We start from the raw sequence: 144,179 nt of genomic DNA, 5'->3' as shown, positions 1-144,179 counted from the left end.
TTAGAGCAAACGAAAAGCACATGGTCTTATAGTTTTGCTTGGATCAGAGCGTTTCAGACTTGAGTGTGCCTCGTAGTCACCTGGAGAGGCTGTGAAGACACAGAGTCCTGGGCCCCCCGCCCCAAAGATTCTGATTCAGTAGGTCTGATTCACGAGGCCCATGAATTTGCCTTTCTACAGAGTGCCCAGGTTGTGCCAATGCTGTAGATATGCCCACATATTTTGAAGAGCACCAATGTAGATAATACCAAAACCACCAGATTATTTTGTGAATTCAATCAAAATATTAATTCATTCCATTTTTGTATGGTAAGTATTTCTGAATATTATTTAACAATTTTAAAATGTTTTTGAACAGATTTGAATTAAATAAAGCCCAAGACATTTGAGAAGAGTCGGTTCTTGAAGACGACTTATGCCAATGCTAAACTTCGCAGACTCTCGAGCACATGGCATCTTGCACATTGAAGATGCTTCCTAAATGTTTGCAGAAAAGAAAGGAAGTCAGGAGGGACAGAGAGAGCATGGGGCCTCTTCTGGTTCAATAAAGCAATTATAACCTGGAGCTACTGATATTTGGGATCATACATATCTTAATCTAGTCCAGCATAACCATGTAAATAAAATGAAACCATACTTAGCCAAATACTGTTTTTCCCTAATTTGACCCTTTCTCCAGTTCAAAAATATTGCCAAGGAAGCTCCTCGAATTGTTTAAGATATCATGAAACTCTTAAATCCCCACTGTAATTCCGGGCTTTCCCATTCTCTATCCGCCCCCTTTTCATGCACTGTCCCAAGGAACACACCACATACCTTCACCATCTTCTGTTTCGTCCAGGCTTCGTCCACAGGGTTGCCTTTAAAACCAAACCAAACTACTACCAAGGGGCATTAACTTTTCCAAAAGGCATGACTCCTTTATCTTTGACCTACATACACATTATTTACACAAACACATTAAAATGTTCCCACCCCTGCTGACAATGAGATTGTGAATTACCTGCAAGGAAGCATTGGCTAAGAAATGTAATAGCAAACTCTACCATTCTTTGATCTGTCGCTCCCTTGGATTCCTGTTCATTCTCGTTAGTATGAACATATTTTATAAACTGATAAGGGAGTTTCTTTCACTTGGTTATTAACCTATCAGCTTCCATAGAAATGGATGGGAACTCTCCGAAAAACAAAAGCAACTCAAAGTTCTAATGTGCCATTACACCCCAAATGCCAATTTATTTTAAAGGGACTTCTGGCTGTCAGTTGCTTTACATATGGCAGTGGCCATATATAAAGAATTGGGATGCTTGGATATTGAAAGAAATTAATTGCAACTCCTACAGTCTCATATTGTTTGGGCTGCGTAGAGCTGTTTTGTTATCCCCAGGAGAAATGTCATTAAAAATAGCTTGCATTGCATAAGCATCAATACTCTTCCTTCAGAGTTGATTCGCTGTGATGCAGAGGCATGAAAAAGCCTATTCATGGTGCGTTTTGCACAGACACGCATGAGCGTTTAGCCAAACGCATCTTTAGTTGGGGCACCCATTATCAATCTCAGAGTAGTAAAATTCCAGGACAAGTAAATTAAGTTTCCCTCCATCTGGGCAACACTTACTTAGGTAAATAATGAGTGACTTGTAAGAGTTCATTGCCCTCCAAGTTCTGGCAATTAGTCCACGGGATTATGGAATTTTGAGGGGGGAGGGCTCTGTTGCTCAGGCTGGAGTGCAGTGGTGTCGTTATAACTCACTGTTGCCTCGAACTTACAGAATTCTTTAGGTTGAAAATATCTCATTTACTAGGAGAGCTGGTGTAAACACTATAGGTAGAAACCTTTAAGTGACCAGGTTTTCCATATAAACTGATGTAAGGTTCTCCTGGGAATTAATGTTCTCAGCGGTAACCTGACACCTTTTCTAAGGGACTACCCTAATTCTGAGGGTTTCACCCCAATCTGTGTGCTGCTTTCATATGCAAAGTCAACTTCCAGTGTTGCTTGTCACCACTCAGCTCCTAATTGTGCACCTCGATGCAACTGCGTAGGAAGGCTCTTGTCTTTCCATTTACAAGCTTCTCAAATGAACACGATTAGAATAAACATGACTTTATGAGGTATTTCAGGTTTGGGAATTTTTCGCCAGGTTTGGGGTTTTTTTTCAGTTTCTTATTTTCTGAAATTGTCATGACTTCTGATTGGTGTCATTCAGGTGACGCAATCTACTATTCTAGGGTCTTCCAACAATGTTTGAGGCAGTTTCATTTCAGAAGTTTCATACCGATGATGAAATACTGAATACTAACCTGTTGTTAAGAGTGTAATTTGGTCTCTAATTCAATCTCTAGTAGCAGGCATCCTCTCTGACAATCTCCCAGCAGATGTGCTGAAGTCTTCTGGATTAACCCATTCATCAGTTTATTGTTATGGGATATCCAAGCCAGCAAGTAGGCATCTTTAATCCCTTTATTATTTGATAATATATAAAAATATTACCAAGTTAAATATTTTGTCTGAAGCTATCTCAGACTTGTTATTCATCCAAGACCACTTTTACAATCTTTCAGCAAACCTTGCATGTCCAAGCAACTAAATAAACATTGAATTTATGCTCATACAGAGTCAACTTAATAAACCACCACCTACCAGCCATCTGTATCATACACCATCATTCTTCCTGACACCTGTGAATTACAAACACAACCAATAGTTTCAGCAACGAATCCAAGAGGCGACTTATTCATATTTTACGGCCTATAAATTTTATAGAAAAAGAAATGGAGGCCTGGAGAATTTAACTAATTTATACAATGGAACAATAGTTGCAAGGATTATAATTGAGTGTTTGCTGTCATTCTACTTATTTGATCAAAGTAAGGAACCCTACCCAATATTCAGCCAGAGTCCATATAGGTGAGGGATGGGAGGGAGTGGGAAGTCAGTACCAGGGACAGAGGGAAAATATATATGTGTAAATATATATAAATATATATAATGTAAATAAAATTGTAAATTGTATTTCATATATGCAAAAAGGAGATATATAACTACAAACAGTATGAAATAACATTTAAGATACAGTATGGAGAAAAATAATCATGCACATTTCAAAAGAATACAGAAAGTGGAAAGAAAAATATGTTCTATACAAGAATAAGGCAGAAATGTTGTCAAAGGAGAGAAAAAAACTAAGAGGGAGAAATTGTTCATATATTGGTCACATTTATACAGTGGCCTTTAGACTTTTTTTAAAATTCAACCCCATTTTTATTTTCACTGCAAACCAGTGTGTGTCCCAGAGTATGCCCTCAATAAATGTTTGTTGAATTGAATTTAAATTACTTTCGTTTGGCAAGATTACTTCTTTTTCATAGTGCTCGGAGGGAAAAATCATTAAATGGATTTTTATCCTGCCTTTCATAAATGTCTTCATAGTGATGCCCAGTTGATTTTTCCTTTGCAAAATTATTGTGTTTTGCTTCTGTCTGTTGCACCTGCCTTCTCTGCTCCTGTACTAACATTGCAAGTAAGAAAGACCCGCTGAGTCCCTACTGTCAAACTTCAAAGATCTCGGCAAACACGTCGAGTGTCTTGAATCCAAACAGCTTCTTCAAGGAGCCAGCTGAACCCAGAGATTTGTATGTTGTTGCTGTTGTTGTTCCATTTCAACCACCCCAGGCAGAAAAGAACAGAGTTCCAGAGTTTGCAAATGCCTTACCCATCATTAGAATCCAGAGAAATCTGTCTTTAGAACTCCAGTTGGAGAAATCATTGCAATCAGACCTTTCAATGATGGGTGGGCTGAAAGATCCACTTAGGATTCCATCAGCCTTTAGAGTTGTTTTTAATACTGTGTTGGTTCTTGAAAAGTTTACATGAGTAAGTCAAACATGAACTCACCGCTTTTCTAAGTAAGGATTGGTGTCTCAAAAGGCTTTGAATATAACTTAGAACTCATTCTCGCCCACATTTCACAAAATTATACTAAGCAAGAGATTTTATGTTTGGAAGAAATTTTCTTCAGCTTTCTTCTTCTTTTGACCTGTCACATGATTAGGGTGGGGGAAGAGTAACTGACCTGACCTAGGATAAGTTTCTACTTCTTTAAATGCATAGCATTGTTGTCCTTTGCCAAACATGTGCATAATAAGCAAAGTTTCCAACGGGTCAGAGAAACCATCTGGTCTCACCTTCTAAATTTACCAATGAGAAAATTTAGGCCCAGAGAGATTAAAATCCTCTCCTGAGGAAAAGAGCCAAAATTAGAAATGAAATCTAATGGCTCCCAGATGGTTCTTTCTTCCTCTATGACATCGTGTTATTCTCCTGCACTGTTGTTAACTTTTTGCTCACCTGTCTCATCTTTCTAACTAGATTATCATTAGTGTAGTTCCAAAACTATCTAAAGAGCATCATCTCTGCTCTAGTTGGAAGCAAAAGATAAATAAGAACACCTCCTCTTCTCTAGGAAATGCTATGTTTTTATGGTACTGTGATGGTTAATTTTGTGTGTCAGCTTGGCTCAGCCATAGGATGCCCCGAGAGCTGCTTGAACATTATTTCTGGGTGCATCTGTGAGGATGTTTCCAGAAGAGATTTCCATTTAAATCAGTAGACTGTGCAAAACAGATAGCCCTCCCCAAGGTGGTGAGCATCATCCAATCCACTGAGGACCTGAAAAGAACCAAAAAGGTAGAGGAAGATTGGATTTCCTCTCTGCCCGAATGCTTGAGCTGGGGCACTGATCTGCCCTCAGCACTCCTGGTCCTCAAACCTTCTAACTACACTTCCAGGTTTCCTGGGTCTCCAGCTTACAGACAGCTGATCCTGGGTCTTCTCAACCTCCATAAGCACATGAGCCAATACCTTATAATAAACCTCTTTTACATATATGTTCTGTTTCTCTGGAGAACCCTGACTAATAGAGTACCTATGATGTTGAAAAAAAATCAGGACTCAATACTCAAGTTCATCCATACATTTGTTTACCAAATATGTATTGAGCACCTGTCCTGTGCAGGCCATTGTTTAAGGCACAACAGAAAATAAAAATATGAAAGTACCTGCTGTCATAGACAGTATATGTAATTGGGAGAAGAGGCAGAAAAATTAATAACAAAAAATAAGTATCAGTTTGGGAAAAGTGCCACAAAGGGTGAAAGGGACAAAAAATGATGGGACACTGTTATAGATGGGCCAGAAAGGCCTTTCTAAGGAGGTGACTTTTGAGCCAAGACCTGAAATAACTGAGATCAACCCAACTTCTTATCTCATTCACCTTGGGCCTGTCAGGAGTGCTGAGAGTTGGAAATGCAAAGGTGTGAGTTTAAGGAGTTATAAAATATTAGACTCCTTTGATTTTATTCTATGTTTATTCTTTCTTTGTTATTATTATTGAGGTGAAATTCACATGACATTGAATTAACCATTTTAAAGTGTACTCTTCAGTGGCATTTAGTATATTCACAGTGTTGTTCAACCACCACCCCTTTCTAGTTCTAGAACATTTGCATCACCCCAGAAGAAAACCCCGTACCCATTAGCAGTCACCCCCCATGCCAGCCGTTGGCAGCTATCAACCTGTTTTCTGTTTCTGTAGATTTACCTATGCTGTATACTTGATGTAAGTAGTAAAATCATGCAATATGCAATCTTTTGTGTTGAGCTTTTTTCACTTAGCATCATGGTTTCGAATTTCATCCACATTTTAGCACATATCGGTACTTCAATCATTTATGGCTGAGTAATATTCCATTGCATGGATAGACCAAAAATTGCTTCTCAGTTCATCCATTGATGGACACTGGGTTGTTTCTACCTTTTGGCGATTGTGAATAATACTCCTATGAAAAATCTGTGTACGAGTATTTGTTTCAGCACCTGTTTTCAAGTTTATTCTTTTAATGCTCCTTCTTAATTCATTTTCGAGTCTGTTTACAAGTCATATTTGAAACTTTGAAAAATGTTTTAAATGACCCCACAGTGGTGAAAGATCAAATATATTTAAGCCCCTAAACGAGTGCCTGGTATATAGTATGTCCTCAATAAATAGTAGTTGTTATTATCAATAATAATCATTAACACAGTGTTAAATAGCACATAGCTAAACGCAAACTTTATAGAAAATTGTTTAGATCTGGAAGGCAGGTGTGAGTGGGACCAGTCTCTTGTGGAGAATGAAGCTTCTTACAGTCTGTGCCCTACAGCTGTTCACCAACCTCGTACACTCCGCAGCGGTGGGAGAAATTGGCTAGAAGTTTTTCTCAGCGTTTGTGTCATTTATCTGCCATATTAGAAAATAATTTCTAGCTCCCAAATTTGCCAGTGGACTTGCTCTGGGTTTTGCCCTGAAGTTACACAAACCTTGTTAAAAGCAAATAGAAAGAGATTGTTGTCTTTCTGATTGTGTAACTTGGCATTAAAGGAATCTCTAATTTATTTATTTAACACGCAACTGCTGACATCATTGCCTGAAACAGTATCAAGCCAGTCTGATCCCAGCTTGTTCGCCACCCAAAGTCAACAACATATAAATGAATTGTGACAACAAAAATTCCATTTTTATCTAGAGCCAAATATCTGCTCAAGTAATCACTCAGTGATCATTTGAAGTGTTTGGATATGAGGGATGAACTAGCGAGAGTTTGGGAGACCTTGCGATATTCCTGGTCCTGCTGTGACTTCTTTTGTGACTCCAAGAGCATATATCCCAGGCATCATTCTACTTCCTCAATGTATGGAGGTTATTTTTGCTGATCCTGTGTACTTCGCTGGAGGTTGCAAGACTTATCCTGCATTTATGTTTACCGACTCCAGGTCAATTCACTCAAAATGGTTATGAGCTGTACAAGTCATTACTTAAGACCATATTTAGACTTCCAATATCGACTATGCCTTTTTAAACAAAGTTCTAGTAAATTCATTTATTACACTATTAATCGTGTTGGTGAGAGAGAACTGTGATAACTGGATTAACTGTGTGATTTGTTTTTCCTACCAAATGCCGATTTAATATTCTTACAGAAGTGACAGTTTTGAGAGACATGTTATCTTCCTTAACCAAACAAAGCATTTCTCTTTACAACAACGAAGATCCTTATTAATGCATTTGCCATTAGAGCTCCTCCACTTGCAGAAACTAGTTCAAGCTCTGTTTTTAGACATGGTATAACCTACCTTCTCAACGTGTCATTTTGCAGACAGATGGAAGCTTTTAGAAAACTCTCCCGAATGGTAAAAGAGAAACAGGGCAATCAGAGATCTTCACTATCTCAAAACTGAGTGACCCAACTGAGTTATCTTCGTAGCTTAGGTCAAATTCCAAACAAAACAAACAGCATTATAAACAACTTTTCTCGACAAGAAAAATATTTCCCAACCTCGCAGCCTTGTTTATCTTGACTCCGTACCACATACCATGCAAACACGCAGTCTGCCATACATTGACCTGTGATGCTGCAATTTCCACCTTCAACTAGAAGGTCTTTAAGGGCAGGAATTTGTATCTCTGGTGCCTGGTAATGCTGTGATGCCAAATGAAGATGGAAATGAGCTGCCGCTGAGCAAATAGGTTCAATATATCCCGCTTTCTAGAACTTGAAAACTCAAGGAATGAGTAGTTGCCAGTATTGCCAAGACTATCAAAAGTATTTTAATCTTTTATTTGCAAGTATTGAATTGGTTTTTCTGGGGGGGAAAAAGACGAATCATGTTGTGAGAAAAAGCCATTTTCATTTATTTCAAACCTGCTCCAGTGTTTGTCTGTCTTCTCCACTTAACAATAAATTGTTTCAAGGAAGAAACTACAGTAGATCCCCCTTATCTAGGGTTTCACTTTCCAAGGTTTCGGTTACCCGTGGTCAACCACAGTCAGAAAACATTAAATGGAAAATTCCAAAAATAAATATTAATAATTCCTAATTTTAAATTGCACGTGGCTCTGAGTATCATAATCAAATCTCATGCTGTCCCTCTCCGTCTTACCTGGGACATGAATCATCCTTTTGTCCTTTGTCTCCATGATGTCTGGGCTACCTGCTCCTTAGTCGCTTAGTCACCCCGATGATCAGATCAAAAAAAAACACAGCATATCTAGGGTTTGGTTACCATCCGAGGGCTCAGGCATCCACTGGGGGTCCTGGGATGTATCCCAGGCTGATAAGGGGGAATTATTCTATAGCTTATATATTTATACAACTGTACTGGCTAGTGCCTAGTTCCATAGTGATTTCTGGAACTGCTCTGTTGTTGTTAAGCTGAATCTTTATGGAAATATTTATAAATGAGTAGGGTGGGATGGGGGCTCCACGATGAAAAGTAATTCCCTGTAGACTGCGAGTTTTGTACAAAGGGGACTGGGTCTTTTCGAGGCTTTTGTTGAGGGCAGGCTCCCCCACCCAGCATAAGTGAAGTGGCAGGAGATTTTGGTCACCTCAATTTAGAAAGATTGAAAATCTTCCCCAAGTCCTGCCCCCATGGTGTCCAAATTCAGAGTCATTATGTCCTGAATTGATTTTTCAATGGAATGGAGATTTTGTAATAGAATTCCAGTGCTTTCCTGGAAATAAAAATTATCACATTTCCTTAAATGCAAGAGGATCTGCTGGAAATCTCACCATAAAGTTAGGGTCTCTGAAACAAAGGATGTTGCCTGCTGAAATGTTTTCTGATTCCAACCCAACCCTTCCCCCATTCTCAGGTTAGTATATTGGACCAATCCCGAGGCAGCCCAACCCCTCTGGGCCTACTGAGGAAGGGTAGGGGCTACAGAGGAGGGTCCTTCCCACATCGGAGGCCCGGAGAAGGGAGAGGGGCAGAGCTCCTTTGCGGGTGCACTACTAGTAGTTTCTCCAAGATGAAAGGTTGGGTCTTCCAAAAATTGTGGTATAGTAGAAAAAATACTGAGGGAGAGGGAAAAGAGAAAGCAAGGAAAGGAAGGAGGGAGGGTGGGAGGAAAGGATTTTCGTAAATCTGATTCTCACGAGTAAATCAAAGCAAGGGGTTTTATTTCCATTTTACTAATGAGGAAATTGAGCTTCAGAAAAGTTGTTTAATCCGAATCTCACAAAGTGGTAGAGACCCAAACCCATAGAGACTTCTGCTCCTGTGGTCTTTCTGCTACGGATATTATAGCATCTTTCTTTCTTCATTTTATTAATACTTAATTATGCCAACTTAAAATTTCTGAGAAAGATTATTGGCATACAGATGACATGGCAGGTGTACAGGGACATTTACTGTAGCAGAGTCTGGGATCAAAAGATTGGAAGTTCTTCAATAAGAAAATGGTTAAATAAATCACACCATGTAGTCCTTAAAACCCAGAGACAGTTTGACGTGCTCTGATATGGGCTCATCTCCAAGATATATTGTTGAGTGCTAAATAACAGCCTGCACAGTATCTGCCTATGGTTCCCAAGGGTGAAGACTTCTCAACCAAGGGAGGAAAAGGAGTTCTGCCCTTACTATGCTGGAATCTGCTACAGCTACAGCTTTTTGCCTGCTCTCCAACCCAGCCAGGCTTCCCAGCTGTGAAAATCACTCATTGTTGCTTTGGGAGCAGCTCTGCAAGAGTCTGTGCTGTATCTCTGGAAGGAGAAGCCCTCTCCACACAGAGCTTCTACATCAAGCAATTTACTCCATCCAGGTACTGTAGGCTAATAACAAGAAAAGAGGACTCTTTAGCAAGAAGACTTCATTGCAGACAAACAAATCAGAGTTATAAGACAGAGCAGAGCAAAGTAAGTATAAAACAGACCTTAGGAGAAACCATGGGGCCAGAACAGAAACAGGGACCTTGGTATTTAAGAGGTGGCAGTGCCAGGGGCAGCCTCAGGGCCATGGTTCAAACTACCAATTGGCTGCTCAGCAAAGAGCTCAACAAATTTGCCTTGGAGTGATGGTGAATTCTTTGAAATACCCAAAGTTGCAAGGCTGGTGAAGAAGTGAAGATTCGAGGCTGAGAAGGGACCAAGGAAAAGTGGTGAAAGTATGTCAGCGTGAGCTCGGCCTCCCGGGAATGGCACTCCCAGGTGCCAGGCAGTGTGACTCATGGCCGTGCTGACAGTCATCAGGAAGGCCCGGGGTTGGACATCCAGGAATGAGGCGTCCTGGGTTCCTCCACCCTCCCCCAGTCCACACAGTGCCACAAAGCCAGCTCAAAGCTGATAAAAGATCCCAAAATTATTTCTGCCTGCAAGTTTTATTACCCAAGACTAAATCTGGGGTTCTTAGGCATACATCAGAGGGGATAAAAGGAAGTTTTCATTGACAGGGATGACTATGTGACTTTTCCAATCTTTACCGAAGCCAAGAACTTTGCAAAGGGGTTCATATGAAATTGACAAATTCATATTTACCAATTGAAACTGTTGGTAATACATCATGTACGTGATAAATATATGTAATTTTATCGATTTTTAATATAAATAATTTTTTAAAAAAGAAACCTGATACACCAAACAAAAATGTCAATAAAATGTTTTTCAAAACCAATATAATGCATTCTGACTTTGCTATTTACATGATTTGATTAAAATTCGTGTTTGATGTACTGTGAACATGACCGTAATTACATTTCTCTTAATCAGAATTCTATTCCTTCCATCCTAAATTTGCCCCAGGCTACATTTTAATAGTTTAGAGAGGTTTACAATCACTGTAGAATACTAACTAGAGCTTTATTTTGTTCTATTAATATTATGAATTCAAGTTTTTAAGAACAAATTATGTATAAGCTTTCCATCTCCCTAATGCACCATTTATAACTAGCATATATAATCCTTTTGAGAAACATATTCCTGTTCAGGGTTATATAATTATCACATGCTATTATTATTATATCATATTATATACTATTATACAAGCGTACTTTTTAAATTTAACTTGAAATCATGTCTTAATACACATCTTTGTCCTTAATACACATTTAATTGGACACAGGTGAGGGATGAGGGAGACTCAGAGCTGGGGTGATTAGAAAGATAGATAAGGCCGAGGTGACAGACTCAAATCTATGGGACAGATTTGTCCCACAAAGGGTCATGTTTGGCTCACACATTTTTAAGTATTCCATTAACTTGATATAAAAAAGTTCAGAAATTTCACATAAAAATTCAAATTGGGTGCTTCTCTTGAGAAAAAAGTCTGGCAATTCCGGGCCTGTACTCAGTTATAGCAAGGTGTCCTGGGGAGTGGGCAGCAGGTGGCTCAGAGCAGTTTGGCACAGTCCCCAAGGGGCCCCGCCTGGCTGCTGCAGGCACCTGAAGTAACAGCCCCTGGGCTAGGGTTGCAGCTGCCTCGGGGAGCAGGGGGGGTGGGGGCAGTCAGGGCTGGTGATTGCAGGCAGCTGGCTGGCGGGGCAGGCAGAGTCACAGGTGACAGTCTGTATACTCACACGTTTTGTGAAGCGCAGTGATGCTATAATTTGATGTAACAATTTGTTACAATTTGATATGGCACCAGATTGTTCCCTTTAATGTCAAAGACCGCCCCGGGCTTGGCCCAGGTATCTGCGGACCTGGAGCAGATCAAAGGAGGAGCAGGATGGCGCTCCGACCCAGGAGAACAATCAGCGTCTGGTGCGTGAAGTGATAAGAAACCGACCTGTGAATGACCTTGAGCGTAATTTAAGCTTTTCCTTGTGATTCGGTCATCTTTACACACATCACATATTTTGCCGTGCACCATAGCACAAGGGTGCTTTCAAGACCTCCTGCGACATGTGGCACCTCTAGCCCATGCTGGACGGACTCAGGCTGGCTCTGACGGTTCTGTCCACCATAGGGAGCTGTTCTTGTCCCCTCTCCCTGCAGACAACCATCACTGTATGATCAGCTCCCCGTCTGTCTTTCTCATCCACTCCCTTATTTACAGACGATTGTCTCAGTGAGGGACTGAGAGCTTCTGGAGAGCAGGACCTGGGCTTCACGACAGGGACTTTCTTTGCTTTTTGTTCCTGGTTTTCTTTGGCTTGTTTCTGAGTTCACGTCTCATGAGTTTCCATGAGCCTGACCCCACCCCTCCCCTATCGCCAGATTAGAAGGATACCAGAGCTGAGGCAGCCACAATCTTCACAAAATACATTCATCATATTTCACTAGTAATTTTAAAAATCATTTGTATTTTTTGTATTTCTTTGAAACAAAAAGCTAATTTTTACTGTTGGAAATGTGCCTGGCTGTAACTAATAAAGTGCTTTGGTTCGTAAATTTACTATTTTAACTCCAAATATCTTCTTATGAAGGATTGCTTCCTCAATTTATGAGTGATCCAAGATAACAAATATATTTTCCTTGAGGGCTAGGCAACTTTATAATAAAAACAACTTTGGAAGGTCCAATCCTATTTCCATTCTTAGTTCTACTCTGGTTTTATGGAAAAACTATATAAATTGGTTCTTCCACAAACTACCATTAACATTGCAGTATTTCTTAGACTGCCAGCTTGGGAGGGCACAGAGGAGAGCAACAACAGCAAGGTTCCTGTTCGTGTATTGCACTAACTGTCAGTCAATCCTTTGACATGATTCCTGACTTCTCATGTTAATTGCACACACCTTCCACGTGTTCCTTTGCTTTCCACCTACTTATATGCAAACAAACATATGCAGACCTGCTCTCCACCAATTGTCACTTGTCTGTCCACATATAAACTTAATCTAAAGTACATGTCTGAATCTGCAATGTCTATTTGTCTTCCCTCCTTCTGTCTCTAGTAAGTATGGAGATATGAACCATACCCTTATTTGATCCCATTATCTATAAACAATAGCCCCTCCCAAACCATATTAGTACTTCTCCAGGAATGTTGCTGTTTTAGAGGTCTGATTAACTAGACAAACAGGGCAGGGAAATCCAGCCCATATTTCCAACACAAAAAGTAGTCTTTTGTCCTAAATTATGATTTTTGCCAGTGAAAATAATGAATATAATTTATAAACAGCAAAAGCATAATATCTCAAGGCAGTAGTTTGATGGCATCGCTCTTATTCTGGTGGTCAAACTTTTGGAAAATCTAGCCATCTTGAACACAGATATGAATGTGGAACTATGGCATCAGTATGGAAAAATCCAGAAGATTATCAAGTCAGAAAGTATGCCTACTGTTGCACTCATCTTGCCAGCTGCTTGCTAAGCATGCACCAAGCATGTTTATGCCCAGTGCTCATTGCTTTCCCCCTTGCAGTGATTCAAACAAGAGAAAAAATTACTTGCAAATAAAATGGCTATTCAGTCAAGAACAAGAAAGGTTTTAAGCCAGATTTAAACTAAGACACTAGCCATAAATCCACAGAAAGTCAGGATACTAGAAAATAGCAACATAAAAACATTTGGATGCTGCCAAACATCCATTTGAGATTGAGATTTCCATATAGCAAAAAAATAAACAAATAAAGAGCAAAAATGTAAGCAGCACTTACCAAGGGCCTGGCACAATTAACCCCATTTATCCTCACAAGAATAGCATGGGGTAGGAACTACTACAGTTTTACAGAGGAGGCTGAGGGTAAGTAACTCAGCCAGGACTATCAGTGGTTAAACACAGAGCTAGATTCCAAACTCGGTGAGTGAACCTCTGAGTCTGTTTGCAGCGCTATGCCATCTGCTTACCTGGTACCCAGGAGCACGAGAGACAAATTATTACTTTTTACCTGATGGCAGGTTTTTTGCAAGGACTTTGAAAGGTTAAAATATGGTATGTATTACTGTATTAGAGCTCCTCAGAGAACCAGAACCAATTGGAGATATATATATATATATATATATATATATATAAAAATATATATACACATATATTCCATTATGTACTTGTATACCCACACATGCCCTAGGATATATAAATGCAGTCGTGCACTGCATAACAATGCTTTGGTCAACGACAGGCTGCATATACAGTGGTGGGTCCATGAGATTATAATGAAGCACATACAGAAACCTGACATATGGCATTTGATGTGGCACTGCAAATCAAGCAGGGGAAGTGATGGATATTCAGTAACGGTGCTGGGACATTTGGTTTTCCATATGAAAAATATAAAAAAATGAAAAAATTTATATAAATAAAAATATATATGCCACCTAGGTTTGTGTAAGCACACTCTGTGATGTTTGCACAAGGACAAAATTGCCTAACGATGCATTTTTCATAATGTATTCCCGTGGTTAAGTGACGCATGACTATATATACACATACAGATATAGATATATACACATATACAGAAAGGGAGAGAGAGAGAAAGTTATTCTAGAAATCGGCTCACATAATTATGGAGGCCAAGAAGTCCCATGATCTGCCATCTGCGAGGTGGTTGAACCAGGAGAGCCGGTGGTGCAATTCAGTCCAAGTCCAAAGGCCTGAGAACCAGGAGTGTGGATGTCAGAGGGCAGATGATGGATGTCCCAGCTAAAACAGAAGGAAATCCACCCTTCCTCTGCTTTTGTGTTCCACCCAGGCCCTCAACAGATCAGGTGATGCCCATCCACATTGAACATGGCCCTCTGCTTTCCTCAGTTCACCATGTCACCAGAAACACCCTCACAGACAAATCCAGACATAGTGTTTTACCAGCTAGCTGGATATCTTTTGGCCAGGTCAAGTTGACACACAAAAGTAACCATCACAGATAATTTTCTTAAACGTATCTCTGGCCTTTTCTTCAGGACTTTGTATTTTATATTCAGGCCAGTCTCCCTCCTCTGGAACATAAGCACAAAAGGTAAGTATTTAGGACAGGCCTTACCAACAGGCAAAAAAGACAGTCATTCTTGCAACGGGATTTGAGGATGTCCAGTTGCCAAAAATATCTCTCTCATCCAATGATTACTCTGCCTAAAATTGCACCACCAGAAAATGTGTAGGAATTGTCACGGTTTAACGTAAATGTGTCTTCAGATTAATTGCTCCCATCCCAATTGTTCCACAGAAAAAGGCACTAGGATAATGGGATATTTAGTACAGCAGTGTCATAGCAAAGATGGTCCTTTAATCACCTTTTCATCCCATTGGTGAGGGAAGGATTCTTGCCCGAGAGTTATAAGGATGGCCATAACTTTTTTTTTAGGAAGAAAAAGTATCTAAAATGCCAAATTGTTTTGATAAGATGAGCTGTCAATGCCCAATGATAGTTCCATGATTAAACCTCTGTTTCACAAAACCTCTGTTTTTCCTGAGAGTTAACATAGTGGATGATCAAACACATGTGCTCTGTAATAATTTCTAGAGATTGTTAATGGTGTATGAAGAAGATGAGCTTTATGTCTCACAAACATGAGAAATATGTGGCTCATGATTCTGAGAGGCCATCCAGAAATCAGTCAGAGGAATCTTCCCCAAAACTTCTGTAACATCTTCATCTCAGAATTTTAGGGCATGGCTCTTCCACTGGACGATGGCATTGTCAAACCCCAAAAGCACCAGCATCCACCTCCCTGGAGCCCATGTCTCATCTCAGGATGTTGTCAGGCAAAGTGAGATTCACTGTGATGGAAAGATCAGGCTGGAGGAGGTGGGCCCTTGAAGTGGGGAGCCTCAGAGCACCCCGACTCCTGCCAGTTCAGGGATACAACCGAGACTTGCAGCAAAACTCAGAGAATTTGGCATATTTCAACAAGTCAAGGCAAGTGGTCCCAGTGTAAGGATGCTAAAGGTGGAATAATAATAACAGCTTCATTTGTACAGGTAAGGGTGGGGCAGGGAATTCTAGACAGGTGAAATTTAGAGATTCTGTAGGGAGCCTCTGCAGAGACTGGACAACCTGTGTTGGCTGCTGGCTGGGATCCTGCCACTGGCAATGGGGCTCAGGAAGAGAACTGTAAAGATCTAGGTGAGGCCTCAATTCTCCAAGAACACGGTTTAGGAGAACGTAAGTTCTGGGATATGCTTCTGATCCTCTTACAAATACAACACAAGACTCTCTTCTAAATCTTCCATAATCCCAAAACTCTTTCAAGGAAGAACATAGAGCCAGTATCTAAGATATAAAAAAAAAAAGAGGCAAAATTCAAATTAAAAGGATCTTTAGGCTCGATACAACAAAACCGTGTCTGATTCAGCAAGACTTTGGCCCCCTCTTGCATTTGAGAGTGGCTTGTAGCTGGTGTGAAACCTCTCATCAGTATGAATTTGTGCCTGCTGCAGAGAAGCAGGGGATGGGGAAAATCTTCGGGAAGAATTCTGATTCAAACATCAGAATGACTTTGTGTGAGTGAGCCTGAGCTATGGAGTAGAGATGGTTAGGCAGGCGTAAATATCCAGCCAACAAAATGGTGGTTTTCAGAAAAAGGAACCAAGATCAAATCTAGCCAACTGAGAGTTGTAGACCACTGATAGATCCTGATGTTTCCTTGAAGATCGAGATTATAAGAAAATATCAATCAAGGTAGATAGATAGCTCAACTACCCAGAATATCTCCCTAAAATCAAACTCCCAGTTTAAATGAAGCCACAACCAATGTGAATATATTTTCAAAATTAAATTATCTATTGTACTTTAAGGGTTTATGCAGATTATTTTCATTATATTATAAATTTGGTAATTGGGCATACTTGTTCATAATAATAGGATTCTCTCTTTTCAAAAGTACCACAAAGGTGTAGCATCTTTTTGTGTATTTTGTGTAAATGAAGAATAATATTTTTAATTACTAAAATATAATGAAGAGATAGAGATATGCATATCAGCATGCTACAATTGATAGAAATAATAAATACAATATTTTTCTGAGGAAAGAGAAAATGCTAATAAAAAATATATAAGAATATCATGTATGTTTTTACTAGCAGTTTATGAAATCACCATGCAATACATATAAAGAGAAGATAACATTTATGCTAGTTTATCATAAGGGGTCTGCCAGAATGAACTCATTCTCTGGTTACTTAATAACCCTTATGAATTGATTACAGATTTTGCATGTAAATTCCTAGTTCCTTATTTAAAAAATATAAAGCTATTTAATAATTATTAGTTGTCTTTAGAGAGACTGAGAGAATTAGGTAAGGAAGCACCACTTTGTCTAATCAGTTTATAGTATTCCATTGAACTTCTAATACGACCTTCAGGAAAAGGACAAAACTCAGATTCTAAAACAGATATCAAATTTACAGGAACTCATGAAAAACCCAACAATAAATGTTACTTTATCCAAAGAATATTATGCAATATAGAGACTTTTCTAGTTTTTATTTTGTCCAAATTTAAATTGAATATCTCAGTATTTTCAACAATATCACTACAAGGCCATCTACTCAATGCCCGATCTCTTATTAAGATTATTGGAGATTCATTGGAATATTTTTGAAGACAGAAAGCTTAATGGGGCAATTCCATCAACATCTTCATAAAATAATACTGCTTGTCTTCAATCTGTGATTCACAGGTATGTTTATTTATAATATTGGAATTAGGACAAGCACTTACATGTCTTCTTTTTCAAATACAAGAGATTGTTATATTTTAAATTCATGGATAAGATAACAAACTGGGTTGCCACCAAATACAGAATTGGCCTTATAAATCAAGGGAATCAAAATGGCCATAAAAGATAATGTAATTTCAGTGGTTCTAGGATGACCTTGCCAACAGTACTACCCCCCCCAGAAAGTCACCCTACTCTTCCCCCAAATTAATAACTTCTCCTCTGCCTGACCATTACCTGAAATTGGACAACTGAGAGTTTTTGTTTCCTTGTAAAATGCGAATAGGTCTGGGAGAAGAAAAATGTGTCGTATTACATAAGTTGTTTGTATCTCCACAAATATTTCGAAATATTTACTGAGCATGAAGCAATGTTCAAGGTGCCAGGAATAAGAAAATGGGGGTGTCCCTGCTCACAAGTCACTCACAGACTGGTGGGGGAGACCCACCTGCTTCTGAGTGGGAGCTGGTAAGTGGCTGTGAGCACAGGAACGTGGGGGCGGTTGTGCTTCTGCCCTCCTGAGCTGGGAAGTGCCCCAGAGCAGCTAACAGCCAGACAATGAGTGGAAACTCGCAGACGCTCGCTGGGCAGTTTCGGGGTGGTGAAGGCAGAAACAGAGGTGGGGATTATGAAGGAAAAGAATTCCAGGCATGTTCAAAGACATAGCAGTGAGGATGTGGTGGATTTGAAAATGTCCAGTGTGGCTGGAGTTTAGGGAGCACATGGGATGTGGGGAGAGACGGGGCTGCACGCTTTCTTTAGTCTCTTGCTAGGTTTCAGGTACTGTGCTTTATAGCAATTATGTCATTTGATCATATGACAATCTTGTGAATTGAGTCAGATTATCATTCCCATTTCAGAGATAAGGAGCATATAAAGTACAGAGGCTCAATAACTTGCCCAAGGTCACTGGGCTCATAAGGTCTCACAGCCAAGCTTCAGACCTGGGCAACTGGTAGCATCTCCTCAGTGCAGGTGTGAGAGAGGGAGGGTCGAGGAGCATAGAGACACGAGAAGTCTTCAAAGGGACCTGAGGGGTGGAACCGTGCACACTTGGCCCACTGTACAGGAGGCTCATTTGTGCTGGTTTGAGGGCCAGTCTATTAGTTCTACTGAGGCAAAATGGAGGATATCTTAGAGAAAATAAAGGGCTTCCTTCTTTCCACTCATTAAGATAGCATCAACCTCCAAGAAGTTATCCCCCAGAGCTGTGCAAGGGCAGAATTCCCCACCCTATCCAGAAGCTTAGCAGGACCTCAACCCAGGTCTTGTGACTCAAGACCTTTGGCCGTTTGGCCCTGGGTGCACCGTCCTCCAAGGGACTGCTAAAGGGGAATCTCCACGTCCCCTATCTCCAACTGCCATCACTCAGCACGCAAGTGTCAGCTGCCATAAACAACCTTTGGCTGCAACACTAGCCTCCCCATAACGTATTGTGCATTTCCTTGTCCCAGACTCATTCCTGCTGCACATAAGTCAGATTTATGAATTATGCATTGTTGGTTGATTGTTTCTGTAATTGTTGCATCCTCTACCGTTGACTTACTTATTCTTTCAAATAAGATTTATTGACTGTCTACTCTGTCCTAGACACCGGAGATACAGCACTGAACAAAAAAGACAAAAAGCTCTGTCCTGTGGAGCTCATAGTTTAGTGGAAGGAAATATACAATAAACAAATTATTTATGAAAAAGGGACTGGGTGTGGTGCTGTCATCCCAGCACTTTGGGAGACCACGGGGGAAGGTTCACTTGAGACCAGGAGTTTAAGACCAGCCTGGGCAACACAACAAAATCCTGTCTCTACAAAAAATAGAAAGATTAGCTTAGGTGTGGAAGCATGTGCCTGCAATCCCAGCTACTAGAGAGGCTGAGGCAGGAGGCTCACTTGTGCCCAGGAATCTAGGTTATAGTGAGCTGTGGTCTGGCTGCACTCCAGCCTGGGCAACAGAGCAAAACCCTCTCTCTTAAAAGAAAAAAAAAAGTATCATATCTTGATGATTAACATCATATTGGAGGAAATCATCGGGAACCTGGGAGGAAGGCAAGATGTATGTGTGAGAAGGGGTTGGACAGTGAGTTGCAATTTAAAATAAGATGGTCAGGGATGACCTCATGAGAATGTGACATTAAGAAAAGTCATGAGGGAAGTGAGGGGGGTTGGAAAAGCCCCAGGCATAGAGCCCAGCAAGCACGAAGGCCTGAAGGCAGCAAGATGCCTGCAGAGTTCATATGGGAGGACCAGCCAGCAAGCCAGCCTGGTTGAGCAGAGGGAAAGGAAGAAGCTGGAGTCAGAGATGGTGGAAGAAGACGAGGGAGGGAGGCTCTGTGGGGACCCTGTGGGCATGTGACCTGGGCAGTCATGCAGGACCCCGCACTCAGCAGAGCCCCGTGCTGACTCTAATCCTTTGCTCTCTTGAAATTCTTAAAAGGATTTGAGAGAGACCCAGCAAATTTTACAGCCAGTCCTGCCTGTAGGATCAAGTGGGCCACACTCCCTCTGCCAGGGCTAGCCTAGTGAAGACCTTGGCTCTTGCTCTGAGCCACATAGAGAGCCAGTTGAAGGTTTTGAGCCAAGGAGTGACAGGGTCTCACTTACACTTCACCAAGGTGCTTCTGGCTGCTCTAATGAGAAGAGTGTAAGGGTGACCGCAAACGAGTTGGTGAGAAGGCTCTTGCAGCAATCAGAATAAGAGATTCATGGTGGCTCAGGCCAGGTGGCAAGAGTGGTTGGATCCTGGTTATGGTGGGTATGTAGAGTCAATGAAATTTCCTGACATGTGGAAGTATAAGACTGTCAAGTAGAAGAACAGGAGATGAGTCAAGGGTGGAATCAGTGACTTGGTGTGAGTGTCTGGAAGATGACGTTACCATTAAGTGAGCCATGCAAGGCTGAAGGAACAGGTGTGGGGGGAAAACCAGAAGTTCACTTTTGGATGTGTTACCTTTGAGATGATTATAATTATTTGTATTTATGGGGTACAAAGTGATGTTATGCTTTTTAAATACAATATGGAATGATTAAATCAAGCTAATTAACCTATCCATCACCTCAAATATTTGGCATGTTTTGTGATGAGAATATTTGAGATTTACTCTTTTAGTTACATTGAAATGTAAAGTACTCAGTTATTAGCTATATGCACCACTCTGTGCAATAGATCTCAAAAGAAAATCAAACTTATTACTTTTATCTAACTGAGGCTTTGTATCCTTTGATTATCATCTCCCCCTTCCCCCTCCCCACAGCCTCAGATCACCACCATTCTACTCTCTGCTTCTGAGTTCAATTGTCTTAGACTCCACATAGAAGTGAGAACATGCAGTGCTTGCCTTTCTCTGTTTGGTTTACTTCACTTGGCATAATGTCTTCCAATTCCACCCATGTCGTCACAAATGACAGAGTTTCTTCCTTTTTTAAGGCTGAAGTGTATTCCATTATGGATATACACCACGTTTTCTTTATCCATTTATCCTCTGGTGGCCACTTGGGTTGATTCCATAACTTGGTCACAGGGAACATGAGCATGCAGATATCTCTTCCACATACTGATTTCAAATTTTGTAGGTAAATACCCAGAAGTGGGATTTCTGGATCATATGGTAATTCTATTTTTAGTTTTCTAAAGAACCTCCATATAGTTTTCCATAATGGCTGTTCCAATTTACATTCCCACCAACAGTGTACAAAGGTTCCCTTTTCTCTACATCCTCATCAACACTTGTTAATGTCTTTCACTATTCTAATAGTGGTGAGGTGATATCTCATTGTGGTTTTAATTTGCATCTCCCTAATGGGCTCTGTTTTTATGCTCATTATATTCCTACCATTTGTGGGAATATAATGCCTGGAAGATAGTAGCTGCTTAATAAATAATTGGTGAATGAATGAAGCAGTGTAGAACACACTAAGAGAGTTGACATTTAGGGAAAATGTCATATATACAGAATGAATAAAGACCAAACCATTAAGTTAATCCACAAAATCAGATTTTTTCTTTAAGAGAAATTGTTCAGAAAAATCGGGGTGAGGGAAAAGAGTGACAACCAAGATCTCTCTTATTGTGACTTGTTCCAGAAGGAAATGCACATCACAGGTGTGCATCTATTTAACCAATGCTTATGTACTAGGCTTCATGCTAAACATAACCTTCCATCCTCCCCGTAGCCCCCAAGGCTGATATATCCTCCAGTTCCTTAATAAGCACATTGAGACTCTGAGAAATTAAATCTGTCCTGAGGTCACAAAGTCAACTAAATAATAAAGGTGGGGTTTCAATTACTTTACCTCCCATATACAAGGGCAATGGCTCACATTTTAGTTGTCTCTGTAATCCAATTTGAATATTTTTGGAAAAACTATCTTGGATTTTGACTTCTATACTCCCAAAATGGTTTCCATACATTTGTGTATTTTATATTTCTCCTACAAATTAGGCAGTCCTCTGTAGGAAAATTTGTGTCTCAATTCCATGGTCTTTGTCACTGTATTCCCAAGAAAACATTAAGAAATGTCTTTCTGTTGCATATTCCTTTACAACTGAAGTAGAGACAGGTCGGAGCTTATGATCCCAGATTGTATTAGGAAATGAAGTCTCTGCTGGAATAGCTGTGGTTCACTGAGTGTATATCATAAGCCAGTTACTTCCAGGTCTTACTGAAAATACAGCAACTCTGTTGTTGTTATTATTTTTTCCTTTTTTCTAATGAGGTAATTGAGCCTCAGAGATATTAAGTAATTTAGTTAAAATCAGAGAACAATCCACGAAACCCAGATTCCAACTCAAGTCTCTTTGATCCTAACCTTATAAAAGCTGCAATATCCAATATCCCAGTGGATTCCCAAAGAGGGGATTTGTGAAACTTTTGCCCCACCCATATATACCTTCCATAAGAACCACTGAATCAGTGGAAATCGACCAGGATGGAGTGGGAGAAGGGCAGAGGCAAACCCACCCAGTGAGTACAGTGTGCTCATCAGTTAGTTCCATCACAGAGGTGTGAATATGTGTGTATTATATGGGAAAACATTAAAGCAACGAGAAGTTATGAAATAAAAAGAATGTCAGGAATAAAGTCACATTAAATTTATTATTTCAAAACTACTGTATTAAACAAAATTGGGTGGAACAAAAATTAACTGAAATGAGATATAAAATATTAATAATAATAATTTAGTAATATCAAAATGGATTAATTATATGATTGGCAAAGATCTAGACATAAAATTATATAATATATAATGTTCTTAGAATGATCTGGCACGTAGCAGATACTCATTATTTATTGAATGAATCAGGAAATAATTCTCAGTATATATGGACATTTAATATATGACAAGGCTGTATTTCAATTTAGTTGGAAAAGGTTGGATTATTGAATAAATGGTGGCATAGTTGTCTATCTACCTGGAAAAAAAAAAAAAAGGACTACTGAATCAGGATTACAGCTTGGAGGTTGGAATCTCTTTATTTCTATGTCCAAGAAAATTCTTATGTAGCCAGGCTGTATGGCATTCAGGAACTGCTGCCCTGCCTTCTGAAACAGAGCTCACAGCTTCTTGTGATAGAACCTCCTTTTTTTTTTTTTTTTTTTTTTTTTTTTTAAGAGACAGGGTCTCTCAGACTGGCAGACAGGATCACAGCTCCCTGCAGCCTGGAACTCCTGGGCTAAAAGGATCCTCCCACCTCACCCTCCCTAGTGGCTGGGACTACAAGCATGGCCACCAAGCCCAGCTAATATTTTCTTTTTTTCCTTTTTGTAGAGATGCGGTCTTGCTTGCTATGTTGCCCAGGCTAATCTCAAACTCCTGACCTCAAGCAATCCTCCCACCTTGGTTTCCCAAAGTGCTGGGATTACAGGCGTGAGCCACTGCACTTGGCCAAGATTCTCTTTTAATAAGCACTACATCAAGGCTATTTCAAATTACCTTAGATCCTAAACATATTCTCTCTTAATCTCCATGTTATTCTTACAGATAAAATTGGTGGGGGGCGGCCGGAGCGGGGATGATAAGTAAAGTGCAATTAAGTTCCAAGTAAATTATATTTGTTCTTCCTGAACAAATGAAGAATGAAGATTTTGCAAAGTCAGAAAAACCAGTACACATAAAATGTGTTTAAGAACTATACACTTAAGGTATATGTAATTTTTATAGTTCTGGTCCAATGTAAGCATTTACCTCAGTGGAAGGAAGGAAGGCAGGCTATCGCTATGGAAATTAATTAGATAATTATAGCAATAAAAAAGAAGTAGGGAACTTGATGGGAAAGACAAAATGTAGAGCAAACAGAATATGGAAGAGAGGAAATAAATAAAAGACAGAAGAGTTATAATGAAGTTCTGACTAGCATCAGAAATGTAAGCAACCTTTTTCATATACTCTAAATAGTTTGTCTTCTAATTCTATTAGTGTGGTTTTGTTGTTTTCACTATTGTGTGTGTATGTGTGTGTGTGTGTGTGTTTTATTTTGAAAAGGTACAATTTGCTCTGAATGTCAAGGCAATTTCAGATCCTGAAAGAGACGGCAGCTGAACAGATAGCAAACGAAATATAGTCGCTATCCTTCTCAGCTCAAGCTCAAAAAAAAAAAAGGAAAAGAAAAGGAAAAAACCACCCTCTGGGGAATTTGCATACTAGTCAGACTCCGGTGCGCTGCAGTGGGTGGTTCCGGCTGAGCGTTAGCTCTATTCTTAGATGTCTGCGCTGAGGCAGAGTGGGACGGAAATTGTTCACTGCTGCTGTAGGACCTTACAGTCATTTCTTTTAATGGGGTTCAACTGTCAAATCAAATTTCTCAAACCTGTGTAAAAGGCTCTTATAATTAGACGTGTCATCTCTTCTTTTCATGGCAGAACTCAAAACTGGGCTGTTTCTGTCAGTAAAGTACTGAAATGTAGTCTTCCTCTTCCAGTGAGAGGGTTGCTTTCTTTTTAGAGGGAGGGCTGGGGATCTTCTTTCCCATTTTGCTTCCCCACTCCTTTTGTTAACAAAAGTGTATGACAAATCAACACTTTTCTTCAAGGTAAAACAGGTGCTTTTCTTTCTTTGAGGGATAACATGACGTGCCTCACTTTCTGGTTGTGTGGCTCTTAAATACAATCCAATCGACATTAGAGATTAATTCATTCAATGACAAGCCAAGAGTCTTTGGTGCCTATTCAGACATATTTTCTACTTGAATAAATTCATACCCTGAAACACCAAAAGACAGTGAGGTTGCCAGTAAGAAGCCTTTCTTTCTAGTGTTTGGAAGTCAGTCTTTAAGATCATTTAAAAAAAATTTATCAGAATATATGTTAAGTTTTACAAAATAGATTTCTTTTCAAGCTTTCACATAAGATTCTACAAGAAAGGTTTCGAGGAAGCCTGTAGACTAACAATGTTTTGTTTTTATTATCTAAAGTTCTGCTTCAGAATTAGTGAAATATATGAAAAAAAATTATATTTAAGATGAGAATTCCCCCAAACAGCGTTATTTTTGATACCCTTTGACTCTTACTCTTTTAAATACTGGACTATACAGTAAGCAAAAAACATAAGTAAAGAAAGCAAATATAAGTGGTCACTAAATGATTCTAAATCAGTGTTAACCCATGATTTTATCATTTAACATTTTAACACATTGACATGATGGAGTTAAAATAAAAGAAATGGCCGTTATACGAGAACAATTATTTTATAAATGAATGATATTAAAGGTGAATTTTCCTGGACCTGGAAGGAAACTCAGGGAAAATACAAAAATACCTTCAAAGATAATACAATGAGGAATAAATGTGATGTCTGGACCTTGGGAAAATAAATATGAACGTCAAGTGTACATGAGATAGACAGATATGATATTTTTATTTTGTTTTTCTACTTTAATGTGTACAGTTGCACTAAGTATTTTTCCTAAAGATCATAGTTCTTTTTCAAAAGGATATTCTCTCTAGGAATTTTCTTAAATGTGTATGTGAATGGAAGCATACAGCTTCAGAATGAAAATTGTTCTTAATAATATGAAGACTAAGAAAAACTTGGAGAAATATGCTCAACCAGTAATTCCCCGAACTTTCAGATTTCATACACTAATAAAATTTCTGTCATTAAAAAAGTGGGAAGCATAAAGGCTCATGGTAAGGGATATTTTTTTCTAAAAATCAAAGATATATACCAAGTTAAAAAAAAAAAAAAAAAAACTCCCTACATTGCCTTTTATACTTTTCCATTAGCAGACAGCATTAAAAAAAAATGTGATAACCCTAGCAAAATAGCAATCCCTGGGCTAAATATTTATAATATTAACTACTTGGCAGCCCAATCAGTATCAGTTACAAATCAAGCAAATTGTGTCTTCTTTTATAAGGATGCACATAAAACTCATCTGATGAATCCCACAACTGCTGGTGGTACTGCCATTTGGTATATTTTTAAGATTACTTCCGGAGCATCCAGTTTTCACTATTATGCAAATTAGTTAAACTAAAGTTCAAAATAACTGCACTGTTACCCTCTCAAAAAGCAGAATAGAAATCAAAAAGATGGAGGTTAATCTCATCAATCCTGAGACAAGAAGTTGAATAGTAAATTTTATAAATAGATTTTTGGGGGCCCAAAAATGAAACTTGACTGAAATTTGCTGTATGTCAAAGCATTATATCTGTAAAGGAACAACATAAGAACACCAGCTCTGACAACGGATGTTAAGTGACATGTTGTGTGTTTCAATGAAGATACTGTTTCACTATACCATGATGTTTCATTCAATGAAAATTAAAGTTCTAGGATGCTTTATGGAAACAAATTCTGTGCAGCAATGCAGCACTCTTGGCTATGCTGGAAACTAATAATTTACCCAACTTATATAAAGAATTTATGCAGGTAAAGAATATCTAGATTTAGTCATCAACAGAGAGTTGACAAACAAATCCTTACTGTTAGGCTAGGTCCTGATCCCACTGAGAGAAAGGAGCTTCTCTAAGAATGGCGAATGACCTTGTGGGATTGTGCCAGTGTGGCCTCTGCCTCGATGGCCAGGAATGGGCTGAAGATGGCCTTTTCTTAGGGTTGAGGCCAGGGAGGGCCACCTGGGATGCATGGCACGCTCCAGCGCTTGGGGACTTGAGTCCATTCCCACCATGCAGAGGCAGCATCCGCCATTGGACAGGACATTCAGTGGAGGCACAAATGTGGTAAACCCAGACAAGTGCCTTAGGATTCCTCTTCGTTTCCTCCTTGCACTATGCACAAAGGCACCCAACAAATATTACACCCTGCAATCCTTCACTCTTCATAGAGATGTACATGCTGAGTTAGTGAAGCAAATATGTGGTAAGTTCCCAAATAGTTCTGACTTGCCTGTTCAGCACAGCCTGTGCTTTGCTTCCCTTCATTTTAAATCATTCATGAGCAGAGAACAATCTAGGTTAATCCAAAATTAACATGGGTGCCCAACATTATTCCTGGCTGAGCCAATTACTCCCACACATACTACATTTTCTGCTGAATATACAACTTCAAACTATCTCTTAAGTTTTTTCCTATGTATGATAAAATTAAATATTATGAACCATGGCTATGTTAAAATTCTGATTTAAATATTTGGGGGACCACATTTCTAATACCCTTTAATTGTTTGAACACCTAATAGAATTAGAAAAGAGGAAAATATATGTGCCTCAGATTTTAATTCTCCTATTTGACCCAACAACTCTCAGTATAAATAAACTGAGAAAATGTCTCCTTAGTTTCATTTATTCCTAACTGGGAATTTATAGTAATAAACGCTAATCTGTGAGGCTGATTTGATTATCCTAATCACCCAAAAGCCTAGTGAATTTTTTTAATTTTTAATTAAAATTAAAAATTTTAATTTAATTGAAAGGGAAAGCTGGGGGAAAACAGTGAATTCATAACACCACCAAGCACATTTTTCACAAGAAATGCATGGCTTTTAATATTAGTAACTACATAAAAGCCCTCCATGGTTCATTGAATCTGTTACCGCTCCACCACCACCACCCAGCTCCTGAGCTATTTTATATATGCTAGGACACACGGTTAATAATTTGGACACTCCCCTTCTGTTTTTCTTATCTAAAAGTTGCTTGGTGGTTAATGTGTTTACAGATTTCTTGTGTGCTGTGCTTTCAAGCACAAAGAGTTTAAATTTATCTCACCATAAAAACAAGAACCCAAAATGCATAAAAGTAATCATAAACATCAATTGAACCCAACAGGTATAATATTTGCCAAACGCTCAGTGTTACCATTTCTTCTTCCCTGATTATTACCCACTGACAACATCTTAGGTGTGGGACAGAGGACAGGCAACTCAGAAGACAGTTGGAGAGGATTTTTCCCCCATTTTTATTTAATCATGTGTATTGCCACCTGTAAGAATGGAACCAGGTTCATCTGTACCCACCACATTGCTAATGTCCCTTTAAGAATTAGTTCCACTACATTAGCCTTCACAAATATCATAGGAAATTATGTCAGAGTTTTCTAAAGTATGAAATTGTTATTTATTACTCTGGGTAATGACCACTCAATCCACTGCCTTCAAAAACGTGATTATTTAACCGATCCAAGCATGAGAAGTCTTTGTAGTGGCTAGGAATATTTTGTGTGTGTGTTTTATATTTGAGATTTGATTTCCAATATCCAATTGGAAAACACACCAATGTCTACCAAGAGATGCAAGAGACAACTGCTTCTTTTCTTAGGTGCAAGGACTGATGTGCATTCCTGGCCATTTCATAACAGTCACTGTTTCCTCGAATCCTCCAACCCCTCCCTCCTCCGTCTGCAGCATGGAGGGAACCGGAGCACACTGAGGGTCACTATTTGAGCTCTGAAGGAGAAATCAAGAGATGGAGGTGCATCACATCTGCAGGTGCATACCTATGCTTCGGCATATAAAATGTCACCAGGCATACGCACAAACTACTAGTTTAGAAGTCATAATGTCCATGCCCTCTTGTAGGTAAAACAGGGAGGTCTGGAGAGGTTAGAAGTGACTTAAAAGCCATACAAGTCATTAGTGGCAAAACCAGGACAGAAATCCAGTCACCGTAAAGGCCACTTCCCTGCTTACTTTCTCACTGCCTGCCTCACAGCACTCCGGTCGCCTTTCCTGGCCCTGTGATGAGTGTGATAAAAATAAACACCCAGGGAGAAGTGGGGGGCGAATAGAATGGTCATCAGTGGTTTCACAATTTACATCCACAGGATGTTTCTGTAAGATCCTATCATTCTTTTCTTCCCATCCTTTAAGATCGATTCTATTTATTGCCTTTTCATGAGTTTTATTCAAAATCTTCGTTGTTTTTAAGTAAATTAATTATACCCACATTAAATTATAGGGTGCATATCCATAAGTTTTCAGTTTAGCTTCTGAGACAATTTACTGACACTGATCCAGCTATCTTTTTGAAACAGATAATGTTCAAAAAAAAACTGAAGATCCTGCTTTATACTTCTATCCAAATATATTCGGGAAAATACTCAATACAGTGCTCTGTTCTTTAATAAGGTAGTTACCGAGGGTGACAAAGGGGTCGTAAAAGAAAACCAACAGTCTATCTCTTCTTTTTAATTGTTTAACTTTATTACTGTTGCACCATTTATACAATTACATATAATTTCAATGCATCCATTGTACTTTTTTTTGTTTTTTTTATTCATTTTTTTTTCCATTTTCCAATGAGTGGTGTGTTGGTGTCTGTGACACAGAATGGAAGAGAAACTGGAACTGCAATGAACGCAGACTTTTTTTTTTTTTTTTTTCATTTCCACTGACCAATAAACAGAACTACAGGTGCACCCAACCACGGACATGCATTAACTCGTCATGAGAAATCTAGGTAGGCTAAATAGGATGAGAGAATGTTTGTTACTCCCAAAAATATCTGGAGAGGAAGAATGGAGGATTGGCATCGAGATACATGTGGACAAGCTAAGTGGGCTCTGTCTGAAAGTTGGCATTCATCCACAACATTAAAAAAATATCAAAATAAGAAAGGCCGTAAATTAAAAAGAAAACACAGAAAATACTGCTTTCATAATGATCTGATTGCCTTGGCACAGGCCCTGTGGGCAGAATCAAACGCATCACTCCCAACTGCCCTGGTAGAAGAAAAGCCATTCGGATCTTAGCGGTGGAACGCGCGACACAGCAGTCAGTTCAGGTACAAACGATGTACTGCACTTTCAGACATTGATCTTTAAAATCCTGGACTTCTTGGTAAAGTTGACTGAAGGTATATTAGATATTTCCCCACAAAAATACTATTTGGATTCTCCCCACCCCCTCCCTCCCTCCCTTGATGGGACACATCCTTTTTTTTTTTCCCTTGGGCAATACATTTCATTACTTCCAATTCGAAACAAGTTAGTATAGGACAGAGAGAGAGGAGAGACAGAGAGAAAGAAAGAGAGGAGACAGAGAGAGAAAGAAGAGAAAGAGATAGGTTTTTTTTGTTGTTTTTTTTTTAAGTGGTATTATTTTTTTCCATAGGCTGTCCTTGTCACTCTTTCACTGCTACGGTTTGATCAGAATTAGCTGCCGGGGCCTCGCCAGCCTTAAGCTCTTCTGCGGGGGCTGCAGGGGCCTGGGCCTTGGGGGTAGAACTAGGTGCTTCCGTGGCTGCGGGGGTCTCCTTGTTGGAGGCGGCGGCCTCCGTGCTGCTAGGTTTTGAGTCTGAAGCCGGGGCCCCGTCACTTTTCGTCTCCTGGGCGGCAGGGGCTGCGGGAGCCTCAGTCTTTTTGGGGTCCCCTTCCTCCTTGCCCGGGCCGTCCCCGGCGGCGGGCGCCGCGCTCTCGGCCTGGCCCGCGGCGGCCTCGGCAGCTTTGGGGGCCTCGCCGCCCGCAGCGGGGCCGGAGGCCGCGGGCTCCTGCTCGGCCGCCTTCGCCGGCTCGGCCTTGGCCTCGGCCGCGCCCTCCGTCTTCTCGGGCTCCGCCTTCGGGGCCTCCTCCGAGGCCGCCGCGTCCTTCGCGCCCTCCTGCTCTTCCGCCTTGCCCTCGCCGTCCTGGGCGTCCTTCTCCGCCTTCTCCTTGCCCTCCTTGGCCTCGGCGGGCTCGGCGGCCGCCTGGGGCTCGCCCTCCTTCGGGGTCCCCTCCTCTTCTGTCCCCGCGCCTTCAGCCTTCTTGTCTTTGTCCTTGGCCTTCTCGTCGTTCACATTGTAGCCCTTCTTCTTCTTGCTGAGCTTGCCTCCCATCTTGGAGATCTGGAACCAAGCACAAAACAAAACAGAAAAGGGAGTTAGGCAGGAGTGAAAACAGGGGGCTTCGGCTTACAGAGTGAGGGGTTCAAAACCCTGCTGAGCCCCATGCCCCCAACATGGGTGACATGGTGAATTTCACTTATTACATATAATTAAATTATTATAGAATACAATTTTCACGCAATTGAATATAAAAAAAAAATTAAAAAACAATGCATCAAGAAAAATTCAGGAGCTCAGTTAAGTGGATTTTACCGTAACTAAAAATTAAACAAACAAACAAAAAACCAATGACTCAACTAAAGAGATTAAAGAGCTCAGTTGTAGAGCTCTGATGCACAGCAAGTTGAGGGAATAATAAGCTCAGATCAAAGAATAAGTGATTAGAGACAAAGCTCGTCAATCGCAGAGAGGTGGAGCACTATTTGTTTCTTATCTGCCTTCCCAGGTCGCCCTCACACACCAAGTATTGAACACTTGTGTGCAAAATGGCCGTGACAGCCATTTTAGGTCTGTGCTAGAGCTAGTACAAGCCTTCTTAATTTTAAAATACTTTCTGGAGAAATTGCACAGCTATAATAAGGCACAGATCACAAATTTCTAGAAAAAAATCCAAACCACAAACTCTTTTTAAACTCCACTATTCATTTATCAGTTTTATATAAGCAAACACAACTTCAAAGACAAGGCAAGTAGGATTCAGTCTGTCTTGTTATCCAGCAGGAGCAGTTATATAAAGTATAGTGTCTCTAGCTATTTTTAGTTCACTAGTTGTGTCTGACTTGTATTCATGGCCTTTCAAGGTATTTTTAGCTTGGAAAAAAGTTGCGTAGTAATATAAAATTGCTCTTCATTATCAATTTCCTGATTAGAATTCAAACTATATGTGTAAGTTAAGTGGCCATTAACAGCCTTTTCCACTCAAAAGTTAAGTTTCCAACTGTCTTGAGGCTGTGACTTTGAAGGAGTAAGGAGCTCTGATTGTATTTGAATCCTGAATTTTTCTCCTCTGGTACCAAAGCATTAATCCAGATAAATAATAAATTGTAAATGTATAAATAATAAATTTTATCCAGAACCATGCCAGAGCTAAGCAGACTCGTTTTTTTTTTTTAATCTTTGTGTGCATTTTTATGGCATCACATATCAGTGAGAACCCAGGGAAATGTTGCTCTTGTGAGGAAAATCAGTTACTTTTTCCTGATGAAGCATGGCAGAAATCATATTCCACTAGCCCCTTTAGTCCCCACAAATAAGAGAAATCCAGAAGAGGGAGAGAGTCTTGCCTGGACCCCAGAAGAGGTTAGAAAGTGCAGAAGAGACCACCTGGTTCTGGCCAGGGCAGCGTCCCCTGTAGAATTGTACAGCACTCCTTGACTAGCCTTTTTGTTTTTGTTCTTTTTAAAATAACATCCATTTAGAACAGAAAATTTGCTATTTATTCATTACACTCCTTGGAATCATGATTCATGATAGTGAAATAACCTACATTTATCTTATTTAAAAGTCAGGTGTTGGGTAGGAGAGAACTATTCTTCAGTCAAAATTCTGTCTTACCACTCTATACTAATTTCCTGTCTGGAGTGACTTTAATAGCTAGGGGAGAAAAAAAGCAATAAACTGAAAGATGACTAAAATACTATTCCTATTCTCAAAGCAAGTCTTTATTATGTTATCCGAGAAAGAATTTATTTTATATGTTTTTTTAAAAAAGGAATGGCTTTTGGTCAACACTCACTTTGGACATCTGATGGATTCTATTTGACTTAACTTTTATTTCTCCCTCTAAAGTAGGAATAAACATATACTTGTAGAGCAAAAATAAGTATACTTTTATCCTATAAGCAATTACAAAGCAATAAATGAAAATATAAAGAAGTAAACTGAACCAATATTTTAAATTGCAGTTTATAACTCTTTCACTGAATTCTTAATTAGTCAGTATGCATGAATGTTCTACATCAAATATCCGATATTTGAAGATATATTTGGGTACATTTGGTTAGGCTAAATAAGAAATAGGAAACCTGAAAAGTGTGCCCTTAGGATCTTCTCTCAAATCAATAATAGAAACCCATATACCAGCTTAGAAATTACAGACAGTAAGAGAAAGTGTAAATGCAGTGGACTTTTTGTAGACATAACATAGGGGTGCCGCTTTCTGACACCCACAGCATGAAATTCTATACAGCAATCCTCAGGGGTTTAAAGTCATCTTGGCTTGCAAACCTAAAATCTGAGTTACTAAAATTGGTTTTCAGAAACACAGTTAAGGCCGCATTCTATTCTTTGTTTTAAACTCAGCTGCCATTTGTTTCTGGGTCAAAAATGAATGCACATCATCAAGTTGTAAGGAAGAAGTATGTTTGCTTTTCAAACACAAAGTTAACAAATGCCCCCTGATTTTTTTTTTTTTGAGACAGAGTCTCGCTTTGTTGCCCAGACTAGAGTGAGTGCCGTGGCATCAGCCTAGCTCACAGCAACCTCAAACTCCTGGGCTTAAGCGATCCTACTGCCTCAGCCTCCCAAGTAGCTGGACTACAGGCATTTGCCACCATGCCCGGCTAATTTTTTCTACATATATTTTAGTTGGCCAAATAATTTCTTTCTATTTTTAGTAGAGACGAGGTCTCGCTCTTGCTCAGGCTGGTCTCTAACTCCTGACCTCAAGCGATCCACCCGCCTCAGCCTCCCAGAGTGCTAGGATTACAGGCGTGAGCCACCGCGCCCAGCTTTGCCCCCTGATTTTTGCTAATTTACCTGTGTTAGTTACAGTGAGGTACCAGAGGGAGGCTTATAGAATCCACTAGAAGCCTGGAAAAGCAGAGTCACCTGGCTATTTCCCAAGACAATATGGGTGAAGACCTTGCTGACACCCAGGGGTAAATTAAAATTACGATTTAAAATCTAGTAACAGTTTCCTAGGTGTTGGCCACAATCCTAATCCCAAACATCTTACAGAAATTATTTAATCTTCTCAACAGTACCATGTAGTAGTATAACATTACCATTCCCCTTTTACCCATAAGGAAACCAGCTGTGTTCGTGGAGCTGTACGATAAACAGAAAGCCAAGTCCACAAAATTCAGTATGCCAGGAGGGCACCACCTAGGAGGTGAAAGGAACTGGCAACAGGGGCTGAGAGCTCTGCCAGGAATGTTACCCACCCTGGTTATTAAGGTTGGTGCCACCTGTGCTGGCTCAGAACTCAAGATGTTAAGAGGATAAGGAAGAAATTCAGTATTTCAGGTACTCTAGGCCTCTAAGCTTTTCATCTTCCTATTGGCCAGAGGAGCTTCGTATCAAGAGAGAGCAATGGACATACAGTTTAATGATTTCACTCATTTCTATTACTCCTAATTTTGAAAGAAATCATTTGGTGTAGAAAGTTAGAAATTGGCACTTCTAAGTTAAGGGGGGGGAAAGCAGTTAAAAAAAAAATTACAGCAACAGGAAATCCACTCTGGAAATTATTTAAACCTAAACCAAAGCTACCCTAAAAGAGCATTTGTCCACATTTAGGACATTCACTAGCCATGAAGTAGCCCAGCAGGAAAACTCAAACCAATGCTGAATGCACTGACCTAAGCTCCTTGTGTTTACAGACTAACCAAACACTGAAGCCGATCTCTTCGTCATGACATCTCAAAGGAAAGCAAATTCGGGAGCTGTCCTTTAAAATCTCAAGAATATCCTATGTCACAAGTGCCAAAACCATACCCTTATGTCTTGAAATTGGCATAGAAAATAACTAACTATAAACAGCAGCAGAGAGGACTTTTACTGAATTTAATCTTGTAAATACTGGACAAGAATTATTTCAAGAAGACTTTGGACATTGGGTCATAGTAGGCCCGTAAGATGCTGATATAGGTCCCACCTCCACAGCACACCCACCCGAATCCTCGGGCAAGTTTTTAACTGCATTGTCCCACCATTTCCTGTAAAATAAAAAATGTCAATCTCATAGGAATTTAACTTGAAGCATCAGCATAACGTTTGACATTTTCACGGGCCTGCAATAAATGTTAGTTCCTTTTCCCATCACTTAATTTTACAATTCTTTGATAATTCTTTGCTTATAAACTCAAGCAAAAACAGGTTCCACACACACAATTTCTAGAAACAGGCATCAGAAGCCCTGTAATTAAAAGAAAATTTAAAAAATAAAAAACTTCTAAAAATGTCATCAAAAAGATGTTTGGTATGTGTGTTCCAAGCATGCTCCTGCTGACTCTATATATGGGGAAAAGAAGAAGTTTACAGTTATATCTGTCGTCACCAAACCATCACCATACTGCTAATAGTAAAACTGATGGACTTCTTTGATATAAATATTTTATGTATTTAAAATTCTCAAGAGGTTATGAGTCTTTTTTTTAACATATTAACAATCTATTCTACCAAGAAATATTCTAGACAGAGGTAAAAGTTAAAAATTAATCAAATCCATTCCTCCCCATTTGCACTAGTCCTGGAGTGAGTAGGCTGAGAAATACCATTTCATCTGTTACTGGATTGTGACCACCTCTTTATCACTTGGTCAAGGAAATGAGAGAAAACTCCATGTCTGTCACCAAGATGGAAAAAGAATGCAAATTCTTAAAATGAGTTAAAACTCATTTACCGCAACAAATTTTATAAGTAAAGGGTAAAAAACCTGATCTACACCTTATCTTGGCTAACAAAGCTAAACAGAAAATATTTATGAGGAAAGCTAACATTGATTGTCTTATGCCTTTTTTTGGTCACTCCGTAGATAAATTTCTTTCTTTTATAAAAATGTCAAATAGCTTAATATTTTTAAGGTACTAACATACATATTTAAAAGTTCCCACAAATGTCTCGTGACTAATTCTATATGCCCCCTCCCTCCCTTATAAAACCAAGCCGCTATCGAATTAATCCCACTTGGTTATAAACAGATATTCCAGAAGAACTGTGTTAGAATTCTGCTTTTTGGTGAAGAGGAGAGAAAATACCATTCTAGCACTGTTAGTTGATCAAAGCAATCTGGGCTGGAAAGCAGGAAAATCAGAGGAAGGCCTTGAAAGGTTGGAGGGAGAATCAATGGCAGTTATTGATCACACCAGCCCTGTTCTTTCTTACCCACGCCTATCAAGAAGCTCAGAAAGAGTTTGCGTGTAATACGCACCTACCACCTCCTGTGGCAGACTTCATAAAATTGTTGTGAGCTTAGACTACACACTCATTCCCCACACAAACTTTGTTTTTGTTTATTGGCAGCACATTATTTTTCCTAATAAATGAGCGTGCATTTATGAACTTTCATGACACTTCTAAAGGGGTGTTTCTCTAACTTTTTCAAGCCCAGATAAAAGAGCAACTTTCTAGCTAGGTAGGCAAGGTAAGGTTATGATTTTTATTTTATTTTTGTCCTCAGAAACAACAGCATAGAGTTAAAAAAATGGCCTAAAAGATTAGATTTTAATTCTTCCTTCAAAGCAAATATTAGAAGGATTCCATTGAGTCCTGTAGCTGACACGTATTCCTTTTCTTACAGAAGAAAATTCTGGTATAAGCTAATGTTCAACTTTATAGGAGAAAAAAAAAATTGTGACCCTATGCACTGCCACTATAGTAAACCTTTAATAAAGCAAATTAATTCTTACTATTGAGAGTTTAAATTTTATATGAAAATTTCTTTGGGAGGTGGAAGGCAAGAAATCATTTGAAATGCTATGTTATAATCAAGACCCTCCTTAATAGACTGAGACAATCTCCTCTACAAAGTTTCCCAATTGTTTCTTCCTCTCACTCCAGGAAGCCTGGCAGGGATCACAGAAGATGTTCCTTCTGTGTTCTTATCTATTCAAATCATCTAGGTTGCAGCAATTTTGTACACACAATCCACAGGACACACTGAGCCAAAATCACCTCTGTGCGAGCTTAGAGACTCACAGAATTTCATTAATCAGCCACAGTTCTCACAAAACTGTAACATGATTTGGCTGCTGCTATGATCGGCTCACCCAGAACTTTCCTAATATGTACCTGAATTTTTTCTTACTTTAAAATAAACTACTCTATCAGCACAGCCTACTGAATTAAAATTTAGTCTTTCCATTGGGGAAAATAAAGGTAGAAGGGCAGATGACAAAATGCCATATAGGAAAAAATTAAGTAACGTATAAAATCTTTTCTTTAAGACTTGTATCAAAAATAAGCCATCTAGTACTGAGTATGACGTTTGCTAAAAATGGCAAGAGTGCTCGGGGCTGGGCTCCGCTGTCAACAACTTGCCATGAGACTGAGTAAGTCACCTCCCGCACTGGGTCTCAAAGTTCCTAGTTCCTAATCTCTACAAAGTTCATTCTCCTTTGGGGGGGGGGGACTGCAATAATTTTAAGAATGCTTATGGTGCTAAATAAAATGCTATGCATGAGAAAAAAATGTGGTATTATCTCGGAACGCCTGGCCTCAAGCAATCCTCCCACCTTGGCCTCCCATGAGTTCTGGGATTGCAGGTGTGAGCCACTGCCTAAAAATGTGGTTTTATAGATAAAGTTCTAGCTCTACTCCTACGAATGACTCCTCCTTCTCCTACTAATTACGCAGCTGATACGTTACTATGATTGAATGTCTTTGTCCATGATTTCAACATGTGACGCTTGTTAAAAATTAGAAATAACAAATAATTAAAAAAAAACTTAAACGTGTAAAACAACATCCAAATATTTATTAAAGAATATTTTAATGTTTTCAGTTCTATTTAGGAAATATTTTCAGAATAATGTGTCAGCTCTATAAGTCATGAGTCAGGAAGGAGCTGCCCACTGAAGACATCTCAGATAGAGTCATAAGTGTCAGAAAAAATAGGTGTCATTAGCTTCGCTCATGCAGAACTATTTCACAGGGTTGTGATTGTGAAAGACACTCAGTTGTTTCCTTTACCTACCTTTGACGGGTCATCTTCCGACCACTCATGGTCCTGCCTAGCAAGATCCGCCTTACTCACTTGCCCAATCTCTCTGAGCAAAGGTGCTCCCTAAAAATAACCAAACCCTCTTTCCCTTTTACTTACGCAATGCTTGCCAATACCAACCTACGCATATTTTAAAATTATCATTTCAAATACAGTTTAAATCAGTCCAAGGGGGGCTAATCACAATTCTCCCAAACTAGGGTGACATTCAGTTTAGTGTTATGTAGAAACAAGAAAAACAAAGTGGGAAAAGTGCTCCAGCCCAAATTTCTAGAACAATATAGCCACCTAACACTCTTAAAAAAAAGTCAGTAACTTCTAACTTAAATAGAAAAACAGCAACATGAAACAATTACCAAGCTCGTAAAGCTAAATTAAAACAATTTCCTTTTCCAGCTCTGTATCATGTAGGAATCATTTAAATATATAAATTCAGCATTTAGTAGTCTAAGATTAATTAAGGAATCTGTTTTCTGTTTACAAAATCCAATTATAAAACACAAGCAAACTTGTACGAATATAGAAATTATTTTCCTGCCACCATCGTCTCCACTACCGCTTCCAGAATTAGCTGATACAGTGGACGGTGCTCGCAAATCCTGCAGGAACACAAGCTCCCTGCAAATGGAGGACTTCTCTTGTTTCTAAAGCGAGATTGTGCTATTTCATAGGACGCTGATACTGAAAGCTGAGTCACATGTGACCTTCCAACATAGTGTATCTTGTCTGCCCGAAACCTGCTTTCACCCACATGCTACCAGCCAGTGACACCAACTAAGGAGTGAGCTGGATTCGCTGCTTCTTCCATAAACACTAAATTTCTCAATATCCTAACCACAGACTGCTTTGCCCCCAAGAGTTTGCAAAAGATATTTAAAATATGCAGAGAAATTTTGTTTATACCTCTGTTGATCTTATCAGGGAAAAAAATGATAAAGTATCTTGAATTTTATGAAGAAAGGAGATCTGAGACGGAATAAATGTTAAGATTGTCCAAAGCCACCAAAAAAATGGTTTGAATTTTGCCAAAGTTGAAGGTTTTAGCTGTTGACTCATTCATTTTCCTTCCTTCAACAATTCTTAAGGGCTTAACACATAAACACTGTTATCCCCAATCAATTACACCACTTATTTTGGGAGGAACCATTTTTTATTTTGTTTTTAATTGAACCCAAAAATATGGAACATCTCTTCTATGGGAAAAAAAAAAACGTTCCATCTGTTTATAAAGGTCCGTACTTTTTCATGTATTCTCTTTTATGTTCAGAAGCTGATTAAATAGTTTTATCTAAGAAATCTCTCATGAATTTTTTTTTTTCAAAATAAAGGGCTAATTCAATTCTACATTCATTAAAATGGAAAAAGCTACACAAACAAAACAAAGACATGTCACCATTTTTACAGAGCCATCAGGAGGCAACATTTTTGGAAGATCGTGCTTGCAGTGCATAAGTTGGGAAAGAGTTCCAGGCCAGTTATAGCTTTTAATGCCAACAGCTTTGCTTTGGGACTATCAACAGGAGGTCATGGTGTATTCAAACACAGTGAGGCCAAAGATTCATTATCCTCACAGGAAGGAGAGAACAAGAGTGAGAATGAGATAGGGAGCGAGCCAGGAGGAAAGAAAGAGAGAGGGGGAGAGAGGGGAGGAAAGAGAAAGAGAGAGAGAGGGAGAGACAGAGGAGGGAAGGGGAAGATGGGGGAGGAGCAAAGAGAAAAAGACAGCTTCTCACTTTGAATAAAGTCTTTTCACCCTTCCTATAACTGCTTCTTCTGAAAATCTACTCCTCTACTAGATCTAATCAACTTTTCATTTTAATTTAACTTATGAACACTGAAGCCACAAACTCTGTCTCTTAAGCTTCTCTAGCAGGACACCGTCAGAGGCATACAGGAGTCAAAGGATCCAACAGTATGGGGTTTAAATCTTACCTCCATTCTGCACCAAAGAGAAAGCAATCGTGCTATGAATCAGGAGGCCCACTGGGATAGCTTCCCTCGCTCTCCAGTGCTACCAGAGGAGCCCAATTTGACCGACAACAATTGCTATGATGAGTAGAACCACTGAGCTTGACCTGGTCCTCAGCAGTAAAAGAACACACTCATTGTGTCCTTTACAGAAGACACTTCTGCCCTTCAGTGACTGAGGTTCTCAAATCCCATGGCTGGGACCCAGTGAAAATACACTGACTGCCTATACATTCCTCTGGTTTGGGTGGAGACAACTGCAGTGTTCTAGGACATGGAAAAGCACAACCTTCCATTGCGGGATAGTGTCTAATCAACATTTGAGCCATCATGGAAGTTGTTCTTATAATAATTTTCCAATGAAATGCTAGATTTCTGGGAGCTATCATTTGCTGTTTCCTTTCTTTAGACCTTTAGATAAAAACACTTGTTAAATAGCAGGTGCGGGAGAAAGGAAGAAATGTTGGATCAAAAAAGCATGCTGAGTAGGAGAAACAACAACATTTCATCATCAACTTTAAGAAGACGTCAGTCCTCTGTGGCAGGTCTAAGTAATAGCATGCCTTCAGGCTTCCTAGAAAATGTTCTCTAGAGACCTGGGTCATCCAAACGGCTTTCAATAACCCTTCTGGATTTTGGTGGTAAGCAAAATTATTGGCAATTAAATATTGTTTATCCCAACCCATGTACTGAATTTTAGATGTTTGGATAGACCACCATTTGTAATTATTGCTGAAACTTCATTTCAGTAGCACTTCCACTTCGCTGGTTATATTTATTACTCTGTTGCCCAAGTCTTTGGATGAAAAATACAAGCCCCAATCACAGCATTGCTCCTCTTCAGAAAATGCAATCTTGCATAATGACACAGTTTCCAGGCATTAACTACCTCAATACAGTGGGGATTACATGCATTGTGGTCTTCCTACAATTACTACCTACTCCATGCTACCTCCAATTTGATTTCCCATTAGCATGCTTTTACATTTAGCTCTGTGACTTAATGAAAATCATCGGCATCCATTAACTGGTGTATAAAACAAAACAGGGAAATGATATCAAATTTCTCCCTATGATCTGAAAGTTACTATATTCACTACTTTACATGCTATTCCTATTTATGTCTTCTATCTCTGCACTAACATCTAGGCACTTCCTATGCAGGACAGTTTGAGTCATACACAAGTCCCATCCACTGCCAAGTTTCTATTTTCAAAAATGCAAATTTGAATTACTTAACCAGTTCACCTAGAACCAGCAGAATAGAGATCTTAAGGATGACATCAAACAGATGACAATGAAGAGGACGACTCCAAGTCTCCAGCAAAAACCCAACATAAATATGCAACAGTATGTGTCAGAGAGTGGAGTGTTATTTCTGGTTTGATTACAGCTTCATCATGTGATCAAGACAAGAAGCAATCTCCTTTTGATTCTGTTTCCATCTTATAATCAAAAGAAAATATATCTGCCTTACAGGGAAGCTGGGAATAAATCAAAGTTTCTTGGTGAAGTTCCGTATGTGGCTGCAGCATATTAACTGTGTATCCTTGGACAAGCAATTGTCTGTCACTCTGCTAATTCAGAGCTGCAACATTTCAATAGGCTTACATGCCAGGCAGTCCACTATTGATTCATACAAAGTTGCAACTGACTTGTGAGTTGCATCTGTGAGCAAACTCATTACCAGACAAGTTGGGTTTATACTTATATAGGTGGAAAGAATCAAGTTATTGGTCAAACCTACCTGAAGCAAATGTTGGGATAAGAGAGAGAGAGGAAAAAAATTTTACTTTAAAAAAAGACTTTATAAAGAATGAAGAAACACAACACATATTAAGTGTTTTCAATAAGACTAGAGGAAAGAAAGCTAAAAGATTTGGTTATGTCCAGCAATTTCTAATTTCAACAAATGACTGGCCCTTTTCTTTTAAAGGCTCAACATTTTTATTCTAAAAGGAATAAATAAAATAAAGATAATGCAACCTATGTGTGTTTTTGGTATTCCTACAGGTATGTGTTCTGTCACAGTGATTTGCTATCAGAGTTTCTTCAATGCCTGATGGTAATTTCCATTGTTAGAATTATAGTTGTCAGTGTCTGATTTCATCAAGGCTTTATATCCCATAATCCTAACAGCATCACCAACATTTCGGGGATGGGAATGTCCTCTGTGGAGAGGAAACTCTATTAAGAGTTGTCAACCATGTCTAAGTTTCTAAGGTAAAACTTTTCAATATCATGTGTAAAAATTTAGAGAATATGTTTTCAATTTATTCCCTTGTCACCACAAAAATGTTTAGCATTGTAAAAACATACTGTAAAAATACACAAGACATTTTAGGGGAAAAAGTACGCACACAGAGATGCACACATTCACTTCTACGACCAAATTTTTTCAAAGAAGTGATTAATTAGAATGAGTTGGATCTGCAAAATCAGAAAGCTCTCTAATACAAGAGAAGATTAATCACAAGTGACTGGTCCATTCTTCTTCTTGAAGCCCAGCCTAGCCCTACGGAAGCATCGGCAAAGTTTCTTTGGGGATTTTTCATTAAAAATCCAACATGCATAAATATTTGAGGTGATGGATATGTTAATTAGCTAATTCAATCATTCCACACTGTATTCAAAAATCGCAATACCTCTTTGTACCCCATAAATATATACAACTATAAGTTGTCAACATATAATTTTAAAAATCCAACATGCAAAATGGCCTCAAGAACTTCAGATCTTTGGAATTATTCCAGAAAAATAGACTTGATCTCAGTGAAGAAAGATCTTTTTTGAAGTGTTTACTAAGTACAAGACATGACAGCGGCATGAGTCAGCAAAGAGCCTACCCTAGTCTAGCAGGAAGGGCAAGACATATAGAGACAATTAAAATATACATGCAAGTTAAGTGTTTTACGAGCGAGAAACACAATAGTGTTTCACCAGATGATGGGTTAGCTGAAGTCAGGGGATCAGAAAAGGTTTATAGAGAAGGTAGAGTTTGAGGTAGTAGAAACCTAAAAAATACTTATACATGTAGTACTTACTCTGCCTAAGACTGTTTTGATACTTGATCTTTAATATCAACTCATTAACTGTCTCTTCAATCCTATAAAAAAAGGAATTATTCCTATCCCCACTTCAGCATGAGGAAACTAAGACACATAGAGATAAATAACTTACCCAAGATCAAACAACTGGTAGTTTCTGGAGTTGTGAGGTGAGTCCAGGCACTCTGACTCACTCAACAGGGTTAAGGTTAAGGTCTCTTAACCACCATGATAAACTGCCTTGGAAGACGGATAAGCTTTCTATAGACGAAAATGGAGAAGTGCACACTATTTTCTTCAAAGGGAACAAACAGGAACTGTCCAGTTGAAATGATCAGAAAACCTCAGTGATATCTAAGAGGAAGGTGAGGACTCTCGTTTACCTGGAGTGAGGAAGATGAATATAAACCTATAAAGGTTGCCTGGTAGGGGAAAATATCTACATTTAGATGGTAGAAAGCAGAAAAGACAATTTGATGTGCAAAAGTAAAGCAAACAAGCCTATTGCATTATAAAAAAAGTTTCACAACTCACCTTTCAGCAGTAGAAAAATAAATATGCTAAACTATAACTGAAATTTCCATTCTATTAAATGAGACATGGCCACTTTCCAGGCACCATCCATGATAGCAAACTCTCTGCCACGGGGACCTATCACATAATTAAAGACTAGAAGGCAGAAATCACTGTTACAATATTGTCAATATGTTTTTCTTTTGTTACTATGTGCATATTGTAGAGACCAGTTTTTCAAAGTGTATCTCCTAATGGATTGTACAATTATAGCCATAAAACCCCAAGCTCATGATGCTGCTATAAAGGTGGCAGATGATAGTTAAGCTTCTTGAATGTTAAGGTTGACTGAATGTAGACACTGGGCAGAGGTTTTCTTCCTCCCTTTTAATATATCCTGCCACATGCAGCAAACATTATCAGAAAACATGTATTATTCATTCTCATCCATAGTCTAATATGCTTTTAGAGGCTGCTGTGCGTTCACATTGTTATTTATTTGCACTTAACGGGTGGTCCTTTCAAAAGCCCCAGTTGCAACATCCTAACATATGACTTTATATGAATCACCTGCTCTTTTAGTCAATAAAGTAAGTCAACCACAACCAGCTCAGGAAATGCATGCTGTGGAGATCATTTCTGAATCATTTCTCTCTTCCATAGACCCAGGAAACTAAGATGTCCTATCACCGCAACTAATTTAGAACTCTTGTAACAGAATTCAAAATAAAGCACAAAGAAAACACTCAGAGCAGCTGAGATATTTTTGCTGCTTATTAACGTACCAGACAGGCCGTGATGGGCTTAGGGCCACGGCAGACTCTCTGGATGTGGCCACCCAACAAAGACAGGCCCACCTACTCCAGGAATAGCTGTGATTTATTTCCAGTAATTTCTATCTGGGCTTGTTCACACTTTTTATGACCCCCTAAAATTCTTACATATTGACACTTTAATGTATCTTTTTTTTTCTAGCACCAACAGCAAATTTAGTATTTCCAGTCCTAAAGCTATTTCATATTTTAATGATTTTCAATGAAAACCATTCTAAAATTTTTTATACATGCCCTTGATGTAGTCAACAAATAATTTGCTTTTGTGTGTCGTGCTCAGCACAAGTAGGGGTTTGGTAAATGTTTGCCGAGTTAATGAAAGAATGTATCCAATCCATAGGTGAATAGTTTGTGCCCTGTCATCTTCAGCACTCTACTGCAATGCTGCGTTCAAACAACGCGATGTGATATTCAATGGCATTTGTCATCTGGGCCCCTTCTTACGAATTCACATTATCCCCCCAAATTTCTAAACCAAATGTTCCACTCCAAACTGTCCACGCTCACACTCCCCTCCACACTTCCTTCTTCCAATTCGAGCCTCTTAGTTACCTAATGAGTAATGAGGCAAGGTTTGAGTCCCAGAATGCTGTGAGATTTCAAAACATGACTGAGGGTATTTCTTCCCCGCAGTTGGGGCTCCTAAAGAAGAAGAACCATGTCTTTCATCCCCAGATTTGGCACACAGTAAAACCTCAACAGTTATCTTTTCAATTTATGAATGAATGGGAATGAATTCTAACGGAAGCAACTAGAATTCAATACCAATTGCCCCTTACTCATGCTAAGACTTGGAAGGGTCACTTCAACCTCTCTTATTTGCAATATTTCCATACAGTGTGTCAAATAGTAGTGAAATGTGTGTATATAGAAATCATCTGAGGAGCTTGCTAAAAAATACACACTGGGGAGGGTCGTAGCAGGCCCAGAGTGGGTCAGTCCTACAAATCTATTTTTACCAAGTTGACCAGGTAAAGATGAAACAAATAGTGCAGGGACCACAGGTTGAGAAATATAGATACATGGAGTTTGCAGTGACTTTTACATCCTCTGTAAAACCTCAAACATATAAAAATCCCCCAAAATAAGCGTGATTGTTGGTGGTCGCAAAGCTAGAAACAACAATGGCAGAAAACCCAGCTGGATGAGGGTGCAGGGGTAGGGTAGTGTCAAGCCCAGTGAAATGTCACCAGCTGTGGAGATAAACTGCCCTTGAGCTGTCTCTGCCACCAGAGCCTCAAATAAATTAGAATTGCCAGGACTTATTCTCCCTACCAGAAATTCCCCACCACCCCCAATCAACCCCTCTCTCGTTAGTGCCACAGTTTAGCCCTAGGGGTCAAGACACAAGGAGTTTCCTATGGCAAAGCAAGGCTCCCGACCAGAGAGCAGTTTCATCAATTTTTGAGAAGCCCCCACGCTCACACCAGGCCGTGGGCGGTCCCTGGTTACCCCAGCCACTTCTGTCGTTGGTGGGGGAAGCACAGGACAGGCGCCACTTGGCTCTGTAAGCTCCCTTCTTACGTAACGTGAGGCTTCAATTGTTGTTCCAGGTTTACAGCCTGCCCTGGGAGACAATGCTGTTTTCAGAAGCATCCATTTTATGTAATTAGAGTTCACGTTTCAGAAAACAGGTTTTTCTCTTTTAGTTCAAATGGGACTTTGATGGCTTGCCAATAAGTTTTGAATTTATGCTCTGAGGAAAAAAGCATACGGAGACCATGCTCACGTTCAGCTGTGAAATGTGAGGCAAGGAGTCGGCCTCGGCAAACCCAGCCTCGCCTAGAGAAAGGAAAAGAGGGAGGGGAGGTGGTCAATGCGTGCGGTGCAGTATCTGCAGTGAAGGGTAGCTCAGCTCTCGGCACGCAGCAGGTAATGAGTCCATCTTCGTTTACTTTCTTTACCTAAAGCCATGTCTCACATCTGTTCATGTGTAAGGGACAGTAACCCTGGATTTCAAGATCAAGTACAATAGAGGTGGACCAATTACTGTATTCAAAACTAGCAAACAAACAAACGGGTATTGGTTCAATTATAGTAAAAATAATCACTTTCCCTAACATTTAAACTCTAGGTTAGAACTTGCAAAATCCATTATATAATCTGTAGAGTCTAAGAGCAAGTGCATGTTACTGAATCTTACAATGATAAAAGCGGCCGCCTCACGCTGCTAAAAGATGAACGCCAACCAGGAATACCAAATGACTGAATCCAGTACGTGCAGAAGAACGTTTCAGGGAACAATCAAAAGGAAAAACATTAAAATGCATTAAAAATGTGATTTAAGTCCCAAGAGAGACCCCATTTAAAGCAACCTCAGGAAAGGCTCTTTCCCAAACTCTAGTTCTGTCTTACTTGCTTTAGGTTAAATTGAGAGGTTGTGGCAAAGGTCCACGCACCCTACTCTGTTTCACTCAGTACACCTGTTTGGCATTCGGTAACAGTTGTCAAGTTGAAATATCAGTGAACCTTTTACCTAGGAATATTTTTTTCCATCCACAGCTAGAAAATCATAGATTCAAACACAAAGTGAAGGCAAGAATTACCAGATATCCTTCCTCAAACTTAGCATAAAATTCGGGCCAGAAGTCAGCCACCACTATTTTTTCCTATAGGATCAGAGAAAGCAAATCAAGAAAACTAGATTGCCCTAATCCAGGAGCAATTTTCTGGGAATTAGGGAGCGTCTAGAGAATGTGGCCTTGCATTCCAAGCCACACCATTATCATGTCGGTACTCACCCTGCAGACCAAGCGCTAAATACCATCCCGACATGTGAAACTTAAAATCTGGCACCAACGTAACGCCTCAGTGGAGTCCGTCTTGCAATATTAAAGCTATATAATAATACCCAACTCGCTCTCCTTAAAAAAAGAGCTAATGCTACTTGTCGTACGTGATTTTTTTAACTTGAATCTTTAAGCAATTTCTGTTCCACTTGGGTTTGAGTCTTACCATAGCCACTAACTGGCTGCTTAGGTTAAATATGCCACTTTTAACTCCCAGAATTGGTTATTTCATTTCTAATATAAAGGACTAAAGCTGTATCCCTTAGGTCTATAAATTTTAGTGTTTATACAAATATGCAATAATGTATATGTTTAATTAGACTCAAGCATTCAAATTCATTTATTTCAGAAACGGCACAAACGTCCAGCCATTGTGCCAGATGTAGGGCACCCAATGAAAAACAAGGTCGACTCCAATCACCAATAGATCTTTCCAGCCTAGATCATAGGAAAACTATGCCTCCAAAAAGGGCCAAAGGTAACAGAGCAAATGCTAGCCTGTGGGCTGAATTCTAACAGTGTGGCTTAAACAATTTTAATAAGTAAATGACAACAGAAAGTCAATCTATTTTGCAAAAGTAAAAGTAGAAAAGAACTAGGCAGGCTCCCAAATCCTTCCTAATGAGGCTTTCTGGGCTCTCCTTGGGATATCCTTCAAACTTTTTGTGCACTATCTGAGATAAAGGCCAAGGTAGAAGGTGCTAAAAAGTGGGGTGCAGGAAGGCAAGCAAGGGAAGTCATGCAGATACCAGATAAATGAGGAACAAGTGAAACCTCAGATGTCAATAATAGAACATCTCAAGACTCCCTCAATCGGGTGCAAATTCTTCCGATCAGTAGACCAAGTAAGTGTCCTACCCTATGCACTCAACCCATGTTCCCCACGTGTGGGTATCTGGAATTCTCTGTCTAGAAACCTATTCTGGTCTGAAGGACATTGCTAAAAGGAATATATGGCGACAGCGCGAACCTTAAGCAACCATGAAGTTGCAACAGATCTGTCTGAGGAGAGGTGTACTGTCCGAATAAGAAAGGCAAATGCAAACATATTATCAACTTCAAACAGAACGTGGAAGTGAAAGAGATGTATTTAATATGAGAAAATTTATCCGGCTTTTACAAGCTGGCAAAACTCAGCCCCAGCGAAGCTTCTGAGCGTACCACCATCCACACCACAACCAACACCCCCACAACTTCCTACCCTGTGACACCGTCAAGAGTGGGGGGTTGCAAATTACGACATTTCCTGATTGACACCAGGCATCCAATGTGGGACAAGCATTTCAAAATATGTAGCAGCTTCAGATTGCTACAAGCACCACAGATTCTATATGACTCTCGGATGTTACCTTCCAGACTAAAAGCTTGGAAGGTAATAGTAAGCTATGACTCACAAGTCTGGTTTAATGGGGAAAATCCTAGTGAACTTATTATAGTCTTAAGTGGGTAGATTACTATGTCATTAACATGAGATGGAAGGACCTAAAATAGAATAAATTGAACCAAAGGGAAGGAGAATCTTCATTCGAACAGCATCTCCTGGCTCTTGTGACCCTCAGCGGTCTTTCACATCTCTGTGCCTCCAAGATTTCTTCTATAAAATAAAAGGATTATGCCACTTCATCTCTAAAATTCCATATATCTAAAACACTAATACAATGTTTGGAATAATGGGTCCAAAAATATAAACAAAATGTTGCTGATTAGAATAAATTATCACATAGCATGAAGGAAAAAAAAATCAAAGTTATGCCTTCAGTCATTTGGAAAAACAGCAGAGGAAGAAGCAGAGGGTGAACCGAAGTCACTTAAGACCACCCAAAAGAGAGGGACCGTCTCTATCAAAATAAAGATCAGTGTCAGAGCACCCTCATTCCTTTGGTGCCAACTAAAGTAGATTGTCCAGCGTGGGATCTACTGAAGGAAGAATATCCAGCACTGTTTGTGCTTTAAGATTTACTCTCTCCATTTTTATATGGGGCCTCTTTTTCCCATTTAAACCTAAAATGTCTTAGGGTCAGTACCAAGCATGGTATATAGTAAAATTTCAGTATGCTAGATGATGTGATGACTCAAACACGGGATTTGAAATTCTTATCGAATTAAAATCTAAGAAATAAATGCAGTTATTCAAAAATTTCATTGACTACTTCATAACATACTGAAGATCCATTGCAAATTGCATGTTTTTGTTAACTTACCTCACTTTCCTTATTCACAGACTTATTCTGTTTATAACATAGCTTTGAAAGTAACAGAACTGCACTTCCAAAACAACTATGCTAAAATCTGAACCATCATGTAAGTCAGGCAAAACGGTCTCCCATTACTTGCAATCAGTGAAACTTAATTGCCATAGGTGATCATAATAGATTAATAGGACCCCCCCCAAACCCAGTGTAAATTCGTACCCCTATATCACTGCAGTCATGCAGCCTGCCTGGAAAGGAAAAGGCATTTTTAAATAAACTCAAAAGATGGATTACAATTATGTTAGCTGATATTTGTTTCTACAATTACACATAAATGAGAACTGATGAAAAGAAAAAAGAACCTGCTTGTGAGTCTTTTACAAATTATACTCATTTGTCATAATTAGCACTCATTTGCATACAAGATGCTAACGTTTTCCTAGTTTGTTCTATTTTATGAAAAAATAATTTTCCCTTACAGACCCAGTCCAGTTAAAAATACCAATGCAAATGCAAAATACCAGTATAAATGAAGGTTTGCGATTTGAACACATCATAAAACAATCATGTGCAAATTCTACTTATAATGCTTTTCCTAAGATACCTATGAACATCTTCTGCATAATACAAATAAAAACATAGATATAGTAATTAATGTTGAAGGATTTTTCTGTTTCATAAAGCCTCCTGAATGTCTTGGTGGTCTTCTCATCATTGATGAGTTATTGTAGATGCATGTAAATTTGCTAATAATGTGAGTATTCAAGCTTTCCCACGGCCAGATTCCAGTCTAACGCCAGGTATTGGGGTGCATATAGATGACGATCAAAGATTTAGAGGGTAGTTCTGAAAGATGTAGATCATTTTGAGAGATTGGGAAGAACCTTGATTACTCAGAATTCCATCAAGACTACACAGGAGAAAATAAAGCAGAGAACAAAGTGGTGAATTGAATTTCATATGCATCTATTTGCCTAAAACCACCCTTACACGTGTAAAAGATGATTACAGAGATAAGTCAATTTTTTAAGAGTAGCTAAATATTTTGAATTCTGGAAATGAAGAAATATTAACACTGACTATTTTCATAATTTTGTTGGATGATTTTACTTGCTAGATTAAAGCCAAAAATTCTAGAATTTAGTCCTTTCTTCTAGAGTAGGTGTTAGCACACTGGGCTGCCTGCTTGTTTTTGAAAATAAAATTCATATTGAAACACAGCCACGACCATTCACTGACATGCTGTCTGTAAAAGCTTTCACATTTCAAGAGCAGGGTTAAGGAGAGTTGAGCAGAGTTCCTCAAGACAGAAACCATACGACTGGTACTTTAAGAAAAAGTTTGCTGACCCCTGTCTAGAGTCTTAGATGAACTACTTAACCAGTGACTCAGTCCCTATCATCAGATGAGAATGTGATTCAAGTCTAAAGGATGCTGAAAAGATTAATCAGGAACTTTTTTGGTTTGCAACAATATTATCAGTGACAAAGAATGTCACATGGGAATGTTTTAAGATAGGGAAATGAGATAGCCTTTTTTTTTAAAAAACTCTAATCACTTATTCTATGCATAGTAGAAACACAGCACATCTGAGGTCAAAACTCTGGACAAGTCATTGACCTCCCGAGAAGGCGTGGTCCTGTAGGACAGACTTCTGAAAGACCACAACCAAAAATCGTGCCTGGGACCCAAGCAAGGGGTCCACCCCATTCTGCTGCGCAGCAAAGAGTGAGTCACTGAACCTGTGAGTCTTTTTTTCCACAAGCACAAAATAGGGATTATACCACCTTTACACAAAAGAGGATTTATCAAAATTAAATAAGACAATAAAGACTTGAATGCTTCTCTTGAGCAGATGATGTGGTTTTGTGGTACCCTTCTGATTATATCATGCCTGGCCTTCTCTGAAGTTAAAATGTTCATCTTTGAGACGTTTCCATGCTATGAGGCAATAGCCCAGTGGCGAAAGTGAAGCTACAGAGTCGTAGGCTTACCCCACCCCCACCCTAGTAAGAGCTTTTTGCTTCTCCCCAGACCTGTCTTTCTCACCTTCAAGCCCTAACCTAAGGGCCTCTCCTTTGTCCTCTATGACTCCCTCCAAGGGTTCTAGGGAGTGTCATCAATTCAGTCTTGCTGCACTTCCTACATTCTCTAGCTCACTGCCTGTTATTTCCTGAGCTTCGGAGTCACGCACACAGCAGTACACCAGTGACCCAAGGTGGATGTCCTTCAGGTACTTCAAACTCAAGACTTCCCCAAGTGTGCTCACCGCTACCTTTCTCAGCGACTGAACCTACCTGTTTTCCCATGTTCCCATAAAGACTAGAACCATCCATCATCCACCCATCACTCTGCCAGAAATGTGGGGGCCTTTCTGGACCAACTTGCACCACGTCACCACCACTACCCTGGCATCCAGTGTTTATTCTTCCACTTAAAAATCTGTTCATAACTCCACCGCTGAGTGCTAGGACATAAAATAGGAGCTAAAAGTATTGTCCGACCTTCTGAGAAAGCTTTTGTTATTCCTTGTTTCCTCTTGCTGCTAGACAAAGATAGCTGGAGTTCCAGCAGCTGTTTGGCCATGAAGACAGAAGTCAACGATGAGACTTGGAAGAGATGAGAGAGAGAGAGTCTGGAAGCTTCCTCACACCACTGAACTCCCACATCAGCCCTGGAGCCCCTCTCTGGAATTTTACGTAAGAAGCATTAAATATTTCTCTCATTTAAGCCATTATAATTTAGGATTTTCTGTTCTATGCAGCAAAATCTAATTCTAACAGAGAGTTGATTCCTCAAAATCACACCAAAAATTCAGGTTAAATATAAATACATTTGACAATAAATCATTCCCATGACTGACCTCCTCCCCGCCAGCTAACTCTCAAACATAGAAATTTCTCAATTATTAGTGTTCAGAGTATGGTACCACTCGAAAACACCAAGTCTACTAAATGAGTTCTCCATGTGAAATATATCCTGATGCTGTAAAAAAAAAAAAATAGTAATAAAAAATTAGGTTGATTTGTAACAGTGACTGTAAAGTCAACACAAAAATTACAGAAAAGAATAGACAAGTTAATCAAATAACACACTGTTCATAAAGTACAAAGTTTTTATAAAGAACAATGTGACTTTTCATAGTCAAGTGGAATATCCATCAAGTTAAAATAGAAAGCTTTTTTTAGTATAGGTGGAAAAACAGCACAGGCAAGATGCGTCTCAGTAGTAAGTGAAAATGGAATCCTAAAATCACATAAGACACCTTAGGGATGGTCTATGACTTAGATCAAGGCTGGGCACGGTGGCTCACCGCTCTGATCAACACTCTGGGAGACCAAAGTGGGAAGATCGCTTGAGGCCAGGAGTTCAAGCCCAGCCTGTGCAACATAGCGAGATGCCATCTCTACAAAAAATACAAAAACGAGCCAGGCATGGTGGTGTGCACCTATAATCCCAGCTACTGTGGAGGCTGATGCAGGAGGATCACTTGAGCCCAGGAGTTCAAGGCTGCAGTGAGCTATGATCACACCACTGCACTCTGGCCTGGGCAACAGAGCAAGACCCCATCTCTAAAAATAACAACAACAAAAAAAGACTTAGATCAAATTGTGGGTTGAAGAAAAATTAATGAAGTAGGAAGGTGTACATCAAGCAGAGATATAGAAATGTTAGTATATATAAAACAGAGCCATTTGTAGAAAACAAAATGAGTCTAAATTGAAGTTTAAAAAAGGTAAAATGATTGTGTATATCAAGTGATTCTAAGTAGGGTTAAAAAAAAAAGTATGTTGGGAAAATGCCTTAGCATTGACTGGAAAGGTCTCATGGAAGTATTAACCGCATCTGGCTTTTCAAATTCCTCATCAGTTAATCACACCCATTTTAGACTCTTGCTGGTCCCAAAGCTTGGGAGGGAAGTACCATGCAGAAAGCCCTGCAATCCAAGGACATAAAAACCCTGATTTGCTGCTACAGGCACATAAGAGAGGAGCAGATGGCTTCTTGCCTTTGACCAAATTTGCTTCTGGGTAAAAGAAGGCTGCAGGAAGACCGACATTTACTGCACCCCACACAGGACAGACCCGCCAAGAGGTGAACAAATGCGAGGCCAACAACAGGGATGGTTCTTGCGTGAGGCCCTGCAGACATAGGGTAAGGGTGTCTGAGCTCACCAGGGCCCTGGAAAGTGTAAAAGTTTGACTTCTCAAAAAACAAAATAGTACCTCCAAAAGATAAAAAAAAAAGACCCCCAAGGTTTTAATTAGTGTTTGTCTACAGTAACAGTTATGCCAATTAACTTGTATATCTCAACACATTTATAATTACCCAAATTACATTTTATTTGGGATGTGTGTGTTTATGTGTAATGACATGGAGCAAGCCCTCCATAATTTTAAAAGAAGCAAGAGCCCATGGAATGGTGGTATATGAAAGGAAAAAGGAAACCAAGGAGCCCTAAAACAGGTGCATCAATATTTAAAAGTGCTTTAAAAGCTATAAAAGGGCCGGGCGCGGTGGCTCACGCCTGTAATCCTAGCACTCTGGGAGGCCGAGGTGGGCGGATCGTTTGAGCTCAGGAGTTCGAGACCAGCCTGAGCAAGAGCGAGACCCCATCTCTACTAAAAATAGAAAGAAATTATATGGACAGCTAAAAATATATATAGAAAAAAAATTAGCCGGGCATGGTGGTGCATGCCTGTAGTCCCAGCTACTCGGGAGGCTGAGACAGGAGGATCCCTTGAGCTCAGGAGTTTGAGGTTGCTGTGAGCTAGGCTGACGCCACGGCACTCACTCTAGCCTGGGCAACAGAGTGAGACTCTGTCTCAAAAAAAAAAAAAAAAAAAAAAAAGCTATAAAAGAAGCACAATTGCAATGTGGTCTATATTTTTTCCAAGAGATTACAGTGTCAAGAACCATTCTGTGCCATCTTGTTTAATGTGGGCACCTATAAACACGCTCGTTTTAGGACACACTGCTACACTGCAGGCCAGAAGTCACTCACATCCTACACACTGCCCCCCACCCTTCTGGGTTTGAAAGAACACTGTGCTATCCGAACTTTGTTTCATTAACCCTTTTATGCAACTGGAATGTTCAATCGTAGAATAAACTTGAACCATCTTATGGTAACGATGATCAAACACCATTGTACTCCAGTCATGTCCAACTCAGGCTGAAACAGGTTCTTTCTAATGGTGCTGCTGCAGCGGTCTCTCCATTTAAATTCATGCAGCAAGGTCCACCATAGAAGTAAGGTCACATATGTGCTGACATTCAGGGAAAATTTTTAATTAGGAAAGCCTTATCCAGCACACACAGCAACAGCATATGATGAAAAAAACAGTCTTTTATTTTAAAGCATGTCATAATTGTTTTTCACATCAAATGAATACATTCAGCTCACAACAGAGGCAGCTCTAGCTAGTAAACATTAGAAGTGAACCAGGTCCTTTAATTTCAACAGTTTACAAGCACTGGGATAAATTTAAGTGTGAGCCATAGGTATCATTACATTTATAGCTCAAGTGAGGATTCTGACAATATGACCACAGGCAACCACGTAAAAGATATTTACTAGAATACTGACTAGCATGAAACTATCTATCCACTATCCCATATCTGAAATATTCAAGTATTTTACTTGAAATAATGTTAAGCAACTGAGAACAAGACAGAGGAAGCCTGATGACCCCGGGCTATTTATTGGCCAGTCTATACCTAAGACAACTTCATGGTGGCCTAGGATGCAAAGAGGTTCACAATTTCTCTGATCACTAATATCCCTTTCCAGGAAAGAGAATGATACTGCTAAGGAGACCACAAAAATGCCAAATATTTTCCAAACCCTCTGCAATATATTTATTCCTTGAGTCTCATGACATGAAGTCTACTGATTTGTTAAGTTAAATGTGGGGCATGAATTTACATATGAAAGCTAGCACATTAACATGGCCAAACTTTATTCCCACCACTGACTTATAGTGAAGCAGATACAATTTCTTAAATTCAACTGAGGGGTTGTGCCATGAAAGGCAGGCTTAAATGAGGGCCAGGAACTTATTAGGCCACATCAAAGTTGATTTCCAATCACTGGCACCTTTTGAAGCAGCAGCATTCATAGTTGGAGTTATAACTTTGGATCAGTCAAATCAATAGATTTCTTTCATACTTGAGCGAAGATGTAGTAACGTTGATGGTTTCTGATTCTCTAAAGCAAGTGAAAACATCACAGTAACACGGCTGACCTGTATGAAGTCAAGATCCACATCCTTTACAGAACCTACAGGGCACTTTTCTTACCCTCTGGGCACCTGGATCAAACGCCCTGAGATTCAGTGGCCTATACTTTGTACGTTCAGAACTTGACTCTGAGTAAGAACTCAATGTTCACAAATCCAAATGACTTTTATAAGATAAGTGATAGAAGATAGGGTGGTTGTCAATGATCACAGCCAAAGAATTCAGATACTCAGAGGCTAAGAGGGAGCAAAAATGCAATTTCAAAAAAGACCTTTTATAGAAGGGTTTGTAAAGCAAACTGGGAAAATGGGAAGTTAGAGAATGAGGCCCCCCTAGACTTTTCCAAGTCACAAATAGCCTTCTAAGTCTGTATCTAGTCATAGAGAAGTGAGTTGACCCAAGCATAGCACCATTTCTCTAACAGCAAGTTGTATTTAACAAAGTTCACCTTGCTTTTCAGGGTTGTCATGGACCCTGCGATCTAGAATCTCTTTCCAAAGCTCTTTTTTATTTTACAGGGTGTGTTCTGTTCTTCTCAGGACAGTCTCAACTATCCTCTGAAGAGGCCAAGTCCATTGCACAGCTGGGACAAGTTGTGGATATTGTTTCTGGCTGAAAGACCTCCTCCAAATACCGTGGAGTATCATGGCGCTCTACCACGAAGCCTTCTGCAATAATTCTAGAAAACACCTAAACTTTTCATTTTCTGCAATCCTTCATGATATTTTTTCTCTATGCATATATTGCATTGATATTATTCTACTTACTAGTAATCTACCACTGTTCCCCCGGTTTCACATTTTGACTCAGTGAAAGCTCACACACAAGCATAAGGATTCCACAGACGTGGCTTTGAATCCCGGGGCTTCTGTTTAACACCTGAGTTATCCTGAGTGATGTATTTATGCACTGTGACCCCAATTTCTTCTTTTATCTCTTTCCTTTTTGTTCTTTCCTTTATCCCTTTGTCCATTTTTCCCCACTCCAGCAATTTCTGTCTGTATTTTGTTTTTAAAAGAGTGAGCCAAATAGTAAAGACCGAGAAGATTCACTGCCCAAAGAAAAAAATATAACTTTCTATACAGAGCCTAGTAATTTGTAAAGACCTATAAAATTACAAAATTTATTCGTCACTAATCACAAAATCATATATATTCAATTGCTGAGGTGAGAATGTTTATAAAAGAAATAGAACTCACCATGGAAACAAAGTAGTATTTATATTAACAGATTTTGTCTCCTGAATACAAATATATTATATATTTGGCATTTAAATTTAGCATTTATAAAATATCTGTTAACAATTAGAATAGTAGTGAACGAAACAGTATTAATGCACTATCTCTGAGTGAAAATAGTATCAATAATGATAACATAAACTCCATCTTTAAAATGGGAGAGAGCAAAAATAGTTTCTAATCTAATTTATTTAATAGCTACTACACAAACAAAGTTTTATTTCAACATTGACATTTAGGCACTTTTTAAAAAACTGTAATTATCTTCAATGTACATAAACACAAATATATATTCAATGCCTATCTAAGTTAAATCAAGTCCTATCTAAGTTAAAACAGAACTTTAAGATCTGATCTTATATACAACAGCAGTATGCTTGCGGGTCAGTCCTCGAACCATCTGTCACGAGCGGGAGGTACCAGCTAGAAGGTAGCCCCCCAGACACTGATGGATAATTAAGCCAAAATATGTTTGCCTGATGTTGTTTTACTCATGTTCGAAGTTTGATATAATTTTTACCTACACACATAAAACAAATCAAACAGAAAGTGACACCACACACAATCCTGTCTGAAGTTAAAGTACATCACTCATAAGAATAGATCCAATTATGCTGGCATGGGCTACATTACTTGTTTGAAAATAAATACACACATGGGACTAACACTTCACTTAATTGTTCTGTCCTCCAGACTTTGAGAATGTCTAATGCATCATACATCCTCATCAAGAAGGTATATGTTGGAAATATTTTGATGTACAGACTCTCACCAAATTGAAAGTTATCTTCCAGTATTCGAGAACCTAAAATATCAATTAGAAATCTTTAATCCTGTTTTACAGTTTACTACTTATAAGGATATATTTGCAAAAAAATTAACTTCATCCAATTCCACACAGTGCCCAGAAATTATCACACTTGAAAAATCATACCTGATGAAGGCTTTGGCAAGAGCTACAGTGCTTTGTTTTCTGCTAGCAGTGGACAAACACTGAGGACCCAGGTGCACGATGTTAGAGACACAGCCATGCATGAGACAGACACTGGGCCTGATGGCACAGAGCCTACATGACAGGCTGGCAAGGGGAATGGTTAGAGTGACACACAAACAAGACAGGTTCGCCAACAATAGGACCACATCGTAAGACATAGTCCACAAACAAGACAAATTCACAAAGTAACTGCAATGTGTTGTAAATGCTATAAAGGAAACAAAGGTCTAGATTAGAGCAGGGAGAGGAATGGCAGGAACAAACACTGCTTGTTGAGGGGTTACTATGTACCTGGCTAACCTCACCTAATGCTAATCCATAGCATGAAGCAGACATCATTAGTGTCGAGTTAGACACAGGGTAACTGAAGTTAAGAAGGTTGGAGGAACTGGTTCAAGCCAAGGAAGACATAAATAAAGGACGAGACAAGGATTTAAGGCCAGGTGGGTTTATTTTTATCGTGGTGCCCTTTCATCGCCTACCATGTGGGCCAGCTGGAAGCAATATACTACAGGTGTTCCAGAGTGTTCCCTTTCCCTCTGCACACATGATCTGCTCTCATACCCAAATTTTAAGAAAGGGACAGACTTTTGAGACTAGGAGGGCTTATAAAAACATAATTCTATAAGAACATGTTCACTAATTTAAAGATATGACCTCCACCCCAAAAAAATCCTTTTAAAAGGAAAAAAAATGCTTACCTTTTTTTTAAACTGAGTTGATTTTTTTTTCTAGACTTACTTTCACTGCTTAAGGACATTAGCAAGCTGAGCAAGTATGTGCTATTACAGATAACAACCACTTTTTTTGTTGCTTACAGTTATAATGCAAAGCATTACAGATTCTTTAAGCAGATTATAAATAGGCATAATGACATAACAAATGTACTTACACTCATTTAATCTCTCTTAAATTAAAATAAGCCCTGACTTGAACATGTATTAAGAGACGCAGTGATAATACTATAATGGTGGATACATGTCATTACACATTTGTCCAAACCATAGAATGTGCAACACCAAGAGTGAACCCTCATGTAAATGGTGGACTTTGGGTGGTGATTATGTGTCAACACATCAACTGCAACGCATGTATCACTCTGGGGGGGAGGTTGATAATGGAGAGGCTAAGCATGTGTGGGGAAGGGAATATACAGGAAATCTCTGCACTTTGTGCTCAATTTTGCTGTGAACTTAAAACTGGCCTAAACAATAAAGTCTATTGAAAAAGAGAGAGACAAAACCGTAAGATCATTCTCACCTCCACTCATTGCAGTTTGTATATAAAAATCTCTACCATTCCTTGTCTTTTTATTGACAACCAAGTCATGGATAAAATTTAAAAGAAAAAAGAAACTACACAGTCACTGTAGTTGATAGAAATTGCTAAAACTCTGAATGGTGCATCCACGAGTGCCTTCTTAGTCTAAAGTGCAGCACTGCAAGTACAATTTTACTCCCTTCCTGATCAATCAAGAAAGCATTCAGAATAGGGGTGTCCGCTTATCCTTAAATGTGGCAGACTCCTCATTTTGTAGAGACACAGTGTGGTTCAAAAAATCTGTCAAGAGCCATCCCCAACCCGCCCCCCCACCCCCGGCAATTTAATTAAAAAAATAAAAAATAAAAAGCTGAAGGTTGAGTCTCAGAAACCCCCAGTTTGCGTGCTGGCTCCATGTGTTAGTTTTGCAGCCTTGCCCTCCACTCCTCTGGCTCTTGGTTGGAGCCAATGTTTTGTGCCTGTGAATTGTCCCAGAGGCCTGACTCTGGCCCAGGGCAGTCACAGGGACATCCACGGTGCTGCACACAGATCTATGAAAGCTGCAGGGCCTCATTCATTTCGAACAAATGCAGCTAATGCACAGCACTTATTTAAAGAAGCCAAAGAAAAGTTACTCAAACTGGAAGCAACAAATGAACTTTTGTTGTTAACTGACATGCTACTATCAAGTTAAAAAACATGAACTAATTTGTCCTGGGTCACACTGGCTACATGACCTGTGATTTATTTCTCGGTGCCACAGTTTCCTCATTTGTACAATGTGACAATAGAACCTACCTCCTCTAGTTGGTGTATTTTAAAATGTTAATCTTTGTGAAGCTTAGAACACTGCCTGCTTGGCACATGGTAGGCCCTATGCAAGCCCATGTTCAATAGACTAAAAGGTTTTGTTTTGCAATATTATAATTAAAAGAAACTATAAAATGTTTTAAATGCTATTTAAAAAATAAATCTTTCTCTAGTTTCACTTTCTCTATAATGATGGTTTTATGTTTTCAACTTAGGATCAAAGTCACAATTCAGTCATTTTGTTTTAGTAGGATGTCTTAGTCCATTCCTGCTGCTATAACAAAATACCTTAGACTGGATAATTAATAAATAATAAAAATTTATTTCTCATAGTTCTTGAGCTGCAAAGTCCAAGATCAAGGACACAAAGGGACTAGTGCACTCCCTCAACCTTTTTTTATCTTTGAATATATATATTTTTTTGCTGAAGAATCTTAAGGACTATCAAGCCCTCAACCTTTTTTTATACAAGCACTAATCCCATTCATTAGGGCAGAGCACTCATGACTTCATCACTTTCCAAAAGGCCCCGCCTCTTAATACTATCTCGTTAGGTATTAGGTTCCAACATGAATTTTGGAAGTCCACATACATTCCGACGATAGCAGAGGGTCATTTTTTAATTATATCTCTATAAACAGTTCCAGCTATGGAACTAGACTAATGAAGAGAAAAAGCAAACACCACCACAATACTGGGATGACTTTTCCAAAAACTCCACTGCTGTGGTTACCAGTAAAGAGGATTCTGAAATAGTAAAAATTCTCAGATTTTTGGGGAATCCCTGCTAGAAGAGTTTTACTTCACTAATTTAAGCCTGTGTTTTCAATTGTGAAAGGACATTATCAGATGCAAATACACCACACATATCTGAATTCCTAACTGGGTCCTAAGTAGGATCAGCTTTACTTTGCAAGGCTCTGGAAAAAAGATAACTGAAGTTATATTACCAGATTGATGACCTAGGCTATCTAAACACATCCTAGGACACGAAACAAGACCTGAGGGTGAGCGTGGGGTCAATGGCTGTCACCAACGATACAGCCTTCTGTTCCATGTACAAACAGTGACCTATTTTATTTAGACCCTGAGTTGGTTGACCTAAAAAATTATTTACCATAGCGAATAAGGGAACTTTTCACATATGCCAGACCTTGTTTTAGAAAGAGCTAAAGGCACTGTGTAAGTTTTAGTCAAGAGTTGATTGATTAGTCAGGTAAGGAAAGGAGTCACGTGGTTTTATTCCCCAACTCATTGATACATTCTATTGGATAACCAAGCTAAACTGGCTTCTTACACGGCTAAAACAAGCAAGGATTAAACCCATTTTCCTTTCCTACCCATTTGTCAGAGAGCTCGGAAGTCCTCACTTGAGTGGAAAGATATTAAAATTTTACCAAAGATAACCAAAGTTGAATAGAAACTAGGCGATTAATAGTTGACACTCAAAAAGAAATTCCCACAGTCTTTGAAAACTCATGAAGGCTCTTAGATATTTAAATACAACTCACTATGAGTCATGTTTAAGTAGTCCCAGAATTTATGCCACACGTCAGATATTGATCAGAAATTATGAACAGTTCACAGTGCTGGAAAACAGGATGACAATCTGGGGGAAGAAGAAACAGCAGGAGATGAAGGGGAAAGGTGGGTCAAGTTCAGATTTGAGCTGAATGTGGCCTCAGTTCGGTACATGCAGTTGAGACTATCTGGGCTCAGGAAATCGTTTCTGTCCCGGCTCTCGGGGCTCCACAGAGCACACGCATCAAATACTAGACATAGAATATTAAAGGTTTCTCCTTGCTGTTCCGAACCTTGACATTAGTCTCATTAACACTTAACTACATGTTTCATTAAACAAACATCAAATAATTTCCAAGATAAACACTGGTAGGTGTTAGTTGAAAGACAGAGGCGAGAGGCTCAAGCTTCTTCCCTTTCTTTGAAGTTTTATTTTGGTTTCAATAAAAACTCAGCCAGCTATAGAGATTGAGTTGGTTGAAAATAGTGACCACTCTTTCTGCGTTAGAAAGCTGAGACGATGAGGACAACCAAACGAACCTGGAAGATTTTAAGGAAAATGTCCACTGCTGTACTGAAAAAAGAGAGGAGTTTAAATAGAGAAAAAATAGAAAGGCGCGTATACAATGAAATAGGTATCGTTCACAAAAATATTTCAAGTCACAAACCAAATGACGTGTCAGTAGGAATGTCAAACTGCTTAGATCCATCCAAGAGAGAATGTGACTGAGAACTGGGAAAAACAAGAATTCCCCAAATAAGCATTTCTGTAATTAAAAAGCCTCTTAACACATACAACGTGTTTTGTACCGGTTTGGTGACACTGCGAACTACAGGAATCTGACTCTAGAACGCAGTGTCAGGGGACACCCACCTAACAACAGCCAGGTTGGAGAATCCCGTCAAGCATCTCATCCCCAGAGGCTACCCCTGTAATGTCTGCAAGTTCAACCATAGATTTAGGCAGTTTTCCTTCTTCAAGATGAACAACATCCAAGTTGCTAATGTGAAGAACAAACCCTTAGTCTATGCTTTAATTCAGAAAAGCATTCCAGATGAGCTCAAGAACAGTTCTCTGGGTCCCTAATCGGACCACAGCCTTATTAGTTTTCCTTACAATACCTCCATGAAGAACTCGTGGTTGTTTACTACAGCCCAGGCTGGAAGATCCTATTAGCAAGCTTTCAAAAGATACAGAAAAATCCCAGCTTTTGAAAATTCCAGGGGAATTACACAGTAGCACAAGCAGCTTTTTTGACATGCAGAATTGTGATTTATTTATATCAAGACTGCCTGTTGAGACTTTTTTCTTAAGATATGGGTCTAATTAAAGCAGCACCATTACTCACCACATTTGAACCACTCAACTCTTAGATATCAGGGTCTTGATATAAATCTTTAATTCCAATTATTAAAATATTTCTGGGTTTTTTTTTTCCAACAATGACATGAAAACTAAATTCTTAAGACATGCTCTTAAGACACATTCAGTAGCCATCTAACATCAACAGAGAATAAACACGTTCGTTTATCAACCAGGAAACTAGCTAATTTATCCCGATTCATCAACCAGGAAACTAGCTCTCTGGACAATCTGCTCAAGATCCCCACAAATGTGAACACTGGTTTAAACTACATGTAACAAGAAATCATTTGTGTTTTTCTCCCCCGTGGTAGAATAGTCTCAAAGATTAATGCATTCATTCACATTGAGCTATCACCCTGGGCCAAGCACCATCTCAAGTTCTAGGAAAATGGAAATCAGGCAGACAGTGTTCCTACATCCAAGTTTCCATGCGAGAGGAGAAATAATCATCCCTTAGAGATGACAGGTAGTGCAAATCAGGCTGGAAGGTGAAAGTTGGAAGAATGGTAAGAGACTCGTTACCAATCAGCCCTCACGTTGTTGAGAGACGTGGTCAAGAGTCCAGCTACTTCGGTAAGCTATTTGCATTTCAGGAGTCAAGAGAAACCAGCATGTGGTAGCAAAAGTGACATCCACATCTGTCTAGCTATGTAAGGAAATATAAATCAAAAACATTAATGGAAAAATGATCAGTTAACATTAGCACTGTAAACTCAGCCAGCCCACGAAGAAACTCTGAAATTAACATTTCCAACACAGGTTTTATCAAACTAAAATGTTCTCTTTGTATAAAGACACCTCTTTCATTGTATGCCATAAGCAATTTCAGAGTCATGTCTATGCACCCTCAACTTGTCTTCCTGGAGGTTATTTATTCCTCTAGAACAAATGACAAACACTATTTATTCTATGGATTCCTTGGATTTTGGGAGCAACTTCCCCAGAGTAAAGATTTGAAGGATCTTCCAAACTACTGTGAATTTTTCTTAGAATCTTGACTATTTTTTCTTTTTTTTTTTTTTTCTTTTTTCTTTTCTTTTTTTTTTTTTTTGAGACAGAGTCTCACTCTGTTGCCCAGGCTAGAGTGAGTGCCGTGGCGTCAGCCTAGCTCACAGCAACCTCAAACTCCTGAGCTCAAGCGATCCTCCTGTCTCAGCCTCCCGAGTAGCTGGGACTACAGGCATGCGCCACCATGCCCGGCTAATTTTTTCTATATATATTTTTAGCTGTCCATATAATTTCTTTCTATTTTTAGTAGAGGTGGGGTCTCGCTCTTGCTCAGGCTGGTCTCGAACTCCTGAGCTCAAACGATCCGCCCACCTCGGCCTCCCAGAGTGCTAGGATTACAGGCGTGAGCCACCGCGCCCGGCCTTGACTATTTTTTCTGTTGCTCAAGCTGGCTAGCCAGTCTTAACTCATTGGACTGTCAGGAGGGCGCACCCACTAGGGACATATCCCCAAGGGGTCCACCAGTTTCTGTAAGGACACTGCTCAAGATCTAAAGTATATTCTTAATGTGCCTTAAGACACACAGCTATTCTTGGAATTCTTTTCCTTCAATTTCTAACCCCTAAGCACTTGGGTTTTGATGGAGATTTAAGATATGTAAATATCTTTTCTACCTAATGATTAAGACTTTTGAACAAAATGTAATTAACGCTGAATTCTCCCACATTCTCTAAAGTGTTATTTACATAAAATTTTTTAAATAATAGCTAATTGAACTGGGATATCTCACATGGCTTAGTCAAGTGAAAGAGATGGATCCACAAACAGAAGAAAAGGGAAAAGGCAGAGGTACTGAATGATCTGAGTAGTTACTTTAATGACTAACTGCTGGTTAATCTCTCTACACTATGTAACTACAGACCAACACTTGTCTCACTGTAATTACTGGTTTATTTCTTTGCCTTCACGGTAAGCTCCTTAAAGGAAGATAACAGGTCCTTGTGTCTCCCAACTCCATCAATAAACAAACATTAATTCTGCAGTATTTTAATATGGTTTGTATTTTCCCACGTTGCATTTAATGGAATAGAAAAACCTCATGTGTTCATTCGTGTACAGAAAAGAAGTTTTCAACATACACTCTTGGAGAGCATTCTGGAACCATTTGAACAGCTTTTAAAAAGCTTAATCTGAGAAATATGCTTACAAATGCCACTGATGTTTCAGTAAAGAATGAATTTACCACAAAAGCAATACCTGTGCCTTTTAACTATATAAAATACTTTTAAAACTTATGGTTAAATGCGTATGTGTACATCAGGTTCATTGAACCCAGTAACATATGTATAGGAAGAAATAGAATAATTTTCACATAACTGAAGAGGGGTGAAATACAGTATGTACAATTGCAGAAGACTAGGACCCATGTAGAATGTTTCCTGGAGGTGGGAGACAGCAGAATCTAAACATACACCAATCATGCCTTGGGCTTCTGTCTCTATCTTCCCATTTTAAAACCAAAATGACACCAACACTAGCAAGCCACATCAGACGGTAAAAAAAAAAAAGGAAGGAAAATATCATCTGCCTGGAAATACACATCAAAAGGCATATCAGTCACACAGTTACTCATCTGTGTCATAAACTGCTGCTCAACCATCAGTACCGTGTCATTCCAGCTAATTACATACCCCAACTACATTATCTATAACGTGAGCCAAGGCTTCCAAACAAAATAGGAAGTTCGGTATGTGAGAAAGCAGGAAGCAGTATGGTGAGCTAAGAAGGAGTCTAAACAGTAAAATAAAAAATTAATTGCAAAGAGCTATCACTGCCTTTTTTATTCTACTACCCAACTTAAATCAAATTGACATGGCTCTAGGCGATCCGTAGCTGTGCTCTACATTTTCCTGAGGGCTGGCTTCTTCAGCCCTTGTCCATAGGAATGTCCTTTGTATACTGGAGGAGGGACACTAAGGGATGGAGGAGGAGATAAAGGAATCTCAGCTGAAGAGGATGCCACTGCCTAATTCATGAAATGAATTCATTTAAAATGGGACAATTTTAAGACAAAATACTACTTAAACTACCAAGTGTTTATGGTATAGATCCTACCCATGGTATAGATGTGTAGCTCACATGCGTAGACAATAAAGACCCTACAATCACCTCAACTACAGCTACAGTTTTAATATGTAAAACAGAAGCCTATTAAAATAAAAACTTTGCAAATAGAGTATCAATATCTAGGAATGTTTTAGAATAAGTAAATTGTACTGCTAGAATTAGACATGGTTACTGGAACGCTTCATTATTGTGTCTTAACTACAGGTTACTTTAGAAATCAACTTCATATCATTATAAAAAAAATAAAAACTACAAAAGTTTTTTTATTTAATAAAAATTCTATCAATAAGAATCAGCTGAAGAAAACTAGACATTGACCTGATCCAAGATCTCGAGGTGGACAAGAAAATATGTATCTCTAAAAATCTTAGATAAAACTAAGGCCAATGACACTGGAAGATGAATGTTGACCATGGAGGAGTATGTGAAAACGGAAGAGGGGGAAGAAATCACAAATGCTGTCCCAACTGTGCCCCTCCCTCCTCCAAAATAAACAAAACACTAAGATGTTTGCTAAAGGTTCACTAGGAGCTGGCTCCTGGGTGTGAAAGTAAAGCAAAGGACAACATTCTGAAATACGCCTTACGTGCACAGCATGATGTCACATGGCCTGGCTGTGAAACATGCCCTTCCGCGCATTCAGCCGGGCTTGCAGGTTCGTGCTGGAAACTGACATCCAAAGATGAGCAAGGCAAGGTCCTGCCCTCAGAGAATTCTACATTTCAGGGCAACGAACAGCATCAGGGCTAAGTTCCTTTTTACTTGGTTAGATTTATAATCGACTCGTGTAAAGATTTCAAACCACATGCTCATCTAGGGGCCTAATATCCGAGACTTCACACAGGCTGTTACTAAAATGAATTTGGTTAAGTTGCTTGGTAATGACTGATCCGAAAGACACCAGTCACATTCAGTGACGTGGAAGAACGGACCAGCAATGTAACTAGGATCTGCCCCAGCTTTCACTCATCGTGTTGTATTTCTGCAAAGTTCCTACAATGTAATACCATGTGTTTCCCAAAATGATACACGATTTCATTCTTCGTTGCAGACTCTACCTTGGGAGGAAGCTCAGATGCATGAGCCATCAGTACTAATTACTTGTAATGTCTCAGGGCTTTAGAACAATTACTACTAAGGTTACTGCCTGGAAACAGAATAATTACACTAATTGGAGTTCATCAGCTATTCATCTTCATAGTAAGCATAACTGATGAGATGAAATTTAGTGTCCATATATGGGAATCGTCAGCTGCCAAAGGCAACTTTCAGAAGACGTGTGCCCTCCATGAATATAATGTACCACAGATAAACTTCGACAATGAACAAATACGGGGTGCTTGATATGTACCAGAAATTGTGATAGGGCACAGTTACTGGTCTACAAAACTGACACATTCCTGCTTCCTGGGTGTTAATCTAGAGGAGCGGAGACATTACATAATCACATCAGTTTTGGTAAGTGCCAGGAGGTGTGGGGGCATCTTTGTGAAAGTGGCATTTAAGCTAAGATATGAACTCGGAGTAACTTCGACAGTGGGGAAAAGAATATTCCAGGCAGAACAGTGGGAATTAGCGTGGAGCACTGGGAGACTTGGAAGGCTGCCTGTGTGGCTGGACCCCAGAGGGTGGGCAAGAGAGTGAGTAGGAACAGCGGTGGAAGAAGGAAACAGAAGGTGAATGTCCAAAGGGCTTTGAATTTTATTCCAGGTGTAACAGAGAGTTAGGATATAAAGTCTTGGGCAGAGAGTTGTCATGCTTGTATTCAGAAGAGTATTAGGCAGTGATGCAGGAGACGGATAGGAGCTTCAGCTAGACTCACAGCTTAGGGTAGAGAGATATGGACACAAGTGAGAGCCTATTGGAAAGGCCACAGAGACACACCTAGTTTTCTGACATGACTGGAAGGAGGGGCTATCGACCAAAACAGTGAGCACTAAAGGAAGACCACTGACATTGAGTTGAAAATAGATGTTGCATAAACCAGAGTTAAAATTTTTTAATTCTATAATATCTCACATCACGTGTATTATGCAGAAGATAATTCACTAGAGAAAACCGTTATAAAAGATATTAAGCAGCATTAACTTTCAATTAGTTTAAGGCCAGTGGTTTGTTTATCTGGTATAGTGAAATTAAATTGGATAAATGAGGAACTATTTATATTGCCATGGTTAACATGATGTGACCTGAACTTTGCAACAGGAAAGCAATGACTGAATTACTTGAGAAGGTACCCCCAAAGTTGTTAACTATTTTTCAAAAAAGAGCCTCTCAAAAGTATTATGTGTAAGACATTCTCACATCCACATTTGCGGAGAATGCCCCTCAAAAGAATCCCTTTCAGTATTACTACTTGTTTTACTGCTTGGAAAGGCCCACAAATTCCTTAGTCTTGATCTTGGTAGTCAGCGAAGATTTCATTGATTCCTGACACTCAGACTTTTCCCTCAGTGTATTGTAACCCTTCCATCAAAATCCCAACCAATCTTCCTACTCTTGCTTTTGTTAAAGCCCCTGTCTTCTAACGTCTTCAACCCTGAATCTCTATCCAGTAAAACTTGTTCCATAATAAGAGCCTGTTTGCTGAATCCCTAAGGAAAAGCATAGATGCTTGAACAGGAATTTACCAGCCCATGCACCTGGTCAATTCTTCTACCTACAACAAGGGGGGCTCTCTACCACTGCCACTATTGGTAGGAGATTTAAAATAAGCTTCCCCAGAATGCTTCCACTCTCATTTAGAAAACTCCAGGCTGCCTACTTCTTTATGCTACATGTACTAAGCAAATCTTCCTTTCTTTCTCTGTCCACCCTCTCGTAATACAGTCAGGTGCTGCATAACATTTTGGTCAATGACAGACCATATATACAGCATTGGTTCCCTACAATTTTAAGACTGGATTTTGACTGTACCTTTTCTATATTTAGAAATGCTTAGAGTATTCAGCAGTATTCAGTACAGTAACCTGCTGTATAGGTTCGCAGCCTAGGAGCCATGGTAGCCTAGATGTGTGGTAGGCTGCACCATCTAGGTTTGAGTAAGTGCACTCTCTATCGTGTTCACGCAATGAAGAAACTGCCCATCGATACATTTCTCAGAGAGTATCCCTGTCATTGAGGGATGCATGACTGTATTTAAGTGTATGGAAACCCAAATGGGAAAGTCTTCAGGTGGAGGGAAAACATGGTAATAGCACAGAATGAAAAACAGGTGTCACCATGTGTTAATGCCCACTGATGGGTGGCGGCTGCCTACAGCACTGTGTTGGGGATTCTGAGGCCTCAACCACGTGCCTGTGTCTATAATGAGTACAACAGTGGAAACGAGACCTGCACACACCCCTGGCCTTCCTCAGTACAACGGAGCCACAGGACCCTGACTATGAATCCCACACTAGGCTCTACTTTTCCTAGCGATATGAATCTTGGGGAGATGAGCTTCTCTGCATCTCACATGTCTTATTGGGACCCTTATGTTTACCTTACATGGATTCATGAGGATTAAACCAGGGCTCAAAGGTTGTCAACTCTCTACACCTCCTTCTTCTTGAGGACAGGGACTAATGAGGCAGCATTTTAGGCAGGAGCTTCTGATGTCCTTCGCTGTAGACCCTCTTTCGTAATATGAAATAGGAATTGTCACCAGCTGAATTGTGTCCTCCCCCCCCAAATTCGTATGTTGAAGCCCCAATCTCCAGTACCCCAGAACATGGACTATATTTAGAGGTAGGGCCTTTAAAGAGGTAATTAAATTAAAGTGAGGCTGTTAGGGTGGGCTCTAGTCCAATCTGACTGGCTTCTTTAGAAGAAGAGATGAGGGTATGCAGACCCCAGAGACGAGCATGCACAGGGAAAAGACCACATGAGGACGCAGTGAGAAGGCAGCCACCTGCAAGCCAAGGACAGAGGCCTCAGGAGAAACCAGCTCTGCTATACTCTGATCTTGGACTTTCAGCCTCCAAAATATACGAAATACATAAAAAAATACATTTCCGTTGTTTAAGCCACCTGTCCTGTGCTACGGTGTTCCGGCCTCCCAAGTGGCACAGGAGCACAGCACTGGTGTGTCTCCCACTTGTGTCACTGCATGTGCATGTCCCACTCTCCCCTCCCGCTCTGTCCTCCTTTTCTCCCTGAACGTACTATGAGAAGGAAACGGTGGGGCCCAGGAACAAAAGGTCAATTGACTGGGGCCTAGAACAATGTAGTTTGGCTTCCTATATTGTACTTACCAGAAATCCTGCCCCCATATGGGGAGGGACCTGCACACTCCCAGCAGCAGAAAGGAAGGGTTTTCCCCCTCGCCAGCCAGGAATATGGCTGCAAAATTACTGTGCTCAAATTTCCCAAGTACAACCAATTCCTCCTCTGCAGAAGGCCTTTCAAAGCTCAGTATTTAACAAGGAATGCTACTGCTCACAAATGTCTCTTCCTCTCTCAAGACTGCAACTGTGTAATTAGCTAGGGAGGTGGTTAAATGTGTTAGCAGAATCAGATTTAAATGGATTTTCATCCCCCACCTCATTAAACCTCACACTAACCATGGTGCACATTAGTATTCTAAAACCTTTGGTCTATGTATTAGATATTTTCTCTACCAGGTAAACTATGCAAACAATTGCTAACATGTCAGGGCCTGCTAGTTTGCCAAGCTGTGTGCTGCTAATACTAAAAACTGTCTTAATGCTTTAAGGGTATTTTTAAAGATTTATCCCCCACCCTCTTCCATCAAGAATCACGCCCAACTCAATACTTGAGTTTCTTTCACTCCTCTTAGAAACAGCAGTAACATTTTTTGCAGTATTACATCATTCTGGGCTTCTCTGACCTTTATCTGAGATTCTTGGCTAACTCACTGAAGAAATGACAAAGGGTCCTCCTTTGGTGGTGCGCTTAACCAATCAGGATCAGTACAGCAACGAGACCCACAAGTAGTGACTCCTGGTCTAAAGAAAGCAAGTTAAAGGAGTGACATGAGTATGTTTGTCCCACTCTGCCAACTGCTTCCTGTTTCCATCCCTTTCTTCTCCCCTTGACATGGCATATTTGTTGCTGGAAATGAGGATACGGTCAAAGAATGTGTTGCTATTGACAGCACTAAAGTTTAAAGTTCAACAAAGTGATTTTATTCAGCAAGAAGGGATAATTAATGTGGTTTGGGGGCGAGGTGGCAAGACGTGAAGTTGGTTTACTTTCAAATTCACTTTTTGTTAAATTCTCTCCATTCAGAGTTAGTAATAAGTACAACATAATATCTTAGGAATATTAATAGAATTCCTTTCCCATTAGGAGTTCATTCCATTGAAAACTACAACTCTTACCTTAGTGAAATCATTTGCTACCAAGAAGTGTAGTTACTTCTTTCTGCACTGTGGTCAGTTGACTTCTCTTACAATGACACCCAGTGCCCCTCACCCCCCAACCCAGGAGACTTCAGTACAGATGAAATCAAAGCTAAGCTCTCTGGGTGGCAGAAATAAAACTAGTTAGAATAGAAAGGTAGAGGTAATTGGAGTGAGCTATTAATATTCTGCTTTTGTCTCTTCCACCAACGAAAAGATAACCAAACCTTCAATGAGACTTTTCATGAGTCAACCATTGGGTCAGAAGAGGGAAAATAGTAACATTCAGCTGTGAGTCAGAAGAAGAAACACATACCTGGGAAACAGCAATCTCGTCTCAACAACCTTCCGCAGCACATTTGTACGAACACCTGTTACTATTTGTCTGAAAACCAAACACTCAAAAATTCTGGAACCAGGTTTTAAAAGTCCAGTTGGGCAAGCCCTGGGCAATCAGAGCTTGAGGTCTCAATAAAAGATCACCAGGGCTACTGAGGAAACCCTAGTGCCACCATAGCCTCTGTCAATAGTCACCCTGTTTACCTAAGGTCGGGGGATTATGTGACGGCCCAGGAGCTACTGTCACCACCAATTAATTGAGATTCTTTCCTTTTTCCTTAGGAAAATGAGTCATTCGGAGAAGATTCCAGGACACCTTGTCGAGTCACAGTAACGTCTTTAGGAAATACCTAAGTGGTCACCTAACCTCACCCTGCCTTCTGAGAGAACCACAGGATAAAAGAGAGGGGCATCACCTCAGATCTCTCCACCTGTAAATCACTGATCTCTCTAGATTTTCCTTTTCTCCAATGATCTTACGCCTGAGGCACATACAGCCTCTGTTGTCCTCTATTGAAACAGCTGAGAACATTTGTAAAGGTTAAAGACAGCAAATGTTCCTACAGCCCGGAGAGTTTCCAAGGCAAGCCCAGAGAGCCTAGGACAGCTCTCCACTGAAGACCCAACAACTCTGAGACCTTTCTTCTACATATTCTTAAGAAATAGAGACGGTCTCACTGTTACTAGTTACTGTTTTTTTCTCCTTTTGATACACTATTTCCCCAATTAGATCTTGTTACTATTTAACTTGGTTATTGTGTCAGTCTATGTGGTAATATTGTTTTGAATGAACTGTCAGAGGCAAAATGATATGGCCTTTCCAAAATCACTTTGCAGAGCAATCCAGGAAACTTGTTATTTAGGAAGTCCAACCAGGAAAAGGTTTTCTCTAACATCTACTTCTTTATAAATTACAAGAGAAGTTTTAATTTGGGTTTATTTTAGGAATATATCCATTTCTGAATCTGCATAACTGTAATAATTAAAAGCATTATGAAAAGTGAAGTCATTTATTGCAAGTTTCTCTGGAAAAACATGAATTCATCAAAGCTCCCCTTATTGAAACTTCTAAATAAATCATTTTAAATATGAAATTAAAATTGTGTCATCTAAAACTGAACTTATCTCAGTTTATCCAAATACAAATGCACACAAACGGTTTGCAGTGCTATTAATATCGGTTTCAAACATCCCAATATTACTCTTTATAAAGTGTTTTAGCAACTTAAGCACTTAAGTTCCATATTCCATATTAAGTTCCACTACTTCAGTACTTTACAGCTCTTTTAAATCCTCTAAATCAGGCCAAATACTATAAATGCCAATTCTAAGGAAAAATGATTAAATCTCCCATTCTATGCAACTGTCAAGCCAATAAGCCAGATGACACTAATAATTGGCATAAAAGCTCTCTCCAGCCATCCCCTGTCCCCAAAAATGTGCACCCGGGACCCTGGATCTGCCAAGACTGTCCTGAGCATTTCCGGGGCACAATACTTGACTGTTCCACTCATCCTACAGCCCTCAACTAAGTCTAAAACCAACGGGCTTTCCTTTCGAATGTGTACCTGCCATCACAGCGCCCTCCCCCCCACCACCCTGCACCAATGCTCATTTTAGGAGAAAAACAAAGATGTAACACTAAAATTTAGTTTTATGGGAAATTTCCTTAATGTACGCTGTATATTCTTCGGCATATGAAGGAAGCCACGTGCATACAATGTAAGTAGCAGAGAGGGGTAAGTTGTGGGGTGGCGGGATGCGGGATGCGGGGAGAGGGGAGATGACACGTGGCTAAAGCAGAGGCAGGTGGTAACTGGAGAGTCCCTGCTCATGTGGTGTCTGAGAAGGCAGGAGAGATCCCCCCTGGAGAAGACAGTGAGAGAGACACAGGATCAGGACTGGATTTTCAAAGAATACTATCAGAGTAAAAAAATAGCAGGAATTTTTTTTTAAAGTTGCAGGCAGTGAGTAAGAGTTTGACTCAATGAGACATTCTCTGCCTCTCTCTCAGAAGGGACAGGCAACAGGAATGTGGCTTCATTGGGAAATAACCTGGGTTTTCATTCAGCCACCAACCAGCTCATGGGACCTTGAGCAAGCCACCAACGTCTCCAAGATCCTTGAGTTCCAAAATAAGTGTTTAGTCATGGGCTTTCAAACCTTCTGCTCCAATGACACAAGCACTTATTAATACAAAGGACTGAGGTTAGGATAGTGGTTAACAGCAGCCACCACCAACTTTCTGTAAATGAACCCTGCACGGAGGCAGAGTGAAAAGAGGTTAACAAATGCAGGACTTGTTGTTTTTCTAATCAGGCAACACTAACTATACAGCTGATAGAGTATCTACTAATATCTAACCCCTGTCTCAAGAGCACAATTACAAGCAAGGCATTTGGGGCTAGTACTTTCACCTGTGAAGTGTAAGGAGGCCCATGAAGGAGCCAACCAAATCCATATTCATTTATAGTCTTTAATGACAGCAACCATCATCATACTAGAGAATTTGACATAAGAAGATTAGCCAATGTTCACTATGATAAGAAGCACCTCTAATCCACTGGTAATTTAATGTATTTACTGATTAAATATTTAAACTGTACACTGGATCTTTCCCATGATATATAATTTTTCACTGAAGAAGTTAGTATTGCTCTCTCTAAATGAATATTGAAGATGTCACTTTGTTAAAGGGTTATCTCTTTTATCCTCAAGAGACCATGTTACTTAAGATAAAATGGCCAAGGCTTATATGAGAAGTACAGGGTAGCATGGGCAAAGGGAATAGGCTGAAAGGCCATCAGACATGGATTCAAATCCTACCACCTTCTGTTAACTCTGGGATCTGAGGTACAATATTTAACCCTCTATTTGCCATCTACTCACAGGTAAAATGCATCTTACAATTTGCTTGAAGGGATAAAATTCAGTTAAGCATATGATATAGAATAATCAACAAATGTCATTCTCATCCCTTAATTCCTCCAAATTAAAAAAAAAAAAAACTTCAATCAAGTAAGCTTTTAAAGAGAGACAACCACCATGTCTAAAACCTGCTTCCTCAAGTGAACACCTGGCAGATAAGGTAAAATATAACTTCGCTCCTAAATCCCTAATATTCAATTACCTGTTTAAAAAAACTATTAAAAAATAATTTACCCAAAATGAGATGACTGACTACCTTTGCTCAACAGCAAAAAACAAGTGTCCAATGGGACTAGAGCAAATCACATGGGCGGCTCCCTGAACTAAATGTCAGAATGATTACAACCAATTCCAGGATTGATCCACCCAAAATATTTGAAATTCCAAAAAAATGCCTTTTTAAGAGGCCCGTGACTAAGGTCTCCCTGGGGGATAACTGCTTCCAAAGATTTGTTAATAGGTGACAAGACCTTTACATGATACAAGCTTCAGTTTTACTCCCAGTATGGAAACTGATGTTCCTCCTGCTGGGGGCTGGGGGTGTTGGATGGAACGTTACTAGGTAACACTTAACACAGGGGTTGGTTTACCAATCGTAGTACTAATGACTAAGACATTTCTTTCAAATGTGAAAGAATACATCTTGATTCAGGACACAACAAACCTAAGTATTTTCAGGAACCTGAATGAATTATGTCTATACCCAAGGTCAAACAGCTAATCAAGCTGAGTCCAGGTCTCAACATATCCAAACAGTGAGCCTTTCTCTGAAGGTCTCTGAAGTTTCAAGGACTTTCACTTTTTTTTTTTTTCCATTTAAAAAAATACCAATTCGGTATAGAGGCTAGAGTTGTACTAACCTTCTACCCGCTGTGGACTTTTGAAACTTAGTACCTGTCCTGCCAAGACATTTACACTATCATAACTACGCCTGGAGGATTTTGCTAAACCAGACTTCTATGTTCTACCCACTACTGTCCAAGGCACCACCAGCAGCCTCTCTTGTAACAAGGAGCTCTTTAAACCAAACATATGAACAGCTATAGACATTGACGATGAAGAAAATTGACTTTATGGTGAATATGGTTAAAAAATGCACTTAGTATGCATGAGGAATTGTCCTAAGTGCACAACACTTTCACTTAATCCTTACAATAACTCTGCATTACAATCCCCATTTTTATACATGAGGATTGAGGCGCAGAGAAGCTAAGCAATTGCCAAAGGTCACACACCCAGTAAATGGCTGAGAGAGGATTTTAATCCGGTAAATCAGGCTCCAAAGTCCAACCCCACCATGCCTAACCCTCCCAGTCATGCTTTCTAAATATCATATTCCCTACACAATGTACAAACAATTGCTGAAATATATATTTCAAAGAGAAGTTCAAAAACAAACCAGTGAAGTCCAGTCCTTTTTCCTTCATCCAAAATGAACAAAAAAAATTGAAAAGTTCATGAAATGTTTAAGCGATAAGGGAAAAATACTGTGTAAATGCTTTGCTTTCTCCACTGAACACCATTTTCCTATATTATCTTGAAGTGTTTCCTTATGCCCTGGGCCCCTGTTGTGCTTGCAGATGGTTTCTATTTCTAAATCTCTAAAGCTTTCAGGAATGTATTCCTAGACTTCCAAGCCGGCTCAATCGCAGCCTTCCAGCACTGATGGCCTTGGCTGGTCAAAAAACTCTCTGCTTTCCCTGTTTCCGTTGAAAAACCTACTGACTATGGAAAGTCTGTAAAAAATTAAAAAATAATTGTTTAAGTTACTTAAATCCTTAGGGTGCAGAAAAAGAAAAACACACTCTTTGATTCTCTCTGCCTCCCATTTCAACCCATTTCTGACTTCTAGAGGGAAAAAGAGAATGCTGTTTTCATCACACTGCTTCTTGGGCTGTGTCGCCTCAAAATTACAATTTAACTATATTCTGATTCATTTGACTCTTTACGGTTGTCTTTTACCCTTGAGAAGGTTCACCAGACCATTTTTCTCATGCGACACTTACCTAGATGTCTGTCTCAATAGCTGTGGAAGGAAAAGCATTTCACAAAAGCCTCCCTTTGCTGTGGTTTTAAGACTACCCTTATGGGTTCTCAGAAGAACTTAAACGCCACCTCTTGAGCTACATAAGCAGCCCTGGGAAATTCAAGGAGGGTAGCCATCGTGACATCACGCCATCTACTTTTGGGCAAATTCCCATACTGGTACCTCACAGAATTTCAAATATGCATGCACGGGAGGGCAGACAGTAGGATATATCAGGACACCTTTGAGACTGAGATATCCTACTTCTGACTGAATACTCCTGAAGTCCTCAGGTCATCAGTGATCAGCCTGGAACAATATCCTGAGTTCAGCATGTACAGCGCAGTATACCGAAGGCAGGTAGTGACGTCAATTATACTGACTGGTTGAAAACATAGACTGAGGAGTCCAGGGGCCTTAAGAGTCAGCCATTGTGCTTATTCCTTTTTAGACTGTGTGGTCCTTAGTACACTCCCAAAATAGGAATTATTATCCCAATTTTACAACTAAAGAAAGTGAAATTCAGTGAGGTTTGAAGTCATTTGCCCAAAGTGGACTAGCCAGTGCCTAGAGATTTTTCAAAGTGAGACTCTCTACACTATGATCTGGGAAACCTCCCAAAAAAAATCTCCCCTAATCAATTTTTTGTGTTTTAAAAGATTCTGCCTATTTGTAACCTCATAGTTATTTCCTGATATTTGTCCACTATAATTAGGCCAAAGAGAAAAGCACATGTTCACTAGCTTATCTGTATAAAGTCTTAAGAGATGGAATAAACGAGAAGAATTAGGTGAGTTGAGAAAACGATGATAAAATGACAAAGATTCCACACCCATCCCCCCGCCCCAGACTGTTCAATTTGTCTATATACGTTCTCAGGGTTTTTCCTCAGCAGTTACCTGGTTTTTAGTAGTTTACCAGCTAAGACAGTCATCAAGAAGAGAAAGGTGTGAAATGAGTAGGTAAAAACTACATAAGATAAAGGTCTAAGCAAATCAAAGCATTTTTTTTTTCAACAGAATCAGATACCGAAGGCAATTGCTTTTGACAAATAATCAATCATTCACAGGTCTTTTTTGGACATTTTTGAAAACAAAATTTTACATGAGATCACAAAAATAAGACAGAACAATTTTATAAATCCTTTATTTAGTAAACATTGTTTATTCCAGCTTTTAAGGTTCATTAGTTTTTAAGCCTATAAATGAACATCTTAGCTTAAGGTGCTCAACATAACCCATTTATTTTAGGGATACACTGGGAGAAATTGGAAATGAGCTCATTAGTAAACTAGCTAGGCTTTCCCTTTTAAATACATATTTAGAAAGATAAAAATTAATTATTTTCCAAAAACCAATATGAAAGCACTATAAAATATTCTATACGAACTAGTTTAGTTTCCAGTTAATAATATTTTATTTTATAGTATGTATACATATACACATATGTATAAAATGGTATTGAATCTTGCAATTTTTACAAAACTACTGTAAAGAACACAGACATCCATTTTATAGTGATCAAGTCTCCCCCAAATATAAGTTTTTCCCTGATATTATACTCCATTTATCTTGACCATAGAATGAAAATGGCTTGAAATTGTTCTTAATGTGAAATTAAAAAACGAAACAAAAAACCTAAAGTAACAGAACATATCACATCTTAGATCATAAGATGGTTTGTTCTTGTAAATCCAGGAAGACTATGGAGAGGCCTCCAAGGTTAAGGAACCTAAATGTATAAGGGTCTCCCATTGGACATTTAAATAATGGTGACGTGGGGAGAGAGAAGGTTCCCTTCTACATGCCACAATGGCAGCCCGAGCACCAGTAAGAATAGAAATGCCACTGTCACTGTTGGTGCATTTTATCAAAAGGCTCAATTAGCTTTCTCCACCTGCTAAGGTTTGGCAAAAAGCTAGTTGGCAAAGGGAATAATGGAACTGAAAATAATTTTTTAAATTTGATTTAAAAATTATCTGGTTAAAAAACCTAAGACTCATTGAATTTGGGGCATGTTCATATATATTTGCTATTGAATTTGTTCTATATTCCAACACACCCCTCCCCCAAAACACGACCCAAAGGAAAAGAAAAAAAGCTGTACATATAGCCCTTTAAACCCTAACAAATCACTCTGTACTAAGGAGCAGAGAGGGTATAATCCCTGCCACCCAGAACATAGCCAGGCAGCCACCCTCGAAAGTATAGGCCCTTATACATTAAATGTGGTCAACACCAGCTTCTTACTAAAAAGGACAAAAGAGATTTCCATTTGCTGCCACGTGTGTTATTCCACCAGGATGTACTGAGAATACTTAAGTATAAAATCCTGTCAAATGCAAGCTACATTGAAAAAATACATTATTAGCTCCTATTTGGTATACACAATAAGTCCTCTTTTGGTTAGTAAAAACAAACTAGCCCAAAAAGAAGTCTAAACGACCCTAACCCGGAAAATACATCATTTGAAAGAAAATCAGCCATCAAAGGTACATCATGGCTTCTGTTAGATATTGCAAAAAAAAAAAAATTTTTTTTTTTTAAAAGGAAGCATCATGAATCTAATCAACCATCTTCACCCCACCAGCTGCCTTCTTCCTCCCTCATCAGTAGATTTCCATCTCCATGGGGTTTACCTTTTGGAATTCTTAATGAAACAATGAGGCAGAGATCAAGAGAAAACAGAAAGGGTTAGGATCCTGATAAGGTAACCATTTTCTTCTTCGCTCTGGTTTTTGTAGGCCATCTTGTTCGTATAAACGCCAAGATGTCTTAATTTTTCCCAAGTCAGGGCAACACCCACTGTCAGTTTTGAGACCAACGTCCCTTAATCAAATGACCAGCCACAAAGATCTGTCAGGCAAACGGTTAATTGATGCAAATTAAGAAAGCTACCATCACTGCGGTGCGATATGTTACAGGCAAAAGAACAATGGACAGTATTAGAGAGGAAAATAGCACAGTGCGGTTAAAGAATCCTTGATACACAATTTGCCCTCATCATACAGGCAAATCTTAATTTTGGTCAATTGAAATCAGTAAGAAAGCAAAAGATGATAGCCTGGAAAAGAAGAAACATAAACACAGGGGAGGAAAACTGTCATTGTGTCCAAGGGTTTCACGCAACATTTAGGGCAAACGCCTTTGTTCCTCGGCTTCGGAGGGGAGTAGGTGGCTGGATGATGGAGAGATCGGATGGGGCTGCAGGGCCCTCCACACCCTGCTCTCCGGCGCATGCGCGAGGCCAAGACAAAGGAATAGGTAATTACTGTCCTGATTCATTCATTTTGCCCGCAGTACCGGGGGTCTGCTAGCCCCGGCGGCAATCCCCCGGGAGCGGGGTGTGGACCCACACCCGTAGAGCAGAGGACCACCTCGATGCTAGTGTTTGATTTTAGCCCGCCACACGGTGCTAGCCGCCTCGGGGGAGACAGAGGTGTGTCAACCCTGCACAAGGCACTGAAAAGGCACCCATGTGCGCGGTGCTCATTTCAACAGAGTGAAAATTACACGGGTAAAGGCTGTCCACGGAGTTCGTTTCAAGGCGGAAACGTCTCTGGGGAGGCAGATAAGGAGCCCAGCCAAGCGTTCGATGAATATTCATGAAAAGAATGCGGTTTGTAGCCGCGCATTGTGTGTGCGGTCGGATCCAGGGATTCCGCAATTTTTAGGTTTCTAGGGGCGGAGGGTGGACAGGGGAGGAGCGGCAGGAACCGGGCGTCAGGTTTCAGCGTTAGCGCTTTAGGCAAAACTGCTAAACCCCAAAGCTTGGCTCCCTGCGGGGCTGAGCCCCGTTAGGGCCGCGCGCTGTCAGGTTCAAGCTCACACGCCCACCCCCGGCCGGGGCTGAGGGTGGATGCGCCCAGCGCCTTCTCGGAACCGAAGTCTCCAAAAAACAAGAAGCTCCAAGGCAGCCCGCCGCTCCGTGGGAAGGCAATTCAGCCACGGACGAGGCTGGGGCTTTGATCGCTCAGGACGTGCTTCTGTGTGCAAGCTGTCGTGCGAACCTCGTATTCCTTGGCCACCTCAAACCAGGATTCAGAAGCCCCACGGGTCGAGGACGCCCATTTGCCAAACCCAAAGGCCACCCCCTTCCTTCCGATCAGACCAGATTGCCCGTCTTCTTTCTCCCCTTACTCCCGCCCTACCCCACCCCCATCCCCACCCCACCCCCACCCCCACCCCACCCCCACCCTCCATCTTTTGCTGCTGCGCCCCTCGCACCAGCGCTTTCTTCCCGGCGGAGAACGGCTGCGGTGACAGAAACGCTGCCTTAGCGCACAAAACAGTCTCTTCGGGACTCAACGCGCTTAAAGGGTTTCGCATTCGGCAAATTCCTCCTTCCCCAGCGGCTTCCCTCCCCGATAGCCCCCTCCCCGCCTCCAGTTCCGTTTATCAGCCCCGTCACCCCCCTCATCCTCCCTACCCTGCAAGTGGCCGAAGCCGCCCACCTCGGGGATCCGCCATCCCCCCGATCCCCCCGATCCCCCAAGTGCGACCGAGCCCTCACGGAGGGACCCCACTCCAGCCGCAGTCCAATCCGGCCCCGCACCCCGGCTGCCTGCGGCGCGGACAGAGCCCAGGGGCTTCGGGGTGGGGCCGGGAGCGGCGGGGGACCGAGGCCCCGGGGTCCGCGGTGGCGGCGGGGGCAGCGGGCGCGCCTCCTTACCGGCTCTGGGTGCCTGTGCCGCCCCTGGGTGAGCGCGGTGCCGCCGAGGGGCCCGGGTCGCTGGCGTCGTCCGGCCGGGTGCCTGGCCGCTGGCGGAGGCTCTCTCCCGGCTCGACGGCGGAGCCCGGAGCGAGGAGCCAGTTGGAGCGCTGCCGCCGCCGCCGTCGCCGCTGCCGCTACTGCCGCCGCCGCCGCCGCTGCAGCCTCTGCATTTCTCGCGCTCGCTCCCCCTCCCCTTCCTGCCCAGCGCCCTCCCCCGGCGCGTCCGCCCGCCCAGCCTCCCTCCTCCCGCGGACCCCGCCCGCCTCTCTCCCCTCCCCTCCCCTCCAGCCAGGGGCCCCACCCGCCTCCCCTCGACTCCCCGCCACCGCCGTGCTCCCGCACCTCCCCTCCCCTCCTGCACAGCCGCTCCCGTCGCTCCCCTCCCCTCCGGCCCGGTGCCCCGCCCGCCTCCCCTCGACTCCTCGCCATCCCCCTGCCCCCCACCTCCCCTCCTCTCCCCTCCAGCACAGTCACCCCATCCTCTGCTCCCCTCCAAGCTGGTCCCTCCCTCTCCCTCTCCTCCCCTCGCACCCAGCGCCCCACCAGCCTTTCCTCGACTGCCTTCCATTCAGGTTTCCCACCCCGCACCCCGTCCCTTCCTCCCCTCCACTCCCCTCCATTCCCGTGCTCCCCCCTCCCCCTCCGCGCCGGGGCTGTCAGTGGGCTCGCGCTCGCTCGCTCTCATTGATTTGGAACGGTTGGATAAAAAGTGCTCAGGCTCTCGCTCAGACTTAGGGGGCTGGCTCGAGGTGATGAATGACGCCCCCTGCCACCAGCTACCCTTCTCAGCACCCCAATCCCGCCCACTCCCGCGGGCCGGCCGAGATTCCGCTAGCCCGGCCGGCGGGGAGGTGCGGCTGACCGTCTGGGCGGCGCCTCGGCGGGCGCGTCGCGCACCTCGGGCCGCTCCGGCGCCCGCGGGGCTGAGCCCGACAGGCTGCAGCGCTGGGCCAGCGCTGCCGTCAAGGTCCAGCTGGCGGGGCGGGCGGCGTCGCCCCTCCGAGGATGCTCTCGAGACTTGGGAGAAGAAGGAGGGAAGAGAGGAGCCCGAGGAAAGGGGCCGTCGATTTTTTGATGTCTGTGCTTTAATGGAGGCCACCAGTTCTCAGAAGACAGGAATAGCGGGGCAGCCCGCACGATGCTGCTCGGAAGGCACAAGTCAAAGCTGTGGCCAACGCGGTGTGTCCGGGTGTCCCCGGGGGTGGCCACTTTGGGTAACACCTGGGCACAAAATAGCCACCGGGGTCGGGAGATATGCTCACCTTGCTTACCTGTTGGCAAGAGGGAAATGCAAAACAAACAACAACCACAACAACAACAAAAAAAAAACCCACAATGTGACATCGTTTACAACGGTAGCTCTTTCATTAGACAAAAGCCAATTTTACCTTCCGGCACAAGCCATCTGAACCGTTGGAACTTTTATTTGCGGCATTTTGGCGCCCTCTGGCTGTCTTTGGCTTGTTTTCATGCTTGCTTTCATCCCGACAAAAGAAAAAAAACGATTGAGTTGCGTGTTGTCCTACAGGATGGCTCTGCTCTCATAACCTGGGCGTGAATTTGGGGACAGGGTCGCCCTCCAGAATAGGGGTGACAAAATGTAACTATATTTGGGGGAAGACGCCAAAGGCAAGCGCATCCGAGGTCGGCTGGAGAAAGGTAAGTGCATTTTCACCTAACAGAAAAATAAACTTATCAGAACTTTATGTTTAAATTAAATTAACTATGTTTAAATGTCAGTCTAACTACACTAGCGATTTTGCAGTGGGAACGCTTGACGACCCTGCCGAACACGTATTTATAGTTCATATCAGGCAAATTAGATCAATGTATGCAAGCTGGAAATGTTCAAATTTTAACCAAAGAGCAGCAAGAAAAAGGTGGGAATTTGTTTTCTTTTTTCTTTTTTCTCTTTCTGCTATTTAAATGAACTAAGAAATAAGTATAGTAGTACAAGAACAGGGAAAGGAATTGCAGATAAAATTGCCTCCAAAGCATTTTACTCATTTGAACGTTTATGTCGGTCACACCAGTACACCAAATATAAAGCTAGAGGCGAGGCAGGGTTTCTCAACGTCCTTTTTGAGGCAGGATAATTCTTTGTTGTGGGGTCTCCCCAGGCATTGTAAGGTGTTTGGCATTCATTGCTGGCCTCTACTAGTAGCCAATGGCACCCTCCACACACGTGCATGTGTTCACGCAGACACCCTCACCACTGCCACTGCCACCATCACCAGTTGTGACAACCAAAAATGTCTCCAGATATTGCCACATGTCCCCTAGGAGGCAAAATCACTCCAGGTTGAAAACCACTGGGCTATAAAATTTTAAAACTTTATGAGAAAATCTCTAGGTTTTTACCTTATGAAATTAGATGAATATTTGCAATTTTATGGTCATTTACTGAGTTTGTTAGAGGAACTGAGTAGTTATTCATTTAGCATTCAGTTTTTTCATCTCTGTGGTCCCCCAGGCATGTAAATCATCCTAAAATTGGCGAATATATGTTTCTTTTGTATTTATATGATAAGCCTGTGAGTGGTGTCTTCTTTCTAAATTCCCTTTTTCCAATTTTTCAAAAAAGAAAGACAACATAAAAATTAATGTTTAGCACCTTCAGTGCTTCCAACTAAATTTTCATGATGTAAAAAGCAAGCCTTTCAAAGGTGTGATTGGAATACAGATCTCAAGGTTACTATAGAAACTGGAAGCAAAAGCTTACACCAATGAAGAGAAGCACTAGTCTCCTCAATTTTGTCTTCCATCTGATTTAGTTGTTCTCTTAAAAGGTGTCTTTTTTTTTTTTTTTGGAAAAAAAAGGAGAGGGGAAGGGCAGAGAATTCATTTTAATGAAATAATGACCCAAATGACAGATAGTGCTGTTAAGCCTAAGAATAGAAGCTTTTCCAGAATTTGTAGACATGCAAGAAATGGTAGCCAAAATGTTACATCTAAATGCAACCACGTTACTACATAAAATCCAATTTGGTGATATTTTTAGTCTCATTTTTAGTTTTTCATCTCATATCTCACATTTTTAAGGTGTATACTCTTAGAAAATTTTTTTAACTTAGGGAATTAACGAATAAGCACTTGAAGCTCTGGATCTTAGGAAAGGGTTAACATTAAGTATTGTGGATGTCACGTAGCTGTTTAGATCACAGACTAATGAACTCAGGGGCATATGTTTGGGGTGCAATTTGTGGTAAATTTAAATAGCTTTCACCATTACACTCATGCAAAAAAAACTACTCTCCAAATGGAATGAATATATTTTCAATAAACAAAGCTGGACTTTATGGGTTATAAACTGAATGCCATTGTCATTTTAAATTGCCTGCATAACTTGCTCCAGTGAAGCATAACCTGCATTATGAAAATCTTTATCCAAAAGATAAATTATTCTGTGATTACCGATTTTTGTTATAGATCTGCTTGCAATACAATGGACTCATCACTTAAATCATTAGTCATTTTACAAAAACTTCAATGTGTGTTCAGCTTTTCAAATCTTGTATAATGTGTCAATTGAGACACCTATAATAGATAATTATCTAGACCTCATCTGACCTCCAAATCTCACCCTTGTCATCTCCCTACTCCCCACATCACCCACCTAGGCCTAGCATCTTTCTCACTTCCTTATGCTTTCCTTCCAACAGCAAAAAAGAGAATTAAAATCTCATATAAAAGATGTAATAACATGAATAAATCAAAAGCATGGTGACTGCAGTGTCACCTAAATGTGACTCCAGCCACCTTTCTTGACATCTTTCTGGATATTTCCTGTTTAAGGCCACTGAACTAAGCCAAATCATCAGAGACCCATTTAGAGAATTTGAAAGTAAATCCAGCTACTGGTAAGTTTGGGGTGGAGGACTGCCTTCCTGCAAGTTGTTCACAAAATCTCATCTATGAATTGCAAGCAAAAGGCTAGAGAGTTAGTATTACATGTGAAAGTGTACAGCTTTTTTTCCTTAAATATATTTATGATTTTTAATCAAAGAAGAATATCGAAATCTGTATATTTACTTCATGTTTCTCATTTCCTACTCTCTCCCTTCAATTCCCATATTATAACCTCACCCTTCACACAGCCAAGTGAAAGGACTTCCTTTGCTTAAATCAGGGGTTCCCAACTGGGGACTATTTTGCTCCCCAGGACATTTGGGAATATCTGGAGGTATTTTGGGTTGTCATTATGGGGGTGGAGAGGTGATAAGAAAAGGGTGCTACTGGCACCTAATGGCACACAGGACAGCAGTCATCTGGGCCAAACTGGCAATGATGATGGGGTTGAGTAATCCTGATTTAAATGAGCATGAAGTTGCTGCCCAGCTGGAAAAGGCCAGATTTTGTTTGTTTGTTTGTTTGTTTTTCCTCAGAGTAGATGCTGCAGAGGGAAGCTTCCTCTTGCTGTGTTTCAGGAGTCTTCAGCAGGGCAGCAGGCTGGAGGTACAAAATTTAATGGAGATTTCCCTTTTAACAAGGGCCTGCCATGTGCAGTGCACACTGAGGCTTTGGTTAAGCCCCTTCTTCCACTATTACTGCAGGTGGTCCCCAACTCCTGGGCCAAGGACCAGTACCCAGTTAGGAACCCGGCCACACAGCAGGAGGTGAGCATCAGTGAGGGAATGAAGCTTCATCTGTATTTACAGCAGCTGATCCCCATCTGCTGGCATGACACCTGAGCTCCACCTCGCCTCCTGTCAGATGGTGGGGCATTAGATTCTCGTTGGAGCCGCAAGCAAACCCTGCCGTACACTGAGCATGCGAGGGATCTAGGTTGCACACTCCTTATGAGAATCTACTGCCTGATGATCTGAGATGGAGCTGAGGCGGTGATGCTAGTGCTGGGGGCAGCTGCAAATACAGATTATCATTATCAGAGAGGTTTGACTGCACAATAAATGTAACGTGCTTGAATCATCCCGAAACCATCCCAGTTCATAGAAGACTTGTCTTCTGTGAACCCCGTCCCTGGTGCCAAAAACGTTGGGTACTGCTAAACTATAACACAAATCAAGCCAATAATGCAAAGAGCAATGTCAAAGATCAACATCAGGGATTTTGAATTTCATTCCTTGTTACTACGCGCTGAGTAACTAGAAGAAAACAGCTTAACCTCAGTTCCCTATTTTACCTTCTCCTTTATGTACTGTAAAAGGATAGCTGGGAAACCTGAGCAAACATTTGTTTACTACACAGCATTGGACTTAAAGAAGGAAGAGGCTGGCCTTGGTGCTACTCTAGGGACATTTGCCCAAACTAAGAGGCGGATAAAAACAATCTTATAGTTGGCCTGAATGGTTGTCATTCCCAACTCCCTTCTCCCTTTCATGGACCATAATTCTCCCACCTGTCCTTTCGGTCGCGAAGTACTTTTCTCTTCACTAGCATTTTCGATTAAAAAACAAAACATAAAACCCACGGTAAATGGTGTTTGCCTCACTAACCAGTGAGGGCTTTCTCCAGGCAGCGCCTACGTGTCCCTACAGACACCAGGCAGGGGATTAGAGCAAGGGAGCTCAGCCTTGGGAAAACAGACCTTAATTGTTTGGCTACCCTTCCCCCATAATCACCCATTAAACCCTTCAGAGAACAAGTCACCTTACAATAGCGTAAGGAATGTTGTAGAACAATTATTCACATGGCTCCACTTTTGAATAAATGAGGCTGTAAAGGTTCCAGTGTTAAGTAGTGTGAACGTTAAGTCTAACTTTCACACCTGTTTCTACTTTCACATCAGCCCCTACCCGTAATTAAATTATTTAACTCGAATGCAAGGAATGCTACTCAAAATAAATTGCTAAGTGCAAAAGCAAGTTGTGAAACAGAATGCAAAGGATGAACACCTTTATTATAAATGAATTAAGGGATTCTGCTTTGCCTACTTTTCCAAGTGCAAATATTGTCCAAATTCCAACATCTACCTAACTCTGCTCTTGTGATCAACTCCCTAAGACTCCCAAGCAGTTGCCATAACCCTCCTGCTTCCAAAGCCCAGGAATCTCCCACCAGATAAGCTCAACTCAGTGTCAGAAAGAATGATTTCTCCCCCCAGAAAAGAAGTAAGCTGGTAAGAAATGAGAGAGCCAGATTTGAACAAACAAAACCAGCTACCGTGTCAGTAGTTTTTAGGGGAACCGAATGCCATGTAATAAAATGAACAACAACAAAAACAAAATCATGGTTACCATCTTGAAGCACCAATGTTCCTGGAAAAACTTGGAACAAAAAAGAAAAGCAATTTTATTGTAATGAAGATATTAATTTTACCAAAATCAAACACAAGGAAAGATGTCAAAAACAACTTCTTAGGTTGCTTAAAGCAAGTTGCTAAACAGTGTGTATAGTATTGTTCCATTTATGGTACGAACAGATACTTGGGAAAATATGTCTGCAGGGTTTGACCCCAGACTGTTAACAGTGGGTCTTGCTGGGAACTGGTGTCATTTCAGAGGTGGAGTGGAGGGTAGCTTAGCTTTCTGATACCGTGTAATAAAATTCTATGTTGATGAGTGTGTGCAGTGACCATTTGTCACTTTGGTAATCAGAATATACAAGTTTGGGAGTTGCTCAGGAGGTTTGAGGGTAAGACATCCCTCCTTGGAGCCTGCCTTCTCATCAGCTTTCCCTGGGCTGTTTTTTAACATCCTACCTCTGCTTCTTGCCTCTTTCTGCTTCTTCCCCTTCCAATGAGTGGCTCCATTTGGGGGAAGAGTGTGGCCTCGAACCTGGCACTTCCCTTAGGCTTTCTCCCCTTATCTCCACTCATTCCAGCCTCAGAGCAAACAGATATTCCAGCCCTGGCTCAGGTCTCTGGGATGCCACACTCCAGTCCACTTCTAGTGCAAAGGACTCCCCCATCCAGCTTTGTTCATTCTGAGGTGATTGATCAAATGAGTAGTGATTACAGGAACAAGAAGATTTTAGCCTGTAAGTAGTCCCTACCTACTCCATCCATATATTAACCTGCTTTGGGAGTTGCTAGACCCATAACACACACACACAAAGTTCTGTTTTCTATATAACATTGTGGTTTGTGCCTTTCCTGGTATATCTGAATGATCTTTCATTACACAGCATTTCTGCTGAATTAAAATCACTTAAGCATTTTATCTGCTATAGGAGGCCAATTATTCTCCTTTCCACTTTTTATTGCTAGTAATACTGCTATGACAAGTTGAAACACATAAGAGTTTTCACCTTTTGAAATATTTCCTCAGTTTAAGTTTCTCGAAATGGGGTCCATCAATCCAGGCTATCCTGAGTTTTGTGAGTTTTGTCCTCCAATAAGATTAAACAAATTCAGTGCAACCAAAAGAACCTGAAAGAACCGGTTTTTCTAGCGCTCCAACATCAGTGCATTTCACAACTTTGTATAGGCACAGAATGGTTTTAAGTTGCAGATATTTAATTATTGATAAGATTAGATTTTGTTTTCCCAATGTTGGTTCACTGTTGGGGTTTTGTCTGGTATAACAGTCTCAGTCTCCTCTGAAAAGGTTAATATCAGTTCTACAGATAAAAGTCTCCTCACTGTCCATCCTTCTGATCATTTTTTCAATGGGAAAATTGATTCTGGTCCTACATACCAGTTCTCCTCAACACATGTTGAACTCCACTGGAACATGACTAGGGAGATAGTTCACTGTAGTGGTTGAGCAGACAAGCATGGTTGTTAGATAATAATAGGTTAAAATCCTAACTTTTTAATTGAAGGTAAAAGTCCTCCATTTTCTAGCTTTGTAAGTTTGAGCAAATTCCTTCATCTCTCTTAGCCTTAATCTTTTCATCTGGAAAAATGGGAATATTACCAGCTTCCTTGGATTGTACTGAGGATTATATAAGAAAATGTATGTAAAGCCCTTAGTCAATTCATACAACACCCTCAGAAAACGTGTCCTAAAGAAGTTGATTTTAGCACCACCAATAGGAAAAGTAAGGAGAGGATAAAACCAAACCCAAGTACAGAATCAGGCAAGGCAGAGGGCACAGAGAGCTATAATGGAAAAACTGAAGAATGTTCCTCTGTTTGCACAAGGAACTTAGCTCTCAGCTTCCTGGCAGCCAAGAGAAAAAACCTAAAATTAAAAATATGGATTATTTAACTCCTATCATCCAATAAAAGAAAATGTTTCCAATGTGTCAGGAGGGAAAATCTTCCCAGCAGTCAACTCTGAGAGGACTGTATTGATGTGTCCGTTTATGTAAAAGATACTCAATTTCTTCAAGAACAAGTTTTCAATAAAGATTTTTACTGGAGATAAAGATATTTTCTCATGAGGCCATTTATTACATCAACCTCCAAACAGAAGAAACCATCATATTATAATTCTACTAAAGCATTTTTCTGAGAAGGTAAAAGTAATGTCCAGACAGGCACCTTTGTGCTAGAGTTTGTAGTGAGGTTCTCCAGGGGATGGAGGGAAGGAGTGGGAAGCCTCTTTGAACAGTGTCAGCATTTCCAAGTTGGGGAGCAAGTTTTCTTCAAAATATACGGCCCTCAAGCAGAGCTTTTCAACCTGGGGACCCCGGTGTCCTGGGTGATTTGGAGATGGACATTAGGGAGTTCTTCTATACCCCCCACCTTTAGATTCTTCTTACTAAATGCCAGGCATTTTGTTGTGAATTTTAAGCAAACACTGAAGAGCAAAAATTGACTTCTCAATTATTGTACTGGCAGAAAAACAATAAAAAAAATTTTTATTTTAAGGGCCCTTTTCTTCCTCCTCTTGTTCCTCTTCTAACTTTAAGACTGTGGTTTACATTTTGGCCCACCATTTCTGCCTAGAAGGGCACCGTGGGATTCTCACAATAGACACCCCACATCTTGTTCAATAGCTGTTTAAATCTGATCAAGGGTGAGAACATTTAAAATCTACTCTCTTAGCAATTTTCAAGTATACACTATATTGTTACTAACATCATAATGTGCTATAAATCTCTTGCATTTATTTCTGCTGTTTAACTAAAATTTTGTGTCCTTTACCAATATTTCCCCAATACTACAAAAAAATGATAAGTATGTGAAGTAATGCATATGTTAAAGAGCTTGATTTAGCCATTCCTCAGTGCATACATACATTAAAACATTATGTTGTACACCATAAATTTATACAAATTTTACTTTTCAATTTAAAATAAAATAAAAACAACTGTTTTTTTGTTTTATTTTGTTTTAAATCTACTCAAGGGTCTGCAAATTGCTGAGTGGAAACCCCAGAGGCCAGAAGCACTGGGGAAGGAAGAGGAAACCCGGGCCAGGAAGATTTTTGAGGGCAGCTGTTGATAGTCGTTTCCTGTCAACCAGCTGGATGGCCTCAAAGCACCCTAAGCGCTCCTGGGGACGATGGGGAGGAGATTCAGGCTGGAAGATGACGGGCATGAGGTCTACACGAGCTCCATTCCAGGGTAGGGGACGCTGAAGACCCCAGCTGAGGGTAGAGAAGCAGAGACACAAACATTTCTCCTTCAAAGACTAAGAAAAATAAGGCGAGACTAAAGGACACATGCAAGTACTGATATAAAAGGTTAAAAATGCCACCCACTGCATAAACCTGTGTTTGATACTGTATTTCTTAAAGTTGTCATTAACGGATCACCTCAAAGTCACTGATATATATTTTTAAGAGCAACTAAAAACCAAGTTTAAGCATAGAGTCTACGCCTTCAAAAGTGCACAGTCGAATGGAGACACTTGCAATCTAGAGCAGGAGTTAGCAAAAGTTTTCTTAAGGAGCAGAATAGTGAATATTTTACGCTTTGATGGCCATGAGATTTCTGTTGCCACTGCCCAACTTTGCCACTGTAGCAGGAAAGCAGCCATAGACAATGTGTCAACAAATGGACACAATGGCTGTGTTCCAATAAAACTTTATTTACAAAACACATGGCAGGTCAGCCTTGACACAAAGGCTGCCTGTCCCTGATCTAGATTATTGATAACATCCTCCTGCTAAAATCACCCCTAAACTATAATTAGGTGAGTTTGAAGCTTCCTTTCAAAAAATTCAATTTGCTTTCGTATGTGTTATCTACCTTAGGAAATTATTTGGGAGCAATAAATAAAAGGGGGGTGGGGAAGAGATCTCTAACTTTTTTAACATGCTATATACGGAATTTCATGTGAATATTTGTATTTTCCCAAATCATTGTCTTATCTTCTCCCTAAGATAAACTCTACACATTCTTTCATGTATTCAAATCCATTCCATTGTTTCTTCATCCACTGAAAACATTCAAGACTGTCTGGTATATAAAGTGATGAAAATTTGACTTTAATCCCAATTTCCATTAAGAAGGGTTTATACTCCTTTCTGAGGTTTATTTTATTTTAATCTCATGAATTTCACATTATTCCCCTAACTGAGATATAGCTTGAAATATCTGCCAATCTTGTCTGGAATGATGTCCTTGTGGAGATGCAAACTGAGGGGAAAGCAAGCAAGTGAAGCTGGCCAACTAAAAGAGATGGAAAGATAATGCATCTTAAAGGGACATAAAATATGAAGCATAATAAATACCAGACTCAGTGCCGGAAATTTTTCTGAAGGGAACATTTTTAAATATTACACTATAGAATACTTTCGCCTTATGATATAGGATATCAGATGATCCTGGTTAAATAAATAGAAGCAGATTTACTTGCATGTATATTAGATAGATTCCTGAAGACTGCAGTTATAACTTTCAGTCTGGATTTAATTCTTATTCTATCATTAAATGTTAAGGACCCTTCAAAAGTTTAAGTCTAGTTCAAATTTAAAATTCAACTGAAACAACAACGTTTTGAGAGGCTGTCTTTTTAAATCACTCTTTGACATTTAGAGCTGAAGGAAACCGTGTTGTCCAAAAATACACAGCCTCATTGCCTTCTGCATCAGGGTAGACACTGATACTCCATCATTATCAATCAATCAAAGCCTTCTTTCTGTGGCCAAAAAAATCCTTTGTAATACTATTAATATATCCCAGATTCTACTGCCAATTCATCTGATCTAGTCCCAAAGCTGATATATCATTGTCATCTCCAATGTCCAATTCCCTCATTTTACAAATTAGGAATCTAAAACACATTACAGCTAAAGGATATTCCTAAGAGCTAAACGTGATTCTCCAGTCAGCTCAGTGCCCCCTCCTGATTCTGTTTTCCAAATTTCAGGTTACCCCTAGGGCTGGGTAGGAGTGGTCATTATTGCAATATGAAGTCTAAACACATGCAAACTGGATGTATTTATGGAGCACCTACTAAATGCCAGAAACTATTTCTGAGTGCTGGGGATTCAGCAATACACAGGGCAGATGAGGTTCTTGTGGGCACTAGGGATAAAAAGAATAAGGTGGCTTCAGCCTGTGATTCCTCTCTGAAGAATCACGGGCTGAAAATGAAGAGCTCTCTAATGAATGGTCAGGGAGGGGTTGGGAGAATGAGCCCTGAATGCCGAGAGCAGCCCTGCAGACGGGACACAAGGTCAGGGGTGGAGAGAGAACAGCTGGTTCAGAGCGAAGCCAGTTGGGAGGAGACAAGGTGGCAGCGAGGCACTGTGTGTTGAGAGCCAGCAATGAGGACCCAGAGGAACGGTTTGGGCCTGGGGCGGCGTGTGGCCTGGGCTGGACAGCTTTCAGGGGAGTGGTGATGACAAGAGGCCCTGGATTAAGGCGAATGGAAAGGAATAGAGACAGTAAACTTTTGAGAAGTTTTGCTGTGACAAGAAGTAGAGCAATGCATCATGAGCTAGAGAGAATTTGGGATTAAGGGGGAAAAATGTGATGAAGGCCAGGAGAGCAGGTGTCTATGTTGGTGGGGCTCTGCAAGGGAACGAGAGCGGGTGATGTTAGAGAAAGAGGAGACAATAACAGATGCAACATCCTTGAGTCCTTGAAAAGGCAAGGGGTGTTTGTTCTGGAGAACAGAAACAGGGAAGGCCTTTATAGGGACAGAAATATTTCACCCACCTACAGCAAGAGGAATGGTAGGGAAGATGGGCACACGCGTAGACAGGATATCGGGTTAGCAAATCAATGAAGGCGGACCATGTTTCTAAATATTAATTTATATACACATTTTCTGATGCCATAGGACATACACTCCAGCAGGATATGGATTCTTGTCCATTTCATTCACTGTTGTAAACTCAAGGTCTAGAACACTCAATATGTTAGGCACTCGATAAGTATTTATGGAAGGAAAGGTATTGCGGAGCACTGGTTTTGCCAGGCTGGTTTTCCAAATAACCACAAGGTGGCAGACTCTTCAAGAAAACAGTGTCTGCTTGTGCTAACTTCTATAGTATAATAAATGCTAAGCCCAGAAAGAAGATAACCTGTAAGTGAACATTCTAATAAACTGGAAAACAAAGTACAGCATTAGGAGGTGCGTGTGCTTGTTTGTCTTGTGGCAGACAACTTCATGCAACCATGAGAAAAGAAATAAAATGCAAAGATTAGTTTAGTACCCAAAAGCTTAACCTATACTTCCAGTGATGTGAAATTATTTCTTTTTAAAAATTGTTTCCCCTTAAAACAACAATACTTACTGCCTCTCAGTTATTTCTTACATTTGGTAAATTTCAAAGTCACATGATAAATGTAAATCACTAGAAAATTCCCAAAATGAAACAGGATCCTCTCTGAGAACACCTAAGGTGTCTGAAATCCAGATTTTAGAATCTGAATTTCATTTGGATAAGTAAGAATAGATTGGCCCTTTTGAAAAGAAATCTGTTGGTGTCATTCCTCGTGGAGAATATCTTAACATTTTGTTTTTCTTTCCTACTACACTCCCAAATATTGAAAATTCAGGTGAAAGTTAATTTTTTCTTTTTTTTTTTTTTTAAGAAAGTGGCATACAGAGTTTGACTCTAACACTTCTGCATGATTACATCCTCAATACTGCATATTTGTTTTGTTTTGCTTTCCTTGCATTTTAATTAGAAAAAATATTTGCAATCTTTTAGGTATTCAAATCCATTGCTTCCTTTGTAGTGTTTGAGAATTGGCTGGCGTCCTTCCCTTGCTTCATCGTCCTCATCAGTGAAATGGAAATAATAATAATATCTATCTGATTGTTTTATTCAAAATATTTGCCGCCCCTCCCTAGTGGAGGATTGTACTTCCCCACCCACTGATATCAGAAGTGGCCCTGTGATTTGAGATGCTCCTTCCTGTGATAGGATAAACCTCCCTGCCTCATCGAGGTCAGGAGTGACCCTGTGACTTGCTTTGGCCATTGGATTGAGGGGACACGTGACATATGTCACTTTTGAGCAAAAGTTTAGGAACCAGTTTCTGGTTCTCCATTCCTCCTCTCACTTCACCTTGAGGCTACCAATATCCAACCAGGTGCTGCTCTACCTTCTGGGTCCCCAGTGATACAGCCCCACAATGGCCGTGTCCTGTGGATGGGAAATAAATGTGAGTTGGTCTAAGCCTCTGAGATCTGGGGGCTATTTCTTAGTGCAGTATAACTTAGTCTAAGTTGCCTAATACAATCTATGGTGGCTTGAGAGTTAGTGAGCTATTATCTGTAAAATACTTAGCCCCATGTGTAGTCTATCTTAAGCAATGGATACATGTTAGGTTATTAATATGCATTCATTTTACCTGCCATATTGATGATTAAAGCACATTATCTAATTTCCCTTACAAGATGTTGGCATCATTCAGAGGTTTAAAAGAGATTTAGAGTCCAATCAAGAGGCTAAGACCTCTTCTACATGGAAAGCAGTGAAGAGTACAGATGATTAAGTGCCCCCATAGAACACATATGCTCAAGAATATTTATTGGACAATTAATGTTAATTGCCCTGACACTGCTACGCTGCCTTTGAGACCTCTATTATTCATAGGGTACACGTTTCTTTGACGGTTAAACACAACCAATAAGAAGAAATTACTTAACCTAAGATATTCTAATTTTTTTGATTCAATTCCATTGAATAATTTTCTTCTTCCACTTAAGAGTGTGAGTTCTTGACACCTAAGAAAGGAAAATTCACAGTCCCCTACCTGCGCTTGGGCAGAGTAATAAAGCAAAGCTTATTTTGTGCAAAATTAGAATTACTTCTAAATCCCCTTGTCGTCTCTGAGTATCAAGAATGCAGGAAGATGCATTCTAATGTCCCAAAGAATGCAAATTTACTTTCCAGTTGAGGTCCACTTAGTGTTCTTAGCACAGTTTTGAATGTGTGAATGTTAGAAACAAATTTCCCAAGTGATGTAGAGTCCAAGCGGCAGTTCCTGCTGATTCTTTCAACCCAGATCAAGCATCACGAACTCCCAATTAGCCCCTTTAATGAAAAGGAAAATGGTTTTACACTGTGATTCTTTCAAAGGAGGGTTTGAAAGGCAGCCACCTACAGAACAAAGCTCAGGACTTGGAGGCAGGAGAGACCAAAATGTTGCAGGGGTTCCTTCCCAATTGTCCCATACAGGCAACACCTTCGAGCTCCCCAGCTCCCACCCTTTACTGGAAACATGGCCGGATAAATTGACTTTAAGAGCTGCCAGTCTAATTGTTACTGAGAAGCACAGAGGAGGGAGGTTGAGGCACAAACCTGAAAAATAGAGGAATTAATAGGAATCAGCCTATTGATGATAAAGTGTCCATCCTATTTCTCATAGCCTGATCCAGGAGGCTGTAGCCAGGAAAATACCCACCCAAAGGAAATTGAAGGCTTCTCTGGAGGCCTGATTCTCTAATGGAAGGCCAGCTGGACCCTTATCCAAAATGTGTTTGGTACCTACCATGCAGCCCACTTGTCCACAAGCTCTGCCCACATGCCTCGAGCTTGCAAATTGCTATTAAGTATCTTAATCTTAACTATAAAAAGACAACCAATGATCACCAGGTATTTAAGAAAATTTGCAACATGAACTATGAAAATTTGCAACAGGAGCCTGGTGGGAAGGACTTCAGAAGAAATAGATGATGCAGGAACTAGAGATATATACAAAATATTAAATATCAATACCCTCAGAGCCATTAGAGAAGGGAGTATGTTCATGAAATAAGAACAGGAATATATGAAACAAGTTCAGAGAGCAAGAGAGATTTCTTGGGAATTAACAATACGAAAACCAAAAAATAAATTTTAATATAGGGTTAGAATATAATATGGAAGAAATTCTAGAAAGTAAAACAAAAACATCAAGAAATAGAAAAAGGATGTTGGACAGATGGGGCGGGGAGGAGGGGATGGGTATATACACAGGTAATGGGTGCTGTGCACACCGTCTGGGGGATGGACACACTTGAAGCTCTGACTCGGGCGGGGCAAGGACAACATATATAACCTGAACATTTGTACCCCCATAATATGCTGAAATAAAAAAAAAATTAAGAAGGAAGGAAGGAAGGAAGGAGAAGAAAAGAAAGAAAGGAAGAAAATGGGGGTGAAAAGAAAAGACAGAAGTCCCAAACAAGAGCTCGAGCATTTCTGAAATTCCAGAAAGAGAACAGGAGGGAAGAAATTACCACAGAGATTATAGAAAATTTTCCCCAGAACTAAGCATCACAAGTCTCCAAATTTAAAAGGCACACTAAGTGCCAAGCATGATGAATGAAAAGACCACAAGAAAGCACACTATCTTGAAATTTCAGAATCCCAGAGAGAAAGAGAACATAGATGCCAGAGACTTCCAGAGAGGAAACAAATGAATCAGGAATCAGAGTGGCAATACTAGAAGTAAGAATACAAGACTCTTAAAATTCTAAAGGAAAATTGTTCTCCGTTTAGTATTTTATTTTGTTTTTTATTTTTATTTTTAGAGACAGGGTCTTGCTCTGTGATGCAGGCTGGAGTACAGTGGCATGATCACAGCACACTGTAACTTCTAACTCCTGGGCTCAAACAATCCTCTCACCTTAGCTTCCTGAGTAGCTAAGGACCACCGGTACAAACTACCACCCTCGGCTAATTTTCAAAATTTTATTGTAGGCATAGGGAGTCCTGCTATGTTGCCCAGGCTGGTCTCAAACTCCTGGACTCAAGTGATCTGCCCACCTCAGCCTCCCGAAGTGCTGGGATTGCAAGCATGAGCCACTATGCCTGGCCATCAATCTAGTATTTTATACACAATCTACCCATCAAAAGAAAAGGTAGAATATATATTTTAAGACTTACAAAAACCCCATCAGAATGAGGATCAAAACCAAGTAGGAGGAAGACATGAAATCCAAAAAGGAGGGTGTCCAGCACAGGAGAGCATCAAAGGGGAGTCTCAGCGTAACAACAGTGCAGCCGATCAGACAGCAGCTGATCCAGAGCAGAACAAGGGAACCAAAAGATTATATGATGCATTTGAGAATTTGGAAAATAATACTGATAGACACTTGGAAATAAGAAGTAATGGTAGTTTCAGAGATAACAAAACAAATGTGAGAATGTGGCAACTTTAGTAAAAACAAAAGTTGGTAAAAGGAAATCAGCTCATATACTCTGTTTGACTCAATGGTAAACTCTATTTATATAGTCATAGCAATGTAACTACTGACTAATAATTTAACAATAAATGATGATCTATTAGGAAAATGCAAGGGTGGAAAGGGAGAAGGAAAGCTGGGAGAGAGAGCTATCAGCTTACCCTATGCACATGTCCCCTAACAGAATTCAGTAGATGATGTCTACAAGTGACAACTCTAGAACCACAGAGAGACCAGTAACATACGGAGGAACTTTCCAGGAACTAACTGCGAATGGAAAGAAAATGTCCCTAAAGAAGGTGAAAAGAAAGATGAGAAGGAATGAGTAGAGGAATTGTGTTTTTCAGTATAAGCTCTTTCGTACTGATAACATTTTAAATTATGTGCACATTATTACCTTGTTTTTTTAAAGTTAATTTTTTTTAAAAGAGTGGTAAAACACAGGTTTATCATCAAGAAATTACCAATGCAGTTGGGGAGATAAGACAGCAGCATGTAAAAATAGAATAAGAGTAATAAACCTTTAAATAACAGTTAAAGACAATAATATAACCAGGCAGCTCAACTAATTGCCAAAACAATAATTGCAGAGTCAGAGAGAGGAAAGCTCACTGCAGCCGTGAGGTTATAAGGGAAGACTTTGCAAAGAAGTAAGATCTGGCCTGGGTTTTCTTGGAAAGGGCAAATTGTGTACTTGAACATGGCAAGGGCAGGCCAAGAATTCTTAGAGGCATAAACAAGACATGCTGGGGGCAGGGGGGACAATGAGAGATTCATTTAGACTGAAGTCTAACTGCTGATGCCTAGTTTGGATGCTCCAGGAGCTGTCTGAACATCCAACCAGGAAAGGTCGGTGGAGTCCAGGCTCCAGGACATCTTGGAAGCCAGGCTAGAAAGTCTAGATTCTACCTGTAGGCAGTGTTCTCCAAAGAGTTGCATGTCTACCCTGAAAATGCACAAAATGAGAGCCAACAAGAGCATATTGGGTCTTCCGTTTTGTTGACATTAAATATAATGGTTGACACGACATTCTCCCTCAACCTATATGTCAGATGATCAGTGAGTGTGTGGATTTATCCCAAAGTGGTGTGGGCACCTCCCTACTCTTCCACTTTCCATTTATTGTCATGTTTTGTAGTGCACATGGCTCATGTTTTAGCTCAATTAACCCTCAAAAAATGGACAAGTGGCTTAAAAAGTTTCCTGGAAAAAATAACATAGAACATAGGATAACTAGAGCAAGAACAGACAGGCAACAAGAAAATGGCAGAGCAGAGTCACCCACACCTCAGTGTGAGCTAAGAGCAATGATGATCAACTCACCTTAGCAATAAGATGGGTAAATAATTTTAAATTACCAGGAAGGCACGTTGTAATGAGGATTTGCAACCACTGTTATTAAAGACAAACCTCAGGCTAAGTATTTTACAAAATGCGCCTTTAGGTGGTAGCTGATGACAAGTTTGCACACCATGATTAGCAAGACATTTAGAATTACTTCCTATTTCAGCTTCAGGTTACTTTTCAAAACTTTGTATTGTGGTGTGTTTTATCATGTACATATAATTAGTATAATAGTATTTGCATATTGTTTATATAGCATGTTGATTATTTTTAACTGACTATGCAGAATTAAAAGACTTTCAAGGCCACTGGTATAAACTATGGGAATTTCACAAGGTTCGGGAACTGAAGAATGCTGTGCTCAACATTCTGTTGAAAAGAAAATACTTACTCATATGCGGATGGGGCTCATGAATATTTGCAGTAGTGCCAGCATGAAGCAATAATGATATTAATCAATTAGCCTTTGAATTCAAATGATGGAATAAATTTGAGAAATACTGCAAAGGATCAAAGAATGAGACAGGGTAGCTAATTAAGGAGGACATTTGTCATTATACTGCCTGCTAAGTAGGGCTATCACAGTACAAAGCACAATAATTAATACTGGCATTATGAGCACATCATTTCTTATTCGTCCAAGTATGTACAATGCTGCTGAAAACCCTGTTTGCAGGGCTACGAAGGGTTATGTGCCTTGGAGCACTTTCATGCTGCTTTTAGCCCAAAGGAATAATTTGGAGTCATAAAAGCTCAGTTCCTCCCATATTTAAGGAGCTTTTACACTAGTTAAATGTTTAAGGCATAAAAGCATCAACAATAGTTAACACTTCTATGGTTCTCACCATGTCCTGGTGTTGTTTTGAGAACTTTATACATACCGCCTCACTTAATCCCCACCAAAAAACCCTGTGAGTTGGTATAATTATTATACCCATTTCCCAGATGTGGAAATCAAGGCCCAGAGAAAATAATTGCCCACAACCAATTGTTAAAGCTGTATTCCAGCCCAGCAAGGCCAGCTCCCAACCATACACTAACTGCTGCAAGAGTACAATGAGTGTAAATGCTCAAAAATACTTTCACATGACTCATATTTCCTTTCAAAATGTCAAACTATTCAATTCTATAAGTTTTCCAGGTTTTTGCTACAAAATTCGTGACTTAGAAACAAACCAATTTATTTTCTGTTAACCGATAAAGACACAGAAGTGTCCAATTCTAGACCAACAGCCCATATGTTGGCCAATAAAATGTAATGAATGGAATATACAAAATGACTGAGATTTGTGACCTAAAAGATGGAATAATAAAAAAAATAAAATAAAAGTAGATGGTTGGGAAACAACATTAAATAAGAGAAAAATGACTGACACCTTATAGGAAATATGTTGAACATAGGCTTGGCGTAGTGGAGACTATATTAGTTTTCTGTGGCTGCCATAACAAATTACCACAAACTTGGTGGCTTAAAACAACAGAAATTTACTCTCTTCCAGTTCTGGAAGCCAGAAGTCCAACGTCAAGGTGTTGGTAGGGCTACGCTGCCTCTAGAGGCTCTAGGTGAGAATCCATCTCTTACCTCCTCTTGTTTGTGGTAGCTGTCAGCATTCCTTGGCTTGTGGCCGTATCACTCCAATCTCTCCTCCACCTTCACATCTTTTCCTCCTCTATGTCTGTTTGCTAAGTGCATCTCTCATAAGGACATTTGTCATTGAATTTAGGGACCACCAGGATAATCCAGGGTGATTTCTTCACCTCGAAATCCTTAACTATTGTATCTGAAAAGACTCTTCTTCCAAATATGGTAACATTCCTATGTTCCAGGAGTTGGGATGTGGACATATCTTCTGGGGGGCTATCATTCAACCCACTGCAGAGACATTAGCCAAAATCAACAAACTGAGTTAAATAATCCAAATATACAACTAATTCAAAAGTTAGGAAGACAAAACAAAGCAAATTCAAAAAGATACACAGCAAATATATACACTAGTAAGAGGACACCTTGTGTAAGAGTCTATACATTTATGGACTCTTACTATGCACAGAGTAGGAGAATGCATAAATTGTGTAAATGTTCAGTGATAATTGGGCAGTAGAATATTGTAGCCCATTTGGAACAACACATGAAAATGAAATTTAATTTGGAAAAAAATCAAACAGTTAGATATTTATAAAATAAGGCCTTTACATAACAGATAAAAAAATTTGAGTATGAATAAGGGGAGGCTCGGAAAATAAAATAACGGGCCAAGCCCAGCAGATGAAGGCTCTGAAGAAAGGAAATGTTGACTTTTCTTCTGCTGAAAGGTGGGACAGGTTAACATTGTATCTCAGGGGATAGGGGTTAGGAGTGAGGTCATGCATGGAGAGACCCAAGCCCCCACTGCCCCTGCCCACTATCTGAGCTGCGTGTCCCGTTCAAGGCTGCAGTGTTGGGCTTTGTCAATTGTACACAGAATAGTGTTGGTCTCTCCAAAGACAATATTACCAAACCCCTGCTTGTCCTTTGCCTCTTTGAGGCTAAATATCTACTTTGTAATATGAGAAAATTCAATCAAGTGATTTTAGGCCCATTCTGCCTCTAAATCCCTGATTCTAAAGGTCTGTAAATTTCCTTTTTGAGAGCGAGCATTCCTGAGCATTGGAATGCAATGTCCAGGGAGGCTCTGGAATCCTTCCTCCGAGGTCCTGAACGTGAGGACACGTTCCCATCTGTGTGGAATGAGTCATGCACGGTCCTGCACTAAACTGGGAGGATTAACCATGCCCACCACACAGGTCCTGTAGTTCCCAAAAGTCTCTAAGGTCTGACCTCATGTGCTCTCCACGACAAGCCAAGACCAGCAGGGAGCAAGTTGTGTAACTCAAGGGCGCAAAATCCCCCTTTACACAGCAACATAGTCCTGCGTCCTAATTTCAAAGAAATAATTTAGTGGAGACACTCTCCAAATCACACCAGGGAACATGAAAGTTCGGGGACAAAGTTCTCATACCGATCCCCAAATGCCAGAACACAGACAGCTGCCAGTTCAGGACAAACTATGAAAGAAAAGTAAGGATGATTGTGTGTGTGTGTGAGTGTGTGTGTATATGTATATACACACATATACATACACACACACATATAACATATATAAAAAACATTTTTGGGGGGGAAGAAATGCCCTAAAATTCTGTCTGATCTTTTGCATTAAAGAATTCTTTCTTTTATGAACTAGTGGTGACAGGTGATGGCAGTTTGTTAATGACTAATTTATTTTTAATGCCATTACTTGGAAAAAAGTTTTGTTTTGTTTTTTAAATTGGACTTCTTTTTTAAATCCCCCATTAAAACCTTGCTTTACTTTTTGGCTTGTTTGTAAAATCTCAAAGTCTGGGAATTTCTGCAATAGCTTTCCAATTGCTTCGGAGAAGCCTTTGAGAACCCTCCAAAGCTGTGCCCTGTACAAGACACGGCAATCCCAGGACTTCACTGCCCTGAGCTACAATACCAAGAAGTGAGGCAGGACCTTCCCCCCACCCCAGCAAGGCAGGAATGAGAGAGAACCTGCAGGCAGCCGGAGGGCCTGGTCTTAGCTGAATCAGTTAGGGATAAAGTCACAGGCAGGACAACCTTTATGCAAAGAAGCGAGCAAGTGGCCTTTATCTGGAGCCCCGCCATTTCCTCCCCAGCCACTTGTCACAAACTCTCTAGCATTAGATAGATGTCAAATTCTGAGTTCAAATCCCTAGCCTGCTTTTAACTTTTTAAAAATCATAATAATCTTACTTTTAAAGCCTCATCATAGTGCTATTTTCAGCATTTTAGCTTTCTAAATACATATATCATGTTCAACAACAGTTCAAAAGGTTTTACGGCAATTTCCTCATGTGCCCGTTTTATTACGTCTCCCTGGTCTCCTCTTCCTGAGAAGAGAAAGGGGGTGTGCAGAAAATTTCCTGTCAACAGTTAGAGGATTGGCCGGGCGCGGTGGCTCACGCCTGTAATCCTAGCACTCTGGGAGGCCGAGGTGGGCGGATCGTTTGAGCTCAGGAGTTCGAGACCAGCCTGAGCAAGAGCGAGACCCCATCTCTACTAAAAATAGAAAGAAATTATATGGACAGCTAAAAATATATATAGAAAAAATTAGCCGGGCATGGTGGCACATGCCTGTAGTCCCAGCTACTCGGGAGGCTGAGGCAGTAGGATTGCTTAAGCCCAGGAGTTTGAGGTTGCTGTGAGCTAGGCTGACGCCACGGCACTCACTCTAGCCCGGGCAACAAAGCAAGACTCTGTCTCAAAAAAAAAAAAAAAAAAAAAAAAAAAACAGTTAGAGGATTATACTTGTATACAATTTTGTCATGTATTGAAGCAAACCTTAGGTGGAAAAAAAAATACATGAAATAAAAGAGAAACGCACTGTCAAAAACAATGAGTTTGTTAAAATACATTATTACATTTCTGTGGAAATCGGTCAAGGTAGAGAACATTGTAGAGTATAAAAGTATCCACTAGGGGGCACTGCAGTCAAAGCACACACGAATGGACTCAACAAGTCTTAATTTGTGTAAACTCAGGTCGTTTTATTAATATTGTCAAACGTGAATTGCTTTTGCAAAATGAAAGGTCACTATTTTTCAGATATGATTAGGCAAAAATTGCACACGGCACTTTTTGCGGAGGGGAAAAAATCCATTTTCTGGCAGCAGAAGTTAAAAAGTAGCTGACTCCAGGCATCCAGAATTGGCCCCTTACTGAGGTCAATACGAATGTGCTCGGGAAACCTGAACTCACACAAGAATGTGCACCAAGACGGTCAGGCCAGAGATAACATGCGGGTCTTGTAAATGTCAAATGTGCTTGCTCTGCTCAGCTGAAAACATCCTCCTCTCCCCACCCCAATCCTCACCACCCCCCACTGTCCCTGCTGACATTCATAAACAAGACAATTTAAACGACTCATAAAACCTTGAAAATAAGGTTTAAGAGTGGAGGACATTTAATTTTATAATGCATCTGCTGTCACCAGCGGACTCCAGCTGAGGGAGGTCATAACCTCCTAGAAGCTGTCCCTGAGCTACAGCAGGTCCTGGGTGCCCTCTTTGTGGCTGTAGCAGATGGAGGGGAGGGAAAATGAAGCTGCGTGCAAGAGGCTAGAAACAGACGTTCTGATCCATTTTTGAAAGCATTTGATTTTTTTCATTAAACTAACCATTTTTTTTTTAAGTATTTAATTTATTCGTTAAACTAAAAATAACTTTTCTGGACTGAGAGTTGAAGACCAACTGAGGGTTAGGGGAAGGCTTGATGGGGTCCAAGAAAGGAACTACAGCACGCTCAAGCCCCATACAACACTGAGCTTCCTGGAGAGCCCAGTTAAAGCAACCACTCAGAGGCCTTATCCACTCAGAGAACTTGCCAGTGCCTGGGTCACCCAGGAACAGTGAATGTTTTTCTTTTACTTGGTCAGTGTTTTCAGTTGAGTTGTACCCCTTCCCCTAAAAAGATGCTGAAATCCTGACCTCCCCCCATCCCCTTACATGTCCATGTGACCTTACCAGAAACAGGGTCTTCGCAGATGTAGTCAAGTTAAACTGTAGTCATTAGGGGACCCTAACCCAATATGACTGCTGTCTGTATAAGGAGAGGAAATGTGGACACGGAGACGCAGGGAGAGGACGCCACAGGGCAACAGAGGCAGAGATCGGGGTGATGCGTCTACAAGCCGAGGATGGCCAAGGACTGCCACGACCCCCCACAGCTGGGAGAGACGTAAGGACCTCCAGAAGGAGCCAGCCCCGCCCACGCCTTGGTTTCAGACTCTTGGCCTCCAGGATGGTGAGAAAATACATTTATGTTGTTTTAAGCCCCCCAGTTAGTAGTATTTTGTTACGGCAGCTGTAGGAAACTAATACCAATGACCAAATTCAGAAAAAGTAGGGTGGAATTCTGGGAATGGCAATGAAGAGAGATTTAACTGACAAAGCCCAAGGTTTTAAAGATTTTTTCTGTGTCTTCTTTCCTTCCTCGCTTTTTTCCTGTCTAGGACAAGTTAAGCATCTTGTCCTAAATCACACAGCCTGTCAGTGGCTGGGCAGAGCCTGGAAGACAGGTCACCCAACTCCTTGTGTAGCCTCTTGTGAGTATCATACAATTATATTTCATTCTTCATTATCCACCTATAAGACAAAATGAATAAATTCTCCAGTGGTCCAATAGTAAATCGAGTGTTGCCTTTTGGGGAGCTTTTCTGTATTTTGAATAGAAATTTCTCTGATGTTCTGGGAATTCATAAAACCTCAAAACGGCACAAGTGCATTGTCATGTTCTGATTTTCCAGTGCCCACAAGAAATTCTTCCTTCCTTGACATTCCATTCCAGGAAAGAGCCTTCACCACTCAGAATGACGGGAAGACCAGGCACAAGCTGAGCTAAACCTTCTCCCCAAACTTCCGGGTTCCACACATCCCTGGGACAGAAAGGTTATCAGCTCTCTGCCACCATCCCCCTTGCCCTAGTGAGCCCTCAGGCCGATTCCCTCTGCATCCCAAGATGAGCTCATCCCAAAGATCCAGCCCCAGCTGGGACAAAGTCCTTTGCCCTGGCTGTGCTTCAGCAGCATTGAAACAGACTGCAATTTCCAAAAGTACTAAAGAAAAATTAAAGGGAAATCAAAGAAAACCATGAAAGTACAGAAACGCAGCAGAGTACGCGCCACAGCTCCTAGGTCCTGTCCTATCCCTCGTCCCAGCTCATCACTCGATTCAGAAGACCACCCTGTGGCCTCCTTGTTGCCCAGCCACTGAGTCAATGCCACCGAAAAGTGCCACTCACCTCCCCGGCAAGCCCATGTCCTAGGCAACCTGGCCCCTGGGATTAAGGGCATTACTGACCTAAGGCCACATCTCTAGCTGAGTCAGAGATTTTCTGATTCTTCACATGCGATCTGGCTTGTAGGGGGTGAAAGGAAGTGGTTTAACCCATATAGACCCTTATAATGGAAGAATTATGGAAAATTCAGCCATAGAATAAACATGACGTTCATGCAGGATGAATCACACACACATCACAGCCTGTGTCAATTTCAGTGAAAGTAAACGGTCTGGCCATGGTGGAAGAGTTCTGGGCTACAGAAAGACAAGCACCTGATGGCTAGGAAGGAGGGGAACAGGCAGGGAGAAAGAGCAGGTAGACGAGGCAAAGTGGGGCAGGCATGTAGTGGGCACGCATGCCCTACAGTAGAGGAAACCGGGAACAGGGTTACATAGATCCAAAGGGCATTGAAGATTCCCAAGATGATGGTGGGATTTGGGAAGAAAAATGAGCAGCCCAAATATGATAATAGTCACAGAAATGTGCTAGACACTTTATGTGGAGCTTCTCATACAATCCTCACAGCCACCATATGCTATAGGAAGTACTGTTATCCACATTTTATGGAAGAGTGAACAAGCCTGAAAATGTTAAGTAACTTGGCCAAAGTCACACAAACTAGTGAGCACAAAACCAAAATTAGAACCCAAGTCATTGGATATTGCAGCCAGGCTACTTAACACTACACATACACACAAACACACACACACACGCACACACATTAATTTAATCAGAGAGGTGGGAGGGAGCTGTCACCAAGACATCACATAAAGGACAGCAAGGATGACAGCATGGGGAGAAGAACCACAGAATATCAAGGACTCAACAGAGCAGGGATGTTTTCCTAAAGGAGGAAGAGCAATAGAGTGCAAGTGTCATGAAGCGTTAATATAATGAGTCCCCAGCCCAGCATATGAGATGTGGAAAGGGGGAGAACAAGGCTGCTCTAGAGAGAGCGGGATGCCTTTAGGGTGGGCATGCTTTGAAGACTGAGGACACAGAAGGGCTAAGGATCCCAGACAGCCCAGTGGGAGGGCTGGCATGGGGGGCAGAAGAGGAGTCAGGAGCCCCTGGGAAAGCCCTGGGGGGCAGCAGGGTGCGAGAGTACGCAGAGGAGACAGATTACCGGACGGGCCAGAGTTTGGGTGATCCTTGGAGATGACAGGATGGCAGGCCAGAAGGGACTCGCTTAGTCTCCAGGGGACCCTCAAGCGTCCCGTTGCTTCCTTGTCCTCTGAGCTGCCAGGGCGCTGGAGCACTGGGCCTGTGGTCAGCTGGTCGCTGCCCCAGTTAGAAGGGGAACCTTTGGTGCCACAGGACGGGTAGGGGAGGAAGGAGCTCTGCTTGGCCCAACTGGTGGCTGGGAGCTGCCAGACCTTGAGGGAGAATTAGCTGGTCTAGGAAGCTTACCCTGGCGTGACAAGGGAGGTAAAATAATCTGCCTAATGTGCATTCTTCCCTTCCCCTGGAAAACCCGAAATAGAGAGCAATTTGCTCTAAGCATTGTAGTGCATTCTGCTTGATTGGAAGGGGTCAGATAAGGAGTTCCCCCAAAAGAGCAATACTTGTAGTAACTAGAATGTTTAAGAACCTAAAACTATCTCCATGGCCTCCAGGTAAAGCAGGCAAGGTGTGGCAGTCATGTGACTAATCTCAGTCATAGGATCACTGCTTTGGGTCTATTTTTCTAATCTTCCAACTGTCAATTTATATTTAGAAACTACCTCAACCAGCCACTAACTACATGTCACAGGCTTTCTCAACCGTCTTGTACGCCTGCCATCTCTCATTCCTGCCAGGCTGGATCACACTAAATCAGCTTTTAAGTGTGTTTTTTAGGTTCCAGCAAACACTTTCCTCCTAAGAAAATGCGTTTGAGCTAGATGCAATTCCTGCTTCTGTTGGGTTCTCTGCTATGGGTCTTTTAAGCTGAGAACAGCCCAATGCTAGAGCCAGGATCATTTCTCTTGGCCCACTGTTTGCTTTTGCTTTTTTTAATTACGGAAAATTTCAAACATGCACAACAGTGTGGAAGAAAGAACAGGACCCTATGTACCCGCCACCCGGCCTCAACCTTCAACAGTCATCGGCTCATATTGGCCACGATGTTCAGTGGGTGACGGGAGGGAGGGAGGGAGGAGAAAGGGAAAGAGAGGGGAAAAGAACAAAAGAATACATCAAATAAAGTGTGTTGTACAAAATCTGGAGCATGTTCCCCACTTCCTCCGTATTTCCTTGATTTGGAACCCAGATTGAAATAGTTCTCACACAAATTACATACAACTGGTTTTGCAAAATTCTTCCTAGATTCCAAATTTCAATTAGATTTCAGGGAAATCCCTAGGAGCCTGGTTACAAAGAAATCTGTCTCATTGTAACTCGCTATTCCAAATGTGGTGCAAAAACAAAACCGAATATTTGTGCCAAGCTCACATTTTACTTGTTGGGGATTTTAACCGCATGCAGCAAATTCCAGTAAGAAGCTTTAAAAATTTTTTCAGCTAAAGAAATGCTGGTGTTTGGTGGGAGTGGTGGAAGACGGGGAGGGGAAGGTGGGAACAACCTCTGATTTCTGAAAACTCCTGACAAGTCCCAAAGTTTACATCTCAGACTATTTAAAGAAAAAGACCTGATGGAAGATCATTTTAGGGTGAATCAAGGGAGGATTCTGGAGGGAGCTGTAATTAGCCACTAGTCTTGAATAGAGAGGCCACGTTGGCCTATCTCTTTCTCAAATGCAGTGTGTGATTTCCTTCCTTCCTTCCTTCTTCCTTCCTTCCTTCCTTCCTTTTTCCTTCCTTCCTGTCTTTCTGTCTTTTTTTTAGGAGTATGCCTTGACTGAGAAAATAAGAATTCATATCATCAATATTCACAATTGTATAGTCACTTGCCAAGGTCCTTCATTTTCTGTTAGAAGGTAAATGTGCAAAGGGGGGAGGGAAGGCAAAAGGGAAATACGGACAATGGATGTCAATTTTAGCTCAAAACCCAGCCATGTCATATATTTACCAGAGTCGTTTGAAACCTCCTGTTGTGGAATTTGGTGAACTCAGATGACTGCCCCCAAATACTGACCGCGTCTGCATAACAGCAAGCATACGTTTGGCATGACTTTAGTCCAGGCCTGAAAATCTTGACCAGTGGTTTCTCCACTTCCACGTGGAATCCTCCCTGGAAAAAAATGATGAGGACAGAGCAGTCTCTGAAATGCATGCAGGCACATGGAGGAGGGGCGGATGCATAACTTTCACACGCATGCACACGCATGCACACACACTTTACACACATGGAAAAGAGGTGAGCCACTCTCTGGGAGCCTGAATGCCCTGGGAGGCCCCCACCAGCACCTGGTCCTCACAGGCACGTCAAACATCCCAGGTGGGCTGCCTCCACTGGCACAGCCCTTCCCATTCTCCACCATCTACAAAAATTCACGGAAAAGACCACACTCCGGGGAGTTAGTGGCCGGGGTTTCCTCTCTACTGCGTCAGGGACAGACAGGTATTCAAGCTCTAGGGCCTCATTTCCTTCTGCTCTGACATAAGAAGAGGAAGTAGACCAGGTGATTTCCAGAGGTCTAAAAGCAGCTCCATACACAGTGAACCACACACAGGGCAGGGCTTCGCAACTGCCAGCGTGAATTCAGCACTACTCCACGCTTCTAAAATGCATGACCGTGGGAATGTCACTTGATTTCTTCTAACAGCTAGAAAGATGAATACTTGTGTCACAAGTTCTTATAAGGACTGAATTCTTTAAGCATATATAAAGTGCCTGACTGAAGGAATGTGCCATAATGCTCGTACCCTCCTTCTCAAAATGCTGTGATTTCAAACATCAAGGAATCCGGGAAGTTTGCCTTTTTGGAACATAACTAGACAATTTGGTCCAAAATATTTCCCACTATAACTTATTACTCACTGGTGCATGACACGTACACACATTTGGGTCAATAGCACTGGAAAATACTCATGAGACAGAAGTATTGGATAGTCCACGTTTTAGGTGAGATATTTTAGATACTTTCTTTTTCTTGTTTGTTCCAAGTCACTTCAAAATAAAAGAAATGGCATGAGTGAAACCAAGTTGGGAAAGTGAAGTCTTCACAAAGTTTATATTGCTAATTAAATTAAGGTCTCTAGCAGATCAAGGACAAAAAGCTGAGTTCAACAAAATATTTCCTTTGATCTCAAGATTTTTTACTTCAAAGACTCACCAGCGGGAGCGTGCAGGCGGCTGCCAGGGACCCCTCCTCCCCTACAACGAGGGGCTCCTGGTGAAAGGAGAACCTTGGAGCAGCGTGAACGCCTGCGGTGGCTGGCCCTGCCCAGGCTGGACTCTGCGGTGAGCTGTCTCAGGGGAAAATAAACGAGTCAGAAGATGTGAGTTTGAGGCTTGAGTCCACCCCTTACCCACATCCCATGAGAAAGTCACTTGACATCGGCCTTCATGTTCTCCCAAGAGAAATGGGGCAATAATACCTAACCTGTTTGTCTCATGGGTTTGATGTAAAGATAAGGCTGGGATCTGGTCTTTGGATATACCAAATCCTGAAATAAAATCAAGAAATAAATGCCTGGAGGGATCCTCAAGCAGTTTCCTTTTTCTCCCAGGAAGAGTTTTTTCCACCACTTAGTAGGTGCTCAATAAACCGCTGAATGAGTGAAGGTGTGAATGAAGACTGTGGTGGGAGGTGGGCCCACGACACTCTGCCACTGAGCTGTGTTCTGCCCTCCTCTTCACCACCCCCCCCATTTATTGTGCATTGCACCCCTGGCTCTGCTTAACCCTGGGATGCGGTAACAAGGCAATGCCAAGTCATGGAGGGAGAAGGACAGCGGGGAGGTCACAGAGAGAAAGGGCCGCCCTGCAGCCAGGAAGGAGGACAGCTATGGGGGCGGCAGGGGACTCCTGCAGCTGCCTTTGGCTGGGAGCCTGCTCTGTCCCCAGCTCAGCATGTCTCGTGCTACCTTGGACCAGGGATCTTCAGTATTATTCCCTTAAGTCCATCTTTGCCTCTGACTGAATGGATTAAACATTCATATATTTCCAAATTTTCGTAAGCCTGGAAAGACAAACACCCTAGTAATCAGAGAAATCCAACGTCAAGTCATCCTAAATCCTTAGTCACGAAAGAGGGCTTGGGGCACTGAGGAAACCCGGACGCTGACTGTGGGATGAGAACATGATGAATAACAAGACCTGAAATGTCCACACATGCACCGCAGCCTTTAGAGACGGTTCTAAAGCCTCCCTGGACCTTTGAATGTCTCATTCCCACCACGCCTTCGGACAAACTCTCTTTCTCAGGATCAGAGAACACAGGCACATGCCAAGGGGCTGAGCTTTGCCGTGGGCTCCGGGGTGGGGCACAGATGGAATCCCCCTGTGGTTGTCACCGTTTGGTATTGCCACATCGGTGTTCCCGTGCCTTAGATGGAGGGCTTTCCTTTTGGTATGGTTTCCTGACCCATGTCTGCAGTGAATCAGCCATTGATAAAGGAGTGAGTCAGTGGACTACTATAGTCGGGTGCCCTGGATGAAGGAGACACATTCAAAGATACTATTAATAGTATCACTTGGGATGTTTGAGGCTGCGAGTCACAGGAGACCCAACCAAATTGTCTTCTAACATAAGCAAGTGTATTAATCTCACATAACAAGATGTCTAGAGATTGGTGGCTCCAGTGTTACGCAACTTCTCTGAAATTCTTTTGGTTCCAGAAAGGCAATGTGGTGCAGCAACGAGGAGCACCACAGATGAGCCTCTTCCATTGATCTCTCTCCCTGAGTTCAAATCCCAGCTTTGGTGTTTCTCGGCTGCAGAACTTCCCACAAGTCACTTAACTTCTCTGAGCCTCAGTTCCCTCCTCTGTCAAATGAAAAGAACAATAGTATCTCCCTACCATGGTCGTCGTTAGCATTAAATTAATTAATACCTATAAACTGCTCAGCCAGGGCCTGGCATGCAATAAGCTATGTGAATGTTAGCTCCCCGTCATCTTTATTTATTTATGTCACACCCACATTGTCACACGTGGATTCCAAAGCAGCAAGATTTCACACCACATGCAGGGCAGGAAGAAAAGTACGGATGGGATGAGAATGACATGAGCTTCTCTTGGGCATCTCCCCTTAAGCAGGGAGAAAAATCTTCCCCAGACCCCATGCTTTTCTGTTGGATCCATAGGTCAGGACTGGGCCATGTGGCTCTGTCTGAGTTAGTACTTGGCAAAGGGGAATAGAATTATCATGGTTTAGAGTCTCTGTGTAGACTCTAAAGACTCTGCGTAGACTCTGTGTAGTCCATGTGGTAGCCACTAGCCAAATGAAGCAATTTAGATTTAAATTAAAATTAATTAAAAATACATAAAATTTAAAATGTAGTTGTCCAGTTAAACAAGCCACATTTCAAGTGCTCTATAGCCACATGAAGCTAGGGGCCTTCACAATGGTCAGTGCGGGTCTAGACTGTTTCCATCCTCAAGGGAAGTTCTGTTGGACGGTGCCAGAATCAGAGTCCCTCCCCTGGGACCGAATGAGAGGTGAACCTTCCCTGAGCACATTTTCTCGTGGTGTCCGAACAAAGTCAGAAGAAGAGGTGGCCATGGGGTGGGTAATCCACAATGACAGAGGAACAGGAGGAGAGACCAACCTAGACAGGGGTGAGATTGGAACCGTGGGTGTGGGTGTGACCACAGCGGGAGAAGTTCAGCGAGGTTTAAGTCTCGTTAGACGTCAAGGTTACCATGCTGGCCTCTCCGCCCTTGAGGCTCCCCTACACATAGGAATCCAGCTATTTGATGGTGGTGGAAATTGGAATTAACAGGAAGAATTTGTTAAACATTCACTCCCCCAATCTAAGTAGTTTTATAATAGTTACTAAAGAACATAAATGAAACTCCAGCCTGCCTACATCTGAGACCCCAACCTAGCGTTATAATAGGACTATGTAAATCACCAGGCTGATGTTGCCTATTTTTATTATTGTCACATAAAATGGGACAAGAAACAGCATTTTCCACATTAGTTATCGCTACAAGGAACAATGTATAACATGCCGAAGGCTTCAGGAAAGGAGCAGATCTACCTGCAAAACACAGTGACGGGAACCTCCTGGGCTTACACAGGAGCCTTCGGGGGCAGTAACAGTTGTTAGAGTTCCCCCGAGTGTTTGAGGTGTTGATCGGCTGTGTCAAAAAATGCAGCTGGAGTAATAACAACAAACGTGCAGTGAAGTTTAACTATATGCTGGGCATTTGCCCAAGGTCAGGAAGTGGCAAAATGGGATTTGCACCCAGACATTCTAATGCCAAAGCCCAGGCGCTGCCACACTTTCCCCCACCAGGACTCGAAATGAGTAAGCTCTTTGGGGATCAGTTGGAGCCATGGTTCTCAATTCAAGCATGCATCAGAATCATCTAGATTCCTGGCATGTAGTGTGCTGGGGCAAGCTCCTCCTATCAGCTCAGGAGGGCTCTTGTGCACATCTCTTCTCAGCTCTGCATTCAATAGCATCATGCTGGCAGCTTAAAATCAGTCATAGTAAGAGAATTTAAACCACAGGAATCAGCAACTCTAGGGAACATGTTCCCTATCGAACTGGTTGCTAAACCTTTACCAGCACACCCCTGGCCTCAACTGTAGTTGAGAGTCCCTATCCCTGGAATCTCTGATTCAGTAAGTCTTGGATGGGGCCTGAGAATTTACATGTCAAACAAGTTCCCAGGGGATGATGATTCTGCTAATCCAAGGAGCACACTTTGAGAATCACTTGGAGGAACATTTCAGAGAGCCCTGATTGCGATAACAGATCCTTCCTTCCAGACTAAAGCATAAGTCATTTCCCAGAGAATGTAGGTGGTGTCATCAAAGACTATCGGCTGTAGATGGCCCTGTCTAAAATTGGTACTAACAAGAGCTAATGTTTACACAATGTTGACTGTAGGCCAGCTGCTGCTCTCGTCCTTCCGTGCATTAACTCATTAATCCTCCCAAGGACCTTAGACAGTAGGGCCATTACAACAGTTGAGGCTGAAGCACAGAGCAGTCAAATAACTTGCCCAAGGGCACACAGGGAGTGCGGGAGTCATGGAGACGTGAACACGAGCAGTCTGGCTCCAGAGCCTGTGAATTTAACTGCCGCACCACAAATCACAGATGAGAGCTGACTGTAGTTCTGCCAAATATAAATCTAGTAACAGTTCCCTTAAAAGAACAAGAACATCAAAGAAAACACACAAAAAAAGGGAATTTGAATTTGTTTCTCCCAACTGGACTTTCATGACTTAAAGGAAAATGGATAAAGAGGTTTTCAATCCTCTCACTGTCCGTCCTCCAACATCATGAATGTGTCTGATGAGAAAGTCATTTTTCTAGATCAGAGGTCAGTAAATTTTTTCTGTAAAAGGACGAGATAGTAACTAGTTTAGGCTTTGCAGGATAGACAGTCTCTGTTGTATCTACTCAACTCCGCCTTTGTGGTTTGAAAACAACCACAGACAATACGTGAGAATGAACATGGCTGTGTCCCAGTAAAACTTTGTTTACAAAAACAGGCATTGGGCCCTCTTCAGCTGTGGGCTGTGGTTTAATAACCTGTCCTAGATTCATCTAGAAGCTGCTTTTTATTCCTAAGTAACTGGCAGAAATTACTTCATTAAAGAATGAAGAATATACTTCATACCCTGGCAGAACATATGTCATTAAATTTAGGCAGAACTTTACGAAAACAAAACAAAATACCAGTATATCTAGGTAATCACTTAACAAATACCAGTGGGAACCCTCCTCAGAAGACGATCCATTTCTCTGGTTCTGATTTTGGAATAGAAGGTCTTTCTTGGTTTTAGATGTGATCGTAGGCTCAGCTGGCTGGAGAATCCTGCTGCTGAGGGAAATGTCCGCAGATCCAACACGTAGCTCCGCTTTCGTCCTCTTGGTTGAAAAGAAAATGAGCTGAGCAGGAGAGTCTGCTCTCATTGATCATCTCAAATATGCATTGACTAGCCTAGAACCAATGCAGAGTGTAGATTATAAATCAGCAAGGTCATCTTTCTTCTCAAAAGGTAAAATACTTATTCATTCCATTTTATAAACCAGCACAATGCCAAAGAATATGATGATGGGTCTGTAAGGGACTTTATAACAGTGTGTCCCAGAGTTGTCCTCTACTTAATATTGAGATTGCCAACATCTGGGTAAATGTCCCATAACTTTTCTCCAAGGCTCTAACCTGTACTTCCTGCCTCTAGGCTCTCACTGTTCCTAATCAGCTTTCCTAATGTACATCCCCGATCCTTTTGAACTCGAGATCAATCCTGTCTGGATTACTACTGCATAATGACTTAAGGCCAAACTACATCGCCAGCTACATCGCCTGGCACTCAAGAACTGATACGACCTATCTTCTTTTTCTCTCTCCCACTTTATCTCAAATCTATCTAATTTCTATACCTAGATGTTCATGTCTTGAGGAAGTTAGTCCTAAGGGGTCAGTCAAATGAGACAGGTGTTTTAACTAAAGCATCTAGAACAACATGCAAAACCTTAGGAGAACCATATTCATAGCCAAGGGAAGGACAAGGCTGTAGGCAAAAAGATAATCCAGGAGTCAAAGGAATAGTCTGAGACAACTTTCAGAAATAGGGCAACAGAATATGACATTTCCCCTTTTCTGTGGTAGCTGGTACATGGTGCCTGACAGATCTAGGACCCTTAAAGAACAACAGGGCGGCTGCCCTAGGTCAGTGCTCTTCAAACTTGCATTTCCCTTAGAATCATTTGGGTGGCTTTTAACTGTAATATTAGTAGACCCCACCCCAGGTGCAGGAAAAGGGCCAGGAAATCTGAATTTTAATAAGTGCTTAAAGTAATTCTTGGTTGTTCAAGTTTTGGAAAATGCTGACTCCACATTAAAATCACCTGGAGGCCATGCAGAGCGACCACATGGAGAGGTTACATGGAGGGATTCTGGCTGACAGCCCCACTAAGGTTCCGGCCAACAGCCAGACTCAACTGCCAGACATGTGTGAAGATGCACCCAGATGACTCCAGACCCAGGCACCAAGACACCCCAGCTGAGGCCCCAGACATCGTGGAACAGAGACAAACCATCCTGTTTGCCCTGTCTGAATTCCTGACCAACAGAATCCAGGAGCCCAATAATATGGCCACTTTACATATTTTTTTAAAAGCATCTGGTGCACTTTTAAAAAAATACTGTGGCTTAGGTCCTGTCCCTATTACATCTTGATTTATTTAGTCTGAAGTGGGATCTGTTATTAATTTTTTCCCTAGTTTTTGTTATAAAAATTTTAAATATCAAGCAGAGTTGAACAAATAATACATGAAAATCTGTAGACCCATCACAATTGTGAATATTTTGCAATACACTGGATTGGTAGGTAGGTTAGATAGATAGATAGATAGATAAATTGACTGATAGATAATCAATCAGGTAGATAGAAAGATGGTAGATGATAGGTGGGTAGATAGACAGATAAAACTGAACTATTTGAAAGTAATTTGCAGACATGACATTTGACCCATAATTTCTTAAGCACAGAACTACCCAACAATAAGGGCACTGTCCTATGAAACTACAATACCATTATCATGTCTAATAAAATAGTAATTCCCTAATGTACAGTCTATATTCAAATCTCCTCAATTGTCCCCCAAATCTGCTTTTTAGCTGTTTTTTAAAACCAGAATCTAATCAGATTTCATACATTGTATTTGATTGTTAAGGTTCTTTAATCTATTGTTCTTATTTTTATTAATTTTTTCCATTACACTGACTTTTTAATGCAATCAGGGCAGCTGGCTGTATTATGGAATAGTCTGTATTGATCTGTCTCTTCTTGGTGTCATTTAACTTGAATGTGTTTTCCCTGTCAGTCCTATAAACTGAAATTGAAGTCCAAAGAGTCTGCCTATACTCAGATTAAGCATTTGGGACAAAGATAATTCATAGGAGAGGGCACTTCTCATCACAGCAGGTAGTACATACTGTTGTACTTTTAGTGATGCTGGGTTTGACCCCTTAATTAAAAGGTGATCGTCATATCTCTTCATTACAAAGTGTTTTTCTATTCGCAATTAGCAAGGAACACGTGAGGCGATACTCTGGTACGGGAATGTGCTGTTTCATTTCACTTGGGTAAAAACTTAGTTACTGAGTTGTTTAGTAAAAATGTGTGCTTAACTTCATAAAAAACTGCTCAATTATTTTCCACAGTGGTCGCATCATCTTATATTTCTACCTGCCACGTATGACAGTTAAATAGTGGTTTGAATTCTGGCATCCTTTATATTTCTTAGCTGGCATTTCCCATGGTGAAAAGCACTCCCTTATCAACCTGAGGTGGACTAAAGATCTGTTTATAAAGTCAGCATAAATGCTAATTCTTTCTACCTCATTGTGCATTTCTAGAGGAAAGAGTTCTATAGTAGTCAGCTCCAGTGACTTCCTTTTTTTCTTATTCTTCCTTTCTTTTTCTTATAACTACAGATAGAAATTTTTGTTTACTCCGTATTTTATAATCAGTAATCCTTATTTTTTTCATGCTAAATTTTCCTAAATTTACCCAGTGGGAAGGCTGTCAACCTTGTCCTATAACCTTTCAACATTATTTCCTTGGCTTTTGACACTTGTTTGCTGTCTGACACAATAAGATTTCTATTCTCACCTTGAACTTACCCTGACTTGAACCTAGAGTCAGCTATTTCTCCAAGAAGCCTGATTCCTTTCAATGATACTTAGACACCAAGTCTGGGCAGCAGGTGTCTCAGGGTGACCAGGTGTCATCACTTCTAGGTTCTTTCAGTAGAAATACACACGCACACGCACGCATATATTTTAAATCAAGAACTGGGAGATATACATATATTCAAATTATAAATTCATACCAATATTGCCAATTAAAATTTAACCTTCTGAACATCTTTCATTTTTTAAATTTGTATCTCTTTTCCCTTATACCAGAAATCTTGATATCTTAATAAAAATTAACATATTTACTAATTTGCTGTATCTCCTAATACAGATAAAACAATTTCAGAATTACAATGTCAGTCTTATGGCTATTAATAAAGCTGCTAATCCCAGCCTGAGCAAGAGCGAGACCCCACCTCTACTAAAAATAGAAAGAAATTATATGGACAGCTAAAAATATATATAGAAAAAATTAGCCGGGCATGGTGGCACCTGCCTGTAGTCCCAGCTACTCGGGAGGCTGAGACAGGAGGATCGCTTGAGCTCAGGAGTTTGAGGTTGCTGTGAGCTAGGCTGACGCCACGGCACTCACTCTAGCCTGGGCAACAGAGTGAGACTCTGTCTCAAAAAAAAAAAAAAAAAAAAAAAAAGCTGCTAAGGAGAGCTTAAGATTTCTTCTGCAGTTCTTTTTGACCTCATGGTATTTCCCATTAGCGATGTCTAGTCGGAGTGCTGAGTTCAAAAGTACTGAGTTCTCTCTCCATGTGGTTACATTTGCACTTTTTCTTTACAGCTCACCGCCTCCATCCACAGAACTCTCTTTGATCCCACAGCAAGAGTAGCCTTTCCCTGCTCTGGACTCCAGTGGCCTTTTAACCATTCCTGGTAGGAATCTTAAAATATTCTACTTTGCATTACAATCCTGCATCGGGGTCGTCAAACTTTTGCTGTAGTCTTTAAGGGACACATAAAGTCTCTGTTGCATACTCCTTTTTAATAATCCTTTAGATTCCTTACCAGCAGGGCTACAAAAACAGGTAGTGTCCTAAGATACAGCCCTTGGCTCATAGCTTGCCAGCACCTTCCTCACGCCATCTTGTATTTCAACTGCGTTGGGGGCAGGAACAATCTCTCACTCATCCCTGTATGCCCTGCTTGTAGCAGAGCACAGCGGAAAGGATGCTCACTAAAGGTTTGTTAAAGTCATGAATACACTTTTTTTTAATATACATTATTATATACGGCATACTTACAAAACTTTGTTATTACTCCAGAAAATGGAGACTACAGAGCTATAAAAACACTATGTATAAACACAAAGCATGAGTTACAGACAGTAACCTGTGGGTAACACCACTCTACATGTTCAGTCACTTGTCTAACCTTCGTCTGGGGTGGGAAGAGGGTGGCGGTGGTTTATGGGTGCATATCGCCACAGCATTGGGAGTCCTTGGGGTAAATACAGGTCTCCTATGGAGACACTCTGTGGCTACAAATGTCCAAGAACAGACAAGGTAACAGAGGCGGGAGAAACGAAGCTTCCCTCCTTGTAACCCAAAAAGCAGCTCCCACCACCTGTGAGGGTTTTACCCCTCTCTCCCCAGGGGAAGATGCCAACGAGATGAGAAAGGAGCTCTGGTTTCGGATGCCTGACTCCATTTTCGTCCCTGTCTGAAAGAGGAACAAAGATTGATACCATCTGGAAGAAAACGGAAAAAGACCTGTAGCTGGTTTCCAGTGCTTCAGCACTGGGAGTTCGTTAGGGCTAAGGAAAAGAAAATAGGTCATGATTAGTACTGTGAAGGAGGACAGAGTGTGGCACTAAAATAGCCTCTCAGAGCACCTTCCTGAAACAGTTCCTGAATTTACACGTCAGTGCAAAATGCTAATTTTACTGAGAGAGGAAAAAAAGCAAAACTGGAAATGCTTTTTAAAAAATGTGTCGTCTGTGTTTCAGGAAGCTTCTACTGGTACTAAATTTCCACCTCTGATCCAAATCCTGGTGTCTTGGTGGTGTTATTTCCTGAGGCCCCCACCCTGAGCAACTCACATCTCACATTAACAAGTGGATGACTTCATGGTCGTGGCCAAGGAACTTAACAGTCTATTGAAGCAATTTTAATCTAAGAAAATTCATTTCCATGTGTAGTTGGGATGAAAAGTATATGAATTCCATTCAACACACAGGTGCTTTCAACTACACTGTTTGAAGTTACAATTCGTTTCTTCCCTCAGCTTGCCGGGTCTTAAGTCATATGTTGCTGTAAATTAAAAAGAAAGAGGGCATTTAAACCAAATGGTTTGTCTGAATAGCATTAATCCCCCTCAAGAGTAGTTTGTGACAAAAGCTAAAGATTACACGGTTGCTCGTTTAAGCACAAGCAAGTTAAACATCTGAACTATTTCTGCTGTCTCTTAAATATTAAGATGTAACACATTTGTGATGTTTGTTGACATTTGTTTTACTTTTGATGAACAATTAGCCTGCAAGAATATTAACAGGAAATTCCATTCATGAGATAAGCAGCTGTTTGTGCAAAGCTTCAGCCAGATCATGGGACTAAAAATCTTCTTTATGCAACTACTGTTTATTGAATAGTCAGCATTCCTTGAGTGTCCAAAAGGAAATGCTTTGAGAATAACTTTTATGGCTAATTTTGATTCTTATATTTTTGTAAGCAGAAAATAACTTTTATGGTTAATTTTGACTCTCATACTTGCAGTTGTAAAATATGAGTATTTAATACTGTCCTTTATGGCCATATAAATTTCAAATAACAGCCATCAACAAATGACCCACATAGTCATTTCCAAACCGTAATGCAGGATCCTAAGGTTGTTCTTAAAAACCTTGATTCCACAACATATCATAGTGCATTATTATTTCAGTCTTGAAGCAAAAGGCTAAGAGCACCAACAATTGTATGAAACTCTCTCTTATTCAAAAATGGCTCCCTTACATTTTAGAACTGTTAAAATATTTAGTGTAATATTTGCATTGCAACAGTTATTTAGCATCCAATAAATTACCGAGCATATAGCTCCCAAAGACTAAGGAGGAAAAGATTGGTAAATAACTGGTTAGATAACACCACCATAACACACCTGATGGCAGTTCTAGGGAATTGCTCTAAAGGCAAGAAGTTCTCCAGAAAGGGGTTAGGGTTTTTATCAAAGATTCACTCACAATTCATCAAGCACCAAATCCTGTAGAACTTACCTCCTAAATACCATCCCATCAGCCCCGTTTCCTTTATCTCCACTGCCCCAGCTCCCCCGTCCTCTCCTATCTGCAAAACCCTATCTGCCTCCATCTAGCCTGCCTGTTCCTTGTCTTCCAGACACACCAGTGATGTCCAAACTGCTGGGATCATGTGTCCCTATCAGTAAAAGATTTCTGAGCAGGCATTTCCAATATGACATTTATTTATCAATTCTACACATATACTACTTGCTGTCAGTAAAGCTTAAGGTCTTTCTTATCTTTTTTTTTCAGATTAAAGAATATATGTGTATCCAGTTTTCTTCTAATATTTTCTTGCATACTTTCCCGGCAACTTGGAGACTGCTGCTCAAAACGGCCACCAGAGTAAAGTTTCTGAAATGATATCAGGTCATAATAAAGACCCTCTCTGAAATCCTGCAATTATGCTCTTTAGCTTTTACTTTAAAATAAACCCAAGGCCCTTCGGTATTTCCTTTTTTGCCCATGAGAGCCTCAGAGCTGGCTACGAAGCCAAACAGGTATCTGCTCAGATGAACAGACCCATTTCACCCTCATCCTCATCCTCTCGCACCCAGCCCTTTGCTTGAGTCCTGCTGAACTCCTGGCAGAGAAGCAATTAAGACAGAAAAGGTGCTGCCTGCTAATGCCAATTCTTGACTGCTCTGTGCCAAATTGTTTTCCAATTGAGAGCATCCCTGAGGTTTAATTAGCCAAAAGTCTGAACTATAATTTTTCAAGAGGATTAAGACATGTCCCTTTTAAAGCCAGGAGTGTGAGGCGAGCCCTGTTACATGACAGGTAGGACGTGGGCCCATGCACCTTTTAACAGCTCCAACTGGCTAGAATTATCAACCATAAATCCAACAGGTAATTTCCAATATGCACCCTAACACCTGAAACATTCCACACTGTTTACATGGTTTCACGTGAATCACGAAATCATGGTTTCTCCCCAACTCCGTAAACCAGCTCCTCCTTCTGCAGTCAAGTTCTCCATTAGCGATACCACCGCCAACCCTGCCTCCCACCAGCAAAGCGAACATTTGTGCTCAGTTTCTCCCTCTTCCTCATGCCCCATCCATTTACCAACATCCCCCCATTCCACCTCAAAGAAGTCTCTTAAATCCATCTTTTCTCCTCTGCCACTAGTTAGTCTAGGCCTTCAGCATTTCCCCCTTGAGTAATTACAATCGTCTCTTAATACTTTGTCCACTAGTCTCCAGGTTCTCTGCCCAGTTATCATCTTAAAAAAAAAAAAAGTTCAGCTGATGTTCTTATGCCTCTTTTAGTAAAAAAATTTGAGCGCACATCTTTAGAACATGATTATTCAGTAACTATGGACATGTATTACTGTGCTGATAATATTTTGCATATTATAAAATAACACATACAAAAATAATATATACATGAAAATATAAACTTAAAAATATGACATAATCATGGTGTCATTTTTGGGGGGTGATGAAATTGTCCTACATTCTGACTATAGTGATGCCTACAAGAATCTCTATGTATGTGTTAAAATCCAGATAAAATTTATATACCAACAGAAACTCAATTGTACTGCAGATAACTTGAAGATTTAAATTTTAATGAAAGTATGATATAACATGCAAATAGTTTTAATATATCTGCCCACTCCCAGTTGTATTACATTTTGTGTCTTCTGAGTACACACATAACCCATTTGGGAATCACTGGGTCACAGGATTAAATTCAAACTCCTTAGATTGGCATTTTGGGGCTGCTATTGTAAAAGAAGTAACAGAAAAGCCTCAAATCACTGGAGGGTTTTTCTACTCATTTTGTAACGACTCCACCTCTGGTTCCGTGGTGTTATGGAAATACGAACAGGGGGTGAGGATCATTGTGTGCATAACCGTTATAAAATAGGTTACTTGTGTTACTTTTCTAGAACATGTAATTGGGCTAAATTTGCTTTTGTGGCCTGCCCAAAGTAATGACAGAGAAAGGCACTGGCTGGGAGTGATAAGGTCCAGGGAAGAAATAGCTACGATGCTAAGTAAAAATCAGTTATCAAAGTAAGAGACCTGAAACAACAAGAATCTAGACGGAGAGAAGCGCCACAGAGGAGGTCAAGGAGGGGAGAACAGGATGGATCCTCTCCCAGACAAGGTTCATTTTAAGCCAGTTCCCCCAAAGTGGAGCAAAATCAGAAAACTCCACCTGAAATTTCACCAAGGTAAACCCATATGGTCTGCCTAGTTACCAAACTGAGGAGAAATTGTGCACGAGTTTGAATGGGCGAGCAAAAATTAACTCACTGTGTGTCCTGCATAGCACATGCTTCAGGGTCATCTGATTCTATAAGGGCCTCACCTTTCATCATCTTGGAGCTATTTCCCAACTCGGTAAGTTATAGAAAACTGAAAGTACTGCAAAGGATTCTTGTCTACAGAAGGGCAAGTGAATTTTGTTCACTGGAGTACAACTGATAATGTTGTCCTGTGAACATTGACCAGTTTTGCATCTATTTTCTTAGATTCATTTTAGCATTCCTGATTGTCCACATATGTCAGCGTTATTTGAATTTTCTTTTGAGCCAGTTGTAACATCTTACTAGTTCTCTCATTAATTGGTAAGTTAAATAAAATCTTTGACAGCATGTGTTCATGATTTCATGATTATCCTGAGTTTTCCATGTGTTTATGTGTGTGTGTATGTATACACACGCACTTATCCTTGAACACTAAGAACCCAGGAAGACCTCAGGGAATTACAAGAAAGTGTGTCTTCTTGGTAAGCAAGCAAAGAACCAAAAGAAATTTCCCTTCCATCATCTTTCTGATTTCTGCATAGAGAGGTGCTGCAGTTTGAGGGTAGAGGGGCTTAAGCTTCCTTTGAAGATGTCAACTGCCACTGGATTTTGTTCTCTGATCTTTAGTAGCCTTCGCAGAAAACTCTCTGTTAACGGCAAAATAAATAAAGACTGTAATTGAAGTTTTGACATTCACACCTATACCGGCTCTCAGAACCTGGGGCCTAGCCTCTCTCTTCCCTTATTGCCCAGTCTTCTACAGCTAGGCCCCCTTGCTGCACACAAGGTATTTTACTTTACCACTCAGGTTACTTCCTCCGCATAGAATCCTTCAAGACTCTGTGAAAGAGTTACCTCCTCCTGTGAGAAGGCTTTATTTATATACTTGTAGGCATGGCTACAGGAAAGTCATAACTTTCCTAAAACTTCACAGAATTTGTACAAATCTCGTCTGCTTAGATGCTAACAGTTAATCTCTTTGAATGAGTATCAAGTTCAGAAAACTCATTACTCCCAAGTAGCTCTAGCTAACTCTAGTTTCACTTTGGGAATGGAACTATGTTTGTATAACGGGTAGAAGGTGGGGCCTTGAGGGTGAAATTCAGAAGCAAACTACAAAAATGTAGTTAAAGAATTCTGCTTAATTAGTGGGAGAGAATTAGATGGATGGAGTGAGTGAGTTAGGGGAAAGCAGAGAATGGAGGAAGAGGAGGAGAAAAGAAAAGGGGAAAAGAGGGGGCAGAAAGAGTCCACATCAAAAATAGTGGTGGAATGAAATTAAAGTTGGTGGAAATGCCCAAGTAACAGTTTGAAGAATAGAGGGGTCTATTATTTGATTTTAGATTAACACATTAAATGCCATGTGAGTTGTATTTAACGCACGCTAGTTTTGAGCACAGGGCCTCATGAAGCACATGTAAGTCACACCCATCTCTTTACCTTGGGAGCCGTGTGGTGCGCAGGCAACTCACGCTGCCATGCTGTAGCACACACGTTACGTGATGGGTGGCCCCCTGGGCAAACCCTGCTGTTGGTTTGTGAAAATCTTACTTGTTGATGTTCTTACTGTTACAATTAATATTGACAATTTAATTGCATATAACTCACACACAGAAAACAGTAAAAAACTTTTCATTAAATTAGAAAGAATCGTTTGGTTTTGAAGTTTTTATGCTATTTTCATAAAAAAACACTGTGGCCCCAAGGAAAAAAAAATTTTTAGTGTGGCAGTCAATGTGTTAATTGCTCTATGGCTCTGCAATGTGACCTTCCTTGTCATCGTATTGCCAGCAAGAATCTAGCACAGACAGCTGCATCATGTGCATTGTATTTTAATGGAAAGAGCAAATAATCAAGGGTTGTACCCCATATTTGGGTTGACTCCAAGGAAAAAATAAAGGAACAGCTGCAAGACAGAGAGTGGAGAACAAAATTTCAGCAGAAGCTGGAAGAGGAGAACAGAGATGACTGGGAGTGTGATAGGAATATACAGAAATTTTGGCAAAGTCATTGAACTCCCACTGTCTGGTGGGCAGGGCATTTCATCAGATCTGATTCGGATCGAAGAAGCGGGTGGTGGGAGGCCCAGCTAACATCTGGCTTGCTCAGATATGTGGTCTTAAACTAGGAACTTCTCAAGGACAGGAGCCAGAAGTATTCATTTTCTCCTAGCAAAGTGCTTGCCTCATAATAGGTGATGACAAAATATTAATGCATCACCTTACAAGTTTTATTAATAAGTACTGAGATGTCACTTACTATAGTTGGTAGCCTAATATTCTGTTGTTAACTTAAGCTATTTATTATCTAAAGGCACACGGGCTTCTTATATTTATTATATAATAATATACGATATTATTTTACTTATATTATTATGGATTTTTTCTGGGATTAAGACACACCTTATTCTTTCATGGTATCAAGTAATGTGTCAACCCCTTAAGGCTGTCATCATTCTTCAACATATTAAGGAGCCACATGGAGCAGGGCCACGATGGCCTAAAGAAGTTTGGGTCCCAAGCACCTATCAGTGGCTAGAATAAGCTCAGTCCTGTAGGGATTGTTACGGGCTGAACTGTATCCCACCCACAGTTCATATATTGAAGTCCTAACCCCCAGTACCTCACGCTATAACTGTATTTGGAGATATGGCATTTTAAAAGGTAATTAAGGTAAAACGAAGTCTTAGGGTGAGCCCCAATCCAATATGACTGGTAAGAAGAGAATATTAGGACAGAGACGTGTCCTAATATAAGAAAAAGACCACACAAGGACACAGGGAGAAAGGGCAGGCATCTGTAAGTCACAGAATGGCCTCAGGAGAAAACAAACCTGCCAACACGCTGATCTTAGACTTTCAATAAATTCTTATTGTTTAACCCAACGAGTCGGTGATATTTTGTTTTGGAAGCCCTAGAAAACTAATACAGGGACCATATTTTCCAAACTACAAACTCATAGACTCAATTGACTGCAGTGCCCTATATTAGAAACCCAGCCGTACCTCACCCACAATTAATCCACAGTCTTGTTTCCAAACAGGACTTTACTTAATCCTAGAAAAATACTTGTACTCAACTCAGTATACACTCTCAGAAAAAATGGTTCTGGCTGGGCATGGTGGCACTTTGGGAAGCTGAGGCAGGAGAATCACTTAAGGCTAGGAGTTCAAGACCAGCCTGAGCAACATAGTGAGACCCTATCTCTACAAAATATAGAAAAATCAGCTGGGCCTGGTGGCACAAACCTGTAGTCCCAGCTACTTGGGAGGCTGAGCCCAGGAGGTTGACGTTGCAGTGAACTATGATGATGCCACTGCACTGTAGCCCAGGCAACAGAGCAAGACCAGAAAGAAGAAAGAAAAGAAAGAAAGAAAGAAAGAAAGAAAGAAAGAAAGAAAGAAAGAAAGAAAGAAAGAGAGAGAGGAGGGGAGGGGAGGGGGTTCTATTACCACCACTGGAAATATATCAAATCTCAATTCTGGAATGGAAGCTTTACCACCGTGCATTATTTTAAGGCCATTTTAAAATCAAACAAAATATAATTTAGAGAGAATTGAGGTCAGAAATCCATGGCCTTTTCATCCTTAACATATAAGTAAAATTATTGTAAGGGCACACTGTTCTATTGTTAGAAGAGAGTGCTGCTTGCCTTCAAGAAGACGCCTCCTGGGCGAGGAATAGCTCGGGAAGCATTTGCAGACTCCTAGGCCAACCACCTATATAATTAGAAAGCACCTGGGGGTGGGAGTGGAAAGGAGTTATTTTAAACTAAATAATCTCTAAGGTCTACATCAAAGAATGAGTTGGAACCTGGCCGTAGTTGTTGATACAGTGCATATTAACCACATGCCTGTTTTCTCCCTCAGAGCTACAATAAAAAAATCAAAGTTCTTATTTATTAACATATACTATAAAAATGCTAAGATATATAAGTTTAAAAGGCCATTGGGAATCCAAGGAAAATGATGAAACATGTGGGATCCTCATGAAATGCAAGCCAGGTGTGAATTTTTTTTGCCTTTCGCCAGAAAACTTCAGACTCACAGACCTTATATTATATCTCAGCATTTCAGTTCTTTCCACAGGTTAGAGAAAGATAGCCAAGTAAAAAGCAAAATTAACTTTGAATGTTTCTGGAAGAAATACAATTATTCAACTCTGGGGCAAGATGACAAAGTGAAACCAAATTATAAGATTGCCTAATTCACAGAAGACAATGAAGAAAATGTTTAAAAGCATAGCTAGAGAAAAATAAATTGCATCGACTATCCTTAAACAGACGAGGAGGGAAAATCTCGTGCTAAATCTTTCAAAAGTGTTACCCAGAAAAACACAGGTGTTCCCAAAGATGGGAAGGTAGCTCCTAACCTCATCTCCGCAGAAGCAACACCAAAACAAAAAGATGACTGGGTAAAATGTTGGAAGAAAAATTCTCCTAATTTCTCCCCGATTTAAAGGGAAGCGACCAGAGAGGACAGGCAGGTAGCCCAGGGGAAAGGAAGTGGAGCGTCTCCCGGGAACAGAAGTCTCGGCCTATCTTCCTCCTGACTCGCTCACCAGGACTGTTGAGGGCAAAGGGAATGTGCATGAAAGCCCAGACACGATCATCTCTGTTATCAATAGGGGTTTCCGAGGCACAAAAATAAAGACACAGACAAATTTTCTCGAAAGAGAAAATAAGACAAAACGGGCTGAGGTTGTGTAGGTCCAAAGCATGGTGTACACAGAAATCTCACTTAAAATCCTCAGCCTCTCATGAGACTAAAATTGCCATCACAACAGGTGGGATAGAGAACAGCGTCTTAAGGGACAGTCTCTGGAGCCCAACTGCATGAGCTCAAACCCGCCTCTACTGCACAGTATTAGTGTGTAACCTTGCGCAGGTCACTTAGTATCTCTGGCATCAGTTTCCTTACCTGTGAAATGAGAATTATTATACTACCTATATACAAGGATAAAATTAGTTGATACAGGTAAAACACTAAGAGAAGTGCCAGGCATATGGTAGACACTATGCTCATGTTAACTGTGACTATGGTGATGATTATTGTCAAAGTCCATAAACCCCCTTTTCTTACCTTCTCTCTCCCCCAGCCCTCCCTGCCCCCCACACCCAGAAGGATATGGAAAGCCCATGATAGGCCAGGCATCATGTAAGTTACTGGTGATTTAAGATAAAAAGACTCAATTCCTGGCCTAACTAAGCACTCAGCCTCGGGGTGGGAGAAGCAAGCACGTAATTCACCCAAGCTGCAGCCGTGGCTGTCCCAGTGTGTGTGCAGCAGGGAACTCAAGGCCTGGGAGGAGTCTACGTGACAGCTCCCCACTGCCAACAAGAGCCACTCACCCATGAAGATATGGAAGAGCCCGCACTCCATTTTTGGTAGCCAATGGTTTTTTGGTCATTTTTAAACAGTCTGCTTACGTCCTTCCAGCTCTTCCTGCTCAGGTGTTGTCCACTCACATTGCCACCCCAAGCCACCCCATTACTGCCCTGCCTCTTACACAATTTGCCACATATGCATGGCACATCAAAGCACAGCAAAGCAGAGTAGATAGGAGCACAAAGCTTATCTCTTAAGCTTCCATGCTACACACATAAGCATTCTGACCCCCTCTTTCCTCTGGAGTTGGCACAGCATTCCAGCACACATACATTCTACATACTACATTCTTTGCCTTTTCATGCCTTCCTCCCCATGCCCATGACCCTTACGAGGAAAGAAAGAAAAAGTTCAAAAGCAGGGCCACAATGTCAGATCACGTCAATTGTGCACCGTTTTGTGAACAAGGTCCCTGGAGTTATGCAGTCTACAATCTGAACAACCATATGCAACAGTTCTGCCAGCATAAACTCTAACAGAATGTGTACTTGGCACACTGGGAGCACAGTAGATAGAGTGGTCAACTCTATTTGGGGAGGTCAGGGATAGCTGGACAAAGCAAGTCATCATTGCCCTGAATATGAAGCATGAGTAGTTCTCCATTCTTCCAAAAGTCTGGGAAGGGTGTTGTATGGAGAAGCTATTCAAGAAAAGGCACAGAAGCATGAAAGAATGCAACATTCTAACATGACAAGAAGAGCTCAGATTGTGGAATATTTATATCAACGCGGATAAAGGAAGGAGCAGCTGGAGGTGAAGCTGAAGGGGGAACCCTGTGGGGACCAGCCTGCTATGCCTACGCGTGAGAGCAGGGGGAGCCCAGGAGGGGCTGAAGCTTGGAGGATTGGGTCACACAGGATCAGACTGGTGCTTTAGAAAGATCAATCTAGCAGTGCAAATACCAGACTAAAGTGGGACTAAGCTGACTTGGGAGATTACTTGGAAGCTCTCACCGTCGTCTGAGAATTAAAAATGAGTCTCTATACTGGTTAATGCAGAGATTTCAGAAACATTTAAGAAACATAACAGATAAAGCTACTGGCATGGGCAGTATGTCAAAGGAGACCAGGATAACTATCCGAGCCCTCACTTTGCTAACTAGTTCTAGAGGAGTAGAGGAGGAGAAGCAGGCTTGAAGGGGGAAGAACAGATTGAATTAGAGGAGCCCTTAAGATATGCGGATAAATATACGGAGACACCGGATGGTTATTTGGGTCTGGAGTTCAAGAGGAAGATTTGCTCTTAAGGTCAGAGTCACAAGGGTAGATAAGAAAGCAATAAAATGAGAAATAAAAATAGCCTCTATGGGCTATTTATTTGGGGGAGTTTATAAAGGAAAAAAATCAAGATGCAAGGTTGAGGAAGGTATTTTTCCCAATGAAATCCGAACTATTAATGGACATGAGCAAGGAATAAGGTAAGAGGGAGAGAGTGAAGTATGAGAAAGGTGGAACCATCAGGGCGAGATCAAGGAAGGATTACAGTGAAGAGCAGCGTTAAGGGGATTTATCCAGATCAGAGACCCCTGACACTGCAAGTCTAGGTTGGGAAAAGAAGGCATTCACAACTAAATACTCTATTTTCTCTAGGAAATAGGAAATAAGTCATTCATTAATAACATCATTCTTTCAATCACTATCTTCTGAGCACCTACCAGTCACCCTGGCACAGTAGGCATCATTCTTATCCTCTTGGAGCTTAAAATCTGTGGCGTGGCAGGCAGTAATCAAACAATCATACAAATAAACACAAAATTACAACTGTTATAGATGCTCTGAAGAATGATATGTTTCTGTAAGAGTTTGTAGTAAAAGGAATTGACCTACTCGGGTGCCAGCAAAGCATTCCTTGCTGAGTAGGTCAATTCTTCTTGCGATAAATTCTTATTGGGCTCAAGTGCAAGTCTTATTGACACAAGGAGAACATGTCACTTGATGAAGTGACATAACTACCAATCCACAAGTTGGAGTCAACTAGAGGGGAAAGACACGGGGTGGGCTCAGCATGTGCAAAAGTCCTACGGAGGCAAGAGTACCGAAAGTCTCAGGCTCAAAATGTTGTCAGTGTAGCTGGAGCTGAAAAAGTGAGGTAGGGTGTGCTGAAAGATGAATCTGGGGACATTAGTAGGACCTTGTAGGTCATTTCAGAAAGGCTCACCTTAATTTTCAAGCACTAGGAAGTCATTGAAGAGTTTTAAAGGGGGTAGATGGCTGAGATCACATGATCACATTTGTATTTTATAAATGTTCATAAAGTTGATTTTAGCTGCAGAATGGTCAGAGGCACCAGAGGAGACAAGGTAGACTGGTGGGGAGTCTTCCACTAGTCTTCCAATACCTTCCAGACTATTTCTGGAATCTTGGAAAGCGATGACTATAGCTCAAAAAAAGTGGCCGTGTTGAAAATTCAAAGAGAAGATAATTTCAAAAGACATTTAAAAGATGAAATTCAATGAGGGTAAGGTGGAATAGTGTTCAGACTGGCCCATAGATTTTAGATCTGCACTGAGTTGTGTGAATTACCAAGATGGAGTACACTGGCTGTGGGTTGGCTTTGGGAGAAAGAACATGTGTTTACTTCTGGGTATATTGATTTTAATGTGTCCTTGAGACATTCAAGAGTAGATATCAAATAGACCATTGACCATATGAGCCTGCATCTCAAAGGAGAAGTCTACACTGCAGATACAAACAGTAGGCAGAGACAGGATAAGATGGTCTATGAAGCAAGTATGGAGAAAAGGAGAGGGCCCAGGACAGAATCTTGAAGAGCACAAAGACTCAGTGGCTAGATAAGAGACCATGGAATTGCAAACGGAAGTCCAGAAAGGTAAGAAGAAAACTGAGGTAGCTTCACAGCACAGAAAATGAGAAGTGAGAAAGTTCCAGAAAGAGGGCCTGTCCAAGGATGTTGCTAAGAAGAAAGATGAGAGTAGAAATGTCCATCGGGTTGACATTGAGGTCAAACCAGAGTAACGGAGCCGGAACACTGAGGAGCGAGTAGGAGAAGAGAAAAAGGAGACAAGTACAATAAACAATTCTATCCAGAAATTTGACCGAGTCATTGGGAGTGAATGAAAGGAGTGAAAGCTGAGAAGGTGTCTCTAGGAGGGGGCAGAGTTCAGATGAGTGGCTGAGAGTCACTAAAGAGAGACCTGCCCAAGAAGAAAGCTGAATAAGTAAATAAACCAAGGAGACAGACTGCCATTAATCTGTGGTGGCACCAGTGTGCCTGGGTGGGCAATTGTCTCTAGTCATCACAGTCTGAGTTTGGTTGGGAAATAACAAATTGTGGTTAAAAAAGAAAAAGAAAAGAAAAAAAAACAACCCACACAAGGAGACAATGAAGTTGAGGGGCTTGAAAGAAAGAAGTTCTAATTGCCTTTGGGATCCAGGTTCCCTGTGGAAGGAATTGTCCCCAGGAGGCCAATAATGAGCTGAAAATAAATGAGTCAAGGGATTAGAGGCCTCAATAAAGAGGAAAAGCAGGTTTAGGGGAAACACAGGTTAGGACAGCTGAGATAATAGGTGGAGTGAATGCTGTCAGTGAGCCCTGATACCTGCACAGCCACTCCTACTTCTGTGCCCTCTTCTCTGGCCAGACTGTCCCATCTCAACTCCCTTTCAGGCCAGCAAGAAACCCTCAGGGGACTGGGTGGCCACCTAGCCCAGTGCCTTCCCTTTCCCCAGGTGGATAACTCTGGGATGTCCTACCCTGCTCCCCAGAGTCCCAGCAGGAATAAGTTCCAGTTGTCCACAGTGGGCGTGGGCTTGGCATCGTGCTCTTTATTGGCTTCTTCCCTTTGGTCCCCCACCCGCTGCTGGGATTAGCTTCCCATATAATCTACTTGCATTGAAATCCGTCTGCTTCTGGGGGGACTCAAACCCAAACAGTAGGCTATTGTTGCTGAAATTTTCAGAGGCGAATCTCTGAGGGACTAAAAAGGGTGCAGGATGCTCGAGTACAGTGGAGGCGAGTGCTACTGGTTCTGAGAAAAAGAAGCCTTGGAGGCCACCATGTTTGGGCTTATCTGCGTGGATGTCAAGTTGACCCTAGATGTTGTAGATGGTGACCTAGGGAAGGAAACCATGAACCAAGTACCAAGGTTTTCTATGATGTGGGAGACAGATCGGGACATCAGTCAATGACAGTGATCCACAGGCGGGGGGTGGGGCGGGGTAGATTAGGTGGATAGCATGACCCAAAATAAAGAGGATTTTTACACAAGGGAAATGAAGTAGCACCTAAGCATAGGAAAGGCGAGTGAGGACAATGTTGACTCCCCTTTCTAGATTTAGCACATGCAGGAAAAAAAGCAGTCCCCACTGGAGTGGGCCTAATAAAAGAAAAAAGTGTCCCTAAAGGAGGACAACTGATCAGTCTACAATGGGTTGGAGATATAGGGAGAGTCTGTACAATGAAAAGGACAAGAGGTTCCAGGTGAACCAAAGAGGACATCATGGAAAAGGGCATGAGTTAGGGGCAGAAATATCAACCAGACACCGTCTGGGGGATGGACATGCTTGAAGCTCTGACTTGGGTGGGGCAAAGGCAATATATGTAACCTAAACATTTGTAGCCCCATAAAATGCTGACATAAAAAAAATTTAAAAAAAAAAGAAAAAAGAAATATCAACCAGAGGTTGTGCATTTCGAGCAGCGCCTCAGAGTGAAAACCTTCCACCACCTTCTGAGGCAGCTTCCTGCACACACACAGTCACACCCTGGCGGAATCGGAGAATTGAGCTGGGCAGTCTGGCTCCTTAAGGACTCTCAAAAACAGAGGCCAATTTTTTACCTATATCATAAATTCCTGACCTTTTAAAAAAATGATGCATGGCATCAATACACAAAATAATTAAGCAATAAATTAATAATAATCTTGTCCATACTCTGGCACTACTGCCATTAAAAAAAACCCAGGCCTGTGTTTTTACTGCCAGTTTGCATCAAAGTAAACAGAATTAGCACCCAGCGGCTTGACATTGAAAGGATTACTATTATCTGTGCACTGTTCATTTCGAAAAGAAATCTGCCACATTGCAACTTGTGAATTGGATTCCATCCATGTTCTTTGAGGCATTAGAGAAGTTAGTGCAGAACAGTTTGATCTAATAATCTCCTGCCCAGAAGGAACTGAGAGTCCTGGGAAGATGGGCTGTGATGTTCCCCATGGACTCCCCCTCAGGAACAGCTTCCTGCTAGCTGTGCTGCCGACCCAAAGTCCTCCCAATCTGCACCCCTGTGAGAATTGAAAGGAGCTTCTTCACTCAAAGTCACAACCCCACCTTGGGATCCCTGTATCCAATGACTATCTCCATGGGGGAACAAAGGCCACTGTGAGTCAACTCCACAAGGCCACCCCAACTTCAGAGCTCCTGTGGTCTCGGCTGAGGCCTTCATCAGGACTGCATCACAGCTCAACTTCTCCCTCACTTAATCCTCCTTCCTTCGTTTCTCTTTTACAATCTCTAAAACATTCCCTAATAAACATCCTTCATTTAATCCCTGTCACAGAGTTCTGAGGAGCCACAATGATGCGGCTCCTGAACAAGCAAAACTTGAGGAAACCTGACCCGATACTGCAACACTGGTTTATAGAAAATTTAACATCATGTGCTGGGTATTGAAGGAGGGAGGGAAAGAGCTGGCGCTTACTCATTTGGACTTGGAATTGAATTCTCACCTTATATTTTCTCTGGGGAAGAAATATTCTCAAGAATAATGAGATAAAGTATGCTAAGAGTACGCTGGCCTAAGACTGGCCTCCATTCTGATGTTTGCTTGTATAAACAACTTTATCTTCCTGAGCCTCAGTTTACTCATCCACATAGATGATCTCCAGGGGAATAAGGTAACCCTGGCTGCCATTTTTGGAGCACATGCCATGTTCTGACATCCTGAATTTTGAAGAGGTTGTGCATGCCCTTTCTCAGATGATGGATGGAACCATCATTTCATTTTGGTGAGGAATTTTAAAAGATGCTTTGAACTATAAAATCCACTCCTAAAATTTTTTAATCGCAGGTAACTTTCAAATATGAATATAGGTAGTCTCCAATTTTTAAACAAAGTATATTATAAATGTAACTCAAAATCCATTCCCTCAATGGAAGTAAGAATATAAGTAAAGGTTAGTTTGGTAAAACTATTGTGAGTGCCTGCTGTGTCTCAATCATTGTGCCAGATCCAGAAGCAACAGTTCTTCTTCCTCAAGGGGCTAGTATTTTGCAATGGGAAGCTTCCTAGGCCAAAGCCAGAAGTCTGTTGAACCCATATACAATTCTGGCACCTCTAACCATCGCTTGTAACAACCTGTTACTAAGGGGAAAACATTCTTAGTTAGAACTCCGGATATCAGAAGCATATCTCTCCCAACTCTTGTAGAGACAGCCTACAATGCTTCCAGAAAGCAGAAACGTGCTTAATAGAAAGTATTGTCCCATATATTACTTCAAGATAACAAAGGGTAGCCGTAAGAACATTTTCCAACTATGTTTAGCAGTGTTAAAAGGTATTGCCCAAGGGTTCCATGGCCAAACAAATTTGGAAAAAAAGTAATTTTTAACAGATTTCTTTGCTGAAGAACTTATTAAATGCCTAAATATGTTATTATGCCTTTTATATCTCTAAAAGATAAAAACACAACAATGCAAATGTATTCAACATGACTGAAATGTACATTTAGAAATACAGTCGTGTGACACTTAACGATGAGGATACGTTCTGAGGAATGCGTTGCTGGGCAGTTTTGTTGTGTGAACATCACAGAGTGCACTTACACAAGCCTGAATGGCATAGCTCGCTACACACCTAGGCTGTATGGGCTGGCCTGTTGCTCCCAGGCTACAAACCTGCACCGCAGGCACCGTGCTGAATACTGTAGGCAACTGTAACGCAGTAGTAAGTATTTGTGTATCTAAACATATAAAAGGTACAGTAAAAATAAGATATTATAATCTTATGTGACCACCATCGTATATGGGACTCACCCTTAACCAAAACACCACTATGAGGCACATGACTGTAGTTAAGATGGTAAATGCTAAATTATGTATTTTTGACCATAATTTTTTAAAAATGATGAAAACAACAGGAAGTAATTTCTAAAATTCTTTGACTACAGAACTGTTTCTCTTAGGGCAAAGAGCAGGATAACTAACCATCTTGATTTTCCTAGGCTTATGGGCATTCTTGGGACTTTCAGTGCCAAAATTAGGACATTCTGGGCAAGTATAGACAATTGGCCATGCTACCTAATGGAGCCCTGAATACAGTTTGGAAATGTTGCTCTACGTCAATACATTTGGGAGTGTTTGGAATAGAGAAGCAAGGGTTGTTTCCCCTATGAGGGCAGAGAAGGGCTGGAATCTACCTCCCCCATCCTCTCCACACCCACCTCCACTGCCCATTTAGATGCATGGGCTGGTCTTGCTCAGGCATCTGTAATTTAGACTTGGTTGTGTGGGTGTTTTGTGATACTAATGAGTCCACATGAGAAGGAAATCTGTGTTTTTCTTCCAGATAAACTGGGGCTTAAGAAATATTTTGACCTACCCAAAGTTCTGAAAGAAGACTGCCAGAGTCAGAAATCAACATTAAATCGTAAGAAGCCTATTACAATCCACTTATTTCCCTAGTTAACTAAACATCTAGAAGGAAAATGAGCCAAGTGGGTAATAACTCTGTCTCAGCTAGCTCAAAGATAACCCCTCCACCCCCGCTGAACTTTAGGAGGTGCCCCACTGGAACCTGGAGCAACTCGGCAGGTTGAGACCAGAGAGTGGGTCCCTTTCCTGGACCGGAAGTGACTGTCTGCGGGATGGACGGCAGTCCCCAACACTCTCAGACACTTCATGTTGTCATGTCCGGGATATCAAGTTTGACTACATTAGCAGCAAGGATGTTCCTAAATTGGAATCTGCACCCTCAAATGGGGAAGAGGGGGGCTCTTTAACTCACTGCGGTGACGTTGTCAATCAGACGCCGGCAGTGCTCTTACTTGGAGCCACACTGAAAGCGTAGGGTGCAGGGGCCCTGGGCGCCTGCGTCTACGCGTCAGCACGAGCACATGGTCTCGGAGTGGGCAGGCCCTGCTGCAGGGACTGTAAACCCCACCATTTACATCCCGGACCCAGGACAAAGACTTTCACACCCTGGGTGCATAATAAATGTTTTCCAAAATAAGTGCAACTGTATACTTCTTTTTGGGGCTTGCAGTAATGGATCACATCACAGATGTTTCTATGATCTTGTTCCTAGCTACCAAGAATAGACTAAAATAAAACAAGGGGAAATGCAGACAGATTTAAAAAAAAAAAAAATTGTTGGGTTGGTAGATCCTGCAATCCCTGTTTGTCCGCCAAAATGGAAGTCCTAGTGGCCGTGGGGGTCCCAGGAGCCCAGAGGAAACTCTTTGTAAAAACCTCCCCAAGTAAGAATTCTATCAGCAGCATTGACCCGCTGCTTCAAAAACCTGCCTCCTAAAGTTGCCTTATTTGTTTCTCGAAGCCTTCAAATATAGATTCTCTTACCCATAGCAGATTCCCACGCAGATCTGCCGTCTCTGTGAGTCACGGTGAGGGGAGGCCTTTGACTCTGCTCCTGGGGCTTTCCCCGCAAGAGAAGGCATCGTCCCGCGCTATGAATTGGGGGAGAATGTGCGTTAGAGAAAGCGGGCAGCAAGGTCATTGGGTAATGACACAGATCCTGTTACAAGCATTCCATCACCTGTTTATTTTAACTTCTCCAAGCTGTGAGAAATTAACATTTAGGCCAACAATGGGTGCTCACTATTTTGAATGAGTGGTATTTATTTTGCATTTTCGGACTATAAGCATTTGGCAAGCAGCCATGAGCCAAAAGGACACAAACACACAAAGACTGAAAATAATTTTCATTTTATTTCTACTTAAATGTGTAATTCAAACTGTTTTTATTGCTATTTGTTAAAGTAATCTTACTCCCAGAAGGTGCTTATAAAGCAATTGAATTCCCTGGGTATCAGGTATAGTAATAAGTCATTAGTCACTACACATACATTCAAAAGAGTAAGACAACTTAATATATGGATTAGAAGAACCTTTACCTAAAGAACAAAAACAAGGGAAAATAAGCAACACATACATTAGTTTGCTAATCCAACAGTTTACATTTAATTGTTGGTTTCATTGATTCTATTCCTAACTCGCTGTAAGATTTTGCTTAGTTCCCTTGTTAAAATGACAGCATGAAAACATGTTTTTCCAACAGAAGTCTTTGGTATGTTTACTAAAAGGTGATAACACGTGCGCACACATTTATCCAGTTATTGTCATCCCCCACATTAAGATGAACTAGATTAGCATGGGTATTTCATGTGTTTCCTGTGAAACTAGTTGTTTAGTTGGCATTTCAAAATGCATTTCATGTTTTATACTGAGGAGATTAACACCATCTATGTGGAAATAGTGTCTACCCTGGCCAAAAGAAATTGTTTTAAAGTTCAAAAGAAAAGGGTGACATATTTTTCATTTTTGCCTCCAGGTTTGATGAAAATAAAAAGCAGACTTTATAAGTAGATACCATGATTTCATAACAAGGAGGGAGGGGAAAACATTTACAGTAAGAAGAACCCTTGGGAAGCTCTTGGCAGTTTGCGAAACTGTAGTTGGGGTGGAATTAGTTTGACTGTACGTTAGATATTTAAAAGCAGCTGCTTGTTTTTGTTGTTGTTCCTGAAAGAATTTTGTTTCCAAACAATTTTCCTGGTATTCAAAATGGCTTTTGCCTATGCCATTTGGAAAATGCACTTCTCATTTCCCAATTTATTCATTTATTACTTATTCATTTGTTATTTATTAAAAAGAGCCTCATGTCCATCATTGTTACCTGATAGAAAGATGACTATAAACTTCCCATGCTGGCATCAGGAGCAATATCCTAAAGAACCTCCTTTTTACTATGGTCCCATAGAGCAGTGAGAGTAAAAACAAAATAGATGAATACAATAATTCAATGAAACAGAATAATTTCTTTTTAGATGAATGAGAGAGAGCCACTTTTTAATTTTAAACTATTTAAACATTTTCTGAGGTAACATCTTTGGACAGGCAGTAGGTGAGACCCTATGGCTAAAGTATATTTCCTTTTTCCTGTGGCTTTCAGATTTTTCTCTGCAGATGAACCCTATCGGGATTAAAAGACTTCAAGAAGCCAGCTATCACAATGTCTACTCCAGGGCTTGAAAGTTTCAAGGGTTTGCTTTTGTACTTGGTTTGCTTTGGGCTCTTAAAAATACAAACCTTTCTCCAACTAGATATAGTTTCTAAGTGTGATGTAGCAAAGCAACAACAAGATCTGCCCCTATCTGTGAGGTCTGAGAGTTACGATATTTAAGAAGTTAGACAAATCCAAATTATAGAACAAGAAAATTTACATACACACAATTGCATTGAAAGATTTTTTAATCTAATTAGGCAAGTTAGATAAAGGAAAGTAGATCAAAGAGAACTATCTCTCATCAATTAGTTTTGCTGCTTAGCAAATTATCTCAATATATAGTGGCATCAAATCATAATTCTTTATTTAGCTCACAACTGTGAGGGTCAGTAATTTGGGTTGGGCTTAGCTGGGTGATTCTTCTGGTATTTTCTGCTTCAGTCACTCGTGTGTATATGATCAGCTGCTCATTGTGTGGTTAGTGGGTGAGTCTCAATCACATGTCTGGCAGAAGACTGCCTGTCACCTGGAGTACCTTAGTTGTCTTCCATATGGCATCTCATCTTGGAGCTGGCTAGCCCAGGTTGGCACAGGGATAGAGTGGGGGAGGGAAGGAGGGAGAGAGAGAGAGAATTGGAAGGTCTCTTGAAACTTAGGCTCGGAACTGACACAGATTCCAGGTTCGAGGAATGGAGAAATAAACTCCATCTCTTGATGGAAGGATCTTCACTGACACATTGTGAGAGCGTGGGTGCAAGAGGGGACAGAATTGGTAGCCATTTCCACAGTCTACCAAAGTATCAAATTGCTCGTTTAAAAACAAGAAGCATCAGGGCCTAGAATATTTAGAAGCTATAATTCAAACTATTAAGTTACACTTGACTTTACACAAGTTAACAAACTCATTATTGCTTTAATTCCTTTCTAAGTAGGAGTGGTCCTGCTGCTAGCTTTTATGGCTTTTGCAGAGACAAACTTCCAAAAGTTCCTACTCTGTGCAGCTAAGCACGTGAGCCTTTGTGTGCTGAAAACAAGTGTCCCTCCTTTGGTTGGATGTGGACAAAATCTTTCTTGACAGATTGAATAGGAGTGTGAGAGAAAGAGAGGAGTCCAGGATGACTCCAAGGTTTTTAGCCTGAGGAACAGGAAGCCTGACACTGTCATGAACAAGATGGGAAGCACCATGGATAAAGCCAATTTGAGGGAAGCCTAGAAATTCAGTTTCAAACATGTTGAGTTTGGTGTATCTATTAGGTATTCACATGGAGATATCAAGTACAGTAGTCCCCCCTTATCCTGGGTTTCACATTCCTCGGTTTCAGTTGCCTGAGATCAACTGCAGTCAGAAAATATTAGGTGGAAAATTCCAGAAATAAATAATTCATAAGTTTGAAATTGTGCAACCTTTTGAGTGGAATAATGAAATCTTACACAATTCCTTTGTGTCCCACCCAGGACATGAATTATCCCTTTGTTCACCATATTCATACTGTCTACACTACCTGCCCATTAAGTCACTTGGACTTCGCAGCCTCCAGAATGTGAGAAATAAATGTCTGTTGTTTAAGCCAGATCAGGTGTCTGGTGAGGGCTCTCTTCCTGGCCTGTAGACAGCAGTCTTCTTCTCACTTTATCCTCCTGTGGCAGAGAGCAGAGAGAAAGGAATCAAGCTCTCTTGTGCCTCCTCTTATAAGATACTAATCCCACCCTCATGATTTCATCTAACCCTAATTACCTTCCAATGGTCCCATCACATTGGAGATTACGGTTTCAACATATGAATTGGGGGGCAGGAGGATGCCGCAGGCTCAAAAGCCACGTGTGGCTGGCAGCTACCACACTGGACCGTGCTGACCAACAACACACCTGACTCTCAGAAAACCCCCGAGTCTATGGCTACACTTCAGGGATGGGGACAATGGCAAGGATGAAAGGTGGACACTGTTGGTCCATATATGAAGATTTAAACCACAGCAATAAATGATGATGAATCTTGCCATATAATAAAAGAGTAAAGGTTTAAGATCAGAGCCCAGGAAGACTTCTGCCATGAGGAGGCTCCTGTAAAGCGCCATCAATGAAGCTGAGTATTAGATTAATTCCTGCGATTTGCATCTGAAGAAATTGAGTTCGTTCTCCTTTTTTAAAAAGCTATTGAGTCTTCTTTGATTTCTTTCATCATCACTTCTGTAATTCAGCAAAAACCTGTGCAATAGTGTTCATAGTAGCTCTTATTCAAAACAGCCAAATACTGGAAACAACCCAAATGTCTCTCAGAGAATCATGAATGGCCAAACTGTGGCATATGCATACCGCGGAATACAACTCAGCCGTGAAAAGGAATGAACCATTGAGACATGCAACTCGGATGGACCTCAAGGGAATTATGCGGAGTGAAAAAAGTCCATCTCAAAAAGTTATGATTCCATTTATGTAACATGTTCAAAATAACAAAATTTCAGTGATAGAAAACAGATTAGTGATTGTCACAGAGCAGGTGTTGGTGGAGGAGACTGGCTGTGGGTATGAAAGAGTAGGACGAGACAGTCCTGTGGTAGTGGCACAATTCTGTATCCTGACTGTGGCTGTGGTTACACGAATACCTAGATGTGATAAAATTGCACAGAACATTACACACACACAAACACACACACACAAATGAGTCTGTGTAAAGCTGGTGAAAGCTGAATAAAGCTCTAGATTGTACCGTCAGTTTCCTGGTTCCAGTGCTGCACTGTGTTTATGCAAGACATGACCATCGGGGAGGCTGAGTGAAGGGTACGTGGGATCTCCCTGTCCATTTTTTTTTTTGCAGCTTCCTATGAATCTATAATTATTTCATTAAAAAAAGAAACGTATATTCAAAAAGGAATGATCTTCAGGAACAGAAAGAGCTCTTAGCAAAGCCAGCTTGTACAGAGAACCGCTCCAGTAGGAAACTCAAGAACAGGATTCTCAAAGCCCAGGCAAAAAGGAGAGGTTGGCTGAACATCCATCTCTTAAATCCAGAAATAAATGCAGTGGAGCAAGGAGAGAAATAATTGATTTTGTGCAAACCCAACCAGTTCTTTTCATCCTAGACTGCTGTGCTCCAACTACAGGAGTTTACTGCCTTCCAAATCCACAATGTTTTATGGCCTTAAGGAGCCAAATTGTATAATTATCATCACATCATGATGCAACACCTAATTTTCAAAAACCCACAATAAAGTCGTGAAAAAAAGGGAAGTTACAAAACCTATACACTGTGATTGTTTTTTGGCTTTCATTAAAACCTGTTTATAATTAATCTGTTTCAGTTTTCTCAGAATTATGTTAAAACACTGCTTTGTAAATTTGTATTATCCTTTTTCTAATGGTAAAACATTGGTAGAAATTGGTTTTGAGGCTTAAAACATGAGTCCAGTTAAAACTAAGCCCTGAAACTTGGATGACAAAAGCAATGCAGTGCATTTTTCGGTCTGACCACAAGAGGGCTTCTTTTAGTTCTTTAAGTTCCACGGAAAAAAAAACAGCAATCTTTAATTTAGAATTTGCAAATACCCTACAAAGGAAAATGAGTTGAAAACCAAGTTCCTCCTGCAAACACCAAGACTTCCCTGACTGTACAGTTTTGTAAAAGGTGAAATTTACTGAATAATCTCTAATATATGTGTATATGTTAGAGACACAAATACACACACACACACACACACGTACACTTCAAAACTCAGTTTCCTATTTTAACGTTGGCATTTATGTGATGGAAACCAGCCAACCTCTTATAACACATGTTGATGACTTCATTTTGAAGTAGGGCCAAGCGCCATCTTTATTTTCGTTAGTTTTGTTATTAACATATAGAGGCCCAGCATATTGCTGTGGTTCAATAAGAGCTCTACAGCCAATGGCTGTATTATTCATTATTCATTATTCAGGATAACTCTGCCATGCTCGAAATGAATTTCCCTAAGTGTACCCTACGCCCATACCAACCCCTATTTATAGTTTTCAATCCATTTAATTGTAAAGCAAAGGTTTGAGAAGAAAGACTCATATTCCTCCTCCAATGCAGCCTAAAGTTTCAGGAGAAGATGGTTTAGAAGTCAGGTTCCAGGAAAGCTGGTAGAGAAAGCTCTTAAAGGACATGTAGACTCTTGTTTACAGGATTTGCTTCCTTCATCCTCAACCCTACCCAGGGTTCCCCTAAATCTACATATGCCACACCTTAAATTTAGGTCCCATTCCTCTATTATTTGACTACTGATGACAGCTAATAGAACTAAAGCACAGGACCACACTAAGTTGGAAGCTATTATTTTTTGATTCATTGCCCAATTTATAGAACTCTCTAAATTCTATTAAAGTTTTGCAAAACTCACGCAAATGAAACAAAGTACCTATTTTTTACACATTATCATTCCAAAATTTTCTGGTGAACCAAACTGAAACACATTTTCATCAAATCTTTTTATTTTTTTTAATCTAAAAAATACAATTGAGAACGAAGTCAATGAATATACCCAACCTACATCTTTGTCAGAAGGGAACTAGGATTAACTGTTCTTTCCTCATATATCCCACGCAGCAACTGATGCTCTCTCTGTCCCTGGCGCTGCCTCCAGAGTCCAGGGGAGGAAAAGGCAGAGGAGAGATCTGATGGAGGATGGGGCTGAGCAGGGAGTTGCTGGAAGTTGAAGTCGCTGGTTCACTTCCAACACTGCCCCCATAGTATTGGCCATGAGTTAAGGCCATCAAATGAGCCTCTAGGAAGCATGACCAAGATCTGCTTTGGGGAAGCCTGGTCAGATTAAAAGGCATGATTGCTAAAAACACAAAATCTGTGGCTTGTGTAAAGGATCCTCAACTGGGAAACTTGAGGTCTGGCTTCGAAGCCCTAGTCTGCCATCATGGGGCTCTGTGAACTGAATTCCTTGCCAAGCACCATTTCCCTGCTATGTGAAATAAAACAAATATATAAAATTATATTGGACATATAATTTCTAAAGCTCATCTCAGTAAACACTTCAACCCAAGACTCAGTTTGTACTATACACAGCCCAACAATTATTGTGTCTTCCTGGAGAAGCAGAGCCCTTAAGCCAAATTCTCTTCCCATGTGATTAAAAAGAATATTTTGTGCTAAAGACTAAACTGAGAACTTCAGTTATAATCTACAGGATGTGATTTTTTTTTTAAGCATAAATCCACGAGGTTCTCCCTGGAGGCACATAGTTTAAGAGATGGGCCTGGAAAATGTTGGTGTTTGATATTTCTAAGGAAATGTTCAAGTGGCCCAGTCAAGTTCAGTCCTGTCTAAGTGTGAAAGGTCAGAGTTTATTTTTCAGCTCGGCCTGACTTTAGTGGGGATTTGATGAGTACATTTGTTTTGTGTGTTTCTGTGTGCAGTGTGCACTTTCTTAGAGTCTATTGGCTCCAATGAGAAATAAAAACCGAGAATGTTGAACATTCTATAAGCCTCATCTACATTCATGAAATTAGATCGTTGTGGTCAGAGCTATGGCTGCAGCCAACACTGTGAGGGTGCTGGAGGGATTGCTCCTTGGTGACTTTCTCTGCACAGTCCTCGTTGGCCTTGAGTTGTGACTGAGCACTAACTGGCCAGGTCTGGGCTTTGCGTGGTGGGAGGCGAGGGCAGTGGCTATATCAATCACTGTGTTCGGGATTGCTTGTTTTTCTTCATTAAAGTCTACAAGACTTTGCCTTTGGTATTTATAGTTGCCTGGTCAACTCTCCCAGAAACCATTGCTGGGGTTGCAATCAGTTAGGAGGGAAGTGGAAATCTAACGGTGCACAGTAAGAGAGAAGGGGCTTCTGGTGGGGCAAGGCGACAAAGTAAACGTGTCACTGGTCCAAGCAGCAGAGGTCGCATTGATCCCTTTCAAATTACAGATCCTCAGTATTGGAGCATCCTCCAGGTGATCCGAGGGACCAGATGACAGTCTGATGCTAGGTCCTCAACATT

At 40.9% G+C, this 144,179-nt stretch overlaps 1 protein-coding gene across 1 annotated transcript; it reads right to left on the bottom strand.

Annotated features, from left to right (window-relative positions):
• Positions 1–29,930: 29,930 nt before the first annotated feature.
• Positions 29,931–80,877, bottom strand: BASP1 (brain abundant membrane attached signal protein 1). The gene is made up of 2 exons (XM_069492565.1): positions 80,732–80,877; positions 29,931–30,630 (listed from the first exon to the last, which is right to left on the bottom strand). The coding sequence occupies exon 2, from the start codon at positions 30,619–30,621 to the stop codon at positions 29,932–29,934; it is 690 nt and encodes a 229-aa protein (XP_069348666.1). The 5' UTR covers positions 30,622–30,630; positions 80,732–80,877; the 3' UTR covers position 29,931.
• Positions 80,878–144,179: the final 63,302 nt, after the last annotated feature.

This window comes from Eulemur rufifrons, chromosome 17 (assembly GCF_041146395.1).
Source record: "Eulemur rufifrons isolate Redbay chromosome 17, OSU_ERuf_1, whole genome shotgun sequence".
In the NCBI taxonomy this organism is placed as follows: Eukaryota; Metazoa; Chordata; class Mammalia; order Primates; family Lemuridae; genus Eulemur; species Eulemur rufifrons.
Note: the sequence above shows the minus strand (reverse complement) of the source record. Positions and strands in the feature narration are given on the sequence as shown.

Excerpts from the sequence above, each read along its gene's own strand:
- BASP1 (XM_069492565.1), bottom strand. The coding sequence starts at position 30,621 with ATGGGAGGCAAGCTCAGCAAGAAGAAGAAGGGCTACAATGTGAACGAC.